The sequence below is a fragment of the Eretmochelys imbricata genome, chromosome 12 (genome assembly GCF_965152235.1).
Source record: "Eretmochelys imbricata isolate rEreImb1 chromosome 12, rEreImb1.hap1, whole genome shotgun sequence".
Taxonomy (NCBI): Eukaryota; Metazoa; Chordata; order Testudines; family Cheloniidae; genus Eretmochelys; species Eretmochelys imbricata.
Window position 1 is genome coordinate 33,558,908 of NC_135583.1, and position 144,179 is coordinate 33,703,086.

The 144,179-nt window shown below is 43.8% G+C and overlaps 2 protein-coding genes, 1 long non-coding RNA gene and 1 pseudogene across 5 annotated transcripts; 2 read left to right on the forward strand and 2 right to left on the reverse strand.

Moving 5' to 3' along the window:
* The first annotated feature begins 16,159 nt into the window (after positions 1-16,159).
* NAT1 (N-acetyltransferase 1) lies at positions 16,160-22,459 on the forward strand. The gene is made up of 2 exons (XM_077831444.1): positions 16,160-16,297; positions 18,929-22,459. Exon 2 carries the CDS (start codon positions 18,934-18,936, stop codon positions 19,804-19,806), a length of 873 nt encoding a protein of 290 aa, XP_077687570.1. The 5' UTR covers positions 16,160-16,297; positions 18,929-18,933; the 3' UTR covers positions 19,807-22,459.
* On the forward strand, positions 16,177-38,587 carry LOC144273012 (arylamine N-acetyltransferase, pineal gland isozyme NAT-10-like; annotated as a pseudogene). The gene is made up of 4 exons (XR_013347709.1): positions 16,177-16,297; positions 16,493-16,620; positions 34,718-35,000; positions 35,041-38,587. The product of XR_013347709.1 is annotated as an arylamine N-acetyltransferase, pineal gland isozyme NAT-10-like (transcript).
* On the reverse strand, positions 21,546-41,028 carry LOC144273013 (uncharacterized). 2 transcript variants are annotated; one of them, XR_013347711.1, is made up of 6 exons: positions 40,804-41,028; positions 35,495-35,560; positions 35,333-35,407; positions 35,084-35,243; positions 26,748-26,843; positions 21,546-21,619 (listed from the first exon to the last, which is right to left on the reverse strand). It is a non-coding gene; the product is annotated as an uncharacterized LOC144273013 (long non-coding RNA). The 2 variants fall into 2 exon arrangements; XR_013347710.1 differs by lacking the exons at positions 35,495-35,560; positions 40,804-41,028 and having other exon boundaries at positions 35,333-35,451.
* A 511-nt stretch (positions 41,029-41,539) lies between these two features.
* Positions 41,540-55,369, reverse strand: MPHOSPH6 (M-phase phosphoprotein 6). Its single transcript, XM_077831445.1, has 5 exons — positions 55,150-55,369; positions 47,073-47,185; positions 45,800-45,890; positions 42,898-42,995; positions 41,540-42,451 (listed from the first exon to the last, which is right to left on the reverse strand). The coding sequence occupies exons 1-5, from the start codon at positions 55,198-55,200 to the stop codon at positions 42,316-42,318; spliced, it is 489 nt and encodes a 162-aa protein (XP_077687571.1). The 5' UTR covers positions 55,201-55,369; the 3' UTR covers positions 41,540-42,315.
* Positions 55,370-144,179: the final 88,810 nt, after the last annotated feature.

The window sequence follows — 144,179 nt, forward strand, 5'->3', positions numbered from 1 at the left end:
GCCCTCTGCCCTGGGGCTGTTCTTAACGTCACAGTGTGTCACCAGCATGAGATTTTCCAACCCATCTAGCATTGGCCTAAATATGCTTCCATTGAAGTCAGTGGTAAAATTCCCATTGATTTTAATGGCAGCAGCATTAGGCCAATAACTGAATTCTTTTGAAAATACCGCCCTAAGGAAAGGAGACAGGAAACATTTGGGACAATAATAATTGATAATAGTATCATTAATACTCATTCAATGACATTCATTATCTTCTAGTTTGTCTGCACATTTGACATTATGCATTAAGTGGAGTTCAGTGTGACAGAATGGCGCAAATTTGCAGTGAAAACAATTCTGCTTCACAATTTATAAAGAGAGGGTCAGTTTCCCCCCCATCTGAGCCACAAAATTCAAAGAGAGTTTAAAGCTATCAATTTTCTTTTGCTCACCTATAAGATGAAAGGAGTTCGACCTCAAGGAAACAGATTAAATTCGCATGGCAGCTTGGTAGATAAATAGAAAGACCATCCAGACAGAATACAGATCACAAAGCCGCAGTGTCCTGAATCACAAATAGGAACGTCAAAAGCAAACCAAGGTGGGTTCAGAAGTGATCTAATAAAAGATATTACCTCCACCACCTTGTCTCTCTCATATCCTGGAGCCAATACAGGTGCAAAAACATGGCAACAAACCAAATATTGCAGGCATAATAATCCAGTGTACCAGGGCACCTGAGGTGTTGGGATTAATATAGATAGACAAGTGGAATAACTCATTTTAAACTAACAAGAATGAAAAATAGCAAAACATATACTGCTTTGCATAAAGAAGTTCACCTAAAGCAGGATTAGGGTCTTAGCCTCAGCTCCCATTAGTGCCTATGGTAGATTACATGTGGGCCGAGGCCCTCAAAGGTATTTCAGTGCCTAGTGCCCATTGAAATCAACCTGTTTACTAGAGAACTGGTTTAGAAGAACATAAACCTTTGTGGACATTCAAGTTGAAATTTTTCTTCTGGGTCCTACTGGTAGCAGCTGACAATTCACTTTTGGAACAGAACAAAGGATCCATGGACTACCCTTTCCCAGAGCTACCAGTCTTCCGACTAACAGAGATCAGTAGAAACCAACAGAGACCCTGTTCCAAGTAAAGGTTAATCCATCATTGAATCTCTGAAACTAAAAATGACAGTCAAACTGCTGACCAGGAAGAAGGAAGTTCAAGAAAACCCTCCTTTACCCCTGCCTGTGCCCACAAAGGAAATAATAGTTACTCCAGCTCCTAGGAAGCCATGGTTTGAAGAGGGAGGGAAAGGTACCTGTCCCTCCCATTCATGATTGCTGTTGTTGTCGCTGTGTTGGTCCCAGGATATTAGGTAGACAAGATAGGTGAGGTCATATCTTGTATTGGACCAAAGAGACAAGCTTTTGAGCTTACACAGACCTGAAGAAGAGTTGGAAAGCTTGCTTATTCACCCACAGAAGTTGATCCAGTACAAGATAGTACCTCACCCACCTTGTCTCTCCCATTCATGAGGCCTTGAAGGGAAATACATGTTGGAAATTAGGATTCTTATTCACAAGGTATTCATAGAATCATAAACTTTAATATCAGAAGGGACCATTATGATCATCTAGTCTGACCTCCTGCACAATGCAGGCCACAGAATCTCACCCACCCATTCCTGTAACAAACCTCTAACCTATGTCTTCTAACCTATTTGAAGTCCTCAAATTGTGGTTTAAAGACTTTGAGGTGCAGAGAATCCTCCAGCAAGTGACCCGTGCCCCACGCTGCAGAGAAAGGTGAAACCCCCCCAGGGCCTCTGCCAATCTGCCCTGGAGGAAAATTCCTTCCTGACCCCAAATATGGAGATCAGCTAACCCCTGAGCATGTGGGCAAGACTCACCAGCCAGAAACCCAGGAAAGAATTCTCTGTAGTAACTCAGATCACACCCCATCTAACATCCCATCACAGGCCATTGGGCATATCTACCGCTAATAGTTGAAGATCAATTAATTGCCAAAATTAGGCTATCCCATCATATCATCCCTTCCATAAATTTATCGAGCTTAATCTTGAAGCCAGATATGTCTTTTGCACCCACTGCTTCCCTTGGAAGGGTGTTCCAGAACTTCACTCCTCTGATGGTTAGAAACCTTCATCTGATTTCAAGTCTAAACTTCCTGATGGCCAGTTTATATCCATTTGTTCTTGTGTACACATTGGTACTGAGCTTAAATAATTCTTCTCCCTCCATGGTATTTATCCCTCTGACATATTTATAGAGAGCAATCATATCTCTCCTCAGCCTTCTTTTGGTTAGGCTAAACAAGCCAAGCTCTTTGAGTCTTCGTTCATAAGACAGGTTTTCCATTGCTTGGATCATCCTAGTAGCCCTTCTCTGTACCTGTTCCAGTTTGAATTCATCTTTCTTAAACATGGGAGACCAGAACTGCACACAATATTCCAGATGAGGTCTCACCAGTGCCTAGTATAATGATACTAACACCTCCTTATCTCTACTGGAAATACCTTGCCTGATGCATCCCAAGACCGCATTAGCTTTTTTCACAGCCATATCACATTGGCAGCTCATAGTCATCCTGTGATCAACCAATATTCCAAGGTCCTTCTCCTCCTCTGTTATTTCCAAGTGATGCGTCCCCAGTTTATAACAAAAATTATTGTTATTAATCCCTAAATGCGTGACCTTGCACTTTCCGCTATTAAATTGCATCCTATTACTATTATTCCAGTTTACAAGGTCATCCAGATCCTCCTGTATGATAGCCCGGTCCTTCTCTGTATTGGCAATACCTCCCAGCTTCGTGTCATCCGCAAACTTTATTAGCACATTCTCACTTTTTGTGCCAAGGTCAGTAATAAAAAGATTAAATAAGATTGGTCCCCAAAGCGATCCCTGAGAAACTCCACTAGTAACCTCCTTCCAGCCTGACAGTTCACCTTTCAGTGTGACCCATTGTAATCTCCCCTTTAACCAGTTCCTTATCCACCTTTTAATTTTCATATTGATCCCCATCTTTTCCAATTTAGCTCATAATTCCCCGTGTGGAAATGTATCAAATGCATTACTGAAATTGAGGTAAATTAGATCCACTGCATTTCCTTTGTCTAAAAAATCTGTTACCTTCTCAAAGAAGGAGATCAGGTTGGTTTGACACAATCTACCTTTTGTAAAACCATGTTGTATTTTGTCCCAATTACCATTGACCTCAATGTCCTTAACTACTTTCTCCTTCAAAATTTTTTCCAAGACCTTGCATACTACAGATGTCAAACTAACAGGCCTGTAGTTACCTGGATCACATTTTTTCCCTTAAAAATAGGAACTGTGTTAGCAATTCTCCAGTCATACAGTACAACCCCTGAGTTTACAGATTCATTAATAATTTTTGCTAATGGGCTTGCAATTTCATGTGCCAATTCCTTTAATATTCTTGGATGAAGATTATCTGGGCCCCACAATTTAGTCCCATTAAGCTGTTCAAGTTTGGCTTCTACCAAAATGTGGTCATAGCTACCTCCATATCCTCCTTCCCATTTGTCGTCCTACCATTATCCCTAAGCTCCTCATTATCCTCATTAAAAATTGAGGCAAAGTATTTGTTTAGATATTGGGCCATGCCTAGATTATCCTTAACCTCCATTCCATCCTCAGTGTTTAGCGGTCCCACGTCATCTTTCTTTGTTTTCTTCTTATTTATATGGCTGTAGAACCTTTTACTATTGGTTTTAATTCCCTTTGCAAGGTCCAACTCTACATGGCTTTTTGGCCTCTCTCACTTTATCCCTACTTGTTCTGATGAGAATCTAGCAGTAACATTTGTTCCCACATGAAGGACAATCAGTGGATTCTTTCCCGCTCCTGTTAGGATCCTCTTCAGCCTCAGGTCCACATCCTATATCTCAGCACCCGGGAGACAGCACACCCTTCTGTTCTTTGGATCAGCCCTTGTTACAGGCCTGTCTATTCTTCTCAGTAAGGAGTCCCCAATCACACAGACCTGCCTTTTCCTGGCGATGGCGCGATTCTCCACTATCCCCTGTTCCCTCTGGCTGCAGGTCCTCTCGATTCCTATTGTCCCTTGCAATCCTCTGCAATCCATCCCGTATTCTCCTGGGGCTCATATTTGCTGTTATCTCCATTGACTCTTGCCCTCTTCCTATAGGACTAGCTGGATATCTAGCTTTGCTTGGCTCCTTTTACACATCTTATCTGGTTGACCAGTCTGTTTCTGAGGTCAGTCATGGAGCGCCAGCTCTCTATGGACCAGCCTCTCCATCCCTGACAACAGAAGTTCCTGATTCCCCTGGGTGAATGCCAGGAATGGAGGGGAAGGGCTAGTGAACAAACTTTGAGCTAAGGGCTTTTTCATTCCTTTCTTAGCAGGTTGATAATCAGACATCTGGAAAAGGACTCCTGGGTCAAACTCCAGTATCCAGATCCAAGCACTTCTGAATTTTGAAGGTGTCAGAATTGTGAATGCAGGTCCAGATCAGAATTTTTAACAGTCCATTTTTCTTTAGAATGGTCTGAATCAAAACCTCAGACCCAGACACCCTTCAGCTTTGGAGTTTTTGAAATCCAGATCCAAATATGGTAGCTTCAGCTCATGTGCAGGTAAGCTGTCTGGGGCAAACTCTCTGAAGCATGCTCAGCAGATTCCCTAGTGCCATGCGCAAGAGCCTAGTTGCAGGGTGAGAGCGTCTCCACTGAGGAAGGGGAGACACAGAGTCCAGCTGTGCTCCATGGCTGCTGCAGGTAGGCGATTTAACACCCTGAAATGGTGTTTTGTCCCAGCAGCTGCACTGTAAGGAAGATGTTTTAAACTAGTGAAGCCATTGGATTTATTCTTTGCACAATGATTACTTCAGCTGTTAACAGAATTTCGTGAGCCGCCACCAAAACAAGTAGGTTTATTACTGGAAGAGTATGGCTCAGGCTGCATGGGAATGATGGGATTCCCTTTTGACGCCCAAGTTCCTAGCTCAAGCTAAGAAAATTGCCCAGAAGCAGGCGGAAAATGCTGAGTGCCACTGAGCCTCACCCTTTATACTATGGCAAATCTGCTTTTTGGAAAATAGAGGCCATGGTCAGATGCCTCACTGGTGGGTGGCATGGAAGAACCTATGTAGGTTTTCCTCTGCTTCAGCATCACCTGAGAGGTAGCTCTGTCTAGTAAACTGGCTTATGCTAGCACATTTCTGCTTAAATATGCCATGTGTGTGGGGTGGTGGCGGTGATTGAGGGAATGGGGGGATGGACTGATTTGTTGTTGTCATTCAATACTGCATGATTTTCACAGAGATGTTACTGTCTGCCTTTGTATCCATGCATAAATACTGTTGCACACAATGCCAGGGAATGTAAGATGCTCTCTCTCGCTCTCTCTCCCTCTCTCTCTCTCGCTCTCCTGATGGCTGGGAGCTTGAGGAGTGATTCAAGCAAGGAAGGTGATCCGAGAAGCTGTGATTTTAATGGACTGAGGGGTGCAGTGTAGGAAACAAGGAGCTAGAGGGGAGAATGACAGTAATCAAGACATGAGATAATGACGGACTGGATGAGAGTCTGAGCTGTAGGGATTTCAGTGGGAGTTAGGTGTCTAAATATCTCTGAGGATCTAGGCCAGAAAGAAAAGTTCAGCTCTTAGTGGAGTTACAGAGGATGATGTGGCAAGATCTGGACACTTGCCAGTTCACATAACATACATATTATTATTAGACTGAATGTGTAAACATGCATGTTTTAAATCAGCACGCTAATCCCAAGAGCACATATTGTTACCTCCAAAGGCAAACAATGACTCCCCTTGGTGATGATCATAAGTCAATAACCTGAATCAACATTACTAATCACTGGCAGGCAGGAAAGTGAGAATTGTACAGGTGCAATTACTGGAATATAGTATCTAAGCAATCCTTTGCTCTTCTGTATTTATGCAAGAAGAATTGATCGTGTACATCAGCGGTTTCACATTTCTTTTTATACTATTGTAGTCAAATTGCACCTGGATGGCAGTCCCAGTGTCTGATGAAGACCCCCAAAAACTGAACCAAAGCTTCTTTTCTGAGTGGAAACATTTGCAAGTCAAAGCAATCAGTGAATTTCATTTTTACAGGTGCCGGTCTTCATTGAAGTTCTGAGCCATGCACAGTTTCTTTTGTACTTAGACACTATGTTTCACCAAGCAAATGAAAACAATTTTGAATTTAGCTCAGAAGAGCTTGGCTTTTTACAGACTATTTTGTCTAACTTGTCTTGAAAGACAACAGGGCCTCCATAGTTAAAAGGATCTTGTGATAGAAGGGGAATTGGAAAGATCCTTTAAATAAGGATGTCTCCAGTACTTCTTGCCCTGGGATGAATAGTTTTGGTTCCAAGAGGAGAAACAGCATAACGCTAGGGGAGAAAAAAATCTTCACTTCTATGACAAAGCTGGTTACAGATATCCTGAGGCTAAGGGATAGATACTGTGGATCCCTTGGGAATGTAGAATGAACAGATACCTCTATTGGTCGGAATGGTGGGTCTGATGGGGCCATATTACACCACTGATTTTTAAACAGCACTTCCCAATGACTTTAATGGTGAGGCTCTGATTGAAAAATAATCAATGGTGTTATATCACCCATGGCATTTCAAATACCATATATTACACCTTTACAACAGAGCCATGGTAATGTACTAGGACAAAATGGAGATTAAAGCGGAGTTGACTTTGAAGGTGTTTTCAGTTACTGAATCTATACAGGCAAGTAAGCTAGATGAAAAGCTCACATAGATTTCCTTAGGCTCAGAGAACCTGCTTAACTTGTGTTACAAAAGAACAAAGATGATCAGTTTAAAGAGTAGAGCTTTGAAGAGATGATCAGTTTAAAGAGAAAACAAACTCTTCATCTTGGGCAAGGCACATGGGATTGATTTTTGTGGATAGAATAGTTTCCCTCTTGTGTACCTGTGGCAAGAAGAAATGCAGGAAACAGAGTCAAATTCATGGCTAAGACAGGGTAAGTGACGGCAAATTTAGCGAAACCTGCGGAAAAATTGACCCTTGGAGAATAAACACAGTGGGACAGATTCACAAGCAGGAGTAGCTCCACGGAAGTCAGTGGAGATCAACTGGTGTCAATCAGTTTAAGAGATGATCCAGTGTAGGGATACTTACATCATTTTAATAGCATATTTTAACACCCTGGTAGGCCAGCTGACTTGGGGTGGTTTGCCATTAGACACAGAATCTTTCGGTTCTAGGATATATTGGTTAATCTGTGCTCCCGATTGGTGGTGACTGGATACGCTGGCTGTTCACTAGTCTAGGCGTAGTGTGTTGGGATACTGCCGGATCTCAGTTCTGCCTCCAATGGACACATACCCACGTTGCTCACAGCCCAATTAGCACTAATTTCTACTCTGGCTGGCAGGCCTAGCAGAGATGCAGATTTAAATGATAACATTTAATTGCCTGATTTTCAATGGTGGGGCACTTACTTGGCCCCCTTTTATGTGTGCACAATCTAGCATTCATGCATACCTACACACGTGAACACACATTGGTGCAGGTGCTAGAATATGCACATACAAAAGTAATTGGGCATCATGCCAGTGTGTGTATGTATTTGGGTATAGATGCACACAATTGCTTGCAGATGGAGGCTGGGTTTGAAAATTAGGCTTTAATGCCATGAACTTTTGGAATGTGCTGCAAAAATCTACTGTAGTATTTTGCTGCTCTCACATGAGCTTGTGCCAGTTGTGAATAAAAGTCACAGAAGTTCCTGTTTGGTATTATGAGCATTACTGCAAATCTTTGGACGTTGGACTTTGGCTGGAATGGCTGCAGATTAACAGTTAAACTATCGGGGATAATGAAAATGAATGCTTTAACTCTGGTGTTTTACCGGGACTGTTGGCACTGAGTGCTAGAACTCTTCACTTTCCTACAGCTTGGGCTGTGGAACTATACAAAGCAATGTAGATGTTCAGTCTTAGGCTGGAGCGAGCCTGATTGTCTACACTGCAATTTTAATCCGTGCAGACTGAGCCCCGCAAGCCCAAGACTGCTGACACACACTTTGAGACTCAGTGCCCTGGGTTTTTTATTGCCGCATAGATGTACCCCTAAATGATTTACCCCCTCGATAGTGGAGCAGAGAATTAAATGCAGGTCTTCTGAATCCCAGGCTAATAGCCTAACCACTGGATTGTCCTTCCTTTAGGAAAGTTTCTTTTTCCCAAGGCAGCTTTGGACCAGTGTACCCGAATCCTCCATAAGTTTTGTCTATGAAGGACTCAGTTAAAGAAATTCCTCTCTCTTAGGGCGAGGAAGTTGACCTTTCACGACTACTTCTAAAGGAAGTGGGAAGAGCTTTCTGGATCCAGAACAAAAAGATTCTTTCCTCAGGATTTTCAGGTAAGGCTGTTCTTTTACCAACTGGTGGTAGAATCTGCTTTTTATTAATACGTTTTCCATTCATCTGCATTGATAGGTTCGGATCACACCCTTTAGTATCTGTTTCTAATGTTGACACTTACCACTGAACAATGCAAATTTTGGAGATGATCCTCCTTCAGACAACAGGTGATACATTTTATCACATAAACAAGTCAGGTATTATGCATTCTTTCCCATCATTCAGCCGATGCCATCACAATCTCACCAAGGTTTGTCTTTTGGCATATTCTTAGGTCCGGTCTACACTAAAAAATTAAGTTGACCCAGCTATGTCACTCATGGATGTGAAAAATCCACACCCTTGAGTGTCATGGGTAAGCTGACCTGACCCCCAGTGTAGACAGCTCAAGGTCGACAGAAGAATTCGTCCGCTGACCTAGTACTGCCTCTTGAGGAGGTGAATGTCCTATGTTGATGGAGAACTCTTCGCATCAGCGTATGTAGTGTCTACACTGAAGTCCTACAGTGACACCACTACAGCACTGCAATTGGGCTGCTGAAGCATTTCCGGTGTCAACAAGCCCTTAGTTCCTTTTAGAATATCAGAACTCTCAATGATAATTGAAAATATAATACAAACTGAATTATTACTATTTTCATTCTGTTTTCCCTTAATTCTTACTGTTATATTCAACAAGAATCTGTAACAGTATATTGAAATAGTACTATACCCTTTGCAGTGTATTGAATAGTACTATACTCTTAAAAGTTCCTTTTAATCTTAAACTAACTTTAATTCCAGACAATGTTCCCCCTAATTTTTGACAGGCCGTGTGTGCAAAAAATGTCTTCTGTGCAAATTTTTGTGCGCACGGTGTTTCGCCGTGTGCGTGGGGTTTAGGATCTGTGTGTGCACACACATGCGCACAGAGGGAACAGTGATTCCAGGTGAGTTGATTTATTCCAGCCTCCAGCATGGGAAATTTGATGCCCAATTTTGTTCTACATTAGATAACTTCCAGAGTTAGCTATCAAATTAACATTCCAATGCCAAACACTAAAATGCTTTTTTTCATTTCAAATTAAACATTTGTTCATTAACCAAAATTAATACAATAAACAACTTGATTATAATTAATCCTATTTTCTAATACGAAAACATAACTCCATGTAATTGTTAAAGGACACTCCCATATGTAAAAGCATGTATATGTAACTCAGCATCTCACTGATACTAAACAACTGTATTACAATTCTTAAAACAATAGTAACTAATTACAATTAAATTTATAACTATTTTAACTTGGATATTTAGTGAAATTTAACCCACAGCACTATACTTAGAACTTCAGAAATAATCATACAAAGAAATATTTGTTGTCAGTTTGATTTCTCACATAACCATCACAATCTCTCTTTGGGCTACTGGGTTTTTATTTTACAAAGATGATAAAAGTTACACTTAAGCTAGTGGTTCCCAACTTGAAAATCTTGAGGACTTCACCAAAAACTTTTATATTCATTTACATCTTACCAGGAGTCTTTTAAATGATGGCTTGTACTAGTGAGTGACCCTTGGGGTTCTGCTTGTTTAGAGACAAGCAAAAGTTGTCCCCAAACCAATCTGAGAACCTGTTTTATGTCAACACCAACTGCTATCCCGCTCTTCCAACATCCTTGGTGAAGATTTAATTATGACTCTCTTAAAAGCAACTTTAGCAAATCTGCCAGAATAGTTACTTGTCTGTCTGGTAGAGATGCCTAGGTTATGGTATTCTTTTATTATCCCTATACAGTACATGAGATGTCTACAGTGGACATTTACTTTGTTGTTGTCACATATTTCATATTATACCAATTACCAATGCAATATTATGATCTTGGAAAGGTAACAATCCCTTTAGATTCAAAATGATTGAAATCTGTACAACTTAAAAAAGGTGGAAACCAAAACAACCCCAGAGGAGTGAAACAGAGGATAAATTCTTCCCTGTGAGCTTCACAGCTGGGGTAGTTTCAAGGATGAAAGAAGGCTGTCTGGCTGTCCTCCTTTCACAGAATTTATTGCTCTTTCCAAAAAATAGGTAAGGGTTCCAGTAGGCAGCATAAACCTGTAAACTAATCACCAGAAAGGAAACAAAGCACTAATTTGTACCTCTCAAAGATCACCCAGAGGTTTTCTTGGCCTTATAAAATGTAGGTCTTTCAATTTCAACATTAAACCCTCTATCAATTATTCCTTAGTAATACGTCTACGTTGCCATTTCTAAATACAAATAAATGACATCACACATGCCTCTATCAAAATTAACCCCTGACATGCCACTCCCGCATTTGCTAACTGAATCAGTTAGTATGGGGGTTAGTTACCATCTACAATTAAAAAGAAAAGGAGTACTTGTGGCACCTTAGAGACTAACAAATTTATTTGAGCATAAGCTTTCGTGAGCTACAGCTCACTTCATCGGATGAAGTTGCATGCGATGAAGTGAGCTGTAGCTCACGAAAGCTTACGCTCAACTAAATGTGTTAGTCTCTAAGGTGCCACAAGTCCTCCTGTTCTTTTTGTGGATACAGACTAACACGGCTGGTACTCTGAAACCTGTCATCTACAATTAGTCTCTCATCCAAGTCTTTTTCTTTGTCCCTTATACTGGGAAATTGCATATAGGATATCACCAGTTGTTTGTTAAATACTTCTTGGTGGGTTCTGCCAATGTCCATGAATATTATAGTTTGGTTCAGCAAGTGAATACTACTAAACAATAGCTTAGGGTTCCCTTTTTCTTCAGGTTTATATGAGAATAAATCCACACGTGGCCTTTTCTACCTCTTGGGTAAAGGGCTAGCTCGCTAATGCTCCTCCACCCATCCCAATCCACCAATCAGGCACAGCTCTTCCTAATCAGGGCTACTCCAGAGCAACTGCTCTTGTTACAGTGCCCAGAGTGCAGCCTCAGTTGCTGTTTCCCAGCCACTCTGTCACACATCTCCCCCCTTACCTGAGAGGAAGGTGTTTTCTTTCCCTCCTTACTGGAGGAGCTGCCCGGCGGGGCTCCCTTTGTCATCCTCCAGATTCCGCTTGTGGGGTCCACTCATTCTTCACCCATAGCAATCACCGCTGGCGGCGGGGTGGTCACCTCCATAGCTCTGTTTCGGCCCATAACTCTTCATGCCATGGGCGTCCTGGGGGGTTGCGCTCTCTAGTCTCCTCCTTTGTATCTGCTGGTGGCTCAAGGACTGTCCTCTGCCCCAACACTGCCACAGCCCTACAAACCTTGTGTCTGACCGCTACTGCTAATGATGACAGGGAAATACTCTTTTCTGAGCTCCTTGGACCATCCGAGAGGCAGTGTGGTCTGGTGTTCAGAGACAGCCCACGGAACTAAGCTCTGTAAAGAAAAGGAGTTAGGCACAGGTGCGAGAACTCGGGGTGCTGCAGCAGCATCCCCTGGCTTAAAGTGGTTTTCATCATATACAGGCATAGGCGCCAACTCCGTGGATGCTCCAGGGCTGGAGCACCTGTGGAAAAAAATTAAGCTCCCCTTCCACCCACCTGCAGCCCCCACTGATCAACTCCTCCTCCTCCCTGCCAGCGCCTCCTGCATGCCATGGAACAGCTGTTCAGCGGTATGCAGGAGGCGCTGGGATGGAGGGAGAGGAGCGGGGACAGGGCTCGCTCGGGGGAGGGGGTGGAAAGAGGCTGGGAAGAGGTGGGGTGGGGTGGGGCCTTGTGGGAAGGGATGGGGTGGGGGTGGGGCTGGCGGTGGAGCAGGGGCAGGAAGAGGCGGGGTGGGGGCTTGGAGGAAGGGATGGAGTTCGGGCGGAGCCTGGGGCTGAGCAGGGTTTGCCTACCCCTAGGGAAAATTAGAAGCCAGCGCCTGTGTGTACAGGGATTACAGTTTGGTTCAGTGGCTCTCAGCACTCCCTCTATACAAATTGTTCCAGCAACCCTGGAGGGGTTTGGTTTATACCATATATATTCACCATCTTCTGGAAATCAGTGCCTTACAGCGTACAGATATTTGCAGTGTTGTTGTTGCCGTGTTGGTTTCAGGATATGAGACAGTAATATTACCTCATCCATCATGTCTCTCGATTTATAGATATGTCATTCATGCACGAAATGGAGCCATAAACTAATCTGTGAATCCATTTCCTTAAAAAGTTCAATAGATTACCTTCAATAAACAGAGTTGACTCTGTGTTTCCTAATCCATTTACAGGAATACTTTCCTGGAACTACATTTTCTGATTTAAAAACAAGTCAAGTTTAAACAAAAATAAGACACAAAGTTTGTGTTGACAAAAGTGACACAGCAGTTTAATCTCTTGAACTTTGCTGCTTGAGAAGAGGTCTTTTCAAATGCAAATAGTTTCTTTTTTCTACAGCACAAGTCCAAAGTCCAATAGCTAACCCTGAGGTGTATAGGAACCATCAAGATCAGACTGGTAAGTACTCACATGGGTTATAAGTACATTAGAAAAAAGTAAATTGTGTCCAGCCACATTCGGGGTCTGAAGAAATTGACACACTCAAAATCTGGGTTATCAAGTTCCCCACCAAGGCTCTTTTTAAAAAAATTGGTAGTTCCTTGCACATCAACTCAGCCTCAAAACTACTGGTAATGGCTCAACCAAAGGCAAGTGTTTAGGTCTGAGTTCCTTTGCCAGACCGGAAGAAGAGCTCTGTATAGCTGGAAAGCATGTCTGTTTCACCAACAGAAGTTGGTCCAATAAAGATATTATCTCACCTCTCTCTAATATGCTGGTACCAACATGGCTACGACATCACTACAGACAATTTTCTTTTCTGTAAACTTTATATTTGGAATAGTTTTCTGATCACTAATAATGGTTTTTTTAAGGGGCCTTTAACATAAGCCTATCAGAGTGCAAGGGAATTGCATCAGTTTGTTAGGTATGAAGACCAAGTAAAATTACAGTGACATCTAGTGACCATTAAGATTTCACCGTGGTACCAGCAGTAACAGAAGAATATATATTTGTTGCTAGAGCGCATTTTAATCACACGGTTTTCAGAATTTGATTATTAAAGTAGGTAAGAGAATGAATTAAAATGCTGATGGATGTAATAACGTGACCAACCCTATAATTTATTGAAAACAGGCTTGCAAATTCTTAAGAATGCAAAGGATGATTACAATCAGACCTGGTTAATGTGAATGCATCACAAATAACATGTTTATTCAGCCTGAAATACGAGAGAATGTGGTTAATAAAGTGTTCTCTGTGGTCAGAGAAACAACCAGATCACCTGCCCATCCCCAATAAGAGAAATTGGAAAAATTGAATGTAGCAAAGATCTGCAATTGCCCATTTATTAAATGTATCTGTATAAACAGCTAGAGCTGTACAATTTCATGTGAAGACAAATATCAATTATAGAACAGTTTCATGGTCACTATACTGTCGGGTTGTTAAAACCAGTGATTGTGCTTTAATTCCCACAGACGGCACATCAGTTTGAAATCCCAGGCAAGAGAACACTCTGCCTGGATCTTGGGCTGGGAAGACCTGCACTAAGACACACATGGCGGGGATAAAGTCTGAACGTGGACTGTTTGGACTCATAAGACTCAGCTGTGTCCTTCTGCACTGAGCCGGGGTGCTTGCTGTCATTTTAACCCCTCAAGGGGTTCCAATAGCACCCTGTTTAAGACCCACAGTGGTGACTGAATCCTAATGCCTTCATGGGGGCTGCCACAGTCCCACTCTGCCATTCCTCATCCACCCAAACTGCTCTGATGGCAACAGACATTTCAGGTCTTCAAGGAATGCAGGACTGGACTCTGCGATCATCCTCAGTAAGGAACCAGAGGGCGCTCTGTCCACTTCAGAGTGGTGTGTCTGTTGTACCTACCCTGTGTCCCAGCTGGGCCATCAGCAGAAGGGCTCAAACCTGGGCATCTCTGGTTCTTTGCATAAGCCTCTACTAGAAGACCTCTCTTTGTAAGCCAATGCTGCAGCAGGCTCATCGCTCTCAGGCCAAGCCGCCTCTAGAGAGGGACAGAGCACAACGCTGAGCGGGTGGGGTTACCCTGTAAAAGAATAGTCCCCACCACCAGCAGTGTGCATGCTACCCAGGGGCTCAGCTGCCATAGGAGGGGTCAGCATGCACCTCTTGAACCCATTCCTGAGCCTGCTGATTAGCAGGGCTGGGGATGCTGCAGAGCCAGGGGGTTGTGACCTTGTGCTGCTCCCAAATGACACTTTGTAGCGGACTGAAGGGAAGCTGCTGATGAGAGCTGTGGCCAGCCTTTCCCTCTGTGTTGAAAGATCACTGGGAAGCAGGTTCTTTCAGGGCATGATCCAGTGCCCACTGAAATTAGTGGAAAGACCCACTAACTTCACTAGGCTCAGGGAGAGGGGAGGGATGGAAGGGGAAATGTGTGAGGAGAGGGTAGAGATCTGCCCTGAAATCAAGAAAGTTCTGCACGGAGGAAGCAGTTAAAGGCTGTGTTGTGGGAAATGGGTTCTTTTAGGTGTCGGACTGGCAGTGCTTACACTGAGCCTGGCTCTAATTAGGGCTCTCAGTCCCTCACTTCCCCATAACGCCCCAAATGGGGAAATTCCTAGTGAGATTTAAAAAGCAGAAGAATGCTTAGAGTACACCGCTGTCTGATTGCTTGGGGTTTGGCTTGCTCTCCAGTAAAACACTGGGTTCTGACTCTGTAAGTACGGCAGGACCTCACCTGGACAGTTAAATCTGTTAAGTGTTGAAATCTGGAAAGTTATCTTTGTCTGTTTACAAACATGGAGCTTCCCAGGGGTTGTCCGCCTATGTCAAGCACTCTGTTCCCTTGATGATAACGTGGCTTGGACCTGAGCACAGTCACATGGAGTGAAAGACCATCCACAGATGGCAATGACAAAGAGCAAAGTATTGAGATGGGGGACAGGTTGTGCAGTGGGTTACCATAGAAATCTGTGCCTGAACTTATTTATCTGCCCAATCAGTAGTTTAGTGAAATGTTTTGTTGATATTAAATTAGGATGTTGCTGAGCACAGAGAATTAATACAAAAGAATCTAGAAATAGTTGAGACTTGGGAGGAAAATAGCAAAATGAGGTTTAGCTTAGAAAAATACATACTAATCCTTAGGTGGAAAGCAATATGAGTTATACTTAGTGATGGGGGGAATCCTACATAGCAGTAGTTATTCTTTAATTCTTATGTAGCAGTAGCATCCAGAGGCTCCAAGAAGACACAGCCCCTGCCCCAAAGAACTTACATTCTACAAAATCTACTGTAATCCACAAAGAAATGTAGCAGCGACAAAGGATAACAAATTAGACACTAAACTACAATACAAGAATTTGGGTTTGCTGCCCAATCAGCACTAGGGTTTATGTTTGTGTTCAACAGTGCTAGAATCTTGTCATTCTTGTGACATATCAAATAGTGAAAATCTTCTCAGGTCAACTGCTCATGAACTTTCAGCCCTAAATTCTTGACCAACACTTAGCTGCCTAATTTCCTGAAAGAAGTATCACCCTCCGATATTATAATGTTATTGAAAAAAATAACTCTCTCTCTCCCCCACAACCAACCAGTGGATTTAGCCACTGAAAAAGACAAAACAGTGTGCGTTCTAATGAGCAGAGTTAGAATCCTCATTATGTCAGTGCAACTAAAATTTGCTAGCTCATTACAGCTGAACTCCTCCCTCCTCTGGCTTTGGCGATTAGTTACAGAAGAAAGTGAAAGTGACGTGATGAAAGAAGGAATTTCTCTCAAGAGAAGCTGGAGAACTGTTGTGTATTCCCAACTTCACTGCATAAAGGACTGAAAACCAGGCCAGACGGTTTACTGCCTAAGGAAGCGAGAGTGAAAACTGATACACTTGTGGTTGAACTGTTTTTACAGGTAAGACACTTTTTAAACCTAGAATCTTTGTGGCTGATTTGGTCAGAAACGTGCATTCAAATCTGGCGTATGAACAAACATTGCAGGAAATGGCTACACTGCATAAGAACTGAGAGGGAATGTTGAACCGATTTCAGATTTGACGTCTCTTGTGTCAGTGTAACAGACTTACTGGCTTATTCTCTCAATTATCAGACTCAGCCAGAATACACATTCACATCATCTGGCTTGGTTCAGATGCCAGTGTGAAAGGTGACCCAGAAATAACCATGACAGACGGACAGATTCAGACACTTCTGATGTTATGCCTGCTTCTGATAATTGTAAGCAATAATAAATCTTACTTTGTTTTCAAAGCCAACATACTTTCAATACATTTAAAATTAGAGCAGCAACAACACAGTAAGATTTCCCTTGAAGTGGAAAAAATCATTTAAAATACTGTCTTTATTGCTACCCAAAAAGAAACAAAAGGAATTGAAGTTGGATAGCAGGGTTGACAACTCTTGTGATATTTGATGGTTTTCTTAAAACTTTCAAAGCTGGAATCAGGTTATTACTTGACAATCTCAGATCTCATTTTTTTTTTTAATATTTTTTCTATCCCTCATGGTTGCTGTGAAAAACTTGAAAATGTGACCTCTAAATGCACCAGTACCAGAACATAAAGAAAAAGAACCCAAATTTATTATTTTTTAAAGTCTCATGATTTTTAAGCCAACTGTGTGCTTTTTGGGGGCCCGACATTTGAACTTTTGGGGTTGATGATACTGGGATAGCTACAATTTACATTTCTATACATTCTGAACAGCACTAGTTGGGGACATTTCTGACCCTGCCTGCATATTGTCCTAATTGGGAGCAATATTGTTTTATATTTGGGGTATTTTCCCCATTTCTTTCATATGATGGGGTTTTTGTGGGTTTTTCAGTACTGCACACTGATAACTTTATCCAGATTGAATACTTCTTATATCCTTAGTGTAGTAAGTTTAAAATACACAAATCATGTAAACCAAGGAGGAAGTGCTACCTAGAGAGCAGAGCAATGGGACTTTTATCCCATGGGCTTAGGACACCTTTTTCTTAAGGCACAAAAGGTACCTGAGAATGTTTGAGGCCTCTCGGATCAATCATGTGCGCTCTGCAGTCATTCTGAATCTGATCCTCAGAGTAGGCTGATGTTTGGTGGTTTTAACTCTTTGGTCCTCTGGGTATAACTGTCAGCCTATTCGTCCATATCAAAATCCCTGCTTCCTTCCCAAAGAGCCACCTATCCCCTGGATTTTCTCCGCCAGGTCCTGGCTTCCCTCCTGCATTGCTTACTGTGAGCTGTGATCTTGAGTAGTGATCTCTGCCCACCCAGGACATTACATTCTGGGAACAGCCAGCTAGCCTGCGCACCTTGATTTGATCTTCAGCTGCTGCTGGCTGGCTCGTCTTTCATTCCCCCAGCAATGGGAAGGAGAACCTGGTCTCATTGCTGGCCACACTGCCCTTTGTATACTGAAATCTGGGAGTCCCCAGAGTGTGTTGAATTGATGGGTGGTGCATTCCCTAATCCCAGTGCATTTTGGGCTCCCTCTCAGGCCCGAGAGTTTCTAAAAGGCAGTGTGGCAGGAACAACGGTGTAGATGGAGAGGGTCAGGTCCTGCTGCTGTCAGGTAAAGGGGTTGTAGATCTACTTGACCATCCTTGACAATTGACTTCCAGGCACAGGGCCTGCTAGTTGCCTCTGAAGATTGTGGGAAGGAACAGTGAGTAGGGAGAATAAGGGCAACCTATCTTCCCTGTTGTATCTCACATTATGTTGTGGGAGGGGAAGAGCCTGTTGTGGATATGATGCTCTGTCACGGTCATTGATTTCCTTCTTTTGGAAAGTGAGTGTCTTCTTCCTGCTCTGAACACCTCACTTAGACCAGTAAGGCACAAAGCTGGGGAGCTAAGCCACCAGGAATGGTGGTGAGTAAGAGGCAGAAAACGAGCCCCTCCCATTCACTCCTGCTAAGGAGAGGAGAATGGAGACGCCAGACTCACTGAAAGCCCACAGCACCAGGAGTGCTAATCTGCTTCTAGCTCCTGTCAGCACTAAGAGCAGAAGACAGTGGGATGGGTGCCCTCTGCCAACCAGCATGAATAACACAGGAATTATTTAACCAAGCCGTGCCTAGAAGACTGGCCCTGCAGTTAAAGAACTGGATTGGGGTTTAGGAGTGCTGGGTGTGGTTTCTGGCTCCCACTATGACTTTGAGTACATCCTTTAAACACAGATCCTCTAACTCTCCCTGAGGTAGGCACCTAAATATCTTTGATAATCTGGGCCACAGTTGTCTCCCTGACTCAATACCCCACCTGAAAAATGGGAACAATACCACTTCCTTTGTCTGACTGGTCTATTTAGATTGTAAGCTCTTCCGGACAGGAAGTACCTCTTAAAACATGTATGTAGAGTGCCTAGCACACCTGGAGCCACTAGGCACAATGGTAAAACAAGCAAACTCATCTCTTTCTCTTCTGCAAGGGGTTTACTCATTTTAAACAGGGTATAACGAGGTTCTGCTCCTATGACGGATGGTGACACTCATCCAAGCATTTCAGACACATACTATTGTTCTTTTACTCACCGTACAGGTAGCATGAACATCACGGAATATTTCACCCGAATTTCTTATAATGGCTCCTACAAAAACCTGGATTTCGAGACCTTGACTGCAATATTCCAGCACCACATCAGGGCTGTTCCTTTTGAAAACCTCAGCATCCACTGCGGTGAAACCATCGAGTTAGACTTAGAACCAGTTTATGACAAAATAGTGAGGAAGAAACGCGGTGGCTGGTGTATGGAAAACAACCATCTTTTATCTTGGGTTCTGAAAACGCTGGGATATGACACCACCATTATAGGAGCAAAAGTTTACAGCCCAGAAGAAAATGCATATAATGATCATATTAATCACCTTCTGCTAAAAGTGGTCCTGGATGGGAAAGCCTATATAGTGGATGGCGGCTTTGGAATGGTCTATCAAATGTGGCAGCCAATGGAACTGATTTCTGGGAAAGACCAGCCCCAGGTTCCCGGCATCTTTCGCTTCATGGAAGACGATGGGATCTGGTACTTTGAGAAAATCAAAAGGAAGCAATATAATCCCAACCAAAGCTTCTCTAATTCCAGTAATCTGGGAAAAAATGCATGTAGGAAACTTTACCTGTTTACCCTTGAGCCACGAGAGATAGAAGATTTCAGGCCCCAGAGTGTGTATCTCCAGACGTCTCCAGATTCCCTGTTTGTAACAAAGTCCATCTGTAGCCTCCAGACCACTGATGGCCTTTGGGCTTTAGTTGGGTGGAAACTCACCAAGGTAAAATACAATTACAAGGAGAACATGGATCTGATGGAATCCACAACACTTACAGATGAGGAGGTGGAAAAAACACTGAAAGACAAATTCAGAGTAATGCTAGATCATAAACTCATCCCAGTTAACAGCAGCAGATTGTCTATGTTTTAATTTATTGGCCAGAATATAATTACATACAGCAACAAAGAGAATCTCTTTCCCAGCATTCAATTATTGAAGAAAATGAAGGACTAGGCTGTCACTTTCTGCCTAGCATAGAACAAGGGGTGGCATGTAGCAGTGCTACCCCAGCAAAGAAATTGTGACTCCTGGAGCTACAATTTCTTCCCTGCTTCTCCCCTGGCTTCAGCTGGTAAATTACGTCTTCCAGGCTTATGCCAGTAGCAGAGTACTTTCCACTCTGTTGGGCTCCACTGCACGGGCTGGTGCATAGGGTGAGGTTGGGGTTGGGGGCTGGAGGCAAGTTTCTGCCCCTTCCCTGCTTCTTTAATCCCATGGAGCTGCCCTTTCCATATGCAGAATGGCAAAGTGAAGATTTTTCCAGGGACTGAGGTGAGGCTGACTGGCCTGTAGTTCCCCAGATCCTCCTTCTTCCCTTTTTTAAAGATGGGCATGACGTTAGCCTTTTTCCAGTCATCCAGAACCTCCCCTAATCGCCATGAGTTTTCAAAGATAATGGCCAATGGCTCTGCAATCACATCCGCCAACTCCTTTAGCACCCTCAGATGCAGCACATCCGGCCCCATGGACTTGTGCTCATCCAGCTTTTCTAAATAGTCCTGAACCACTTCTTTCTCCACAGAGGGCTGGTCACCTCCTCCCCATGCTGTGCTGCCCAGTGCAGCAGTCTGGGAGCTGACCTTGTTTGTGAAGACAGAGGCAAAAAAAGCATTGAGTACATTAGCTTTTTCCACATCCTCTCTCACTAGGTTGCCTCCCCCATTCAGTAAGGATAAATACATTAAAGATATGATGGTAATGAGGGTGAAATACATACTTAAGATAGCTCGAGTTGATGTCTCTTATATTATGATGTGTGATGGGACACCCATGTTGCCAGCTAGACCCTGCAAGAATTTCATTTGAAAATCTGGACACACTGTACTGAGCCCATTTCTATGGTATTTCTCTGTATGTTCTTGCTTTAGAATTTCATTTCCTCTTGTGGCAGGAAGAGGGAAGGCATGAGCTGTTATAAATAAACACCGCACAGCAAGGCTGACTGGATTCACCATGTGAGAGTCTGGGGGCACTTGAATATCACAGCAGATGGTGCAGAGGGAAGTTATTCTGTCTACATGGAACACTTTGCATTTCTGTTTCTTAAACCACATTTAACTCATGTGAGCCCATTTTTTGTGACTGCTCAGCATTTTAATCATATCTTTCAAATGGCACCACTGATGGATGGCAAAATACCTATTAGCTGAGTGAGTCAATGCCCCTTGAAGGAAAGGATACAATTTCCTGATAGAGCCCCTATCTGATAGTAAACTGATACTAAGCTTGATTTTAATGCAAAAGCTTCTTTTTAATAATTCATCATCAACAACCAGAATATTAAATGACTTTTCACCTGAAAAGGAATCTGGGCTGTTGATCAATAAGAACAACAGAACACAGGTCACTTTCTGTGCCCCTCACATATGGAAGCAACCCCATTAACTCATGTATCAACTATGTATATGACTAAGATTTTGTAAGACAACAGCCCCTGTTATTAACCAGTGCATACAATGGTTACACCCACGCACATCACACAACAAAATGAGCCTTAGAGATATTTTATTGTACAAGGCTGGTCTTCATAAAATATTTCTGAACATACAAATAATCATGACAAACAGAAGTCTTTATGAATGCTTAGTTGTTTTTGGCAGGGGAATAACAACCCCTTCCAAGTCTCAGTGATGAGTGTAGGACCAGTTGGTAGATTGATTAAAAAGAAATGACCAAGTTCTTCCTGAAGGAGAATAAAAGTCATTAATATGCAATAATATGATGAGTAGAAATCATATGCATTGCAGCCCTGATATTCTATGATTCTATTCTATTATTACAAGCACCCTATAGCTAGGAAAGGGCTATTATCCCCATTTTACAGATGAGGAACTGAGGTGGGGAGAGAGAGAGAGAGACTAAAGCCTAGATTCTCAGTGGTAGTCAGGATTTCAATAGAAATTAGGAATCTAAATACCTTTGAGGATCTGGGCCTACGTGACCTGTCCAAGGTCACACAGAGGGGCTGTGGCACAGCAGGGATTTGAAGTCAGGTCTCTTCAGTCTCCGAATAGCATCCTAGTCAGTAGGCCATCCTTTCTCTATAAGCCACTGTCATAAATATAAAGGGAAGGGTAAACACCTTTAAAATCCCTCCTGGCCCGAGGAAAAACCCTTTCACCTGTAAAGGGTTAAGAAGCTAAAGATAACCTCGCTGGCACCTGACCACAATGACCAATGAGGAGACAAGATACTTTCAAAGCTGGAGGGGGAGAGAAACAAAGGGTCGGGGTCTGTCTGTGTGATGCTTTTGCCGGGGACAGAAGAGGAATGGAGTCTTAGAACTTAGTAAGTAATCTAGCTAGAGCTGCGTTAGGTTCTGTTTGTTTAAATGGCTGAGAAAATAAGCTGTGCTGAATGGAATGGATATTCCTGTTTTTGTGTCTTTTTGTAACTTAAGGTTTTGCCTACAGGGATTCTCTGTGTTTTGAATCTGATTACCCTGTAAGGTATTTACCATGCTGATTTTACAGAGGTGATTCTTTTTCACTTTTTCTTCTATTAAAATTCTTCTTTTAAGAAACTGAATGCTTTTTTCATTGTTCTTAAGATCCAAGGGTTTGGGTCTGTGATCACCTATGCAAATTGGTGAGGATTTTTATCAAGCCTTCCCCAGGAAAGGGGGTGTAAAGGTAAGGGAGGATTTTGGGGGGAAAGACGTTTCCAAACGGGCTCTTTCCTAATAATAATAATACCGGTTAGATGTTTGGTGGTGGCAGCGGAAGTCCAAGGGCAAAGGGTAAAATAGTTTGTACCTTGGGGAAGTCTTAACCTAAGCGGGTAAAAATAAGCTTAGGGGGTTTTCATGCAGGTCCCCACATCTGTACCCTAGCATTCAGAGTGGGGAAGGAACCTTGACAGCCACATAGAGAATGGATACACTACACCTGGGCCTGAGGGCTACCTGAAAGGCTGCGGAATGCTCCTCTCCTCAAGCCCATATGTACATTATTACGGACATGTTGGAGCTGTGTTTTGAACAACACATAGGAAATTTTAGGGTTTCCAAAGAATGGGGAAAATACAGGCAACACAGACACAGCGCCCCAAACTAGATGGAGCAGTTTGACAGACAGGCCTGATGCTCAGTCCAGAAGTGCTGGAGGAAACTACAAGGCCAAATATCCCAGCTTTACAAGCGACCAAAATAATGCATGCAGACAACATGTTACTCACAGAAATACTGACACCTGGTGACTATGTGCTGGCAGAGCCCACCTGGTCATCTCAGCTGGCCAAGGGGCACCTGGGAAGTTACATACACTTACGGTGAATTCACCCAGCAGTATTGACACCACAGCATGCACCTAGCTTGCTGGAACCTCTGCACTTCCATGTGTATGAGGGGTGGGTGGGAAAGGCTGCTTAGGAGTAGGCATGGTACTCTGGAGGGGACAGAATGGGCCAGAACTCCAGGCCAGCTCTACACAAGCCAGTGCAGAGGGGAAATTTGTGGTTAGCCAGTCCATCAGCTAATGTGGATCCCCACACCTGGGCTGGAATGACAGCCCAGAAGGGGCTGTTGTGCAGTTCCAGACCCTCCTCTTGTCACAGTACCTAGGTAGGCTGCTCCTTCTGAGACTCTCCCGAGTGCACCCCTTCCAGGTGACAGGCCCGTGCCTCCACTCCTCCTTGGGGCGGGAGTCTGCAGTGCAATCCAACCACTTTCTGACTGGCTCTCTGGGTTATACCTCCCTGGTATACCATGATACCGAGCAGCTCCCCGTGGGATTGACCCTGCCAGAGTTCTCCTTTGGAGCTAGTGGTCAGTAATACTATGCAGTGACACAGAAGCCAGTTCTCTAAATCAAAGTATGTTTATTTGTCCAAACAGTACACAGAGCTGAGAGTAGATTTAAAAAATAACAGAGAGACCTACACGCATATTGTTTTACCTATGCTTGGCACTCCCTTTCAGCCCTGAGGTAGACATCACTAAGCCTTGGTGTCCCCTATTCTTTCTGGGTACCACGTTACAGCTAGCTGGCTGCAGATCCTGGCTCTCAGGACAGTCTGTCTGTCAGCCTCACTGCTGACTCTGCATCCCTACCAGCTGAGCTGACCATATTCACCCTCCCTCCCTTTCTCCCAGGGCAGCTTTTTAACAGCTGAGGGTCTTTTGAACTCAGCCTTAGCCCTGGGAAGAGAAAAACATCTTAAGCTGGATGGTTCCAGCTTCTTTCCCCAACTGATGGCTAAGCCCTTGTTGTCTTAACTCCTTTAAGTGGGAACCTCAGAGACTGTCTTATCTGTGTCATTGTTTTAACAACCCCCTTTTACAGGCTGTTTTGATTTAACTCTGTGCAATTGGTCAGGCAGCAGTATAAACCTGAATGAGAAAACCAAGTCAGACATAAGATTTCTATACGGTCATACAGATATTTCCAGTTTGTCATAACGCTGCAAAAACAGCTTTAGTAGAGGGAACCAAAAGGACCGGTCTCTTAGGGTATATCCACGTCCACAAGATGTGATGGCAGCTCAGGCAAATATGCCTAAGCTTAAATCCAGCAGTGAAGCCATGGTATGCCATGCTTCCAGAACTCAAGCTAGCTCATGTCTACATGAGCTGTAATCACAGGCCAGGACTGCCACGCAGACGTACCCTCAGTTGACTCTTCCCTCAGTCACTCTCCCTGCAACCTGTGGCCTGTTACACAGCTAAACACTTCTCTGTCAACTGTTTTGATGCTCACTGTTCTGGACTTATTGCTCAACATACTCAGAGAGGAGCTGATGAGATCACTGGGCCAAGCATGGGTCATTCAGCAAACCCACATTCTCACATGTCAACTATTTGGTCTTTTCTTAATGGTATCTCAGCTGTTGGAATCTTAAAGGCAGAGCAGCCACATGGGCTCAGATAATCCAGAGTACGTTGTCTAAAGCATCCACAGCAGTGAGCCACTGAGCCCAGGGCTCATGCTACAGTGCTGAAAATAGCTGTGTAGAGATTGCGGCTTGGGCTGGAGCTCCGAACCTGAAGTCCACCCCCATCCCTAGGCTTCAGAGCCTGAGCTTCAGCCCAAGGCGCAACATAAAAGCACAATCTCTTACAGCTGTTAATGCTGTAGTGTGAGCCTGAGCCTGTCGAGTTGGACTTAGAGGCTCGCTGTCATGGTCTGCTGCTGGCTGTGTAGATGTACCCTCAGAGACTGGCTGGGAATAGAACCCCACCTTCACTGAATGAGGTGCCTCCAGGGATTGATATAGGGACACAAGAACTCCTCACCATACACTACCAGTTCAAAAGTTGCCCAGCCTGTCTGCAGATCAGTGACTTTAGTGGAATGAATTGGTAGCTCTCCATCTCAGTCTGGGCAGGTGTCATCCATATAAACACCACCATCACAGTCATGGGGGCTTGTGGATACTGAGCAGGGGGGCCAAGGACTGGAAGTCCCTCGAGACAGAACTACTCTGATTGTCCCTGGAGGGCAGGTTTGTGGGGGCACTTTGGAACACTGCATAAGGAAAATTTACCCTGGGGATGCCTGTTCTGTGCTTGCTCTCGATTCAGCGTGTAATGCTGAAGGTTTAAACTTATTTAGATTGTGAGCCTTTTGCTCTGTGTTTGTACCGCACCTAGCACAAGGGGGTCCTAGGCCATGACTACGGGTCCTAGGACCTATGATAATACAAATAAACAAAATTATTATTATTAATAATAAGGTATAACACAAAAGAAGGCACTACCCTCTTTCCCTAAATGGCTCTGCCAGAGAGTGAAACACTCAGTTCTGCTATATGGTGAAAAGGGGTTTGCATCTTTAAGAGCAGGAGTTTCCAATGCAAATATTTTCAGGGAACTTTGGCGAGAGCCAGAAGGGAAAGCCTGACACTTGCTAGTTTACAGGGGATTGCCTAGGTGTCCTATTCTTAACTTGATCTGTTAGATACATTCAATGGCGTACAGAAACGACTTTTTTTGTGGCTGCAGCATTCCACTGCTTGCACCTACTTCTGCTATTCATAATGGGGAAGTTTTAAAAATAAACCAAGCAAAATGTGTTGTAAGGCAGCAGCCATACTTTTCTAAGTAAAAGTAGCAAGTTTATGTGTTTTTAAGCTAAAATGTTTGAAACTTAAACTAAGCATGTCCAATGGAAGTGTATAAAAATCAGCTCCAATCTCAGATGCAATGCAACCGTACAAAAAACGAACAGTTTAGCTGCATGGAAGAGACTCATACTTTGCAAGTTTTTCATGAATGTTAGCAGTGATGAACTATTTCTTACCATTCATTCTAATTACGAGAAGATACAGATATCCCCAGCAGGGGCGGCGAGTTGTATGGGCCCATGGTACCTGGCCTCCAGCAAATTCAGGGCCCAGAGGGCCCGGTTCCACCAATGTTCAGGGCCGGGTCTCTCTCCGCTGCTGGAGGGGAGATGGCTGGGGGGAGTCCTCCTCTCTGTCTCCCCACCCCCAGCCCTGCGCAGCCTGCTGCTGCATCCCAAACTCCTCATCCCCGGCTCAGCCCCACACCCCGCACCCCCTCCCGCACTCCAACCCCCTGTCCTAGCCCAGAGCCTGCACCCAAACTCTCCCAGAGCCTGCACCCCAAACCCCCTCCTAGAGCCCGCACCCCTCCCACACCCCAAACTCTCTCCCAGAGCCTGCACCCCAAACCCTCTCCTGCACCTCAAACCCTTGCCCCAGCCCAGAGCCTGCACCCAATACCCAAACTCCCTCCCAGAGCCTTAGGCAGGTAGAGGGGGGTGTGTGTGTGTGTGTGTGTGTGTGTGTGTGTGTGTGTGTGTGTGTGTGGACTTGGACCTGTTCTGGGCACCACCAAAAATTATACAAACCTGCCGCCCCTGATCCCCAGGGAAGTTTGCAGATAGACAGAATTAACGTGTGAATCTTGCTAGCTGATCCCATGAATGCTGAATGAAATCCTGCTGCTGTGGGAATAAAAATAAATGAGTGAGATCAGATTCAGGGCCTATATTTTTTGCAATCCAGGTTTGGAATACAGACTGGTTACACACACACACTATCTAGTATACCAGGGCTTGCTCTCATTTCAGTATGATCACTAGTGAGGTGAGAGCAGTTGCACAGAGCAATCCAGCCTGTCACAAGAAAGGACAATTGCTCTAGGAAATTTAAAATGAAAGACACATGGCTTACATGATTTCTGCCTGTCTACACTCATGAAGTCAGTGACTTTATATCAGAGACACAAACATGCACCGGCCCTAATTGAGACCACACCCATTATGGTAGGCACTGTACATATACCCTGTGAGGGACCGTCCCAACCTTAGAGAATTTACAATCTAGATAGACAGAGGCAAAGAAATGGTGGAATGGGAAATGGAGGCACAGAGTAGTGATGTGATTTGCCCAAGGTCACACACATGGTCAGTGGCAGAGGCAGAGTTGTGAGCACTGTATGTGTAACGTGTGCATTCTGGTTTTGGTGATTGCTAATAAATAGAGGATAAGGATATTACTGTGTAAGGTTCTTTCACTGGTAAAAGATCCTGCACACCTGCAGAAGTAGTATACACCCGGAGCCCTATTTATTGGGAAAGGGTGTGGGTACTTAAATTGGCCAGGTTAGTTATACCCTGAGCCCTACAAATTGGGTAAGGGTAGGTGCTTCTTGCCTGAAGCCCTACGGACTGGGAAAAGGTGGGGTGCCCTAATCTGTGCAGGTAACAACTCCCTCCCTATCAGAGAAGGTATACACAATGCCACATCACCACATACACAGTCACATTTTAATACAATGTACCCCACAGGTGTTAATGCTAATTCAGTAAAATTTAACTTCACTCAGTAAAATTTATCTTAATTCCATAAGGCTTTGTGCAGGATACTGTGAGTTTGTCACAGTTGATATTATCTAATTCTACACAACTATGCTAGATAGAGCTTTTACAATCTCAAGGTAAAACCCCCCATAAAGTTAACATTAAAATATGTTAAACTGACTGCCAACTTGAGCAAATAAATTCACAATAAACTTAACTATACCATTAACTAATTTTAATATACCAGTATCATGTCTTTTCTTAATCATCTTCCCCTTTTCAAACCAAATCCTCCTAGTCCTTTTAATCTCTTAATACGGAAATTGCCATATATTTCTATTATTTTTTGTTCCTCTGGATCTTGTTTTATTTCTTGTATTCCTTTTTTTTTTTTAAAGTAGGTGACAAATCCTAGTGCAGAATTAAAAGTGAGGCTGCATCACAAAAGTCCTCTAATATTTTCAGTATAATTCTCCATCTCCTCCTTAATATATTTTTACAAATAATTCACGTCCTTGAACAGACTGTAATTGATAGCTGAGCAGATGTCTTTCTTCAGCAGTCCACAATAACACCCAGGAGAGGTTATGACTTAGTCAGAACACACCAGGGAGTAGGACGTGATTCAATGACACTGAAAACTAGTTGTAAGTTCTGAATTCCATTTCCTTATCAGAAATGGTGGGCAATTTACATCGGGTCACATTTTCAAAAATGCCCTGTAATTTCAGGTGCCCAACTTTTAATGCCAAGGGTCTTATTTTCTAAGTCTTTGAGTACCTACAACCCCAAAGAAGGCAACAGGAGCTCCTGAAAAATCAGGCCCATGGTATCTAAAATGGAGGCAATGAAAATTAGATGCCACCTTTGAAAATATGACTCTTCACCTCTTTATGCCTAATTTTCATTCAGCTATAAAATGGGCAGGCATGGACATTTCTTGCAATATCCTTGAAATACTTTATTGTATTAAGTTTATGTAGAATTGTGGGCTTGGCTGGGATTGTATAACCTCTCTAGGGGAGAGATGTAACAGATATTGTAACCCCATGTAGTATCTTTGGGGTTGCAAGATCTTGCAAGAACCAGAGTCTATCCCTGGCTCTGCTGCACACTTGGGCAGGTCTCAGTGTGCTAGGCAGATTTGGGACCTTTGACAAAGAGCATGGTCTGGAAGTTTGGAGCCAGGTTTTCCCGAGTTCTAATTCCTGCTTTGCCAACAAGGCACTGTGTAGCCGTTGCCAAATCACTGAGGGCTTGATCGTGGCAAGGTGCTGCTGATGGCCCTGATCCAGGACAGCACTCCAAGCACTCGACGTCAATGGGACTGTTCATGTGCTTAATGCTAAGCACATACTTAAGTGTTTTGCTGGATCAGGGCCAACATGCCCTGCATTTTGCAGGATGAAGCACTTGATCTTTTTGCCTCACTTTCTCCTTCTGTAAAATGGGGATCATACCTGCTCCACAGAGGTAGAATTAATTAATGTCTGTACAACACTTCGGCCATGGAAAGTGCCACGTATTACTATTGAAATAAATGACTTATTTTTTCTAATATATACATAAAATTGTGTTTACGACGTATTTGTCATGGTATTCATTGTTTATCTATAAAACATCAAGTCAGTGCAATGAAAGTTTTAAAAACATCAAAAAAAAAAAAAAAGGGAACTTGTTAGTGAAGAATGGTTCTATGTACTTGGTCCTTTGAAAATTGAACCTGCAACACCTGAACAACATATTCAATTTCCTAAGAGGAAAGAAAAGACTGGCTTTCCGAATGCCAATGGTTATTGTATGCTGTTCAAGAGAAAATACATCATCCAGCAACAGAGGAATGTGTATAGAATTTTTTTTTTTTCGGGGGTGGGGTGGGGGAAGGGGGAGACTGAAAATCTAGTTCATTCTGATTTTAACCAGTGGAAAAAATAACAAATCTCTTAAAAGGAAGATACAAAGTTTAATCAGCTCATGGATCAATGAAGTCCAAATATGTGCACTCATTTCAGATGGACTCTGCCCTCTCTTGGATTTTAAGATCTAGTACTGAACAGCCCTGAGGCAGACGTGCATTAGTTAGAAAAAGAAGCTTGTAGAGGGGAAGCCTTGCAATCTGTGTCTGTTCCTGATTTACCGATCCAAAAACAAACAAACAAACAACCAACACCCTCCCCCCCAAAAACGGGTGCAAAACCGGATACAACTGTTTTCAAAGGTAAGCTCCTTTTAAAAACCAGATTCTTTGTGTACTGTTAAGGTCCTGGAGAAACATGCAATCTCAGCTGTCCATAGGACCAAGGTTTGTGAAAAATGGTGCATGAAAAATGCTATAGAAATGGAAACAAAACACAGCCATCTTGGTTTAATGCCATCTCTCAAAAGTGGCAAAACAATACTAGAAATATGTATTGGTTTTTTCTCTCATTTTTAGCACCACACCTATTCATCTAAACTTGGATATTCCAGATTCTACAGCCTGTTCCCAAAAATGATTAATTCTTTTATTTTTTTAATTTTGCACATGCAGTAGATTCTTAATAAAGGAAGCAAAGACAAACAAACTAGCCAATAACAGAGTTCATATTAAAAGAGGTAAGATAATTCACAAAAATAACTTAAAAAAAAATGAAGTTATTAGACTGTGCTTTCCTTACTGCAAAATGGTCTGGGAACAATAGGTTAATAGTAGTTAGATGCATGATGGATCATTTGCAAATGGATTTACTGCGATAGCGTGTACAGTCATGGTAACTGAATGTGCAAATATAGTGCATCAGTGTCCATACATTTTTACACGTGCATCTGCGTTCCTAGACTTCTGACAGTCAGGCCTCAAAATTTCTTTTGTTGATTATTTTCTCTGTATAATGGTGGTCAATACGTCTGTGAAATAGTCTCTCAAATATTCTGGTTTTCATCCAAAAATTTCTAATAGTTCCACAACTCAAAATAACTGTAGCTTGCACCTCCTAAGAGTTTATGCAGTTCAATTACATTATGGAGCTGCAGAGAGGTCTTACATTACTCAGAGGGCCTACTTTCCATTGGTGTGACCTGTTTTCAGTATTTAATGACCAGAAATTGATTGAGTAGGATAGTTATTTCTCCACTGGACAGTCAAAGCTGCCCCTACTACAGAAAGCAGAACATATGTTATAAACCATTCCAACCTGCAATTACACTCCAGTAGGTTTGGAGAGTTTTCACAGCAGCTGCTCTCACGATCCTCTTCTTGGCCATATTCTGGTGTTACTTAAACCTATCCAAACACTAAAATTCCTTTCAGCTGGAGTTGATTCAGGTGATGAGGTTCAACAAGGACAAGTGCAGAGTCCTGCACTTAGGACGGAAGAATCCAATGCACCGCTACAGACTAGGGACCAAATGGCTAGGCAGCAGTTCTGCAGAGAAGGACCGAGGGGTGACAGTGGACGAGAAGCTGGATATGAATCAACAGTGTGCCCTTGTTGCCAAGAAGGCCAATGGCATTTTGGGGTGTATAAGTAGGGGCATTGCCAGCAGATTGAGGGACGTGATCGTTCCCCTCTATTCGACATTGGTGAGGCCTCATCTGGAGTACTGTGTCCAGTTTTGGGCCCCACACTACAAGAAGGATGTGGAGAAATTGGAGAGAGTCCAGCGAAGGGCAACAAAAAAGGTTAGGGGTCTGGAACACATGACTTATGAGAAGAGGCTAAGGGAACTGGGATTGTTTAGTCTACAGAAGAGAAGAATGAGGGGGGATTTGATAGCTGCTTTTAACTACCTGAAAGGTGGATCCAAAGGGGATGGATCTAGACTATTCTCAGTGATAGCAGATGACAGGACAAGGAGTAATGATCTCAAGTTGCAGTGGGGAAGATTTAGGTTGGATATTAGGAAAAACTTTTTCACTAGGAGGATGGTGAAACACTGGAATGCATTACCTAGGGAGGTGGTGGAATCCCCTTCCTTAGAAGTTTTTAAGGTCAGGCTTGACAAAGCCCTGGCTGGGATGATTTAGTTGGGGATTGGCCCTGCTCTGGGCAGGGGTTTGGACTAGATGACCTCCAGAGGTCCCTTCCAACTCTGTTTATTCTATGATTTTATGATTGCATCATAGAATCATAGACTTTAAGGACAGAAGGGATCATTACGATCATCTAGTTTAACCTACTGCACAACGCAGGCCACAGAATCTCACTCACCCACTCCTATAACAAACCTCTAACCTATGTCTGAGCTATTGAAGTCCTCAAATTGTGGTTTAAAGACTTCAAGGTGCAGAGAATCCTCCAGCAAGTGACCCGCGTCCCACACTGCAGAGGAAGGCGAAAAATCCCCAGGGCCTCTCCCAATCTGCCCTGGAGGAAAATTCCTTCCTGACCCCAAATATGGCAATCAGCTAAACCCTGACCATGTGGGCAAGACTCACCATCCAGAAACCCAGGAAAGAAGTAGTAACTCAGATCCCACCCCATCTAACATCCCATCACAGGCCATATCTACCGCTAATAGTTGAAGATCAATTAATTGCCAAAATTAGGCTCCCCCTTCATATCATACCTTCCATAAACTTATTAAGCTTAGTCTTGAAGCCAGATATGTCTTTTGCCCCCACTGCTTCCCTTGGAAGGGTGTTCCAGAACTTCACTCTTCTGATGGTTAGAAACCTTCATCTAATTTCAAGTCTAAAACTTCCTGATGGCCAGTTTACATCCATTTGTTCTTGTGTACACATTGGTACTGAGCTTAAATAATTCTTCTCCCTCCGTGGTATTTATCCCTCTGATATATTTATAGAGAGCAATCATATCTCTCTTCAGCCTTCTTTTGGTTAGGCTAAACAAACCAAGCTCTTTGAGTCTCCATTCATAAGACAGGTTTTCCATTCCTTGGATCATCCTAGTAGCCCTTCTCTGTATCTGTTCCAGGTTGAATTCATCCATCTTAAACATGGGAGACCAGAACTGCACACAATATTCCAGATGAGGTCTCACCAGTGCCTTGTATAATGGTACTAACAACTCCTTATTTCTACTGGAAATACCTTGTCTGATGCATCCCAAGACTGCATTAGCTTTTTTTATGGCCATATCACATTGGCAGCTTATAGTCATTCTGTGATCAACAATACTCTGAGGTCCTTCTCCTCCTCTATTACTTCCAAGTGATGTATCCCCAGTTTATAACAAAAATTATTGTTATTAATCCCTAAATGCGTGACCTTGCACTTTTCACTAATTGCTAATGCTGGGACTCTCTACTAACTTTGGACAGCATGTGTTGCCTACACCATGCATAGCATGAATCTTTCACTGAAAACCATTTTATGATTCATCCTGAGAAATTTCATCTGGCAGTAAACACTCAGCAGCTCCTTGATGAGTTTATCTCAATGCAGTAGATTGATTCCTTGAGTTGACAGAATGGTACTAACAGTCTAAACATCAGCTTACCATAGAGCTTCCATTGTGTACACAGAAATATTTCAAGGTAGGTTTACAAGTTGTCAAGAAAATAAACATTTGAAGCGACATGGAGTGCTCAAAATGGTTTGTGTTCCAATCAAGGGGACAGGCTGTAAGAAAACCTTCAAAGTATTTTGTGCACAGGACCCACTTTCAAATGGAGCAACTTACAGACACTTGCTGTGTCTCCCACTTGGAATGTAGCAAGTCATTGAGAAGGGTCAGAACATTTCAATGCATGACGTCTCAGCTGCACAGCAAGGCAGGAAAACAAGCTGAATAATTCCTATGCAGAAATGCTGACAGTGAGCAGTTATTTGGGCTGTTCAAACTTGCCTGCTTGGTATAGGCTGAATCTTGCTCCTTCTTCATGTTCACAAAAGACTCAAGAAGACATAATGGAACTGGTCCAGTTCTTTTGTATGCCAGCTGGGGGTGCATAATAGGGTTGAGAAAGCCTGGTTCAAAGGGCCAGATATGAACCAGATCTCGCCAGCTGAGGATTTTTCTGATGTAGGGGAATCCTTGGGTGCTGTCAAACCAGGTAATGGGTTCCTATACCACCTCTTGCTGCTGTCATCACAGAGGTTGTGTGGTGAGCATTTCCATTTTGGAGAAAGAACATGGCTACATTGCGCTATGCTCTAGCGATTCCTGGCCAGTGGCATATTTCACAGCAGCCCAGTATCAAACAGCCCACTACCCCCTTCATCTGCACCTAGGTGACGGAGAGCACGGCTGAGAACAGAGGCTACGGTTTTAGTCTTTCTGGGAGTTTACCTGCCTCTTCTGAGAATCTTTATTCCAACACCAAAGTGTCATGACTGTTATCAAACTAGACAGGATTAGGGTTTAGTGATTTGTGATTCTCAAAAAAAAAAAAAAAAAAATCAGACGTTTAGTTAATCATCAGATGGTCTGAATTTATAACAAGACTTGACACTTCCATAGCACTTGTAATCCAATAATCTCCAAGTGCTTTACCAATGTGCAGGGAATATTATTTTCCTCGTTTTACAGATGAGGAAACTGAGGCATACAGAAAATGAGTGGCTTACTTATGATCTCAGACACACACTCAAGAACAGAACCCAGGATTCCTGACTCCCACGTGCCTGCTCTGACCACTAGATAACACTGCTTCCTTCATCATTTCTTCAGATGAGAATATGGACATGAGAGCTGTCTTCTTCAAAAACCTGTTAACGTTTCCTAATTTTGTCCTATTTTGACTGAGTCCTGCTATCACACTAACCTAATGTAGATACCAAAAATCTCCCTTACATACATATGGGCACATGAGGGGGGCATTGCTCTATTGTGTCCATCCTTGACAAGAGATGGTCCTGGACCAAAAACCCAGATCCCAACATCTATGCCCTAACGTTACTCCTGCATTTCTCTACTCCAAGAATCGGGTTTTTTTCCAATACTACTCAGTATTCAGTACTATTCCAGTAGGGGCTCAGTAGATCACTGCATCTGTGCTAGCCGGAATCAACAAGAAATCCCTTCACACTGTCATAAATAATTAACTTTTTGTTAATGTTACTTCCTTTACAGGCAGTATGTACATCAAAGAATATTTAGCAAGAATTGGATACAAAGGCTCCCATGAAAAACATGATTTGGAAACCTTAACTGCAATCTTCCAGTACCACATCTGAACTGCTCCATTTGAAAATCTCAGCATCCATTGCGGTGAAACCATTATCTTGGATTTAGACCAGGTTTACAACAAAATTGTGAGGAAGAAGCGTGGAGGACGGTGCATGGAACACAACCAACTTTTATGCTGGGTGCTGAAAACACTGGGATATGACACGACTCTTTTAGGAGCAGAGAGATAGATATATATATATATATATACACACACACACACACACACACACCCCACACCAAAACACATATGCTTCCCACATGACCCACCTTCTGCCAAAGGTGGATATTGATGACAGAGCCTATATCCTGGATGGAGGCTTTGGTATGTCCTACCAAATGTGGCAACCAATAGAACTTATTTCTGGGAAAGACCAGCCTCAGACTCCTGGCATCTTTTGCTTCACAGAAAACCATGGGACCTGGTACTCTGAGAAAATAAGAAGGAAACAATGTGTTCCCAACCAAAGCTTCTCTAATTCTGATCTTCTGGAAAGAAGTGAGTGCAGGAAAATTTACTTGTTCAGTCTTGAGCCATGAATAATCAAAGATTTCCAGTTCCAATGTACATATCTTCAGACATCTCCAGATTCCCTGTTTACAAAGAAGTCAATCTGTAGCCTGCAGACCACTGATGGGTTTCAAGCTTTAATTGGATGGACAATCATTGAGACAACTTACAACTACAAGGACAACACAGATCTGGTAGAATTCATGACTCTTAAAGACAAAGATGTGGAGGAGACACTGAAAGATAAATTCAGAGTAACGTTAGAGAGAAAATTTGTCCCAATTAACCTCAAAGGATTGTACGTGATTTAGTGTAGTATATAAAACATACAATAATTCTATGCAATTGCAGCATCTTTCACAATCTAATATGACATTCAATAAATGACCTAAAATACATTAATACCAGGTTAAAATGAGAACTTAAGTTCAGAAAAACAGGCACTTCAGAGTCCCATGTTGATTAGTTACCACTGAGAGAATAAATGGAGCCCACACACACTTTTGTGGGCACAAATTCTAGAGACTGGTTTGAGACTGGATGAAGATCTGGGAGGACATGTGGTCCAAGGAGAAAAGTTTTCTAGTGGCTTAAGAACACAACTGGGAGAGGAGTACTGGGGTTTCTGTGCTACTGACATATATATGCTCTGTGACCATTAGGGAAATCACATTGGCTGAAATTTCCAAACTTGGCTGCTTAAATTTAGACACCTGAAGATCAGACCAGTTATTTAGGTCTGAAATGTGGATTTAGAAGTACCAAGAACTCAACTCCATTTCCCCATTTGTAAAATGGGGATAATATACTTCCCCACCTCCAGGATGTGTTAGGAGGAATAATTCGTTCATGTTTGTAGGGCACTTTAAGGTCCTGAGACCAAAGGTGCTACAAGTGCAAAGTATTATCCAATTGGTCTCTCTGTGATTACTACAATGAACCACCCATTAATTATTTTTATTATGTCCATATTTTTCTTATGATGCTTTTGTAGTGGTACTAATTCACATCCTGTATAAAGGATGAATTGTAATATGGTGCCCAAACTTGCTTCTCTATTGTGCCTACTTCCATTCAACATGGCCACAAACTGAAATTCCTTAATGACAGATACAACTGGGAATGTTATCAAGGGGATGAGCATAAAAAGCATCCAACTGAATCAAGTCTATTTAAAGAAACTCCTTGTCTAACTAATGAGTCCCCTCTTCTAATATCTGTGGTTTTGCAATTGCAGTTTCCTATTCTAAAAATGTTTCTCTCTGTCTTGTTGCTATGTGAATGACCCACAAAAACAGAGAAACTGACTGTGCAGGTGAAACAGTGTCAAAACAAAGTTAAGAGAGTAGATCACTGAGAAAAATAATTCTCTCTCCAGTCGTTTTTCCTGATGATAATCTTACATGCTGCTTTTAACAATAGCAGGTTAAAGAAGATAATCAAGATATTTTCTTTTCAGCAGATAGCCTCCTTGTTCAAACATGATTTATGCAAAACTCTTATGAAATACAAAAGTACATTAAAATAAATAAATGAAAAACAACAGTCTTTGCAAGTATCAATTGTAATTAAGTTTTTATACCCTAAATATCAGATAAGTACCAAGTGTTTCAAGTAAAACTCAGCCCTTTCTCTTTAGCTGGGAGGAATTTTCATCTGGTGCTCACAGTCCATAGCACAGAAACCCCTCTTTTCTACGTAGCAGACCACTGCCTCCTTTATGCTGATAATAGCTCCTTCTCTCTCTTTCTCCGGTTGGCTTCAATGTAGCCTTTGACATCCTGGTTATTCCATCCTCCTGTGTCCCTCCAGAGGTGCCTCTAATTCTGCTGCCACCTAACTGCTCCTGCTGTCTACTAAAGGCCTATTCCCTGTAGAGCTCCACATGGGTCAGTCCTCAACTCTTCCATCCTCTGCACGGTCATTTATAACAACTCTCCCACAGAGACTTTTCCCCAGACTTGACAATTATTACTAGGTCCTGGCTTTACAGTGTCAGGGCAAATGGAGCTCTGCTGATTTACACCTGCCCAAAGATCAGTTTTTCAGCGTGGCAAATTCTCTGAGTTGATAAATACAGTAGTTATTTAGCTGTGTGTACCCCAAAACTCTCCAAAGACAGATAACTAGGCCTAAGATAAGAATGGTATTAAATATAAAGAAACTATAAGAGTCACCAAACCAGTCTCATACCATTAGGGAGGCCTTGTGATAGGTGCCTTCCCACAGGAAAAGGAAAGGAATACTAATTCCTAAAAGGATCCGGCAGGCTGCCATAGGAGAGATTTATACTTCTGTTATGCTGATAAACATGGGATCTTACATCCACAGGGAGCTGTAGCTCATGAAAGCTTATGCTCAAATAAATTTGTTAGTCTCTAAGGTGCCACAAGTACTCCTTTTCTTTTTGCGAATACAGACTAACACAGCTGCTACTCTGAAACCTGTCAAAATACATCTAATGGGCAATTCAGCCAACACCTTTCCCCTGCAATACATGTTAAAGTTAAAGTGGACCATCTCTCTTTCAGGCTAGTTTAATGAGACTCCAAACTATTGTGTAGCATTTTAGCTGCAGCCTATTGTCACGTCATGTGGCACCAACACTGCTAAAACCACATTCCAACACGTGCAAAATGTATCTGGAATTAGGAAAGCATGGTATCTTGATTTACAGGAAGACAAGGAAACTTTGCTTTCAGGCTGAGATCTGAATAATTGTAAAATTAATGGGAGCTGGGTGTTCAAATCTGAGAGATGGCTCTGAATAATCTCAGGCTAACTAACCATCACATATATCCAAAGCTCAAAGGAAAATACCATCCATTAACAAATTGTATACGGAGTGTCTTTCAGAAACAATTACAAGTAATAGGAGAAAACCAGTTCAAACCTCATTTCACCATTGGAAAAAGCAATTAAAAAACAACAAGGAACAAAGTTTAATCAGCTCATGGATCAGTGGAGGTAAGATACAGGATGAGCACTCACTTCAGCTAGACTCTGCCCCTTTGGCTTTCAAAGTCTAGCATCAATTAGATCAAAAGAGACAAGATGGGGGAAGTGAAGGGAAGGGAAGTTGTGTAATCCTCATCTATTTCAAACATTGGCAACTACAGCAGTGGTAAAAATTTCAACCCAACTGGCACCAAAGAGAGGAAAGAGAGAACTAGCTCAATTGTTGCATTATTATTTCAGACAAATCACTGGAGTTAATCATCTTTGAGTTATTTTCTCTTGCAAGTTTCATTTCATCTAACTGTGTAGGCAACGGCTAGCAAATATAAAAGGAAACCACCAAGTTTTAAAGCCTCTGGGGAGCAGGGAGAGGGGAGGAAGCGGGGTGTGGGGGAGATAAAAACACTGCCCTATTTTCTATTATTTTATTGGATCCCGATATGTACAATTTAATTATTCACAGCATGCTAGATAAGCTGTTAATCCATTCTCAACAATGCTGGATGCATTGACTCATGAGTGAATCCAAACAGAGGGTGAATAAAAAATAAGCTAGCTACCTGCCTCAGTTTCCTTGTTACCACCACCAAGCAGGAGAAGAAACCGATGACTTGCTAACTCATTTTGTAGTTTTCCTGAATTTCTTCTCTGGCTCCTCTCAGCCAGCGTACCTCATATGACACTTCAGGAAGAGCAATGATGGCTAATGATATGTGCTTTCCTTGCACAATGCAGTATTAGACAGATAGTGAATCTGGACCTAAAAGGTCACTCTCAAAGAGGACAGGACAAATAGTTCTAGATGTCTGAAGACAAAGTTTGAACTATTCTTACTGGTATGAACTCTCAATGAGCACATGAATGCCAGCTGCTGTAAAGACTGCAACCATCACGTTTTTCCTTGGTCTCATTCTTGGTCAGAGTTGTGCCAAATTCACACATTATTCATTTCACACCATTTGCACAAACAATTCTGCTGTTCTATGCACCTCCCTCCTCCAAACTTCGCTTTATTCGCAAGCTTGAGAAAATGGCTACTTCCAAACCAAAAATGCTCATTCTAAAATCCAAATTACATCTTCAATCAGAAAGGGGTCCTTTTTGATTGAGAAACAGGTCCATTTATGCTTTAAAAACTGCAGCTTAACAAAACTATCCACAACAATGGGTCTATTTTTGAGTTTGTAACAAAGGCAAGAATGCTTGATTAAATGTAGATTTGCATCATGAACATTTCACATCTACACTTAAGCCTCCATAGTGGTCTAGTTATAGTAATGAACTACGTATAGCAAAATTTTGTAACACACCTAGATGACTTAGAAGCCTAGGATCAGATTTTTAAAGATATCTAGGTACTTAAAGATGCAGATAGGCATCAGAGAGATACCTACTGGGATTTTCACAAGCATCTAGGCACTTCTGCAACTCCTACTAGGCACTTATATTTTGCTGATTCTACAATACCGTTGACGCTCCAAGATAGCGGTGTGAATAAGGAGGTTGCCCTAACCTCAGCAGCTATTTTTAAAGTTGCATTTGAATAGTTCATTTAGTCACCATCAAAAGCGGTTCAATCAAACTTCTGGCCAGTAGGGCACCAACCTTTAAAGATTACACACTGCTAATAATTGTTGCGGGGTTATGCACATTTTCTTATAACCCTGCAATAACAGAATGTAAGTTTTCTGTGAAGCTGTTGAAATTCAAGTCACTTCACCTTCAAAACCTTCCACACAAACACACACAATGCAGAGTACACTCCAGGACTCAGAGATATCTCACTATAGAGCTGGTTTTGTTTTTCTCCCAATCACATGCAGCTATTCTGCCTTGGAATGAAGGACACAGAAGGTGTCCTCTCTGCATACATTCTCTGTGCAGAGAAGCCTCTGTGTAAAGTTTTATGCTCTTTTTATTATATGCATGCCTCAACTAATTATTCAATCAAAGGAACTTTCAGACAAGATTATGTGAAAGCAACAGAATGTCATCAGTTCAAGAATCCTGAAGCCCAAGCAAAATTTTAGTGACATCTAGTGGTCACTAGTGTCTCACTAGAATATAATTTCCCCAAAATACCTTGCACTATTATTCAGAAATCCTGCCATCACCAAATAAATCTATTCATATAACGGGGAGTCATTTCCTAGTAATAAGCAAGAAAGACTAATGGGATATATTCTGATTTTTTCTTGTGATGAGCAACAATAAATCACTTTGTAGTTCAGGTCACATTTGGGAAGAAAAATGTCTTGCGATCATTAACTTTTGTTCAATTGATGATTTTATATAGTCAAGTTTTAAGTAATTGAACTAGTATCATTTAATTAGCTCTGAAAACCTATATGAGATCATGAATCATAGACTTTCCACCTTTATGACGCTCCCTTACTAGGTTAAAAGTGTATTTCTCTTTCCGTGTGTGATCCATCTTGAATATCTAATGAGGTGCTTTTGATATTTGGATTATAGTCCATATATCATACATGCAAACTACTGTAGATGTACGGCCTCTTACTTTATATAATTGAGTTTCGTGTCTTGCTTCACTGAGCTGTTCCAAAAAGAGAAGAAAAAAACCGACTCGTGTCCATAATGGAACTGCCCTACTTGCTTCCATTTAGCAAACTCCTCCAAATCCCTCCTTTCTCGAGAGGGCCAGCATCCTGGACGAGCAACCTGGACAACTAGCCAGGGAAATAAAATAAGAGAAAGCATATTTCTTGCTGAAGGTTGGGATACAGAAAACTGCTATAATTTTAAATGTGACACACGCTGACAACAAATTTCATTATGCCCAGAGCACCAATTGACGGAAGGCCAGTACTGTCTTTCTGTGCAACAATGCTTGAAACTGCTTCATTACTTTCTAACTAGAAAAGGCATTTCAACACAACTAATATTTTGGGGCATGTGCTTAAGGCCCAGTTTTTTAAAGCTATTGAGGTGTTGCTGTGCTCAGCATTGCAATGCTTAATTGATTTAGGATCCTAAGTTTCATTCTCAAAAGGGATGTAGGCATTTAGGAGCCTAAATCCCATTGACGGTCAATCTCTAAAGCCCTTTTCAAAATTAGATTTAGGCTCCTAAATCAGTTAGGTATTGCAGTGCTAAGTGCATCAATGTCTAAATACATTTAAAAATCTGGGCCTGAATCTAAACACTATCAAACAATGCACTACACATCTCACAGGGTATGTTAAGTTCCAGTGTTTATATTATATTACCTAAACAACAATAATCAGACACAAAAGTCTTTTAAAAAGTTTTTATTCGGTTTAAGATGTGTTTCTTAAGCAGTCATTATGCTGCTATCACAGATCTTGTTTGGAAAATTTTTGCCAGAAAAGAAAACCACAACCAAAGGAACATCAGAATTTTTTTTTTTTGGAGGCAAGACATTGAGCAGATCATGATTCATACATGTCAAAGTGAAAACATCACCCAATATAAATGCTTCTATTACAAAAACCTCTCTTTAAACAGATTTTATAAAAAAAATAAAATTCAATGAAATGGATTTAATCTCTCTGTTCCTTTTTCAAAGTATTTTTAGAATTGTTAAAGAAACGTATGTTTCTGCAGACTATTTCTTTCAATTTAGAAAGTGTAAGGGGTTTCAATTTATACAGTAAAAAAAACACTGAAAGCAGAATTGCTTTATAAGATTGGCCACAGCTCATCTTTAGCTGAAATACTTGCGTTCAATTACCATCATAAAATGTAAAGATCATTGCTCTCAAACACACGGGATAGCCATCTTACTTATGCACAATATTTAAACAGCTAATTGGCTTAGATCCCCATGGTCACTACAACTTGCTCAGATAGGAAAGGATGTATGACATCCATTATATATGTATCCACTTTAAAAGTATGTTTGCCATGTGGACAGCAGAAATTTCAATCAGAATAGACTTAGATTTTACACATGTATCTTACATTATTTGGTGGGAAATAAACACTCCCCAGTTCATGTTACTCTGACCTGTAGATGACATTTCTATTAGCTCCAATTGTGCAGTTCACATCAATCCTGGGGTTTTAAGAACATTTTCTTTGCTTTGCTAGGTTTCATGTTACTGTTCTCATCTTCACCCTGTAGCACACGCTGGTCTCTCTTTTTCAAGAATTTCTTCCCAATAGTTCTGACTAAGGTTTCATATCTGTTAAGATATTTAAATTAAAATACAAATCACTATTCTTCATAAAATCAAAGCAAACTCGTGCACAGCAAGTCATAAATCCTATCTGCTATACCAATCTGTGGTGCAACAAAGGATTGCCTATGTCACTCCTCTTACAACACAGTGTAAGAGACACAGCTACTGCCTCTATCAAGATATCAGCATAATATTAAGGGGCCAATTTTGCTTTCTGTCACACTGAATGACACAATAGAGAGCAAAAAGGTGTACCGGAGGGTAAAAAATGGCCCCAAGTTATTTCCCCAGGAAGTAATGAAGCTACTCCATTGAACACTTTCTTCAAAATTCTTATTTAAAAATATCTTGTGCACAACACAAAAGTTTGCTCTTTTATAAACACTCTGATGAGAGTGCAGCAACACATCATCTTGGTAATTTTAACTATGCCATAAAACATAAATTACCTTCTGGCCATTTCTTCATCTGATACATCAGCCTCGGCTGTATCATCTGCTTCAATTTCTTCTTTCTTGTACCTAGAGTTCATTTGGATCATTAACTTCTGAAAATGAAATGGGAAATCAGTTTAACAGTTAACTCGTTCACAGAATTTCAATTATATAGATATTACTGATAAGAAATTCATTTTTAATATGGACAAGCAAAACTCTGGGGGTAAAGAGTCCTAACTGAAGCTACTTTCCCTTCTTTGTAGTATGAATTTAGGGCTAGATCATGGATTTATCATGAGCCATGAATAAAAGGGAGCACGCAGCCGTGCTTTGCTGGGTGAAGAGAAGGGAATGAATGAACTGTGACTGGCTGCTTCCCCCTTGCTCCCCAGGTTGGTAGTGGTGGTGATTCGCACCAGTGCTATACCTGGTGGAGCTTAGTTCCTCCTCTGTTACCCCACCTGCACAGTGATTCAGATAGCTTGTGTAGGGGAGTGTCTTCGGTCCTCATACAACCCAGCATGGCCCTGAAAGCAGCTCATGACCCAGCCCTTAGAAAACTTAAAATAATGAGTTTTGTTATAATTTTCCTGCATCTTAAAATTGTTCTAATATAAACACACCTATTTTTGGTTCCTTCCTTGTTTGCGCACCAGCACGGTGCCTGGTATCTGGGACTAGGTTTTCTTAGCACTCTTTACGATTGTTGCCATTTAAGTGGTAATGCACTATCGATCGTAGTGGATAAATCTTTTAAAAAAGTTATGTAGCAGATCTGTTTTTTCATTGTCAAGTATAATCCAGTGTATATAATTCCCAGATCTTAAGGGTGGGTCAAATTTCGGAACTAAGCCACTTAAAAATGTTTATTTAGCAGGGAGAATCTGTCTGAAAGCTTTACAATAAAATGCTATTTGCATTAAAAAAAATGCAAAAAAAAGCCAGTGAAAATGCCAACCCTGGTGAGACAGTAATCATAATTCCCCCTAAATCATATTAGATCTGAATTGAGCATCAGTAACTTTTCATCTTAGGCAGTTATTTAGCTGCGAGAGACAGATTAATGGCAGTCTTGTTGTTAATATTATAGCACCATAGACGTGTGTGACGTTGAACAGAAGTTAAAGACACCTCTGCTCAAAAGAGTTTTTATTTTAAAGGCATGATTCTGTAAGACCTTATTCACATGAGTAGTTTCCAGTCAACAGGGCTGACAGTTTGCAGGTTTGGGCCCTAAATTAAGCAGCAATATGATGACTAAAGATCCAGACTGGAAGAAAAGTGGTAGAGCAGTGAGATTGGGCAGTTGTTTTGCTGAGCAGTACATGGAACATGGAGGCTTTGTTCTTGGAGGGGAGGAAAATGTACAGGAATCATGAAACTATTGAGCTGTTGACATATGGGAGGGGGAGCCAGATATTTACCAGAAATAGCACTTTATTTATTTCCAAAATCTTGGCTTGAATCACAATCACATTGAATCACAATGTGGAAATACATTTTATTTAAGACAACGCCTGCAGAAAGCACTGCATTGACAGAGTACCAGCAAACAGCATGAGCTCCTCCATATCACCGGCATGTATGTCTTAGTGCTAATCTGGAGCCATCTCTATCTAAGTGGAGGATGGCAATTCAGACTCCAAACTCATTCAGCTGAGATAAACAACATGGGTGCCAATGGACGTTAGTGTGTGACATGGACTTGTGTCAATCTGGGACTGGAAAGACTCATTTCATAGTGCCAGACAGATTTCATCCCTCTTGACTTGGGTAAAAGCTCCTCAGAGGTGACAGGCTCCATTTGTTCAAATGGATCAAACATATACAACACAAGTGAATATACCACTTTTCATCCACAGATTTTTTTTTTTTTAAATTATTAGGACCTCTTTTCACAGCTGGATAAATCAGGCAGAGAGAAGTAAAGAGACTCGGACCTAGGTCACAGAGCAAATGAAAGGCAGAAGCAGGAACAAGTCTCTTAAGTACCAATCCAGTACCTAGGCTCTTACTGAGGCAGTGTGATCAAAAGTAAATATTCCCCATAATGTTGTATTTTAGTACAGAATTGCAAACATTTAATAAAATCATTCAATCTTCTTTGCCTGCATTTTAATTTATTTTCAAATTCCTGCAATCAAACAGCTCTACTTCTAAAGGTTGAAAACAACAAGTGCAAGCACAGAGAGAGCATATTAACACATGAATTAATGACTGAGTATCAACAACCCAGTTAGAAGAGCTGCTGATTTTGCTGACCAGCAATGGGAATGTTGAATAGGAGGAAGAAGGGAAGCTGAGTTGGAAATTACCATTTTCATCCTACCTAGCGGAGCTCAAATTAGAAGCATGAAGATTGGACACATTTAGGCAATAATCCACTTTGTGCTATAAACGATATAAAGCTCAATTGACTCTCACTGAAGTCAACCAAAAGACACTTCTTGATTTCACTGGAAGCCACGTTGAGACCTAACTCCAATTTATAGTTTTTCTTAGTTACTACCTGGTGCCATGTGTTGGTGCCACCCCCTCTGGCCAACTGTAGCCCAGCCCCCAATGGGGCTGTCTGTCTATTCATGGTGCCCAGGGGTCTGAAAACCCTTTCTTCACTCCCCACCCACTCCACCGGGTTCCAACTCAGGGCCCTCAAGTTAGGTAAGCAGGATCAGAGTTCTTCAACTCTGACAATGCCCTGAGCTTCTTCCTACCTTCCCCTGGATCTCTGCAGGTTCTCCAGCCTATTGGTCCGTTCATCCCCATCTGCTTCCCAGCCCTTTTTACCCTCCTAGCTGCTGTGAGGCTTCCAATCAGCAGTGGCTGGCAGTGCCTGTATTAACCCTTTGGTTGCTGGTCCAGTGTGGGGTACATACACTCCATGACCCTAACAGAGTAGAACATTTGACAGTACCTCAACTTCTGGATTGAACCCTTTAAAGGACATTCTGCCATAAAGTAGGTCTTCACATGGCATAAAGCTTCTCTCTTCTATTATAAAACTCCTGCACAATAAACAAAGCCAAGTATTTGTCTGAATAGCATGTCTTAACATAGTCACAAAAAAACCAAAAAAATGAAGTGTCTTAGGCCAGGTCTAGGTCTGAAAAAGTTTGCCGGTATAAGAAATGTTGCTCTCCTCCCGCAAAAAAACCCAGCCAGACCCAAAAAACCCACCCAAACAAAAAAAAAAAAAAAATCCACCACAAATAAAAACCCTCAAAAAACCAAACACACAAACCCTCACACTCCTAGGTGACATTTCTATACCAGCAAATTTCTAGTGTAGAGCTGACCCTAGTAGAGACTGATAGGAAATAAAACCATGTGGTTCTCTCTTCAAAGATTGTTTTCTTTTCTCTTTTAATGAACAAACCAAGAGACAAAAAGAAGTCTGCCCCCAGGAATTATCACATACATGTACTACAGAAGTGTTCCACCTTCTCATCCCCACCCTGCACATGTAAAATACTGAATATCAGTAACTTTAATCACATGTAATTAATTCTCTGAACTCCAAACGTTAAGAAGAGACTCCCTCTTGTTAAAAAAATTCCCTCTTTTAAAGGACAAAATAAACTATTTTTAAAATAGTTTTTTTTTTACTGTTTATAGCACCTCTTCAGAAGGCAGGAATGGAAGTTTGTGCCCTTACTAGAAGAGGTTTTCCTTATTGTTGCATCTCCATTATGGATTCTGCAACTGGATATTCATGGATTGACCCTGTGCCTGAATGAAACCTTAATGAAATCAGTGAAGCTGCATGAAGGAGCCAGATTCTCTCTCATGGACTTGACTGCAAGATTGGGGCCTAATTTATAAGGTTTCAGCCATTTTTTTTTTTTAAAAAAAAAGCAAAAGCAGCATTAAATCACCTGGTCACTAAAAAAAAATAATTACATGGATACTAGGAAAACATACAGATGGAAAAAAAAAGCGGGGGCGGGGGGGGGGAGAAAGTAGGTCAAACTCTGGATTTATAAACCTTGAGAGTGGTTCCTTAGAATAAAATGCTGCATAAGTATGCTACACCTACCAATCTGCCTATTTTACTAATGTCTACTGGCGACTAAGAGTTATTATTATTCTTGAGGTATTTCTTGGACAGAAAAGGATTAATAGACAACACTTTGTTTTGCCTCCCAAACAGTCCAGATATAAGTAATGGAAAAATGTGACAAACTTACTCCTTTTCTTTGAGTTCTGGTAAATCCAGATACCAGTGCTCTTCACTGATTATCTTCTTTTCCTCCTCCTCTAGTTGTTTTTTGGTTTCTGAATCCAATCCTCTTTGCATGAACTGAAAGAAACGCACACAAAGATTTTTCTGCATGAAGTGTCTTTTCCCCATATGTGAGTTACAACTATTTAATAGGTTGCCTGACATTTATTGTTCATGCAATATTTCATGAAAAAAGTTAAGAAGTTTTGCCTGACTCTTTTAAAAGTCAGCTCAAAGTTAGGGCAATTGCCAATGTACAGACAGAAACAATGGCAATATTAAAATTCAGTTGCATCACCACTTACATACCCAGGTGACCAGCACTCTAGTAACACTGGAGATAGTTTTGACTTCCTTGGCTTATTACCATCCTGCAATTCCTGGGGGTCTGGCAAAGGACTGAGGAAAATTTAACTATTTCAAAGCTGTGGCTGCATACCAGATGCCAAATGGTTACACTCCACCACATAAAGCGGTCAGGGGACAAACTGGACCTGGCTTAGCCCAGGTTAGCATTTGTTTTTTTCCAGTATTCTTTTGAGGGCGCCCCCTTGTCCTCCAGATTCTCAGATTTCATTTAAAAAAATAAAAGTTCGACTCTAGCCCCCAAGGCTGCAAAGAGAGCCCTTATAGTAAACGAATGTTAGGCCTGGTTTTCACTTAAAAACTAGGCTATGTCTACACTTAAACCACTACAGCAGCACAGCTGCATCTGCGCTGCTAGAGTGCTTCAGCATAGCCACTCATTACAGTGATAGTAGGGGTTTTCCTGCCGCTGTAATTAATCTACCTCCCCAGAAGCAGTAGTTAGGTTGATGGAAGAATTTTTCCATTGACTTAGTGCTGTCTGCCCCAGGGATTAGGTTGGTTTACCTACATTGCTCACGAGTGTGGATTTTTCACATCCACGAGAGACATAAATCGGTCAACCTAACTTTTTTAGTGTAGACCTAGCTACATTGTTAAGGGGTGAGGAAAATTCACACTGCTGAGTGCTATGGTTAAGCTGACCTCCCCCCCAGTGTAGATGCCACTCAGAGAGGTGGATTAACTACAGCAATGGGAAAACTGAAGGAAGTGTCTACACTATGGCTGTAGTGTAGATATGGAGTAATGCAATGATGTTTGAGGAGTTCACAGAGAGACTGGAACAACAGCTTGAAGAAGTGTGAGCTGCCCATTTCATCTCCATGGGGTGTTAACTCAAGTGAGTTCAATTAAAAGTCAATGTTAACAATTTCAGCGACCAAACCATGACCGAACGTTGAAGGTTCACTTTCTTCACAATGAGAAAAGCTATAAACATTTCTTTTTAAAATTAATGTTCACGATTGGAGCTGGGGCCTCAGGCCTGGTCTACAGACAACTTTTGTACCAGTATAAATATGTCTGTTAGGGGATGTGATTTTTTACCCACAGTAATACTGATAAAACCCCTAGAGTAGATGTAATTCTACTGCTATAGCTTATTCCCCTTCCCGAATGGGAATGTTATACTGGTATAAGAACATTGATACCAGTATAATTAGGGCTCTACCAAATTCACAGTCCTTTTTGGTCAATTTCCCAGTCATAGGATTTTAAAAATAGTCAATTTCACGGTTTCAGATGTTTACATCTGAAATTTCATGTGTTGTAAGGATGTGGGTCCCAACCTGAAAGAGTGTCGTGGGGGGTCACAAAGCTACTGTGTGCCCGTGTGGGGGAAAGAACACAGGACATATGAGGGTCATCACTTTTGTGGGGGGACAGGGCTGGCCAGCGCCCCATGGTCCCTGCCCGCCATCCAATGGCCCCTTTAAATCTTGAGCATTGGGCTTGGAGCTGGGGAGCGGCAGGGCTGGGGGCGCCCCATCCAGCAGCTCATACTGTGCGCTGGGCTCCTGCTGCTAGTCCCTGGAGCACCAGGGGAAGAGATACTCCCAGGGCTGGGTCAGACCTACCTCCAGGAACCTCCCCTGGCCGCAGTAGGGGAGGGGCGGGGGCCGCTGCAGGGAAAGAGGAAGTCCCATCCCTCCCCAGCCCAGAGGGGACTAGGAGCTGGAGCCCAGTGCATGGTAGGAGCCCCTGGCTGGTGCACCCCTGGACCTGCCCCTCCCCTACAATAGCCAGATATCACAGGGGAGATCAGATTTCATGGTCTGTGATGCATTTTTCATGGCCATGAATTTGGTAGAGCTCTAAGTATAATTGCATTCATAGTGGGCGGGGGGAAGGCAGTTGGAGGAGAGGCAGGGGAGAGAGGTGTACCTCTAACTGCACTGGTAAAGCAGTACAACCTGTATTTAGACAAGCCCTTAGGCACATCCCTATCACACTTACATCTTTATCTGGCATTAGCCATGAGTATATCCAAACCTTACCAGAGAAGATGCTAGCAAAGCACAGCAGAGCATGCATGACCCTATTTTAAACATCTGCACAATCTACTGTGACAAATCATTTTGGTGTCCCAAGTAGACAGAGATTGGCTTGTGGATGGAGATTGGAATGTGCCACTACTTCCCCACCCCCAAACAAATATATTTATAAATGGACAATCAGAAATTAAAAGTTGGTTTATTATTTTTCAGGCTATGCAAAACATTAAGTGTATTATTTTAATTATTTAATTTATATATTAATTCAATAGCACAGTCTGAAAAGTGATAAGCCACCTTAATTTCTCATGTTCCATTTTTACTGCTATATGTACCCAACTCTGTGTGAGTTTCTTAACTAAAGAAAACGGAGTTTTGTTTTCTGAAAGAATTCAAAAACATGTCAAAGCCTTACATTTAAAATTACAGTATCTGGATTTTCTCATAAGTGAGTAAAATGAGAGCGTCTATGTGGAAAAACATGTTAATCAAGGAAACTGGTTAGCTAGACTTAAGTCTCAATGGGAGAAGTTTTATTATAAACACCCAATCAATGTTCATTTTTATTGATTATGTACCTAAAAACAAATGATCTAGGAGATCTCTTGGATACAACTATCTGGTTACTTACATTTAAAATGATAAAAGAAATACAGATTGCAATAATTGCAAACCACGTAAAACATGCCGAGTGTTTCTTTGTGTCTAAGTTTAGTCTCCATAGAAACACAGATGTAAGCCTTTGGTGAGCAGAGACTTGTAATTGTGCTAATTATTCTGCTACCTTTATGGAAAGTGAACTCTGCTACAACTGAGGACTGAACTGAGACTGTAAAACTCGTTTCACTTAGTACTTTGAAGGACTATGGCCCCAAATACCAAGCTAAAAAAGGAATGGCACAACTAAAATGTAGCAAACAAGGCATGAAGTCTCTGCTATATTAAGTTATAAATATTTAATGAATATTTATGTTTTTAAAAAATTAATGGCAATTCAGCTTCTGTGTTGTTCGGCAGAAACAGAGAGAGCATTAATCATGCCAGTGTGTACTCTACTGAATTATGTGTTGCATTACACGACATGAACCAGAGTCCATTAGCCACTGAGCTGAGACTAATTTCACTTTGGACTTGATGCTAGATTCACAATTCCAAGGGCGATGGCTAGGTCAGTACTTTATTAATATCCCTCTCTCATGCTACTACATTTATGAGTTGTTAAAAGAGTGGGGGGGGGGGGGGAAGAGGGAGGGACAATGGTCTAAGTTAACACCGTTATAGGATATTAAGCCAGAACTGGCCAGAAAAATCAGTGCACAACAAAATCCAAGGCTAGGAAATATTTCGAGTCAAGGCAGCTCAACCAAATGTGGCAAGCAAAGGGAATATTTTAAATTAAAGATATAAAGAAAAAGAGTTTGAACACTTATGTTCATGATAAAGAGGCCAGCACAGATAGCTCCTGGGAAGAAAAGAATTTTCAGATCGTTTCCAGCAAAGAAATCCCAGTTTTGCTTATGCAAGATTTTGCTGAAATAAGGAAGGTAGTTCACAGTATGTTTCTGGATCAAAACAACAGGCACCCTATAGTTCATAAAACCACTGGATACTTCTTATGGGAGTCTAACGAGTTAGATGTTTGGCTACAAGTGAAGATACCGTGGTACTCAAGATAGTGTTATAAATGCCATTTCACCAGGGGTTAGCACAGCCATTTTTTCTAGTGTTTGTAGTACAACTACCGAGTGCAACTTCATGTCATCAGTTTAGTAGTTACAACAGAAGAACTATGGATTTTCTTTAGCCAAACCTTCTAATGTCATCATTGCCAGTGCCATGTTGTTTAGTATATTTCTAGAGCGCTAATAATGAACATCTGAGAAAGCTGGAGAACTGATGAAGAGAGCAAGCGAAGCTAGAATTACCTGATGCGAACTTTTCCTTAAAGTGTCAATGATATATACCTTTAAAAATTCTTAACAAGGACAAGAGGGGCATTCACTACATAACTGACCTTATAAACCAAAACAAATAAGAAAAATGTAAAGAGAAAAGCTGGATGAGGTAATATCTTTTATTGGACCAACTTCTACTGGTGAGAGAGATAAGCTTTCAAGCTTCAGAAAGCTTTTCTTCAGGTGTAGCTTGAAAGCTCATCTCTCACCAACAGAAGTTGATTCAATAAAAGATATTACCTCACCCCGACCTTGTTTGTCTAATATCCTGGGACCAACATGGCCACATGCATACAAGAAATATTTAAGTCAGTTAGTGAGGTGAAGAGGAACATAATTTGAAATGACAACAACAAGACAAGGCAAATTTAAATGTGTGGCCTTGTTTATCCTGGGAAAATGTACTGTGGTAGAAAAGGTGTTAACTAAGAAAATTAAAATACAATTTTGCCCTTAGTGCAGACAAGGACAGTTGTGTTTAAAACCATATTAGATCATTGTGGTTAACCCTAGGTTTCTACATGCACGTCCCTTGCCAAGTATTTTCTACCTGTGACTTACGATTCATCCATTAATTTGCTGAGTCAGGGTCTCATTTACTGTACAGGACCCAGTCCCGAATCAGGCAAATTTCCACCTAGATCAGGACTCCAGGTGTGGGTCCTGAACCATGCAACAGCAGCAGACACTGTGAGCCCATCTCCCCTTCCATCCACCCAAAATCTCAAGGAACATTTAATCCTCATCCCTCATTATGTTATTTGACCACTGTTTTCAAGATGGGTTTTCCTATACTATGTATTTACTACAGAATTCTTACAATAGGTTTTTGGTTTACACTGTATTTACATGTTTTTATCTACACAGATGAGCGTACCACCCTGTGGCTTATGTTATACTTTGGTTTAGTTTATATACACCATTAGTGTCTATGCCTCCTACGGGCCTGATGACATGTATCCCTTTGCACTGGCTCAGAACAAGGGCCCTCATTCCAGAAACAGCACACAACACTTTGATTCAAGCTCCTTGTCCAAGCTGGCTGGCCTGGCTGTGGAAAAGTCTGTAGCAGAGAAGGGGGTGCTGGTTATAATACTATGTCTCTTCCTTGTTTACACTGCAAAAGCCATCTTATGACCTAGCTCTGCCTGTGTTTAGTTTCCCACCTCCATACCTTTCAAACATGCTCTTCTCCATGTCCTTCCAAGTCCAGAGAGGCCCTCAGCTTCCCATCGCCCCATATCACTTAGTCCCATGTAGTCTTTTAACCCCTCCCCCCATACTTCCAAGTACAACAGCAAACAGCAGTATACAAATGCCTAGGCAGAAACACAAATCCTCACCCTCAGCTTCCATGCCAGCCCCCAATCCCAATGCCCTGCTCCCTATCCTCTCATCTCTGGAGAGCCCTAACTAGTTCAGCTTCCCCACTGCCAAGGTCATCTCCCCTGCTACCCTAAAGAGGCATTCTTCCCCATCCGCACCACCCCTGGGAATGGTCTCCTTTCTGTGACTCCCCAATTCTTTCACAGTGGGGAGCAATGCTAAAGTACCCTGGAAAATGTGTGTGGGGGGGGGGGAGGGGGCGTTATCATAATGAGGGAGCAGTAGTTTTGGTGGAACAGAGTATAATGTGTATTCTTCAGGAACCTAGGTAAATTTAAAACAAAATGTTTTTCTGGGTCTGTGACCACTCGTGACCACCCTCCCCCTCAAATACGTCTCCCCCACACGTCTCATGCCGTGTGCAGAATCCTCCCAGATCTCTTCCCATGAGCTCAAATCCCAGTGCAACCTGCCCTTCCTCCCCTCCAAGCCTCCTAAATACCTACCCCCCCCCCCGCCCTACACGTCAGGCCTTTATCTTACAGCCCCACAATCCACCCGTCCACCCAGGGGTCACCAACCCCAAACCTTGCTCCCTAAGCCGACAGTCCCAGCTCTGCCACCAGGGTAAGCTCCCCCAATCACCTCTCCACCTGGGAACCCCTTCCCCATCCCTCCCTAGGGGGGCAGCTTATCCCTCAGCCCCCCCCCACCTGATTTCAACTCCCCTCACTCCCTCTCCCAGAGCCCCCAGCTCTCCCCATTCCCCACTGCCCCCAAACCCTCCCCAGGGGGCATCTTGCTCCATACACCCCCCGTCACCCGACCCCAATCCCTCTCACTCTCTGCCTCACCCCCCATCCTCTCCCCATCCCGCCCCCCACGCTCTTCCCCAGGGCCCCCACCCCTCCCCAAGGGACACTCCCTCTCCCAGAGCCCCCAGCTCTCCCCATTCCTCACTGCCCCCAAACCCTCCCCAGGGGGCATCTTGCTCCATACACCCCCCGTCACCCGACCCCAACCCCCCTCACTCTCTGCCTCACCCCCCATCCTCTCCCCATCCCACCCCCCACGCTCTTCCCCAGGGCCCCCACCCCTCCCCAAGGGACACTCCCTCTCCCAGAGCCCCCAGCTCTCCCCATTCCCCACTGCCCCCCACGCTCTTCCCCAGGGGGCATCTTGCTCCATACACCCCCCGTCACCCGACCCCAACCCCCCTCACTCTCCCCCTCACCCCCCATCCTCTCCCCATCCCGCCCCCCACGCTCTTCCCCAGGGCCCCCACCCCTCCCCAAGGGACACTCCCTCTCCCAGAGCCCCCAGCTCTCCCCATTCCCCACTGCCCCCCACGCTCTTCCCCAGGGGGCATCTTGCTCCATACACCCCCCGTCACCCGACCCCAACCCCCCTCACTCTCTGCCTCACCCCCCATCCTCTCCCCATCCCGCCCCCCACGCTCTTCCCCAGGGCCCCCATCCCTCCCCAAGGGACACTCCCTCTCCCAGAGCCCCCAGCTCTCCCCATTCCCCACTGCCCCCCACGCTCTTCCCCAGGGGGCATCTTGCTCCATACACCCCCCGTCACCCGACCCCAACCCCCCTCACTCTCTGCCTCACCCCCCATCCTCTCCCCATCCCACCCCCCACGCTCTTCCCCAGGGCCCCCACCCCTCCCCAAGGGACACTCCCTCTCCCAGAGCCCCCAGCTCTCCCCATTCCTCACTGCCCCCAAACCCTCCCCAGGGGGCATCTTGCTCCATACACCCCCCGTCACCCGACCCCAACCCCCCTCACTCTCTGCCTCACCCCCCATCCTCTCCCCATCCCACCCCCCACGCTCTTCCCCAGGGCCCCCACCCCTCCCCAAGGGACACTCCCTCTCCCAGAGCCCCCAGCTCTCCCCATTCCCCACTGCCCCCCACGCTCTTCCCCAGGGGGCATCTTGCTCCATACACCCCCCGTCACCCGACCCCAACCCCCCTCACTCTCTGCCTCACCCCCCATCCTCTCCCCATCCCACCCCCCACGCTCTTCCCCAGGGCCCCCACCCCTCCCCAAGGGACACTCCCTCTCCCAGAGCCCCCAGCTCTCCCCATTCCTCACTGCCCCCAAACCCTCCCCAGGGGGCATCTTGCTCCATACACCCCCCGTCACCCGACCCCAACCCCCCTCACTCTCCCCCTCACCCCCCATCCTCTCCCCATCCCGCCCCCCACGCTCTTCCCCAGGGCCCCCATCCCCCGGGGTTGGCTGCCCCACACGCCACCTAACATCCCTCACTCGGATGAGCCCCGCAACCCGCCCCTCCGCCCGGCCTGCCCCTGCCCGGGCTCCCAACGGCGGCCCCCCCGCCCCGCGGCCTGCTGCTCCCCCGCCCCGCGCCGGGAGCCGCCGCCTCTCACCTTCATGCGCAGCAGGTTCTTGGACAGCTTGGTCTTCACCTCCCCGGCCATTGCGGTGCCGGGCCTGGGCCGCGGGCGGGCCCCGCTCGATCCCCGCCCTCCCCTGCTGCTGCAGCCGCCTCCTGAGGCCGCGCACTGGCCGCCACGCGCACAGGCCGGGAGCCGGCGGGGTGGGCAGGGCCAGATTTCCGCCCAGGGGCCTCTGCGGCCGGGCTGGAGCGGGCGGCGAAGCCGCCGCGCAATTGCGATGCGATCGGCTCGGCCCAGCCCGCCTCACGGGCCTGGGGCGGCTTCAAGCGGCGCTGGGGTGTTTTACAGCGGAACGGGGCACCCCCCGAGCCTGGCGTCTGCACGGGGACAGGGAGTGGGGCTCAGACAGAATGGGGAGACCCCCCCCCGAGCCTGGCTCTCATCGGAAGGGGTAGGGAGAGGGGCTCACTTCCCACCTGTAGCAAACTCGCCTGAGCCTGACTCACATGGGAGGACAGGGTTGGGGGTCAGACCCCCATAGATGGGCAAGGGTCCCCCAGAGCCCGGCATAGATATGGGGGAAGCTGGGAGCAGAATTCAGGCACCATGCGGGGGGGGGAGGAGACCCCCTAGATCCTAGCTCACATAAGGAATAGGGATAGGGTTGCCAATTTTGGTTGGATGTATTCCTGGAGGTTTCATCCCATGACATAATCTTTAATTCCTGGAGGCTCCAGGGCAATCCTGGAGGGTTGGGCTCAGATCCCCCCCAACAGCAACTCTACCAAACCTGGCTCATGTGAGGGGCGCACAGAGAAGATATGTGTGTGGGGGCTCCTTAAAGCCTGGCGCACACATGGGCAGGGGCATGGAGAGGCTTACACACCTTGGGAACAGGGACCCACAGATCCCAGGTCACAAAGGGGAGTCATGGAGCGGGGCTCAGACCCTCCCAGATAGGTAAGTCCCCGCCAGAACCTGGCTCACATGAAGGGGGAAGGGAAGGTGGGGGTCACATAGCTGTCGCTGGGGGGGCGGGGGGGGGCTATAAAGTGTGACACACATATGGCTGGGGAATGTGGGTCTGACAGGTGCCCCTGCCCCCATTCTTCCCCAGTCCTCCTGTCACTCACCCCCATTTCTTCTTTCCTCTTGTTCCACCCTCCCCTCCTACATCCCTTAGTCTCCCTCCTTTCTCCATCCCCTGATCTCCCAGTTCCTTTCCCTCTATTCCCACCTCCCCTCCCAGTGAGCATTTGCTTATGTAGTATATTTTCTTTTCAAAACACAGTTTTAGCACCTTCTCAATATTCTGCTGTACTCAGAACAAGAATCCCCATTTGACAGAGGCATATTGGAACAATATTCCTGTTTCGTTTTTTAACTTGAGATTTCTGCTTGGAGCTGGATTCAAACCTCACAGTACCTGGGATTCTATTCAGATTTAATAATTGTTAGAGCCCCTCAGAGTAACCCAAGTTCTAGGGGTGGTAATTTCTCAGATAGTTAGCCTGTCTCTCTGCATTTGCTCAATGTACTCCATTAGGATTGCAAATGGACCCGCAAGTCATAGCGTGCCTAGCTGAAGAAGCAAATTCTTTTTCAAAGAACATTTTCGTTTATCCTTCCCCCCGCTCCTCCCCCATGGTCCCTTAAGGGCCCCCACTCCAGGCTGCTGGCTCGTCAGCCATCATCTCTCTTGGGTAGAGACTCACATCTCTCTCCCTCGTGACTGGGCTTTTTTTCTGGGCTGCACAGATCCCTGCCTACACTATGTTATTCCCAGCAAGCCAAACGGCTTAACCAGGCCAACGTTTGTGCTTGCTTTCAATTTGAAAGTTATGAACGATGTAATTGCCAGCAGTTATAAGTTACCGCACAGATTTTTAAAAGTAAGTATATTTATTCTTAAGGTGAAAGCATTACATAGAAAACATATTAAAAACAATAAGAGTTCCTACATGCATGCAAAACCTTACCAGAGGTAACCCATCAGTCTTATGAGGTCTCAGTAGGCCAATACCTTCCAATACCCCCCAGGAACGATTGGGGCCCCCTGTGGACAGAAGGTCCTGTCCATTTGCTGGATCAGAAAGGTCATGTATCAGTTTAAACCCAGGCTATTTATCTAAACTTCTTTCTTTGTCTGTTAGTCTCTGGGGAATCCAGTTTGAACTGGTATACCTGAGCCTTTCCAGATAGTGGTACTTCTCTGGAGGTGTTACAACCTGAGTGAATTTGCCTAAGCACTCCTCCTTCCCCTCCACCCCATACGTGGCCAGCCAGAACGTCAGTCTTTGCAGTCTCCTAAGCACAGGGATAGTTCCTTGCACCCCTTGTGGGGCAGGGAGGTTTCAGGACCATGACCGAGCCCAATGGGGAGCTCCAGGACAGTTGTGCCATCCCAGAGCTCCCACTGTGTTGCGGCCTCTCCACACCACCATCCACTGTTTTACCTAACTGAGCCCCAGCTGGTGTAAGTAGTTGTATAATGATTTACACCAAATGAAGATCTGGCCCAGTATGTTCAAGTCTGAAGCGCTCTGTTTTGTAGTCAATACAGCATGGTAGATGTTATGTTTATTTAGAGAGGCAGAGATTGTAAAAAGGGTGCCTCAACATATGATTTACTTGGGCCATAAAAAAGCATCAAAGAAATGTTTTTAGATTGCATCTCTGAGCATCTATACCCCTCAATTGGATGGTGAGGAGGCTAGACAGCTGTCAGACATATTTTGGGTAAGATCATGCTTGGGTATTACACTGATTAAACATTCCATTGATTTCAGTGGAGATCTTCACAAGTTACACTTGTGTCAAGGAGAGCAGAATCTGGCCCTAGCTCTTCAACCTCTGATGATATGAGGTTAGTCTAAGTGAAAGAATTAAAAAAAGTGGTTCTAGTGATGGGAGGTAGGAGGGTCATTCTGAATGACCTTTCACCCCAATTCTGACAGCTAAAATTGCAACTCTGCTTTCAACCTACAAATGCATTTATTTTTTCCAAAAGAGAATATCTCACTGAAATAGCACAGGGGAGAACAAAACTTAAATCATCAAAGATTCTGCATTAAACGGACAGATCAAAGATGTTATTTCCTAGGAGACAGAGGGTCCTTTTCTTCAGTGAATATCAAAGTTAAATCAAAGTTTTAATTAACATTATTTAAAGAGTAGTTTCTCTTTAAATAATGTGAAATAGTTCTTAAATGATCTTTGTGAACTGATTTCATGCTAAGTGGGTTCCAGTTTTAGATAGTGCAAAGGTTACCTACCTGCTAATATTATTTTTCCCCTTTAATAAGTGCATTTATACTTCCAGAATGATTGTAATTCTAGCAGACTATACCTATTTCAAGCATTGTACTGGCCTTTGAATTGACTAGGATTCCTTTAGAACTACCTTTGGATTCTGAGTTGCCTTTTAAAAACCTCTGAATATTTTAAACTGATTATTTCTGTAAAAACAAGCCCCTTAAAGTGTGGTAGCTAGGTCATTAATTTGTGCCAAAATCCTCAACTATATTGTAATTAGGGATAATACATATGTGCCATGACTCATCAGGAGCTAAGCTCCTTGTGCAGCAAGCCTCTTGCTAGCCATATAATAGTTAATTGAAATTCAATACAAAATGACCACATGGGCTTTTAAACTCCACAACAAATAAATAGTTTGTCCTATGGTATAACTGAAGATGCAGTCAGTTTGTTAAGCCCAGTTCTCTGTTCAGAACAAGGACCCTCCACTACTGTCCCAACGTCACCTAGCACTCCCCTTAAGAAGATGTAAGCAAGCTTTTTTTATTTCACCTACTGGATCCTGATTGCCTACTGCCTTCTCTTGGCCTTTCTAGCCACTGGATGTCTAAAACTTGTTAGTTCTGCTGGTTCCAGAGCCTGAGTGGCCTTTTTAGGCAGTACTCAGAGGTCTAAACTCACTGCCCCTCTTTCCCAGTGATACTTTTCCTTTGGGCTGGTGATGCCTCCAGCAAGGAGTAGGGCTAGTACACTCCATCACAATGTGTCTAAAAACAAGCAAATGAGACAGAGGTAGGTGTCGGTGGTGAGTTTGAAAACTGTAAAATGTTGTAGTGGCCTGTGGGTTGCATACTACTGTCCTCCACTGAATGCAATACAACTACTTAGTTGTGTATCCTAAGCCCTGTACAGAAATAGCAGCTAAATGAGTTTTCTTTTAGCTTTAGGGGTAGAGTCCTGTGTTTTGAAGGGGAAAGAGCTAATCTCTATCTCAGATACTGCCATGACATTCTGAGCAGATATAGCATTCTAACAACTCTGAAGGTCCTAGGTGGCCAGAGTTGTTAAAATATCTTTAGCCTTTGATGCATGCATGTGTAGTGTAATCCACTGGTCAGTATGCAATTTTCTTTGTAAAAATCCAGAGTATATAGGTCTGTTACAGCTCTTTGTTTGAGTGGTTAGCTTGAACTACAGTAACTCATGCTTTTAGTTCGTGAAGTCCCCAGTTCAAACCCTGGTGTTGGCTGAGATGGCAGTTTTCACACGTGTACATCTGATTATCTTACACCGAGCTCCTGTGTTCCTTTGTGCACTCCAAACTCCTGTGATTGCAGATGGGAGTTTGGGGTGCACACTGAATGCAGCACTAAGTCCTATATAAGAGTTAAACTAGAAACATTCTGGGGGCAATAGACTCGCATGTCCAGTTTCATGTTCCAGTTGATTATGTGGAATCTGTGTTTCCCTCTGAATAGATTTTCATATCCTTGCACCTCAAAAGATAGAATGAAGAGTCATGAATTTAGAATGCATCTTGGAACAAAATAAGGGAAAGTGTCTCAAAATGACAAAGAGATGTTTTATCTGAGGAAACATCTGTTTTCAGTCTGAGAAACGACAGTTTCTCTAAAGTGTTTGGCAGCCCAAACAGCAGGGAGGCTATTTATGTAATTCCTTTCTGCTTACGGATAGCAACTGCCTCATAATAGCCGCTCGGCTCCTTAATTTCAACCCCGCTCCTACACTGGAACTGCTCTAGATGTCTGTTATTTCCTTGGTATGTAGGAAAACCTGGAAGTTTGGTCCCATATTGCAGTGACTTTCCTGTCTCCTGATGCTGGGGCCTAGAGCCAAAAGCCTTTACGTAATGTCAGTCTCTTTGCTTTCCTTGAAAAATAGCTAGAGGGCTTAAACTTTCTGGCTTTGCCATAATCACAATTAAAAAAGAAAAAGGAAATCATCATAATCCATTTGTTAAGTATAAAAATGCAAACCAGCAGAAATGGTGACGGTTTGCAATTTCCCAGGTCAATAAATGGCTCCCATGACTTTAACATTGATGCTGAAAGCTTGTTCCAGAACGACTGAACCTTTTTATAGTTTCAGCCACTCACATTGCATCATGGCATGAAAAGTTGGAGGTTTTTTGTATTTTTTCCTCAAGAGGGTTGGTCCTGATTGATTAAATTGTCATTGTTTGAGTTAATAGCTGAATTATAACTTGGCATTTTTAACAGTGTGATTTGTTTAAAGAGACAGCTTTTTGATACAGCAAACTAGCTGATAATTTTTAAGTAGAAAAAGGAGCTTTAATTTGCTATGTGTACTCAGTCTTTCACCACTACCTCAAAAAAGCATTGGGAAATAATGTAGAGATTATGACACAAAGAGAAAGTACACCAGGTTCAACATATCATAGGCCTGGTCTACATATGGTACTTATATGGCCTCCACATAGTATCTGAGCACCGTACCATCTTAAATGGATTCAGCCTCCAATAGGATAGGGAAGTACTATCATCCCAATTTTACAGGAAGGGAACCTAGGCCCAATTTAATGGAAGCGAGGTGCCTACATACTTTTAAGGATCTGAGCCAGAGAGACTTGTGCCAGACTCCTTGCCCAAGGTCACACCAGAAGTTTGTGCAAAGCCAAGAATCAAATTCCCGTCTCCTGAGTCTAAAGCTAGCATCCTAATAATTGAACAATGCTTCCTCTACGTAGCAAGCTTCAGCCAAACATTACAAAGCAATTTATAAAGGTAGGCAAGTATCTATTTTACATGGAAAAACAGAGTGGCAGAGGACTATTTTATCACATGGGCATGGATTTCTTTGCACCAAACTGATGAGCCATGTGATCCAAAGAGCTTCTGAACACTCCCAAATTACTCTGACTTCAGCCAGACTTGAGGTTATTTAGCACCTCCCAGAGCGTGCCCCGTCCTGGACCAGCTATCCAAATCCAGGTAAAAAGCTCATAATTTTTGATGCAAAGAAACTCGTGTCCATGTGATGCAGATTTTTTTACTCTCATGAACGGTTACACATGTTCTTCATATGGCTAGCTGGTTGCTTCCAAGCCCCTGTACAGTATATTTCTCCCTGACCTAATTTAAATCAGCATTCCACAATCACATAGTCCACAAATCAAACAACAAACATGCTTGTCTTTAATGTAAAACCAGTGGCAGCAGAATAATGTATGTAGGGGAGATACTGATTAGTGCAGGGAGTGGCAGTCTGGAGACCTTGGCTTTATTCATATCTGTGTTACTCCAGGTTTATCTGATGTAACAACGTAGTGGTAAATTAGACCTATGAGCTGTAAACCCGAGTCAGTCACTAATTTGCAGCGTAATCTTAACCTACCACTCTGAAACCTGTCAACATAATCTTAGTTATTCCATTAAACAGTTTTTGCCTCAGTTTCACCAAGTCAAATGAGATACTTGCCTACTTTTACAAATCTTTGGATGACGCATGCTACATCAGTCTACAGAAAGCATTATTATCATTACACCACTACTTTTATCAAGTCAGCAGTGACATTAAACTTCAAACTTCTTATACGCCTTAGGTCCCAGCTGTTCTTTTGCTAATATGGCTACAGTGGAATTCACTGAGATTGGAGGTCATAGACTGATATGCTGTAGGTCAGTGTTTCCCAAACTTGGGACACCGCTTGTGCAGGGAAAGCCCCTGGTGGGCCGGGCCAGTTTGTTTACCTGCCGCGTCCACAGTTTCGGCCAATTTGTGGCTCCCAGTGGCCACGGTTTGCCGCTCCAGGCCAATGGGAGTTGCTGGAAGCAGCGCGGGCCGAGGGATGTGCTGGCTGCCCTTCCTGCAGCCCCCATTGTCCTGGAGTGGTGAACCACGGCCAGTGGGAGCTGCAATCAGCCGAACCTGCGGAGACGGCAGGTAAACAAACCGGCCCGGCCCGCCAGGGACTTTCCCTGAACAAGGGGCGTCCCAAGTTTGGGAAACACTGCTGTAGGTAGATTGTTTTATGACCACTGATCACCCTCAATGTAGAGTCACAGACTTTAAGGCCAGAAGGGAACACCAGATCATTTAGTTTGACCTCCTGTATATCACCATCCACCAACCCCACCCAGCACCCGCATATTAAACCCAACAATCGAAATTAGACCAAAAATATTACAGTTCACAGGAATTCAACTATTATGTGCCATGGGAAGACAATAAGAGGGACTGAGGTGCACCAGCCCAAGGACAAGTAATTGATTGTGAGATGGCAAGTAATTGATTGTGAGATATACCCAGATAATCCAGCCAAGTGACCGACATCTCATGCTGCAGAGCAAGGCAACCCTCCTCCCCCACCAGTTTACTGCCAATGTGACCTGGGGGGAAATTCCTTCCTGACCCCACATCTGGTGATCACCCTGCAGGTAACTATTTGAAGCTCTGAAGCATGAGCTGTAGGAACATGAGACACAAACCAGAAGGGACCCACAGGAATGCAGAGCCCTGCTCCCTACCCTCAAAAGCAACCATACAATTCCACTCATAAATTTGTACAGCTCTCTTTTAAAGCTAATTAAGTTGTTTGCCCCCACACCTCCCATTGGGAGACTGTTCCAGAACCTCACTCCTCTGATGATTGGAAATCATCTAATTTCCAGCCTGGGAATTCGGTCATAGTCAGTTTATACCCTTTCAAGGTTCCTTCCCCACTCTGAACTCTAGGGTACAGATGTGGGGACCTGCATGAAAAAACCCCTAAGCTTATTTTTACCAGCTTAGGTTAAAACTTCCCCAAGGTACGAACTATTTTACCTTTTATCCCTGGACTTTATTGCTGCCACCATCAAGCATCTAACAAATATAACTGGGAAAGAGCCCACTTGGAAATGTCTTTCCCCCCAAAATTCCCCCAAGCCCTACACCCCCTTTCCTGGGGAAGGCTTGATAAAAATCCTCACCAATTTGCATAGGTGATCACAGACCCAAACCCTTGGATCTTAAGAACCAGGAAAAAGCAATCTGGTTCTTAAAAGAAGACTTTTAATTGAAGAAAAAGTAAAAGAATCACCTCTGTAAAATCAGGATGGTAAATACCTTACAGGATAATCAGATTCAAAACATAGAGAATCCCTCTAGGCTAAACCTTAAGTTACAAAAGACACAAAAACAGGAATATACATTCCATTCAGCACAGCTTATTTTATCAGCCATTTAAACAAAACAGAATCTAACGCATACCTAACTAGATTGCTTATTAACTCTTTACAGGAGTTCTGACCTGCATTCCTGCTCTGGTCCCGGCAAAAGCCACACACAGACAGAGAGAACCCTTTGCTCCCCCCCCCCCCCACAGCTTTGAAAGTATCTTGTCTCCTCATTGGTCATTTTGGTCAGGTGCCAGCGAGGTTATCTTTAGCTTCTTAACCCTTTACAGGTGAAAGGGTTTTTCCTCTGCCCAGGAGGGATTTAAAGGTGGTTAGCCTTCCCCTCATATTTGTGACATATCCATTTGTTCTTCTTCGCGTGCTTGCTCATATCGATTCCAATTAGGTGTGCATGCACTGCGTGCACGATTGTTGGAAGATTTTTACCCCAGCAACGCTCATTGGGTCGGCTGAGGCGCTCCCTGGAGTGGTGCCTTCATGGCGCTGGATATATGCCCCAGCCGACCCAGCGCCCCCTCAGTTCCTTCTTACCACCCGCGACGGTCATTGGAACTGTGGAGCGCAACGTAGCTGATCTCCACTCTCCCTTGCTTTCTCTCATAATACCTGTTAATAGTTGTAATTAGTTGTTAACAGTTAGTGTAGTTAGATTAGTGTACTTAGTTGGGTGGGGCGGGGTCTTCCCTGTCCCCCGTCCTGGTACCAGGGTCCATGACTGGGTCTCCGGGCTTCAAACCCTGCTCAGCTTGCCTGAAGCTGATGCCAACGGGAGACCCCCATGATTCTTGCCTAAGGTGTCTGGGGGAATCCCACCAAGCGGACAAGTGCTGCATTTGCAAAGCCTTCAAGCTGAGGACCAAAAAGGAGCGGGACTTTATACTCAAGCAGCTCTTTATGGAGGCGGCACTTAGCCCGGTCCCCTCCTCCGAACACCGGGACTTGGCGGCGTCTTCGGTGCTGGACTGGTCCAGCACCGCGTTCAGACTCTGCTAAAGACTCACTGCGTCAGGCCCCCCGGCACCTCCACCACTGCGGCTCCGGTCCCTGTCTCTGGGCCAGAAGAAGAGACCAAGCAGGTGCTGATTGCTTCTTCTTTGTCGGTTCGACATGCTCCGACACTTCCCGCACCGCAGTCAGAGCCGCGTCCATTGCTGGAGCACACAGGACAAGTAATGGCTCCTGCACCATCAACTCTGGCACTGCAAGGGCCATCAAGTCCGGTGCATGTGAGCTTCCCCGGTGCACATCGCAGTCAAGCTAAGGCTGCCCTCCACACTGGAGACCTTCTCTACAGCGCGGGATTTGATCATGCTCACAGAGCTGATTCCCCTGCAGCCAGCGGCACCTCTGGTGCGGGCAGTGCCGCTGAAGGGAAAACCGTCCCTGATACAACCTCCGTCGCCGAGTGAAGGAGGGCGGCACTGGTCTTGGTCCTGGCACCTTTCACAGCGTCGCTCACAATCTCGGCACCAATCCCGTTCTCGGCACTGGTCGTAGTCACGATGCTGCTCTGGCTCACGAAGATCCGAATCACGGTACAGCCGGTACCGATTGGACTCTCGGCATCGCTCCCAGTACCAGTCAGAAAGGCGCTCGACCTGGAGCCGTTCCCAACGCCGATCTCATCGAAGGTTGCTGTTGAGATCCAGATCAGGCTCCCGTATCAATACGACCACAGGCACCAATCGACGTCTTGGTACCATTCTACATCACGCCACCTGTCCATGGCACCGTACACTACCGGGGAACTCTGCACCGACACGTTCGGCACAGTCTTGGCCGCTCACAAGGTGGCCACCACGCCCAGGACCAGGGTGAGGACGGTGCAGGCCAGTGCCTGGATGAAGGCCAGGACCCGGGCCAAGGACCTCTGCAGTGGTCTTTTTTGGACCCCCTGGGCATACCATCAGGCCCCAGGGATTCCTTCGGGGGCTTTCCGTTCTGCCCCTTCGGAGCCCCAAGTACCAGAGTCCACTGTGTCTCGCCCCCACCCCCGCCCGGGGGTTCTGAGGGGACTGCTCCAGCGCCAACACAGGCTCACACCCCTAATGTGGTGGACCTTGGGCAACAAGTTCCTCCACATGACCCCATGCAGGATCCCTTAGTCCCAGGGGTATCTTCCTCGTCCTCGCCTAATGAGGCAGTGGCAGGGACTACGGTTTCGGGCCCTCCTCCTATGGACCTCTGCGCCCATCAGGAGCTGCTCCACAGGGTGACGCACAATATGAACCTCCAGGTAGAGGAGGTGGTGGAGGTAGAGGACCCGGTTGGCGACATTCTGTCCATGGAGGCACCGTCCAGGGTGGCCCTCCCGGTCATATGAACTATAGAGGCCAATGCCAAGTCAATCTGGTAATCACCAGCCTCTATTCCACCTACGGCCAAGGGGGTGGAAAGGAAGTACTTTGTCCCCTCAAAGGAGTAAGAGTACTCTACACGCACCCCCAACCGTGTTCCCTTGTCGTGGCTTCGGTCAACGAGAAGGAACGGCATGGTCAGCAGGCCCCAGCGCCTAAATCAAAGGACGCTAGGCACCTAGACTTGTTTGGGCGCAAGGTGTACTTGGCCGGAGACTTGCAGCTCAGGGTGGCCAACCAACAGGCACTCCTGAGCAGATATGATTATAATTCGTGGCACTCTATGGAGAAATGCAAAGAGTTGGTTCCACAGGAATCCAGAGAGGAATTTGGGGCTCTAGTGGAGGAGGGCAAGAAGGTGGCCAGAATCTCCTTGCAAGCCTCTCTGGATACGGCGGACTCGGCGGCTAGGACCCTGGCCTTGGGCATAGCCATGCACCGCATCTTGTGGCTGCAGGTCTCTGGCTTACCACCAGAGTTGCAGCAGACCCTCCAGGACCTACCCTTTGATGGCCAGAGCCTATTCTCAGACAAAACAGACTCAAGGGTGCAGAGTCTGAAGGACTCGAGAACTATTATGCACTCTCTGGGAATGCATATCCCAGTAACGCAGAGAAGGCCCTTCAGACCGCAGCCTCAGAAGTCCTACCCTCCCCCTCAGCCAAGACAGGACTTCTTTAGAAGATGCGGCCAAGGTGGTAGAAGAAGACAAACTGGTCACCAAGCTAGCCAAGGCCAGGGCCCTCCCAAGCCATGGGCTGGGCCTAAGCAGAACTTTTGAAGGTGTGCCCAAGGACAGAGCACCAGCCTCCAATCAGGATCCTTCCCCGTCTTTCCAAGATCGTCTCTCCCATTTCCTCCATGCGTGGTCTCACATAACATCAGACCATTGGGTCCTTCGCACGGTGGAAAGGATTACTTCCTTCAATTTGCTTTCTCCCCCCCACACCCCATCCCTCTTCCGGGTCTCTTCTCACGAACACCTCCTTCTACAGGAGGTCCAATCACTCCTAGCTGTGGGGGCGATAGAGGAGGTTCCAAGAGAGTCAAGGGGCAGGGGTTTTTATTCCTGCTACTTCCTAATCCCCAAGGCCAAGGGCAGGCTTCAGCCCATCCTGGACCTACGCGGACTCAACAAATTCATGGTAAAGTTGAAGTTCCGCATGGTCTCTCTAGGGACAATTATTCCTTCCTTAGATCCTGGAGACTGGTACACTGCCCTCGACATGAAGGATGTGTACTTCCACATTGCAATCTGCCCAGCACACAGATGCTTCCTTCACTTTGTGGTCAATCAACAGCACTTTCAATTCACCGTCCTTCCTTTTGGCCTATCTACGGCCCCCAGGGTGTTTACCAAGTGCATGGCTGTTGTGGCTACCTCCCTTCATCAACAACGGATCCAAGTGTTCCCATACCTCGACGACTGGCTTATTTGGGGCCATTCCAGGGATCAGGTGCAGTCTCATGTCCAGCTCATCATGAACATGTTAAATCGACTGGGCCTCCTGCTCAATGTCGCAAAATCTACTCTGGTACCAACCTAGAGGATAGAATTCATAGGAGCAGTCTTAGACTCAGACCTAGCCCGAGCACTTCTGCTGGAAGCACGCTTCCAATCCCTGGTGAACATCGTCCACAGTCCATAAAACTTCCCAACCTTGACCGTAAAAACATGCCTATGCCTCCTGGGACATATGGCCTCTTGCACAAATGTGACCATGCACGCCAGGCTGCGACTACATCCACTCCAAGCCTGGCTATCAACAGTATACTGCCCAGGTCGGGACAGCTTGAGCACGGTGGTTACCATCCTGCTAGGGATATTAGCCTCTCTAGGCTGGTGGCTGGACCCCAAACCAGTGTGCGAAGGGGTGCCATTTCACATCCCGACCTGCAATCTCTCCACCTCACAGCTTGGATGCTGCATGGCTAACTCAATCTGAGCTGTGCTGCTCTCGCATGGTACAGAAGGTGCTTTTGGGTAACAGGAAGCCCTCTACCAGGTCCACGTACTTAGCCAAGTGGAAGCGTTTTTCCTACTGGTGTGCTCAGAGTCATACAACCCCGCTACAGGCATCAGTACCTATCATCTTGGACTACCTCCTTAAAACAGCAGGGCTTGGCAATATCATCCATCAGAGTGCAACTGGCAGCTATTTCGGCTTTCCACCCGGGCGAAAACGGGCGTTCGGTCTTCTCCAATCCCATGGTTAGCAGATTTCTCAAGGGGTTGGAGCGCCTGTTCTCACGAATTTGACAATTGGTCCCTATGTGGGATCTTAACTTGGTCCTCTCCAAACTAATGGCTGCCCCATTCGAGCTGATGGCCACCTGCTCGCTCCTGTACCTTTTGTGGAAGACAGCCTTCCTCGTAGCTATCACTTCGGCAAGGCATGTGTCTGAGCTCAGGGCACTCACATCGGAACCACCATATACGGTGTTCCATAAGGACAAGGTACAGCTGCGACCCCACCCTGCCTTCCTCCCTAAGGTGGTGTCTACCTTCCATCTCAACCAGGACATCTTCCTCCCCGTCTTCTACCCGAAGCCGCATGCCTCTCGACAGGAACAACAGCTGCACTCCCTGGACATTTGCAGGGCCCTTGCCTTCTACATTGAGCGAATGAAACCTTTCAGGAAAATGTCGCAGCTGTTTGTTGCTGTGGCAGGCCGGATGAAGGATCTTCTGGTCTCCTCCCAGCACATCTCGTCCTGGATCACATCATGTATCAGTGCGTGCTATGATTTGGCTGGTGTCCCAACTACGCACCTTACCACCCACTCCACGCGGGCTCAGGCTTCATCTTCTGCTTTCCTGGCACACATACCCATACAGGAGATATGTAGGGCAGCAACTTGGTCATCGGTGCATACCTTCGCCGCCCACTATGCGATAATTCAGCAGTCCAGGGGTGATGCTGCATTTGGTTCAGCGGTCCTTCACTCCGCAACATCTCACTCCGACCCCACCGCCTAGGTAAGGCTTGGGAGTCACCTATTTGAAATCAATATGAGCAAGCACTCGAAGAAGAAAAGATGGTTACTCACCTTTGTAACTGTTGTTCTTCGAGATGTGTTGCTCATATCCATTCCAAACCCGCCCTCCTTACCCTCTGTCGGAGTAGCCGTCAAGAAGGAACTGAGGGGGCGCTGGGTCAGCTGGGGCATATATCCAGCGCCATGAAGGCGCCACTCCAGGGGGCACCTCAGCCGACCCACCGCGTGTTGCTGGGGTGAAAATCTTCCAACGATCTTGCACGCAGTGCGCGCACACCTAATTGGAATGGATATGGGCAACACATCTCAAAGAACAACAGTTACAAAGGTGAGTAACCGTCTTTTCTTGTGCCAACATTGTTCTTAAATAGCTTAAATATCTCATCACCCTCCCTGCTGTTTACTTTCCTGATGTATTTGTAGAGAGCAATCATATCCCCTCTCAGCCTTCTTTTTGCTAGGCTAAACAAGTCAAACTCTTTCATTCTCTTCTCATAAGATGAGCCCTTCATTCCCTTGATGAGTAGTTCTTCTCTGCACCTGTTCCAGTTTGAATTCATCTTTCTTGAACTTGGTTGACCAGAATTGTACACAGTATTCCAGATGAGACACTACCAGTGCATTGTACAATGGCATTAATACTTCTCTATCTCTACTGGAAATGCCTCACCTGATACATCCTAGGATCACATTTGCCTTTTTTGCAGCTGGTAGTCAAGGTACTCAAGTGGAATCTATCAGCTGAGAAGAGTTTTCTTTATGTGAATGCCTTCCAACTGTTGATCATCCCCAAAACTTCCTCATAGCACCAATCCTGAGCCATCAGATGACCTTCATTATCTTGGCACATCTTTATCCTCCCTCTCCAGGGACTGGAAGTATTCTGCTGAAGATCACCTGGCCTTTCACTTCTTACAAAGTCTTGCATAATCATCTTTGATCCATACCAGTGGGAATCTAGCAGTGTCTTTCATGCTGACATTCAGCATAATCAGTGAATTATGCCCCACTTCCAATAGGATCCTTTTCAGCCTCCTGTCCATATCTCTCATCCTTTCTCCTGGCAGATAGCACACTCGTCTGTTCTCTTGATCTTGTCCAGTGACAAGCCTGTCGATTCTTCTTAGTACTGTGCTCCCGATCACAGACCTGTCTCTTCCTGGTGTTGGTGAGAATTTGTCTTATGTTCTCTCTCGCAGTCCCATGTACATCATCCTCATTTCCTTGGGTGCCGGTCCCTGACTATCTCCATGGTCCCTTGTTCCCTTCTGCAGGGACTGGCTTCCCTTCTTTTCCACACTGTCTTCTGCCTGTTTCTCCTCCTTGTTCCCCAGTGCAGCAAACCTGTTACTCAATCCTATTTCACTTCCACTAGTCAGTCTCTTCCTCTGCCTTATCCTCATGTTCACGTTTTTCCATGGATCACTCTCCTTTCCTGACAACCCACCCTCCAGGTCCTTTTGTTTGTCAGGTGTTCACAAGTCTTGAGTTGTCTCTCCTCCTCTCCTGCATTATACCTTCAGTTCCCCGTATGCATTCCATCATCGTTCCCAGCTCCATCTCTAATCCTCGGATCCTCTTTGCCATGTTACATTTCATGCGTCTGTACCTTCCATCAGAGATCCATTCAAGGATTACATACATCCCACAACTTCTGCATCTAATCAACTTCTTTGTCTCCTCCACTCCTTCGCTCACTTCTAATGCTGCCTCGGTAGCCATCATTGTCTTCTCTTCCTAGTCCCTACTGCAAGAGGGAAAAAAAAAGGAAAAAAGAATCCCTCCTGCAAACTTCCCCTCCAACTGAAACTCTGCTGTTAGCTGCTAGCTGTTACAAGTATGGATACGCAGATCCATTCATGGGCCAGGAAGAAACTTTCCAATCATCAATTTAGAACACTGCACAGCTAGCCAGGTGCATTATGGGTGTTTAAACTTTCCACTGAAGTATCAACAATGGTAACTCCTGGAAGCAGGATACTGAGCTAGACGATGGATCACTGCTCTGATCCAATGTGGCAAATCCTGTGTTTCTAACCAGTGAAGGACGTCACAATGGGATACTGGTATATGAACAAACTTTTAATGTTCAGTGGATGGTGCAGTATTCTACTCTATTTATTAGTAAATATATCATAACAGAAAGTAATATGTAGTCAAGGGTAGTCATTTTCATGTGTCTTCAGAATAATCTGTAAGCCCTTGTCAGTAGTAGGAAATAAGCTGTAACAAAAAAGGGTAAAACATTCATTAAAACTAGAATGATTTATATCATAACATTCTGAGGTAGTATACTTCACATCTTAAAACAGCAACCCCTCAATGACTGTTTTCCTAATTTGCATAAGTAACTGACCTCTCATTAGCATCTCATTAGAAAAATTGAGGTGCCGTGACAAACGCAAACCCACTGCGACAGAGCCTCTGCATATGGATATATTATTGAAAACTCAGCTGGTTTTTTAAAAGGAAGGTCCAGTTATGCTTGATTTCTCTGAAAATATGAGTTTCATTTAACTCTGGAAATGAAAAAGTTGGGCCAAAATTTGCACACTCAAGCATCTAAAGTTAGGCCCTGAAATCCATACTATGACAGATTACTCAGTATTTGATTTTCAAATATTTTGAGCAGCCAAAGCTCTTGTTTCAGGTAATCACAGTTGTAGGTGATCAACACATTTTTGGAAAAAATCAACCCACTTATTTAGATGCCTAAATACAGATTTAGGTGCCTAACTTTAGGCAGACAGGTTTGAAAATCCAGGTCCCCAAATCCACAACAAAGTACTTAAGTAAGTGGCCTGCTTTTCAGAAGTACTGATCACCTACCCCCAGTTTCCATTGACTTCAGTCTGGATTTAGGGGTATGAAAAGGAGCAACAATTCTGAACATTTTGGCTATGAGTTGTTGTGATTAGCATCTTGGAGATTTCAAATGAAGGTGTCTGGAGGTACAACTCATCTTTTTCACAGAAGCTAATAAGCAATACTTGAATGTTAATAAGCCCAAATATCAATTTTTACACGTATCAGAGCATTAACCTAAATAACCTTTTCGGTCTGTTTTTCTAGGGACTGATTAATCATTGTTAACTTAACTTTTCCCCACAGCTGTCTTGGAGAGAGCTGTGCATTTATTGCACAGTTTTACAAGCCCTGTCTGCTGCTGGACAAATTCTCAAAGCTCCATTCTATTTAGATAAGCCCTAAAAAAGTTCAGACATTTAGGTGAAACGCATCTGAAGGTAGCTGAACTTTTGAGGCCCAAGTTATTTTTTCATTACAAGACTATGAGAAAGGAAAAGGAAAGGTCCCTTTTTTACTGGCTCAGACTTGCACTGCATAGGAGGAGAGAAGAACCTCAAAAAGAAAAGGAGTACTTGTGGCACCTTAGAGACTAACCAGTTTATTTGAGCATAAGCTTTCGTGAGCTACAGCTCAGTTCATCGGATGCATACTGTGGAAAGTTTAGAAGATCTTATTATATACACACAAAGATCTTATTATCATACACATTGTAAGGAGAGTGATCACTTTAGATAAGCTATTACCAGCAGGAGAGTGGGGTGGGAGGAGGTATTGTTTCATGGTCTCTGTGTATATAATGTCTTCTGCAGTTTCCACAGTATGCATCCAATGAAGTGAGCTGTAGCTCACGAAAGCTCATGCTCAAATAAATTGGTTAGTCTCTAAGGTGCCACAAGTACTCCTTTTCTTTTTGCGAATACAGACTAACACGGCTGTTACTCTGAAAGAAGAACCTCAGTGACCCTCAGCAGTATCAGCTAACAGAACTCCGCATCTGAAGAGGGAATGAAAGCAATAGAGTAATGTGAGAAAGAATATGAAAAAGGGGTGGCGCAGATGATCCAGATCTGCACTGGGAAAGAAGAGAAAAGCAGGAACAAATACTTTTTCAGTTCAGGGAGAGTGTCTGTTGAACAAGCGACAAGACTACAGGCCAGAAACTGCTACCCAGGCCTCAGTGAGAGTTGAACTTGTGATTCCTGGTTTATGAGACCAATGTGGTAACCCCTGAGCTATGGAGCTGGGGCCCAGATACCCTCAGCACTGGGTGGAAGTTGGTTCTGGCCAATGAGTGATGAGTGACTGATGAACAAACTGTATGAAAAGTTAGTTTTTCCACATTCTTCTGTTTCAACTTTGTTCTTCTATCACTGATCACAACATGTGCTTGTGGGTGGGCTATCACATGACTTTATCTTGGCATGTCTGCATGTATGTTTCATTCTGACAACTGACAAGCTGCTAAGATAGGAGGCACGATGATGATGATGAGTTTTTCCTGTTATGGAGGGAAAAGCTGGCGTTGATATGCTCTGTAGGCAAACAGGATTACTCAATCTTCTATGACATTTAAAGAGAACAGGTCAAACTACAAGAAAAGAGATAAACAGCAGTCAGTTAGGTTCCTTCATTGTAAAACATGTTGTGTCTACACCAGGGGTCGGCAGCCTTTCAGAATTGGAGTGCCGAGTCTTCATTTATTCACTTTAATTTAAAGTTTCGTGTGCCAATACTACATTTAAACGTTTTTTAGAAGGTCTCTATAAGTCGTTATATTATATTACTAAACTATTGTCGTATGTAAAGTAAACAAGGTTTTAAAAATGTTTTAGAAGCTTCATTTAAAATTAAATTAAAATGCTGATCTTGCACTGCCGGCCCGCTCAGCCGGCTGCGGGTCTGGGGTTTCGTTCACCTAGGCCGGCAGCGGGTTGAGTGGGGCCTGCGGCCGGGACCCTGGCTGGCAAGAGGCCGGCAGCCAGAACCCCAGACTGGCAGCGGGCTGAGCGGGGCCAGCGGCTCAGCCCACTGCCACTCAGCCCGCTGTCAGTCTGGGATTCTGTCCACTGGCTTCTGCCAGCCAGGGTCCCGGCTGCCGGCCCCGCTCAGCTCGCTGCCAGTCTGGGGTCCCGGCCCTGTCCACATAGAGTGGGTACCTACCTTCTCCCTGGTTCTAGCCATTCTCTTCCTCTCTCTCTGCACTAAGATGAGGGTGGGAGTGTGCTGAGAACAGGGCTGGGGTGAAGGAGCAGGCTGGGGGTGGGGTGCAGGGTCTGGACAGGAGCTAGAATGAGGGAGGGGGCTCAGGGTTGGGGCAGGAGGTTTGGGTGTGGAGCGCTTACCTGGGTAGCTCCCATTTGATGCGAGGGGTGCAGGTGGGAGTGTGTAGGGGGATGGAGGGGGTGCAGGAGCTCCCGTTTGGTGCTCAGGGTGGGGGTGGGGATGTGGGGGGTGCAGGAGTCAGGGCACAGGGTATGGGGGGCTTGGAATGTGTTGGGGGTTCAGGAGTCAGGGCAGGGGGCTGGGGGTGTGTGAGGTGGGTGCAGGAGTCAAGGCAGGGGACTGGGTTTGTGTGTGGGGGGTGCCGGAGTCAAGGCTAGGGTTGTGGGGGAGGGTGCAGGGGTCAGGGAGCGGCTCACAGCAGGGGGATCCACCCCTCTTCCCCAAGGTCCCCGGAGCAGAGAGCATGCTGCGGCTCCGCTTTTCCCTTTCCCCCTCTGTAGCAAGGGCCATCAGCTGATCGGCCGCAGGGAGGGAGAGGAGGAAGGGCAGGAACCCAGCATGCTGGGGGAAGAGGTGGGGGGGGGAGCGGGAAGCTTACCTGCTCTGCAAAGAGAGAGCAGTAGGCGGGGGTCAGAGAGGAGCAGGCCGGTCTGGGCCGGGCAGGATTTTTAATGGCACGCTGATGTACGCTGGGGTCTCCGGCAGACAGGAGTGTGCCATTAAAAATTGGCTCACGTGCTGTCTTTGGCATGCGTGCCATAGGTTGCCGACCCCTGGTCTATACCAAAGGCTGTGTTGGAACTATACCAAGGGATGAGAATCTCATTCTACATCTCTAATCCTGGTCAACTGAGGTTGGTTCTTGGGTCTCTTTCATGGTGGTGCAGATCACAGTAATTCTCTAGGCTCTTGCCATTTGGTTTGAACCCAGTTTAGGAATGAAATGTCCTCAAAAAATGGCAAATGGCTCCAGATAAAGGAAAAGGTTTTCTGCTGCTTGCCGACGGACATAGCGCGGTTGGAGGATAGTGAGGATATCATAAGTGATCAACTTTCTGTTCTTTGGAACTTGAACTTTCCATCACCACTGACAAACATGGCGTGATCTATCAGTGTTGCTTCATAAATGAAGGTTTCCTCACTGGACTAGCTATGAAAGGATTACATGTAGCCTTGGTGTAAGCCTCTGGTTTCACTGGAGCTTTGCAACCTTACAGTAGGGCTGAATTTGGCCTGAAAGGTGGATTTAGGAGGTCATAGTTGAATAAGTTAGCAGGTGAAAAAGTTAGTCTCTCCATTATCACAGACACATCTGCACACATTCACCTTTTTTTGTTGTAACCCTGAGAGCACTGAATTGCAAAGCTAGGTAACAAGTCCAGCTCGAAGTCTGAAAAAAATGTTGAGAATGTGTCCGATATATTGTTCCTGAAACCTGCATAACCCAGCAGCTCCTTTCTGAGCTTCATGCCTGTCATAGCAACCATTTTTTAAAAGCTCCTGAGCCACAAACAAATCAGTATAAAACACCACGGAGGTTTCTCAATGCAGTCATTCACCATTCTAGTACACTCTTCCGTCATTATGCATGGTGGTGTACAGTAATGCTGTTCATTAAAGCCCACCTACACCCATACAGCAATGATCCTCCTACACCGTGCATAAGAATGACTTGTGTGCTGAGTTTCTTTTGTATTTAGGAATAAACCTTGATTTATGCTGTGCATGGAGAATGTGCACATTGTCCCTTATGCCCATGCACATACGGTCTATATTGTCATTATAAATGGGACCTAAATTGGCAACATTAATGTTCAAAGTTGAAGGAGGAGTAAAGTACACTTATAACGGTTTCCTTGTGTGACCGGGGTCCCAATGGGGGCCAGCTATGGTCAGTCAATTAGGGTGAATTGCAAAGAATGGGGCAGAAAATCCCCATAAAGTTGGTGGATATTCCAATACTTAGATTTACCAAGCCAGCATAAAACAGCTTCTTTATTACCTTACTGGTTCCTCAGAAGTCCAAACAACACAGTTCCCTTAATGTGATCCAGCCTCAGGCCTACATCCAGGTACCTAAGTAAAATGTGTTGAAGATTCCTGAAAAATTTATCTCGTCATATAAAATAAAAGGTTCTATCAATCCCAAAGGATCAGACACATAACCTCCCAGGTTATTGAATATTCCAGATCTTACCCAAATACACGCTACAGCCAATTCTTCTAAACTAAACTAAAATGCCTTAAAAACAAAAGAGAGAATAGTTAAAAGATCAATATACAAACAGACATGAGTTCAATTCACTGAGGTTCAGATTCATAGCAGAGATGGTGAGCTTTGTAGTTGCAAAGAGTTCCATTAGAATTCCGTTCATAGGTTATAGTCCAATATCCAAATATCATATTCAGGGCATACCAGAATAACTGAGACCTCAGTCTTGTGACTCAGACTTCCCCTGATGAAGCCTAAGCAGATCTGAGATAACAGAATCAGGACACAAGGATCTTTTATCCAATTTCATGTCCTTTTTGACAAGTTGTAGTTCAAAAGGTAATTAGCATGACTCTTGAAGGAGGTACTCAGCTATAGAATTAACATAAGGCAATTTGCTTGTTCCTCCACCATTCACAGATTATTTGCTATACATCTCAAAGACAGATGAATACAGAGATATCCCGTGTTTACAATTTATTTAAATGCTAGGATGTTCTTTTGATCTCTGAATTATCAGAATACAGCAAAGACAGGCACTGTTGATTACTTTGTTGACTCTACTCATACATACGCAAATACACAAAACCACAAACATCATCTCCCCACATCTTTTGAGGGTTATTTATTTTGAAGGATGTTTAAACCTTTCTAGCCATGCTTCACCTTGATGAGGTTTCTTTCTAAATAATGTATTTACTCATTTAATGAAAATAAAAACGCGGCTATTTTCACTGTGTAATGAAACACAAAACCATTGAAGACTGAATTGACTTTATACTGTAGAGCACATGCTCTAACTGAAAAGTTATAAATGTACTACAGTATATAGACATAAACATAAAAAAAATTAATTAAAATATAAACACCCCTACCAGAAACAGAAGTGGGGGAGGGCGGCGGAGAGACCCATACATGACAACTGCTACTCATGTCACTTAATGCACTTCTGGAAGGCTCTTAGATATCATGGTGGCAGGCACAGAATAAGAACCTGAATAGACTAGAGTACATGCAAAGCATTATTCAGATTGTCAATGGCTTATTGGTACAAGATACTACATTAAATAGTAAGCATGAAAGGTAAATTACAATCACAGAAACTAATTAAATACAATGCATGGGCAGAAATTAAATCAACCATATAAAGCTCCAAAAAGGTTGAACAGATAATTTCCTTGATGAAGTTTCCAGATACCATGGTGATGGGTGAACTTACACAAACCTAGATGTTTAGAGAATATGGAGAGCTGAAACAATTCACTTTTTTAATCTTGGGGATTCCATACCATCAGTTATTAATCAACTCACTTTGGCGGGGAACCAGTTGCAAATATATGCCCTGTTCCAAAGCCCATGGAAGACAAAGTAAAGTCTCTGATAAACTTCAATGGATTTTGGAATAGGCTTATGGGAAGGTCAGTGGTTTAAGAATCACAGCTCCAACCATGATTTCCAACGCTGGGAAATAGAGTCGTTCTTCTGTATTCCTGGAAGAATTTAAGATGTACAGAAACCTTCTGAAAAAACTGGCAAATACATCAAAATCTCTTATGATTAACAACAACAAAAGAAAATGAGTATCTTTTTTAAAGCATGATTTTAGTTGTTCTTTGTACAATGGTATAATATCAGCTCCTAAATCCACCATGCAGTGTGAAAAATGACTGTCAATGCAAGACAAAAGTAGGATTTTGCATTGAAAAGTAGAACATTTTGTCTAATGGGGAAGAGCTGACACCTGTGGAATGAATAATGTTTAATTGGATTAAACTGACTTGATTTAAATTAAAAATAAAATTAAAAATATTGCACTGCAATGTACACAGTTCCTTTTCCATTGTCTCTTCTTGTATTTTTGCTGGGCTTTGTCTGTTTCATCAGTATTGCAGGTTAGGAGCAGTATTATTGTCCTTATTGATATAAATTAAAACCCACAGGCTAAATATTGTAGGGCATCATGTGATATTCGCATAAACTGGAGCTTTCAGTTTTTGAAGTCCAGTTATTGATGTCTTTATTAGAAACACATGAGCAGATTCTATTCTCTCTTCAGTCAATATAAAATGGAGAGAGCCACAAAATCTTGGGACATTTTGTTGCAACGGTTGTATCATAGTGTTGTTGTAACACTATACAGTTTTGTATTGTGACTAAACAGTGTCACAAAGCAGATATACTGCAATGCAATGTTATGGTGTCATAGCTCTGTGGCTGTCTGAATCTTCATTCATCACTGCTTCTTCCTTCCTCACTTCTTCGCTGCTGGGAAGCAACAGAAGAATCTCTACTTTCTTTACCCCTCATCTAAGCAGCTGAAATGTAAGAAGTTTCACAACGGACATACCATCCTCCATTTCCACGTTTGCTTGGAGTCGTCTTACAAGCTTGTGAACCATATCACCACTGGGTCCTTAAGGTATATACCATGATATTTGTTTAAAGCAATATTTGTATATTAAGGTTCTATAGGGAAATTTCATCTTTAAATTATTTTCTTGCAATATTCAGTAGTCACTTAAAATCAGTGTCAGTTATTTTCCTCTCTAGTTTGTTTTTTAAACAAATATGAGACATTTATTCTACAAGTGATTATTTTTTTACCGAGTTACAGAACCACAGAGAAAAGCATATAAAAATCACAGACCTTATTATTTTTGGATTCTTTAAACTTAAAATTGATTTCGACCCAGTTCAGCAGACAATATTTCCTCCCAGTCTGAGGCACTGTATACTCATTTTTAGTCAGGAGTAATTTTTTTTCAGCATGTTATAATTATAAACCCTTGAGAAACAGATTTTGTAATAAGACACTGGCACAAATCTTAACTGTAGTTATTCTATGGAACACTGCTGCAAGAAGGCTGGAAACCCATTCTCCCAAGAAGAATCTTATTAAAAGAATGAGTGGTTTTAATGACATTTCTTGTGATATTAAAATTCTTCCACATTTTTGGAGGTCCAAGGAGAATTGGCTAAAGCCAAAGAACTATGAACCATGATGGAGGGAACCAATCCAGAGAGATAAATCTGGGTTTGTATTCCTATTTTCTCACGCCATGAATTGTAAATTAATCTATTTAATTCAAACAGCATTTTTATTGCATTCTAAATAATTACTATGGGGGGCACTATTTTAAAACAGTCTACAGCAGTGGTTCTCAAAGCTGGTCCACCACTTGTTCAGGGAAAGCCCCTGCCGGGCCAGACCGGTTTGTTTACCTGCCGCGTCTGCAGGTTCGGCCGATCGCAGCTCCCACTGGCCGCGGTTCACTGCTCCAGGCCAATGGGGGCTGCGGGAAGGGCGGACAGCACGTCCCTTGGCCCGCACCACTTCCCGCAGCCCCCATTGGCCTGGAGCGGTGAACCACGGCGAGTGGGAGCCGCAATTGGCCGAACCTGCAGACGTGGCAGGTAAACAAACCAGTCCGGCCCGGCAGGGGCTTTCCCTGAACAAGCAGCTGTCTGGCTTTGAGAACCCTGGTCTACAGAATTTGCAACTGATCTGGTTCTCCTTTCTGTATTAAATAGTAGAAATTGCCAAATCACTGTTTAAATGTCAATGATGACTGAACTTCAAAAAGTTTCATTCACATCAGATAAATTTCGCTGCTTGTATCCTTATCCAAATTTGCAAAGTTGTGGAAAGCCTAAGCAGGTTTTCTTGTGAGATTTCAGGTAATTTCTGCTTCTGGTTGGGCTAGAAATATTAGTAATGATCTCTGACTGGATGTATGCATGAGTTTGTTTATAGATTATGAATACATGAAGGCAAGCTGCCCACCACATGGACATTATAATTTAAGGGTTAAATCCTGCTCACCCAACTCAGACAAATAACAACATTTACCAATTACTTTGCACTTTGCATCTATAGAACTCCAGGTACTTTACAAAGAGGGTAGCTTTCCCCCTATTTTACAGAGAGGGACACTGAAGCAGAGAGAGTAAACAATTTGCCCAAGATCACACAGTAAGTCAATATAAGAGGTACAAATCAAAGCCCTGTCCCCATCCTGATGCTAGATCTTGCACACACTGAAATCAATGGCAAAACTTCAGGACTCCTGTAGCTAGTCCACTAAATCTCTCTGACTCCTGTGACCTCACTGAGCCTATTCAGAGGAATAAGGTAGTCGCAGATTTGGTCCTAAATTAGACATTTAATGCAACATGGGTTGACACCAGAGAATGGTGAAGGGGTGAAAGTTAGGGAAGGCAGAGAGACAACTGAAAGTGAGAAGACACTGCTCTAGGGATGGCACTATTTTTATTATGCCCCTCTTGTTTTTTAAACATATTTCTTTTGGTTTTGTTTGTTAAAATTACTTAGGCAGTGGAGCTGGACTGGGAATTCCACAAAAAGAACAGCCTCTCTTGCGGTGTTCTGAATCAGGAAGTGCAGAGTGGTTTGGGAGGAGGAGGAGGAAGTTTTCCCAACTTTCCAGAACATAGAAGGAAGTTTTGCTTGTGTTCTGAGAGAAGGTTCATGATAGGTCTTCATTTATCTAAACCAGATCACTCACTCAAACGTAAATAGTTAAGAGAATCTGAACTGAATCCTGCTCCCACTGAAGTCAGTGGCAAAACTCTCACTGATATAAATAGATTCAGGATTTATCCTTTTGTGAGAGGTTTCAGAGTAACAGCCGTGTTAGTCTGTATTCGCAAAAAGAAAAGGAGTACTTGTGGCACCTTAGAGACTAACCAATTTATTTTAGCATGAGCTTTCGTGAGCTACAGCTCACTATCACATTAGTATTCAATGCCCTGCAACTAAAACTGGGGATTAGCAGAATTCTAGAAATTATGTCAGACTGCAATTAACTTTTGCACTTTCAAATTAAGGGGAGAAGAGAGGAAATCATGGACAACCCTTTGCCCATGTAATTATCATTTTACACAAAATCTCCCAAATGTGAAAACTAGCTAACACCTCTGAAAGGCAGGAGGATCTCAGACTGATCCATGAACTTATCCCTTTTAATATCTTTAGCTATTGCAACAGGAAACAATTTTTCATCCCTTTTCCTTCATATATAACTGACTTCCACTACCCACGATTAGAGCCTTACGCTGGGGTTGGTTTCCTTGGCTTGCAGGCCCCAAAGGTCAGGTCTAGGGTGACCAGACAGCAACTGTGAAAAATCAGGACATGGGGTGGGAGGTAATAGGCACCTATTTAAAACAAAGCCCCAAATATGGGGACTATCCCTGTAAAATCGGGACATCTGGTCACCCTAGTCAGGTCTGTTGTGACCACAGAACTTGACAGCTCTAAACTCACATAATAAATGCATATAGCTTGCAGGTAATTACAACCAGCTACTAATTTGCTAAACTCAATGCTGTTTTTAACCATTAAATATACAAACTCAGACCCTATTACGTTCCCCTCCTAAGCAAACCTATGGAGGAGACTGAGGTAGCCAAAAGTCCCTGTTGCGCTGAATGTGCTGTCCTTGACTACGTTTTCCTCCCATGAACCACACTGCAGGTGCAGCAGGGTCATGGCACAGGGAGGGACAGAAAAAGCTGCAGCAGCCAGAAATCTTGGGGGATGATCCCCAACCTGACAAATCCCATTCTGAGAGACGCTTATCTTGGGTGACCATATTTTCCTATGCTGAATACGGGACATCTGGTAAAATTACTCATTTTCAAGCAAGTTCAACGGCAATCAATCAGAACTGTGTAGTTCAAATGTTCAAATTAACATCAAGTTGACTAAGCCTCTGTTAAAAATAAATATTGCATTGTTGGATTCTTTTTATTTACCTTCTTATCTTTAAGGCTTTTGGGTTCACGCAGGGAGGGGTGAGACATACACTCCCATACACCTCTCACTGCTCTCACACAGGGGGAGTGACCGACCGACCTGACCCTCCCTGCCCGGCGCTCTCCGTCCTCCATTCCTGGCTGGGCCCCCAGGATGGATCCGCCTCTCCTGGTACCTGGTGCCGCCTCTTCCCGTGGCAACACATAGGGGGGCATGCAGGGTCACATGCCTACCCCCCCCTCAGATTTCTGCCAGGGTTCACACCAGAATGTGGCCAGCAGCAGCCTTTCAGCATTGTGTGGGAGGGAAGGGACCGGAGCTGCTTCCAGCCACGGGGGGGTGGGGGTGGCAAAAAGGGGGGCGGGATGACCTGGCCTGTGTCTTTGCAGTCCCCCCATGGCTGGAAGCAGCTTGTCCCTTCCTCCCCGCACACGGTCAAAAGTCAGCGAACACCTCCAGGGGGCTGCTGGCCACCGACATAAACCAGCCGCTTCCCGTCCCCAGGCTACAGCTTGGGCAGGAAAGGGTTAAGCCCTAAGGATGCATTGTGCATCAGGGCCCAGGGAACCTGACTGCAGGGACTGGAGCGAACAGCCAGAGAAGTGGCTTAGCAGGGGAGGGTGCCTAGGGGACGGAGCAACCCCGGGCTCCCTGGGAGCCTGACCCAGGGTGGGGCAGGTGAAGAGGGTGCAGGGCATGAACAGGCTGGAAATTGCTTCCCCTTCCCCTCCCCCCCGCCACTCCAGAGCTTAGCTGAGGGGCGGAGAGGCTGCCCTGTGCCTGTGCTGTGCGAAGCTTTGGCACATGAAGGGCTTGGCTCCTCTTGGCCAGCGCCCTGGGCCGGAGGGTCTTGGGTTTTCCCCAGGTACCGGCCCAGCCAGAGGCAGTGGGGGAAGGAAGGAGCCTGCTGGCCAGGCTGTTGGTGAGCTGAGTGCTCTGACCAGGGGCTGGTTCGCCGCACAGCTCTGGGGACGCGCCCCGCCGGGGGGCTATGGAGGAGCAGTGGGGCTGGGGGTGAGGAGGGGTGAAGGGGCAAAGCAGGGAGAGAACAGCGAAAGGGGGAGCACGTAAAGGGCTGATGGGTGGGCAGCAGAGGCGACATGCAACTGGCTGCCACCTGGCGCCTGCCCGCACTCACCAGCCACTGCACCACGCAGCCAGTGCTGGCTGGAAACGGGATCGGGGGTCAGGCCCTGCTGGCCGAGAGCGGCACGGCACAAAAGTGGAATCTGAACTGATTACTTTACAGCTGCATACTCCATTTGGAAGGAAAGTAATGTATTCCCTGGGGCTACGGGCACATGGACAAATATCGCTCTCATTTACGTCAGCGTACATTTCCATTGCCTTCAGTGGAGATACTTGAGACTTACATGGGTGTCACTGTAAGAAACTGGAAGACAGAAATTGGCCGACCCTGGTGACACTCAGGAAACAGGGATGTACCTACAGAGAGACACAGTTGCATAGTAATAACTAGCAGTTTCACTACCATGTGGAAGTTAAGTTACTGTATAAAGTGCATTGTGCTTCTTCAAATAATCCTTCTGCAGGTGACTGCTGAAATCCACAGGTTGACACTGACAGGGAGGAGGAAGCTGGGTTCTAGAAGTTTCTCCACATAAACCCTGTGGCGTACAGCCTCAGAAGTTAATACAGACAAGTCTCCAGTTGTGCAGCATCCCCTTCCACATGGTGGAACACCCCTTGTGGTAGGAATGGCTCCTGGGGTTAAGCACTGTCCATGGGCGGCAGCATGAAGTGAGGGGCAAAAATACGGAGAAAAGAGATCTCAGATAGAAGTTCCTTCCCAGTTAGGGTGACCAGACAGCAAGTGTGAAAAATCAGGACGGGGTGGGAAGTAATAGGAGCCTATATAAGAAAAAGGCCCCAAAATCGGAATGGTCCCTATAAAATCGGGACATCCCATTTCCAGCGGTAGATCGGTGGAGGTCTACAGGTTTAGAGGTGGAACTCTGGATCTCTTATTTCAAGGAAACAAACCCTTTCCAGAGGGGAGAGATTGCAAATTTAAACTCAGAGGTTCCACTCTGCTATGTGAGAATAACTCATATGCGGGAAACTGAGACACTCACTGTTACTGGAAGCAGTGAGAATTTTACTTGCATTACCACACTTTATTCTAGATTATGTTGAGGTATGCAGATAATTTAGCTTACCTCCTTCTACAAACTTTTGTTTTCATGGGGGGGAATAAAATCTCAGCTTTTTTAAAAAATAAAATAAAGAACAGACAGCTTTGATTTAAATATTACATTTTTATAATAAATACATTTGTAACAACATAATGAAATTTTTGAGCAAAAGTTCTTTTCCAGAAGAATAATCTTTAACTGGTATGAAATGCCTCACTGGGATTTTGTCAGGTTTTAATTTCAGTTTGAATAAATAATGTAAGACACCAGTCTGAGAAAGATAAAGGTGAATTTCATGTACTTCCAGCTCACCGTAATGGAAATAATAACTACTTGAGTAAAAAACAAGTTTCCAATTAGTTTCTCTGAAATAATATTGTCCGTTTTTTATAGATATCATAGCTCATTTTGAAACCTAATTTTGATAATATATAAACATTTCTAAAACCACTATTCCCACTGGAAGAGTGACAATGACAGATTTTGGCAGTACATGTTGGGATTGTAGCTGTCCTGAACAAGCAATCTTTGCCTTTCTTTTGCTGAATCTTAAACAATGAAATGGGGGAAATCAATTTAAAATCATCCTGATGATGGAGATATTCTTCCTGGAACATTTTATGTTACATTATTGGATAATGTTCATAAGACAATGCCTGCCAGGTTTGCAGCTTTCTAAAGTTATTAAATTTCTTTAGAAAAAACATCGTTGTGCCAGTACTCTCCTTTTTTTTAGTTAATAATTCACTTTATTTGTCTAATCCTTCATGGCACAATAAAAGCGAAATGGAAATGTCTCAAATGTTACTCAAGGTTGTTAATTAATTAATTTATTTTACATTTTGAAATCACTTTAAGCATCTAATGTGCATTGGAAGAAAAAAAACAAAACAAAAACCAAGACTACATTAAATAGTTTGAAAGGATTCGTTGATAGGACATGACAGGACTATATTCTAGTTAGTAGCACCCAGTGATTTGTGTTTTCACTTATGTCTGTCATCTATTATATGTCTGTAAAATTTGATGAAATAATACATAGAATCGTACTATTCAGTAAGATGTATTTTATTCAAGAAGAAAAATCCAGGATCTATTTTTTCTATGTTGTACACTTTATTATAAAATTATAAACTAAATCATTTTTATACAGTGGGAAAATTCATTTAGGGCCTGAATCAAAGGCCACTGAAGTCTATGAAGACTCCCATTGATTTCAATGGGCTTTCAATGAAGCATTCACAGAACCCCATCAGCAAAGGAGCTGACCCAAATTGGAGTTGCCCAATTCTACATCCAAAGGGCAGGATTTGTCCATTAGTCTGTCGGGGTTCAGGCTGAGTCTTGTGTCTGACTGTAAGTTATATCAAAAAGCAGAACATCACATACATTTAAGAGGCTGGTAGTGGCCTCTGCTTCAAAACGACAATAGTGCTGGGGTTATAATGAGCTCTGAAAGGCACGTGGACAGCATTCAAGGGTTTTGAAAAGGAAAGATGTTTGAGTGGAAGTGTGAGGTCTTAGTCCCACCCATCAGGGGCTTTCAGAGTTCTGCTTAAAACCACTGTGTCTGGGGCAAGTTTCATGAGCATTAGCTATTTCATGTGCTGAATGGAACAGACACTGCACCTAAGCCTCCCCCAATGCATAGTCAATATAGAGCTTTCTGCATTCATAGGACAGAATACTAACAGCCGTAGCCAAAATATTATCAGGAGCGTATTGAACTCTGATCATGTGTGGAGGATGCCTATATAAGGAACCCTGCTTATTATAGTCAGGTTGGCACATATAGATCTGCCAAAACAAAGAGCAATGTATGGGTTAAGCTGTGCTCTAATAATCTCCACCTCAGTAGACTGGGTCCTCAGGACAGGCTGGCTGGAGTAGTCAGGAAGGCGTTAAACAAGTATCAAAAGGGGAATGTAAAAAAAGGGAGGATATGAGTACTCAACACAAAACTGAGATGTTGAGAACAAAATTAATCAAAGCACCAAAGAGAAGAAATTAGTGAATTGCCTATATACCAGTGCTAGGAACTCGGAATTGCTCATTTATGAGCATAAATTGGATCTACTGGGTGTTACTGAAACCCGGTGGGGTGATTCATACTTTTGGAATGTTTAAAATGAATGGTTATTATAATCTATTTAGAAAGGATCAAGTGGGCAAAAGGGGAGGGGGAGTGGCACTCTGTTAAAAATATCATTATCTGTTTCTGAGTCACTAAAAACTCAGAAGAAAATAATCCCAAATGTTTATAGATCAATGTCCTAACTGATAAAGCACAAGATAGGGTATTAGTTGGTGTCTGCTACAGACCACTGAAACACAAGAGGGAACAGGATAACCACCTCTTTACACACCTATCTACAATGTATAGGAAAAAAAGCTGTGTGATCATGAGGAACTTCAATTTGAGTGATCTGCTGGAGGTCTCATACTGCTAGCAATAAAACATCCTTTGAATTTCTAAACATTATAGATCACAATTTCCTGACTCAAAAAGAGTTGTAGCCAACATGGGGGAATTCTTTATTAGTCCTTGTCTTAATAGGTAAAGAGGAACTGATCACAGAACTAAAAATTAATGGTAGTTTAGGTACAAGTGATCATGACTTGATCGCACTTAGTGCTTTTATAGGGCCAGTTTCACAAAGCTGAAAATAATTATGAGTCAAATCAACTGGGAGAAAAAATTTAATCAGACAAATGTGAACAACACCTGGGAATCATTTAAAAAACACCTTACTGGATGCCCCCAAAGCCACATTTAAGAAAGAAGGCCATACTGATTAAAAATCCAACCTGGTTTAGAGGGAAAGTGAAGCGGAGGGGAGGAAGAAAGAGAAAGCTGATAACAACAAATATAAATCAGAATGTAGGAATTGTAGAAAATTGATAAGGAAGCAAAGAGACACAAGGAGAAATCTATGGCCAGCAGAGCTAAGGAGAATAAGAAGGAGGGTGTTTTTTAAAATTAATAACAAAAAGAATCCTGACAATGATACTGCCTATTATTAGGTGGAAATAGCAGATTTTCACTAAGTCTTGGAGCACTAGGGGATTGGAAGAAAGTTAATGTTGTGCCAATTTTTAAAAAGGGTAAATGGGATAGCCCAGGTAATTATAGACCTGTCAGCCTGACATCAATCTTGGGCAAGATAAAGGAGCAGCTGATATGGGACTCAATTAAAAAAGGATTAAAGGAGAGTAATGTAATTAAGGCAACTCAATCTAGGATTATGAAAACAGAATTTGGTAGGGCCCTGTCTATAAGTATCTACATGGTGAACAAATACTTAACAGTAGATCTTCAGTCTAGCAGAGAAAAGGTACAAAACCTTCCAATGTTTGGAGGTTGAAGCGTACTTGAGACGTAAGTAAGACGGACATTTTTAAAGGTGAGAATAATTAATTAACCACTGGAACAATTTACCAAGGATCATGGTGAATTTTCCATAACTGACCATTCTTAAATCCCGATTGGATATTTTTCTAAAAGATATGTTCTAGGAATTATTTTGGGGAAGTTTTGTAGCCTGTGTTATACAGGACGTCAGACTAGACAATCATAATAGTCTCTTCTGACCTCAGAATCTATGAGTCTTTGACAAATAAAGCTAGTTAAAATTTTTGATTTTAAATGTTTTTGTATGAAAAATGACCCTTTTTTGTCAAAATGGACATTTCCACAAGCAGAGTCCTAGTATGATTAAAGAAAAATATTTTTTGGGTGGTGGGGGTTGCACTGGAAAAACAAAGCAAAAAACAAATGGCAATTTTCAGTTTGCTAGAAACTGAAAATATGTAGGTTTTGGATTTTCAGTTTTTCAAGAAAGGTGAAACTTGTTTGTTTTCATTGACACCAAAAGCACCACTTCTTGATCAGCATTATTCAAAAAGATACTTACACTCCCCAGGTTATTCAGTTTGGGCCTAAACCTGCATTCCCTTCACATCCAAAATTCCCTTTGGGTTCCCCAAGATACAATATCAGGACCTATTTTTTTGCATGGAGATCAAAATGAAGTTCTAGAGCTCTTCTAAAAACTTCCAGGTTCTGACCCAACTTTAGGCAGTGTTTTAAAAGATTGTTACAACTTCTACAACCAATTTTGGTGTAACTGATGAAGCAACACAGATTAAATTTTGTGTGATATATTGTTTATGGATGGATCTGATGCCACACAATGACCCAGGAAAATGGCACCATTATAAAAGATGGCACAGAGAGAGGCAAAAGGGCCAAACTTGCTAACAGTTTCTTGAATACTTGCCTTAGTGATGATTTTTTTTTTTTTGCATTTTAGTTTTGAAATAAAAATTAGGAACATTCTGAAGTGATAAGGAGATTATATCACAGACAGCAGAAGCAAATGAATGTCTGAAGTTGTAACACACAGTCCCCCTTTTTTCAAGTTTAAGATGACTTGGGAGACAGACTGCTTTAAAAGAAGAGAAACAAAATGATAGCATGAGATGAAGTTGAAAGAGACTGAGATTTACAAATAATTCAATCTCATTTTAATATTAAACTTTATGAATCTCTTACCATAGTGTGCTTTAGCATGTGCCTATGCATGGATGCTATGGATCAAATCCTCAGTTGGTGTGAACTGTCACCCATAGTTTCACTGAAGTCAAATGAGCTGCACTAGCTGAGATGGTCCTATGTTTGAAAGCCTGTACAGAATCCTGTCTGGGCAAACAGTGGAAACAAGCATCTATGAACATTTTTACAAATTCTGAATCACCTTCCACTTCAGGAACGTAAGAATTACCAGACTGGATCAGACCAGAGGTCCATTTACTTCAGTATCCTGTCCCTGATGGTGGCCAACTCCAAGTTTTTCAGAGGCACGTGTAAGAACCTTGCAGAAGGCAGCTGTGAGATAATCTGCCCCCAACATTAAATCTCAGTTGTCTTTGCATCTACTTTGCTCACACAAGCAAAGTTTCATTTAAGTGAATGTTCACAGCAAGTGAATTTTGGGCTTGTAGCCAAAATTTGTTCAACAAAAGACTATTAAGTTTAAGATGAAACAAAATTAATTTTCCAATGGAAGCAGAAGTATAATATATAAAAATCAGGTCATCCAACAGGGAAAAGGGGAAAAAAAAATACAGTACCATATGACCTACGTAGGTGACCAATCACACAGCTCAAATAGCAAATTCTGGCTAGAAAAGAATTAAGGGCTGGATTGTTATGTCTCACTCGCATTGTGTATAGTACCTTACTCCACAAGGTGGGGTACGCAAGGTATAAGGCACTATTTAGTGTGCTTAAGGGTATCACAATTTGTCCTTAAACGAAGAGCTGCTCAGACCAGGCTGTGAACAATCCATAGATTGACACTGAATCATAAAATTATTCAAACCATTTTGAATAACTAATGAATTCACAAAAATTATGAGCTGTTTGCAGACACATTCCAAATGGGGGGGGGGGCGGAGGGGAAGTTTAAATCCACCAAATAATACTGCACACACCAAATAGCTTGCTTAGCTCCATACATAATCTTTTACTGAGAGAATGCACCAAAACTAAAAATGCATTGCTAAATACTATAACCCTTAGAGTCTTCTTCAGCCAAGACAGCCAGAAATTGGGGATAGTAATTCTTTTCTTTATGTGTGTTTTATGACTTATGTGCTTGTTACCTGGAGCTTGTCTTAAAGGATCAAAGGTAACTTAGAACCAAATCCACATGCAAATCTTCCTAACCACTAGTTTTAAAAGGAGAAAAGATAAAATATGATCAATCCACTTAAATGTGTTTTCATATGAATATGTTGCTTTCTGTGCTGGACTTGGTAAACACTAGCATAGTAATTCTGAAGTGTTTTGCATTTCATAACAAACTTGACTGACACCCTAAAGTGCTGTGTCTTCGAGAAGAAAAAGATGGAGCAAGCTGTATTGTCTAAGCATCCTCTGGGAACATCTGGGAAATGATACAGTAGCATCTTTAGTTAAAGAACACTTTTCGTTCAATAGACATACTCTGCTTGACACCAGTGGAGAATGTGTCCCATTGCATCAAGTTTCTCAGTGTCTGCAATGTCCTTCTATACAGCAAACATAAACTTAAAAAAATGTTTCTCATGCCAAATTAGTCTAGGGACTAGAAAGGACGTCTGTCATTGGCAAAATAATTTATATTTACTCTTGTTAGTGTGAGTGGACAAAATCAAGCCTCTCTCCCACTGGAGCAAGACATACTTCATATTCAGATTTTTAAAGATATTTAGGAGTTGCTGGGCTCAGTATTGCAATGACTAACTGATTTAGGAGCCTAAATCATCTTTTCATAAAGGTATAGGAGAAAAAAATGTCACTGACAATCAGAGATGGAGAATTACCACAGACAAAATTTTTGACATGTTGGCAACTATGTTTTAAAATATTGTCCATGGTTTAAAGATCTAGAACCCCTGGCACTGGTATTAAGGGCCAGATTTCCCCCCACCCCTGGTGATCAAGTTTAGTACCTTATTTCATGAGTAGTCCCATTGATATCAGTGGAAAAAGGTGCTACTTATTGTGAATGAGAGTGGAACAATCTGGTGCTAAATGACTTGCCCAAGATCATGCAGGAAGTCTGTGGCAGAGCTAATAATAGACCGGAGGTCTCCTGACTCCTTGTCCTCTTGTGAACCACAAAACCATGTTTCTTCTCTAGAAACAAAATGAAACCCAGCCCAGCAAGAAGAGAGACATTCTTCAGGTTGAGGTTAGACCCTGGGCCTAGTATCTTAAAATTCCACCTGCCCTGCAGGAAGTATATTTTACAGGAACTCTATGTCATCCAATGGGATGCAAGGCAGGAATCCCCTGTCAGAAGTGGAGTTTTAAGGCTTGCATTCTGTGAAAAATGCCCCATGAAACTGTACATTAGATGGATTCCATATTCAACATATGCAGCCCAATAAGTAAATCAAGTAATTCTACCCACACGATGGATGTGTGTCTACATTACAGATGAGACTGTGCTTCCCAGCGTGGGTAGACAGACAACATGCTAGCTGTGTTTGAGCTACCATGACAGCGTAGCCAGGGGTAGCTTGATCAAGGGCTTGGGCTAGCCATGGGTTTGTCCTCAGATGGCTAACCCTGAGCTGCTGCCCTGGCTACTGCAGGCTACGCTAGCATGTCTGTTTACCTGTGCTGGGAAGCATGCTCCCAGCTACAGTGTAGAAATACCCGATGAAGAAATCAGCCACTGACACTGTGAAAAAGGAAAGGACGGAAGAGGAAACACACATGATAACGATCAGTGACACTTTTTTTGTACTGTCGTATTGAGCATGCAAGAATAAATTCTTGGCTGCCGGAGAAACAATAAAATTGGGCCTTGATGAAATGGAAATGAAAACCAGGGTAAAACAGGATCAACTAAAAATAACGAAATGGAGTTTTAGAAGGCTTTATTGTGTTCCTTTCAGGAAGCCGGGTTCAGCAGCAGGAACAGAGTTTACATACTGCAAAAATGCAGCTAATGAGATAGAAACACAGAGAATGATTTTAGAGCTTGAAGTGAAGGCAGTTCCCTGCCACAGGAGAGGGATATCAAATGTAGAGCCACTGAATGTTTCAAAACCATTTTTAGGACTCAGAATTTTGGGCAGTTTAGTTTCTCTATGTCCCTTTCGTGCAGCAAGACAGAAGATAAAGAATATTGTTAATGTCTGAGGGATCATTCACTGGGGATCTTTTGGAAGAGTAATCTTCACATTTGGAAGTATTTTCTCATTACAGGTAATGGGATGATGAGCTGAAAAATGATCTTAGCCACTTACGATTCTAAAAGCCCACAGTCTGAATAATCTATGATGACTTAGAGATAATAGCAGCAAAGAAATAACTCATTTAGCACAATGTCCATTTACTTAGTAGACTTTTACTGTCATACATCTATTTTCATGCACTCTTGTAACAAGTTAGAAAAAAGAAGCACAATTAAAAAGGGACAAGTATGCTGTGAGGATCACTTTGCACAAGGCTGTATCTCATGCATACAAAATCTGATTTTACTGTAGTATCATACTCATCCTCTGGAGGAAAAAAAGATAATCGCTGTTCTGTACTCTTTAAACTAAAAGAAGCATAAGGAAAGAAGAATGGCCTTGTGCTTAAGGCACCAAACTGTGACTTAGGAAATCATAATTCAATTTGTCACTCTGCCACAAACTAACCGTGGACAAGGCTCTTAATTCTCTCAGTGCCTCAGTTCTTCTTCTGTAAAATGGGGATAATAATTCCTTTCTCCTGCCCTTTGTCTGCCTTATCTATTTAGACTGTATGGGGCAGGGACTGTCTCTTACCACATATTGGGCCGCTTCACGTTCCACAATTTCCCACCTCTACCTGGTACTAGTGAGGCTGAGCTGGAGTACTGTGTCCAGTTCTGGGCACTGCACTTCAGGAAAGAAGTGGACAAATTGAAGGGAGTCCAGAGGGGAGCAACAAAAGTGAGAAAAGATTTAGAAAACCTGACCTATGAGCAGGGGTGAAAGTAACTTAAAGGACTTACTGGTAAGCCAGAGTCCTGAGCAGGGGGGTGGGGCGGGGCCTCAACCGGAAGATTTAAAAGGCCTCAAGATTTAAAGGGCCCAGGGCTCTGGCTGCGGTAGAGGTGGCTGGGAGCCCCGGACCCTTTAAATCACTGGCTGGAGCTACCGGTCGCAGAGGCGGCTGGGAGCCCTGGGACTCAGGGGCGATTTAAAGGGCCCGGGGCTCCGGCTACTGCTACCGCAGCAGAGCCCTGGACCCTTTAAATTGCCACCAGAGCTCCGAGGCTCCCTGCCGCCTCCGCTACCTGGGGGCTCCAGCAGCGGGGCTCTGGCGGCAATTTAAAGGGCTCTGGCCGCTGCCGGGAGCCCCAGGCCCTTTAAATCCCTGGCCTGGGGAAACCAGTCCGGTAAGGTGCACCAGCTCTTGCCGGTACGGTGTACTGGCCCATACTGGCTTACTTTCACCTCTGCCTATGAGGAAAGGTTAAAAAAAGTGGGCATGTTTAGTTTTGAGAAAATAAGACTAAGGGGGGATCTGATAACACTCTTCAAATATGATAAGGGATGTGATAAAGAGGACTATCATCAATTGTTTTCCATGTTCACTGAAGGCAGGACAAGAAGTAATGGGCTTAGTCTGCAGCACGGGAGATTTAGGGTAGATATTAGGAAGAAATTTCTAGCTATAAGGGCAGTCAAGCTCTGGAATAGGCTTCCAAAGGAGGTTGTGGAATCCCCATCATTGGAAGTTTTTTAAGAACAGGTTGGACAAACACCTGTCAGAGATAGTCTAGGTTTACTTAGTCCTGCCTCTATGCAGGGGGCTAGACTTGATCACTTTTTGAGGTCCCTTCCAGCCCTACATTTCTATGATTCTGTATCTGTACAGTGCCCAGCAGAGTAGAGTTGTGATCTTGGTCTTTACATGCTACACAATGCTACTATTCTACTACTATGGCTACTACCACTATTAACAATAAGTACCACAATTTAGGAGTTAAGAAAGCAGTGGGATTTAGCGATGAGCCTCAGGGATTAACTTTCACTCTACTACTGATTTACTTTATGATCTTAGATCATTTAATCTCATATCTCAGTTTACATATTTATTAAACTATACTTAATAACATCAAAGTGGTACTGTGAGTCATAATTAAGCATTGTGAGATCCTCAAATGAAAGGCTTTATAGATATGCAAAATAATATTATCATCATAATTTGGAAAGATGCCAAAAAATCATACTTGGTTCCTTCCTGGAGTCAGGTTCACCTCACAATATACTTCCCTTCCAAAATTTCCTTTGCTAAATTCCTTTACGAAATGATTTGTTTTAAATGATTTCCCCTATTTCTGAACAGGACAGTTTGTTCCCTACACAAGCTACTCTCCGTTTCAAGAAATTCCTCTTCCATGTATATCCTTTCTCAGTGGAAGTTTGTAGCCCTTGTGCTTGTATTTGACTCCAGCCCACAAAGGGTGAAATTCTGACCCTATTATATGGGAGTTTTGCCATTGATTTCAATGGGACCAGCATTTCACTCACAATCTTTAGTCACCAAATCCAATTACCTGCCCATCTGCTCCTTTCACACAGTAAGCCTCTATGTAAATTGCAGCTAGAGCTGGTAGAAAATTAGCATGAAAAAAATTGACCCCCATTTTTTGTTCTAATTGAAATGCTAAATTTCGACATTCGTTACTAAAATTTGAAAAATGTCAACCAGCTCTACACCTGAAATCATCCAGATTTTTTAAAAATCAAAATGTGAAGTTTTGATAAAAAACTAAAATGTCAAAATCTGAAAAATTTTGACCAGCTTTAGCTGTCATCTCTTCTGTCTCATGAAACTAAACCCACCTTAAGGACCTTATTTTGAGAAGTGGGTAGCCTATGGTCTATAGAAAGCTGCCAGTTTCATCCTAGCTTGATATCTTTGTTCTCTATGCCTATCTATTCCTCTCTCTCCTGATGACTGCAGTGACAAACTACAGTGGAAAAAGCAAAGCTCATGTGGATAATATTGATAAGAAGACATGAAAATGGTGAATGACACAAATTCTGCCAAATGAATGTATGACAGAACAACGTAAAGTATTAATAGCTAAAATTAGACTGCAAACTGAGAAAACAGGAAAGAAGATGAAATTGAAGAAACTGCATTGGTAGTTATGTAAGGAAGGGAGAAGGGACGAGTTCTACCAAAAAGTAAAGGATGTCTTTTGTGCTTTGGCAATGAAGTCAGTGGAGGAAGAAGACTGTTTCATGAAGGCAGCAGGTACCGGGTGGCAGAGCGAGTGGTAAGATGGGAGTTTTCAGAGCACAAGCTTGAGGCAAGTCTGAGGTACAAGAGAAGCTAAAAAGAAAGGATGACTGATTTAAAGAGTTTGAGGAAGCAGGTCACGGCAATGAATCAATCAAAAATGCACACAAACAGGCAAAACAAAGGAAGCTAAGCAGGCAGTTGCTAAGGTAATGTCATGGGACATGGGAAGGGGTTGGAGCAGGAGTCAGTAGCCAGGAAACGGAGCCCCCGGTCTGAGTTAGAGGCCAGAGCCAAGGGATAGAGCAGAATTAGGTATCAGGAATTGGAGCTGAAGGGTCACAGCTGAGTTACCTGGAGTGAGGCTGGCTCTAAGGCTGAAACAAGGCAGGCACAGGAGCTATTGCAGGCGTGAGCAAATGCTTTGAGCCTTTTGAACTGCTGCTGCTGCTGGGCTGAGGAGCTGGTCTGCTGACTCTTCCAGCCAATCAGGTGGTGCACAGCTGTATCCTGAGGTGCAAATCAAAGGCCTGTGCTGATATATGTAAGGGTGCAAAGAGACACCCCAGCATCCTTCACACAGGAAGTAAATGGACAGCAAGTTTGCTTCATGAAAAAGAGATCTTAGCCAGGCTTGCTTGAAAATTCTGGGGAGAACTTCGGGTGAGAAAAGCTTCTTTAGATAGGAGGATAACTTGTTAGTTACATTTAGTCTCTAGAAAGCAAGTTATGTTTTTGTTTTATATGTAACCTTTGGTTTCCAATATTCTCATTCACAATCACTTAAATTTCTGTTCTTTGATAATAAACTAATTCTTGTTTTCACTATAAATATATCTAAATGCTGTGTGTTCAGCAGAGCTGTGTAATAAACCAGTGGTTCTCAAACTTGGGACGCCCCTTGTTCAGGGAAAGCCCCTGGCAGGCCGGGCCGATTTGTTTACCTGCCGCGTCCGCAGGTTCAGCCGATTGTGGCTCCCACTGGCCGCGGTTCACCGCTCCAGGCCAATGGGGGCTGCGGGAAGGGCGGCCAGCACATCCCTCAGCCCGCGCTGCTTCCCGCAGCCCCCATTGGCCTGGAACGGTGAACCGCGGCCAGTGGGAGCCGCCATCGGCCGAACCTGCGGACGCGGCAAGTAAACAAACCGGCCCGGCAGGGGCTTTCCCTGAACAAGCAGTGCCTCTAGTTTGAGAACCACTGTTCTAAACTGTAATTAGTAAACTGTGGTGTACTGGTCCTTTGGGAACAGCTGGCCTGGTAATTCCGTGAGTGTTCAGTGAATGAGGGCTGGACACTACAGGGAACGCCCAGAGGACTAGGGAGATGGTGTGTGCCTAACACTAACCTGTACAGAGAGCGAGGCCTGCAGAGGCCTGAAAGTTAGTTTGTGTTGTCAGCAGTTTCAAGGAGCTGATCCACAGTAGGCACTATGCTGTAGAAGACAAGACTTCCTCATGCTAAGGCCAGGTGTTGGTGATGTGCCTCACAACACTGGGTACACCCCTGGGAAGCATCACAGCCTTCAAAAGAGTTTAGACTTAAATGTCTCCTCTCCACCCCAGTGAACGAACCACGGCTTGCAAATGATAGCCAGTCTCTTAAAGTTCTTCTTTCCCCCAGCAATACATTCTTTCGTAACTTTTGCAGGCTTTCTATCAGATGCATCTTCCTCTGTGAGAAAAGTATCTCGACTTCTCTCTCCTGCAGGCAGTAAAATCTCTTCATATGGCACCAGTACTAAAAGAGTGTAGCGTTCACTTTGTGTATGTCCATAGGACAGAAATGTTCTGCTAGATTTAATTAATCCCTCTCATTTTCAAAGAGCATGGCACGGATTTGTCTGAGAACTCCCATTGACTTGATCAGGTAACATTTTGGCCTAGTGGTTAAAACAAGGGATAGGACATTAGGATTCCTGGATTTAATTCCAAGCCCTGCCTCTGAGTCAGTGTGTGACATTTGGCAAGTTCTGTAATAAGCCCGGGCTTTAGTTTCCCCATATGTAAAATGGGGGATTATAATATTTCAGACTTAAAGGCTGAGAGGCTTAAATCAGTTGGTGCAGGGAAAGCTTTGAGACTCTTAAGCGGAAGAAGTGCAAATTATCCTTAAGGGAAGTTACATGGCTAAACTCTGTGGAACTCAAAAAATGTAGGGATGTACAGCGTTTCCTGCCCTTTAAAAACAGGCCAAGAATGCAGCTGTGCTGATTTTATAATTGCATCTCTGAGTGCTCTTTGCTTTGAACTAGCGTCAACGAGAGCCAATAGTATTTATGAACATGAAGGGCTAAACACTCAGGGTCTGCGCAGTAGTCCCATGAGAGCAGAACATTGGCCAGGAAACGGGTGGTGGCAGCAGAACGCAGTTGCAAACTTGCCTTTGCCAAGATATGGGTGTCACTTGCTGGTATGGGGCCTAGTCAGCTGGAAATGTGCTGATTTGGCATATCAGAGCAAAGTTTACCAGCTTACCTCTTGGGGAATTAAAGTTTCCCTCCACTGGCAGAAAACCTGAGGGACTATAGGCCGCTGCTATGACTACCTGCTCTCCCATAGATTAAGCACCCCTCTAGATAAATGAAGCGATAGCTGTAAAGATGCCCTCCCCCTTAAGAGTTGCCATTTATGGGTCACAAGTAACTTGCACTACTGGCCTTTTCCCATTTCACCAAAAATTGTGTGGATGCAAATATAGCAGCCTCTCTATGACTAGACAGAGAACAGACCTGAAATGAAACATTACATCCTGTAATATTTTGTAGCGCACTGTACAACATATCAACCAAACACTGACTTTCCAATGAATAGCAATTGTCTGCCCCAGGTTTTATGATGAAGATGGGACCAGCAAATATGCAGGTCACCAGTGGGTTTTTGAAATGGCAGATGGTGCTGGCAGGTGAGCACGTCAACTTATTTTTACTGCCAGAATGTAAATTCTATTGAGTCATAGGCACCCTGGCCCAGAATTTGGCTGCTGCCTTTGAGGGGGTGAAATTTGTTATAGCCAGACACACAAACATTTGGCTAAACCTCTTTCAGAAACATTATGAAAATGAGTTTTTTTTTCTCATCTTCCCCTCCCTTCTCTATGATACGCAACCGTATTTGTCCAAATGCCACAAAACCAGAGCTCAGTTCATCACTGCAGGGGCTTTAGACTGACTCAGTCATTACAGTTTATTTTAAGTAACTAACTGTGTGGCTTAGGGCAAGTCATTCTGTCCACTCCCCAGATCTCCTCCTCCCTCTCTGCCCCCCCACCCCCACCCCAGCCCTGGGAAAACCCATAGGAGGGGGCTCTGAGAGGAAATCTCCACAAAGATATTGTCTCGCTGCAGGGAGGAGGCTGTAACCCCTGCAGAAAATACCATGGGCTGTCCCCAAGCTCTATAGATCCTTGTGGTCATGAGGAAACAGGAAGGTCAGGCTCATCCTCACACAGCCCACATGCCTCTGTAATGGCTCAAACTCCTGCAGCCCCTCTTCCACCAGGTCCCCGGGAACCAGGGCTCCCAAAGGAGAGCTGTCATAAATATAAAGGGAAGGGTAAACCCCTTTGAAATCCCTCCTGGCCAGGGGAAAGCTCCTCTCACTTGTAAAGGGTTAAGAAGCTAAAGGTAACCTCGCTGGCACCTGACCAAAATGACCAATGGGGAGACAAGATACTTTCAAAAGCTGGGAGGAAGGAGAGAAACAAAGGGTCTCTGTCTGCCTATATGCTGTTTCTGCCGGGAATGGAGTCTTAGAACTTTGAGTAAGTAATCTAGCTAGGTACATGTTAGATTATGATTTCTTTAAACAGCTGAGAGAAGAATTGTGCTGAATAGAATAACTATTTCTGTCTGTGTATCTTTTTTGTAACTTAAGTTTGTGCCTAGAGGGATTCTCTATGTTTTGAATCTAATTACCCTGTAAGGTATCTACCATCCTGATTTTACAGAGCTGATTTCTTTACTTCTATTTACTTCTATTTCTATTAAAAGTCTTCTTGTAAGAAAACTGAATGCTTTTTCATTGTTCTCAGATCCAAGGGTTTGGGTCTGTGGTCACCTATGCAAATTGGTGAGGCTTTTTATCCAACATTTCCCAGGAAAGGGGGGGTGCAAGTGTTGGGAGGATTGTTCATTGTTCTTAAGATCCAAGGGTCTGGGTCTGTAGTCACCTAGGCAAATTGGTGAGGCTTTTTACCAAACCTTGTCCAGGAAGTGGGGTGCAAGGTTTTGGGAAGTATTTTGGGGGGAAAGACGTTCCCAAACAGCTCTTCCCCAGTAACCAGTATTTGTTTGGTGGTGGTAGCGGCCAATCCAAGGACAACGGGTGGAATATTTTGTACCTTGGGGAAGTTTTGACCTAAGCTGGTAAAGATAAGCTTAGGAGGTTTTTCATGCAGGTCCCCACATCTGTACCCTAGCGTTCAGAGTGGGGAAGGAACCTTGACAAGAGCTATACAGAAAAGATAATACGTTCTGGGACTGTGTGATCTTTTCTGAGTTCCATGAAGCATGGGGCTGGGCAATCCTGTGCATGCTCCTTGTTTCCACCCCAGACCCTTTCCATTCCCCCTACCCCCCGCCGCCCCCAGCCTAGGAAGTCTCTACTCCTCCCCCTCAGCATTGACCATGGAACACATGGAGAGACCGCTGCATGGTCTGGAGTCTGGGATTTCCTGTCAGGCCCTGGGCGGAGGTGAAGCTTTAGAGACAGCCCTTTTCAGTGGAAGGGGGAAGAAATGCACATGGAGGATCTCCTCTGTGTGCAGAATTAGGCACTTGTCTTAGTTTCTCCATCTGCACAATTGGGATTGTAGTAAGAGGCCCTGAAACATAAACCCTTGTATCAAAGGCCTGATCTGAGGCCTAAAGCCTGAACCAAAGTACTTTCAGGCATTGCTAAGCAAAGCTGGGCTGTGAGCCAGAGGCAGGCCCTAATTGCAGAACTTGGCAAGAAAAGGGCTCCTAGAAAGCACGCGCTAATGGTATAAGTAGTAATAAGAGGAACGTGTGCCAAGGTGACACCTGGACATCCCGATACGAGGACACTTCACAGAGATAACAAGGAACAGCCAGGTACATCCCAAAGACAGGGTCAAAAGGACAGCATGATGGACAGATCTGTTTGTTTGAACCAACATGATCAAAGGGGGAGACAGCACCCTAATGAGTCAAGGGGCTGTACCTCAATACGTCAGCAGGGATGAGTAATCTGTCCTGCAACTGTATAAAAATAGGTCCCGGAGCGCATATCTTTGTCCAGCCTCGGGGGCAGTGGAGTGTCCCACCACTGACTGAGCTGTGTCCATTGCCAGGGAGCACATATTCATAATATGTCCTGTAGAGTCTATAGGAAACTATTACTGTTCTTTGTTGGACACTAAACCTGGCCGGGTGCCTTCGTACCTTACTAGAGTCTGTGGTCTTTGGGGGTTGTCTTGGGGTCTGCTGTGTCAGCTATCTGTGCAGAGCTGGGGCAGCACACAGAGGGAACATGCACGCATGCAGCCGACTGTTACCATCATTGAACCAGAGCAGAGCACCACACCGGTAGCTACCGACAACAGGGATAAGTCACTTACCTCAACTAGTGGAGTGCTGTTTGGATGGATTAACTGTTGTTTGTGCAGAGCTTTGAAGACATCCAATGCTTGTGTGGAGAAGTGAAAGAAAGTCATCAGAGAAAGTTAACTGGTGGCTTTGGGGAGCAAGGCCAGGGAAGGGCCAGGTTTAGGAGGAACAATGTTCCTTTTGGGTTGGGTAAGTCACAGGGCTGAGAGACAGGGGACCTGAGTCTTGTTTGAGCTCTGCTACAGATTTCCATTGTCCTCTACAAGTCCTGTAATCTCTTCATGCTTTGGTTTCCTTATCTGTAAAATGGGGATAACAACACTAGCTTCCCCCCTGGCAAGCAAGGCTGAATTCATAAATGTTCATGAAGGTCTTTGAAAGCCTAAGTTGGAAGGAGCTTTAGAAATGCAAAGTGCTATTACTTTACATGTGCATCCTAAAAATCAGCCTCAGAAGCAGCCAGAACTCTCACTTGCATGCAAGTCTAGAATCCTTATAGGTAGGAATCGACTCGGCGCCGTCACCTGCAGGCCACCGCACAAATCAGAAGAGGTGGTGACATGAGCTCCGAAGGAGAGAAGCATTGCAGGCTGTAGACTGTGATAGCTGCTACTGACTGAGCCATACAACAATAGCGACTGGGAAAGAGGCTTCTTCACAGCTTTCCTGGCATGACAAGATACTGCTGATGCTGATTTACACAGAAAGAAGAGAGGAGGTGGCAGCAGGCTGCCCACATGAATGGGCTTGTCTTGGGAAAGATTAAATATAGATAGCCAGTGAGACCAAGTTTTACAACCTTCGCCTATAAACAACTTCACAATCCAACTAGGTGCTCACTTAGACACAAAACTGGAGAAGATAAACTTCCTTCTCACTGGATCCCTGTAGCTCATGGAGGGAGGAGTGGGCCTGATAGCTCACTCTACTTTCGATTTTAATGAGCCCACAATTTATTTAGGTTCCCCGTCTGCCTCCTTTGTAGTGAGTGGTGTCTTTCTCTGCGAGCAACCTCGGTGCTCTCAGTACTTGTGGGGTAAGCTGCCACTCCACGAGAGCACGGATAGTAGATTTTGGCTTTTAACTGTCAGGTGGAAAAATCAGTGAACACTCCCACGCTGAAAAATATCACGAAAGGGGGAAAAGTCATTTAATGACATTTAATCAGCAGCAAGACCCACAGAAAGGAAGCCCTAGTGTGAAGAGACCAAGCTTTTCAGTCATTTGATTGAGAACACATAGCTATCTATTACTCAGCTCGTCAATGTGACAGAGCCAAGAGTCTATTTGCAATAATATATGCTTTTCCATGCATGCCTGCATTGTATACGTTGTATAAACCTGCAATGCATTCCTATAAGCATTATTACTATAATAGATTACTTTGAGGATAAAGGAACATCTGTTTTGGAATTCCCCACCACTGGACATCAGGATGAGCTCCAGTTTAGCCATCTACAGAATGCGATGCAAGAGCAATCTCTTGACACATGCTTTTCCCCAGTATAAGAACCAAATAGTCACTCCATAGTCAACGAGGCAATAGCACAATTACACTACTGTTGTAAGACAGCGATTGAGACTCATCCAACTCTGGAAGCAATTTAATATTAGGGAGTGAGGGTAATACTGATCTCACGGAGATAGGGAAGATGGCAATAGACTGGTTATTAATTATGGGCTTGAGTCTTCCACTTTTTCTACCACAGTATCCCTGGAGGATGTTAAACAGAAGCTACTAAAGTTAGACATTTTAAAATCAGCAGGTCTAGATAAATTGCACCCAAGAGTTTTAAAAGAGCGGGCTGGGGAGCTTGCTGTACCATTTTTTAATGCTGATTTTCAATAAGTGTTGGAGCACTAAGGAAGTTCCATAATACTGCAAGAAACTAACGTGTCTTGTCAATTTTTTAAAAAAGGTAAACAGGATGACCCTGGTAATCATACGCCTGTCAGCCTGACATCTGTCCCTGGCAAGATGATACAGTAGCTGATGCAGGACTCCATTAATAAAGAATTAAAGGTGGGTAAGGTAATTAATGCAAATCAATATGGGTGTATGGAAAATAAATCTTGCCAAATTAACTTAATTTTTTTTGATGAGATTACAAGTTTGGTTGATAAAGGTAATAGTATTAACTTTATACAACTAGACTTCTGTAAGGCATTTGAATTGGTACTACACCTAGCATTCTGAATAAAAAACTAGAATGACAAAATTAAAATGGCACACACTAAATGGATTAAAAGCTGGCTAACTGATAGGTCTCAAAATGTAATTGTAAATGGAGAATCTTCACGGAGTGGGTGTGTTCTAGTGGGGTGCTGCAGGAATTGGTTCTTGGCCCTGTGCTATTTAACATTTTTATCGGTGACCTGGAAGAAATAATAAAATCATCACTGATGAAGTTTTCAGATGACACAAAAATTGGGGGAGTGGTAAATAACGATGAGGACAGGTCACTGATTCAACACCATCTGAACTGCTTGGTAAACTAGGTGCAAGCAAACAGTATGCATTTTAATTTGGCTAAATATAAATGTACACATCTAGAAAAAGAGAATGTAGGCCATACTTACAGGATGGGGAACTCAATTCTGGGAAGCAGTGACTCTGAAAAAGATTCGGGGGTCATGCTGGATTCTCAGCTGAACATGAGCTCCCAATGTGACAGTGTTGCCAAAAGAACTAATGTGATTCTGGAATACATAAACAGGAGAATTCTGAGTAGCAGTAGAGAGGTTATTTTACTTCTATACTTGGCAGTAGTGCGATCCTTGCTGGAATACTATGTCCAGTTCTGGTGTCCACAGATCAAGAAGGATGATGCTAAACTGGAGAGGGCTCAGAGAAGAGCCACGAGAACGATTAGAGGAGTCTATTTACAGTGATTGAGCTCTCCAATGGTTGGAAGCTGAAGCTAGACAAATTCAGATGGAAGTAAGATGAACATTTTTTAATGGTGAGACTAATTAACCATTGAAACAATTTATCAAGGGTTGTGGTGGACACTCTCACTGACAATTTTGAAATTATTGAATATTAGTCTAAATGATCTGCTCTAGGAATTATTTTGGGGAACTTCTATGGCCTGTGTTTCTCAGGAGGTCAGACTAGATGATTACAATGGTCTCTTCTGGCCTTGGAATCCATGAATCTACTCATATTGAGTAATACCTTACTACATGAATAGTCCCCGGCAGATTTCTCTGATGACTTGTGGAGTAAGAATTGTTGTAGGAGCAGCAGTGATCTGTATGCTCTGTATGACTATGCTCTGTATAACCTGTACGCTCAAAAGTTCTGTTGCATTCCCCCCCCTCTGCCCCCTTATCTCCTCTCCCTCTTTGAATACCTGTGAAGTGGCTTTCCCCCTCCCCCTCCTGGAATGCTTGTGGGAGGAATGGGCTGGTTGAACATCTGGAAGATCAGAAGGGCTCCCATGCAGACAAGGTGTCTGGGACTCTGATTAGACAGCACTCACTCACACAATGCATGGACATGGCCGAGGTGGAGTGTAACCAGCCAGATGCGGCCAAGTCATCTCTAGTCACAGGCCATGAGGAGCAGGTCCTTAAAAGGGGAAAGGGCCATGTGCTCAGGAGTGCACTCACAAGCTTGTACCTCCCATGAAGGCCCTTCGCCCGGACCGCCTGGCCAGTGGTTCACCACGTTGCATTCCATCGTGCCTTGGGAAGACTTACCTTCATCTCACTATCCATCGCTGTGCTGTTGGATACTTACCTTGAAGGATCCTGACATCTCCAGTGCCGTGCCTGTCCTGGGAGCGTGAGTATGCGAGTGTGAGTGTGACAACCCCTCCCCCCGACTTCTTTTGAGCTTAGCTATCAGTATACTAAACATGCTGCTTTCTGCCAAACTCTGGTGGATCATTAGTCCTCCCTAAGCTTACTAGCTGGCCCGATTTCAGGGAACAAGAATTGGGTTGTATTTGGATATTGTTAGCATGCTCAGCACGATACAAAACAAAGAAGAAGGTGCAGTCTTTGCTCCAGCAAACTCACAATCTAGTTACTAATCAATTACTGATGTATCTAATCAATTTTTTTCCTTGGACATTTAGTAGTGTTTTTAGTATTATGTACAAGCTCTTTGACTTTCTGATATTTCAGATGCACCCTGGGCCTGTTGAAGATATGATACAATCCAGCAATCTTCAATTTTAGCCAGATTCTCTTTTGTCTGAGCTGCTACTTGGGAAGCAGTTAGCATTTTTTTTTTTCAATGATGCACTTTGTATCTGACTCAAGTTCCTGTTATTATGTGGTAAGCATTTTGGTCTGAACATTAAAGCAAAGAAAAAATGTTCAGGTCCTAAGGGAGGAATAAAATCCACTAATCCAACATGTCTTTTATTTGAATGTTGACAACCAACAGGTGCTGAGAATTGCAGGATTCCCAGAGCTTCTACCAGGATTAGAGAGAGTAACAAACAGGACATTTATTTCAACTCAGATTTTTATTTAAGCCTTTATTCTAGTTACATAGCTAGATAATTGGGCATCCGGCTAAAACTCTTTGACATACACAAGCTCTGAAAATATTGTTAATCTTTAAAATCAATATTGCATTTAGGAAATTGCTCACCTCCCTCTATGTTTGTGACTCTTAATTCATCCACATGCCATTTCACGAGCCATTTAACTACATAGGAGAAGACATTACTTTCTGTTAATCATTCATGAACACCTCATGTCACCCATATATTAATTATTGTGCAAATGATGTTATCATTTCTATTTACTCATAGCAAGTTGAATTTTTTAAAAAAAATGTATCGTAAAGAACTCATGTAGTTATGTTCAAAGTGCTGGTTAAACAGGTGCTTGAGCATATCCAATTGATTATGTAATATATGGGTCTGCAAGAAATGGGCAATCATAATCTCGCCATTATGATCTAAGAACCAAACAGTCCCTCCATACTCAATGTAAAAGTCAGACAGTTAAAATAACAAAATGAAGCTTCCCTCACTTAAGAATTTGATGGCTGGAAATAGAGGTTATGGAAGTCAAACAATGGAGATGTGGTTGTAATTTCCTAAAGCTGCTCTATTTGATTTGCCTTTATCTCTGTTTATTATCATGGCCAAGAACTTGTATTTGAACTTTGCAGAGTGGCTGAGCAACGCTGCCCGCCATGCCTGTCAATAGATAGCAGAGTTACTGTAGGCAAAATGCTTATCTATATGCTCCAGCTTCTATTAATTACACTACAGATCATGCGTTCACGTTATTAGTAAACTCTGAAATCTTTGGATCTCTGTGTGTGGCAAGAAGGCACCACTGGAAAAGAGTGGGTCTAGAAGACACAGGAGGTGGGGATTCAGCTGTGGACATGAATAGGCTGGCACTGTTTTTGCAACAAAAGCCAACTCAAGACAAGGAGGTTGCTGTCGTGTTCCTGAGAGCAGAGTTTGACCCAGAGTTCTGATAACATAAAGATTATAGCAGAAACTCTCAGTCACAAGGACATTCACTGCTAAAGCCTTGCGATGGGGCGTGCTTACCACTCGTGCGCATCTCCTGTCAGCTGTTGCCTTCCTAAGGTGGGTTTTCAGTGGCTCAGACTCTGGCCAAGTCACACACAGTCAAGCACATGAAGGAACCCTGTCTGGGGTAACAAAGGCTCAACAACAGACTGTGAAACCTCTTCTCCCCTGGGAAATCTGGTCTTTTGTATACTTTTACCCTATACTATATAGCTTTCACAGGGGAGACCAGCATTTCTCAAACTGGGGGTCCTGACCCAAAATGGGGCTGGGGGGAGGTCATAAGGTTATTGTAAGGTGGGTTGCAGTATTGCCACCCTTACTTCTACATTGCTTTCAGAACTGGGCAGCTGGAGAGCGGTGGCTTCTGGCTAGGTGCCCAGCTCTGAAGGCAGAAGTAAGGGTGGCAATACCATACTATGCCACCCTTACTTCTGAACTGCCTTCAGAGCTGGGTGGCCGGAGTGTCCTGGGTGGCCGGAGTGTCGTGGCTGCTGGCCCAGGGCTCAGCTCTGAAGGCAGCGCAGAAATAAGGGTGGTAATACTGCGACCCCCGACAACCCTCTTTTGGGTCAGGACCCCTTCAGTTACAACACCATGAAATTTCAGATTTAAATATCTGAGAGCATGACATTTATCATTTTAAAAATCCTATGATAGTGAAATTGACCAAAATGGACTGTGAATATGGTAGGGCACTACACATAGCCCCTTCTGCTTCACCCTTACCTCTGGGCTGAGGTTCTCAACTCCTCTCTTTCCTCACCAAATGCCAATGCCATCAGAACCCATCTTCCAGCACAGAGCACCCTTCCTTACTCCTCTGGTCCAAGCCAGGAACTGAGCTGGGGGTGAGAGGAGCTTGGGTGCAGATATTTTCCTGTGGGTGCTCCAGCCTCGGAGCACCCATAGAGTCAGTGCCTATGCCCCTGCCTAGGAGCTGGACCTGCTGGCCACTTCCGGCGGGCAGCCGGAGCCAGCTCCCACACCCTGAACCCCTCATTTCTGACCCCACTCCAGAGCCCCCACTCGCAGTTGGAGCCCTCCCGCACCCCAACCCTTTGCCCCAGCCCAGTGAAAGTGAGTGAGGGTCGGGGAGAGCGAGCCACCGCGGGAGGGGGAATGTAGTGAGCGTGGGTCAGGGCCTCGGGGAAGAGGCGGGGCTAGGGTGTTTGGTTTTGTGGGATTAGAAAGGAGGCAACCCTATTCTCTTCCCATCTTTCCTTTGAGGTCCTTGCTTCTTAAGTCTGACGCAGAATGTACAAGGGCGTGAGATGGCTCCTATTAAAAAAACTTCCACTGATTTCAACTAGCATTTCTATTTGGTGCACTTGTTTTGTCTAAGATCACAACTAGAAGGGGGCCAAAGTAGCAAAGTCCATGCATTTACCCTTTTCAGAGCTTGCGAACCTTTTCCTCATTAGACTGTCCTGGATTTTAAGTCATAATCTCAGTGAGGCAGTGTTATTTTTTTGTGTGATCATAATTCTGTACTATAGAGGGTCTTATACAGTGCTCATCACCACACTATCTGAGCCATCACACTGCACGAAATACATCCCTGTGCAGAGACCAACACAATCTGCATGGGCCACTTGCATCCCACTTAAAAGCTTCAGGTTTATGTCGGACCTATGTGGTCTAATAGGCCTTTTGCGGGCCCCCCTGCACCTGGGTAAATTTCATCCACGCTGTCCAGAAGTTTCCTGCAGAATTGTCTTTACGAACAAAGCTGTTTGATTAATTAATGAATACAAGCAAATCACAAAGAATTACTCTCTTAGATTGCTCTTTGTGCTGCTCTTGTATTTTTATTTTAAAAACTCTTGCAAAACAGGCTGTTGATAAAAATAAAGGAACAGGTGCACATTAATATACACCGTATAATCAGACTGAAATTCAGTCATACAGAAAGAAGTGCCAGAGTATTACTGTATATTAATAGAGTGGAAAGTATATTTGATCTAATCTGAGGCAATTTCAAAACAACTGTTTAGCATCCACTGAAATAAATTATCTTATTGATTTTGAACTGACTTTTGCAGATTGGCTGTATCAGCCAATGTGGCTGTCAAGCTTTGGTCAGTTTAACTGTCTAGAAAATGGTGCCAATACCACTGAGAAGCAAAGAGCATTTGTAATGGGTGGATTGGAAGGCAAGCTAGAAGCTTGGACCAAAATCAATGCCATGTGATAATGATGGATGCGTATTTACAGTAGAGGGTTGTTTTGGAACTGAATGGAAAATCTGGAGCTTTTAAGCAATAAACAAGTATTTGATGGATAGAAAATCTTTGCAATTTCTTAATGTCTAAGAACAATATTTAGTCAATTTTAGCTGAGCAAGATGGCCTAACACAAAAGATGTTAGATTACACTGATTCAGTCTGACAATAAAGTTGGTACTACTGAGATCTGCTAGCAGACTAACTCTGACAAACAAGATTTCCCTAGATGCCCTTCAGAACCCTTCCAAGTTTCCTCCCTCACGTGTGATAGTTTGTGTCAAGGCTGAATCCCCACTCTGGCACCTCAAGTGCAGGAAGTGGGGGCCTGCAAGGATTTTAAAAATTAATACTGGCCACTCCAGGCTTGTATTAAACTCCCAAAGTTACAGCTTCTCTCTGACGTTGGCTTGGTAAACGCTGCCACCCCCCCTTTGAATTCAGGAAGGAGCACTTGGGAATTCTTCCCTGTCTGGTACCCTCAAGCCCTTTCATTCCCCCCTCCGGGGAAGAGCTGAGAAAGAAAACAAAGGAAATTAGCTGTGGCTATCAGCTAATCAAACAACATGCACAAACCTCTTAGGACATCAAAAGTCCAGTCCTGTTCTTAAAAAAGGTAAATTTTATTAAAAACAAAAAGGGAAAAATACATCTGGAACTTAGGCTTTTTGCTAGATCTTAAAAGAAACAATTACAAAAATTAGGCACCCAAAATAGCTTTCTTGGGGGTTCAGCTAAAAGGTTACAAGCAAACAAAAGCATCTGGGGTTAGCACAGAGGAAATCCACAAGCCAAAATAAGAAATAAACCTGATAGCGTCTAACTAAACATTCCCTATCCAAATTATTTCTTCTAGGTACGGAAAATACTTTTTCATAACTGATTCAAACCTTACACATCATTTCTGCTTATAGCATTGCTGCTCAGTGTCCCTGCAGCCCAGAGAACAACGGACAAAGGGAAAGTTTCTTTCCCTTTTTAAAAGTTCTAGCCTTCCCATTGGCTCCTTTGGTCAGGTGCCCAATCCTTTTCTTTTACCTGTGGGCCTGTTAACCCTTCTACAGGTACAGCAAGCAGAGAGCAGCTACCAAGAGGGATTTTACAGCGAAGTGGCTGGCTGGCTGTCCATCAAAGGGAGATACCCCACTACTTTACTGATCACAGTTTGCAACAAAGAGCAAGCCCACATCAGGCTGAGCTGCTACAAAAAAGCAAAATGCTGCCAAGGTGGGAATGAGGGGAGAACTGGAACATAACGTTCAGAGATGAATCGCTGCATCATGAGGCTGACCAGGATTTCCTTTGTGTGATTGGTGAGGGAGTTCCTGTGAGTGTGTGTGGGGTGAGAAGAATACAGCCGTGTGGCTTTGCTCTGCTAGTTTTGCATGTAACCAAAATAATTACAAATCTCAAGTCATGATGAATTGATTTAGAAAGTGGATCAATTCAGAGGAGACTTAACTCCAATGCTACCCAAATGCCAGAGGCTCTGTGAGCATCATGGACACAGTTCAGAATAACTTGGTCACATAAAAGTACTAAGGGTCACAAAATCTTGTGGCTAGCATGTGTGTCAGTCTCCTTGACTTGACGTTATACCACCATAGTGCACCACAACTAGCATGCAATATATCAGAGCACAGCAGCATGAGTTATGGCTGCTTGGAAAACCCAGGCTCTGCGTAAGAATGGCTAGATGGCTGATGCAACACTGTATCCAAATCCCAAAAGAGGTACAACACAGAGCATCCCGGATAGAACCACAAATAGTAAAAATGGATGTGCGGGCTATGGGGATGTAGGTAAGGAAGGGAAAACCCAGTTTTCTTCATATAACAACATTGAAGGGCTATGCCACTTTCTATAAGAAATACTTTGCAAGTTAAGGCTGCCCTGGGCAGCAGTAAGTTGTGCGTAGTAGCCAGTGCACATAGATGGTTCATAACAACATATCAGAGGCTGGAGAAGCGCACAAGGTGATCTGTCCATGTGAGCTCACACACGTTTGCTTAATTGTAGGTAGTAAGCAGCTCAGAACAGTTTGCTCTGTACTTACGTTCTTTGTGGCACCCTTAGCCTGCACTTGGCATTATGCATACTGGAGGACACAATATGAAGTTTCCTTACCAGCATACCTTGTACATGGTTTTTTTTGACTTTCTGCAATGATTTGGGTAGCTACACTCACAGCAGCCTCTTACAATACAGCTTGGTCATAGATTCAAGGACGGGTTTGACAGAACTGACTCAAAATTGTTTCTGTATGTGTTTGTGTGCATTTATTTAGCCTACTTCTGTGCTTTTTTCTTTGGGCCACTGAAGTCAATGGGAGTTTTGCTGTTGACTTCAATGGGGCCAAGGTCTGATTCTGTGATTGGGCCGTATTAGGCCCTATTGAAGTGACGATTCATATTGTTATGGTTGGTTGCACATCACTCAGTCACGGGCACCATAAAACACACTGAAACAAGTCCATATGGGATCTTTTTGTCTGAGTGCACGAAACATAATAGTCCAAATTTCACTTTCAGCAAAAGAAATCCAAGGTTGTTCAATACAATGAGCATTCACTGATGTTTCTGAGAGCAGAATTTGACTCTGATAACAAAATGTGACTCTAATAGCCTTGAGGTTACGGCAGAAATTCACAAAAAAGAAGGGCATTTGGAGCTAAAGCTAATATTCTCCTTGTCTGCTTGTATCTATGGATTTCAGATCTGTGAATGAGGTTATTCACTATGTAATGCTTGCACACAGTGGGACAAGAAAAAGGGAGTTTCAGATTTAGCACTGAACTGACCAACTCTTACTGGTTTATAGCAATCTCAAAGGTAATTGAACATTTATATTAATATGAAAAATCTGCAGTCAAGAGGAAAAACCTTACTAGGTTTTGAGAAGTTATCATCCATTCTATGAATGAGTTTCCAGAGTGGCAGTATTAATTGAAGGTGAAAAGGCTGCTGCTTTCCATCACCACTTTCAGCATAGTCAACGGCTGGTGACATCTTTAGGTTGAATAAGGGGATCAACCTCAAGCTATTGCTTTGGCTTTAATTAAGGTATCTGCCTTTATGCTGAAAGGTTGGTGTCATAAATACAAAGGGAAGGGTAATCACCTTTAAAATCCCTCCTGGCCAGAGGAAAAATCCTCTCACCTGTAAAGGGTTAAGAAGCTAAAGGTAACCTCGCTGGCACCTGACCACAATGACCAATGAGGAGACAAGATACTTTCAAAAGCTGGGAGGAGGGAGAAAAACAAAGGGTGTGTGTCTATCTGTGTGATGCTTTTGCCGGGGACAGAACAGGAATGGAGTCTTAGAACCTAGTAAGTAATCTAGCTAGGTATGCGTTAGATTATGATTTCTTTAAATGGCCGAGAAAATAGCTGTGCTGAATAGAATGAATATTCCTGTCTGTGTGTCTTTTTTGTAACTTAAGGTTTTGCCTAGAGGGATTCTCTATGTTTTGAATCTAATTACCCTGTAAGGTATTTACCATCCTGATTTTACAGAGGTGATTCTTTTTTACTTCTATTAGAAGTCTTCTTGTAAGAAAACTGAATGCTTTTTCATTGTTCTTAAGATCCAAGGGTTTGGGTCTGTGGTCACCTATGCAAATTGGTGAGGATTTTTACCAAACCTTCCCCAGGAAGTGGGGTACAAGGGTTGCAAGGATTTTGGGGGGAAAGACATTTCCAAACGACGCTTTCCTAATAAAAATAAACCCAGATAAATGTTTGGTGGTGGTAGTGGAAGTCCAAGGGCAAAGAGTAAAATAGTTTGTACCTTGGGTAAGTTTTAACCTAAGCTGGTAAAAGTAAGCTTAGGAGGTTTTCATGCAGGTCCCCACATCTGTACCCTAGAGTTCAGAGTGGGGAAGGAACCTTGACAGTTGGTCCAGTATAAGTTCAAGCTGCTTGTCTTGCATGAATGTGTTTTCATTGTGGTTTCATGCACATGTGATATTGTGTCAGTTTTCTTGCTATTTGGTGTTTCAAATCTAAAGCTTCATAGTAGTATCCTCGCTGGTTTAGAGTGTCACCATGTCAGCTGTAATCCAGTTGCTTGCACTAGTACATGTTAGTATAACTCAAAACAGATTTTGGTCTAAGAGTGTTTTCCCCAGCACATGGATAGTGGGCATGACCCAAATCAAGGGTGTGACAGAGGGAAAATGAGACATAATTCACCTTCTCTTGTTAAAACAGAGGGAAGGACAATGGGGACAAGAAAAATGTCTAGAAAGAATCTGCTAGTCCTTGAGATACCATATTTATTCATTCATTCAGATTTTTAAAATGTATACGTGCCCATCCTGTGCTCTGGGGCCCCAACTGACAAAAGCATGTAAGCACAATTAAGTGCATCCCTACTCAAGAAAGTACAGAAACACCTTAACTTTTAAGCTGTGATTCAGTCCAGTCCAATTAGCTTTAATGGGACTTAGCCACTTGCTTAAATTTAAGAATGCTGTTAAGTGCTTTGCTGAATTGGTGCCTGGGTACCTAGTCCATAAATTAAAATCACCAAATAATGCAAAAAGATTGCCTGCAGATATACCAGTGTTCCGTCCACCCACCTTCTCAAGAGCCTTAGAGAAGAGAAGCATGCCCGGAAGACTAGCAAATCTGGGCTGTGGCTGGATCAAGAAGGAGAACGAGTTCCTTAACCGAGGGTTCCTCACAGATATGCCCTGCCAGCAGCTTCCTCTCATTTATCTGGCCTTTTCAAATAAATTAATTTTGCAGAACATGGGTCAGGCCAAGAGAACTGCCCTAGTGATTCTGAGGGCTTCAATGGGGACATCTCAAGCATAGAACTTCAAGTGCAAACTAGCCTAATACTTTCTTTTATCTCTATTGGATATTCTCCAGCTCTACCTAGAGACTTCTGTAGCTCAGTGAAACTATCAGAACAGCATGCCAGTAATTCTGACACGTTAATCTCACAGTTGGGCATGACTAGTGGTGGCCAAAACTCAGGGCTTAAAGAAATCAAAGGCACACCGCACCATTTATAGGTCAGCCACTTCAAAGGAATCTCAGGTATTGGTTCCCCCCTCAGATGTCTGTGGGTTTTAACAAACCGTGTGCAGTGTGGTGCAGAGATAAAAGAACCTCTCTCTCCGTTAGTATAAATTGTAGCTTTGGTTTTTTGGACATGAAGCACAGCAGGTAAGAAGGTCCAACATATTTTTTAAAAGTGTGTAGTAATCTTTTTAAAATAACCCTGCCGTACCTGTAAAGCGATCAGCTTTGCTTCTAATGTGAAGTAACATGGGGGATATGTTAAGTGGGTATCACGTCACCGTCAGGATTCAGCTGATCCCTATGCATCAGAAGGAGATAGGAGATAAATTATGTACATCCTGTAGTATTTAACTGGACAGATATTACCTCACCTACCTTGTCTCTCTAATATCCCAGGACCATCATGGCTACAACAGCACTGCCTACATTATCTATTTTTGGCATTCATGACTGAGGTACTGGCTGTATTCTAATTGGGAGTGAGTGCAATAGAAAAGAATGGAAAAGTTTCTCTTTATCCATGCTCACTTCTTAGGGTGACATTTGTGCACATTCAGACTGATCACAGCTGCACACTGAGGTTTGAACAATTCTGTTATTGTTGTCAAACTGGCTTCTTCATGCATCGTCCAAAGCATCAGTGAGGAGCCATGTAAGGACTGTCAGCCCTTCAGGGGAGGGACGGTGACTTCTGTGTTCTCCATAGTGCCTCATACGATGTGGATGCAAAAGAAAGACTAACAGCAATAAATTGCAAGTGGTCAGTTACAGTCTTTGGGAATCAGGCTCAGAGTACGATGTAAAGTCCAGAAATTCTTACAGCCAATATGCAATACAGGTAACCCGAGGCCAATGTGGCTCGTGCAGAGCATGCAGCAAATGATCACAGAGACAGAGCCTAACATGAATTAAACTAATCAGAGCTGTAGGATCTTGAAGGCCACAAATAACAGTTGTGGGCATATTGCAGCTCTGATGGACTAAGCGGTTTTTTGATTTAATAATAAATAATTATGAGTTTTGTCTTAATTCAGGCCCTCATCTTGACAACACTTATCCACATAGTTAACTTTATGCACTATGTGTCATCCCATTGACTTTAATGGAACGACTTACATTGTGCAAAGTTAAGTGCATGGGAGTTTTTTCAGGGTTGGGGCCTTACTTGCAAAGTCCTTTGGGTAGTGTCTGTGTAAGTATCGGTGTGCATTTCAAGAGCACAAGTTTAGAGACCTAGGTCTTGATTTTTGGTCCAGATTGTTGTACTATTCTTACTTGTGAAGAGTAGCTCTTTATTTGACAAGTAGTTTTGTTGATTCCAATGGGACTAGATGAGGAGTAAGGTACTACTCAGTGTAAGTAAAGGCTTCTCAATCTGGCCCATTGGAGGGGTGCTGAGCACCCACATTTATCACTGGCTTCAGCTAGAATTATAGGTGTGTCACAGCTCTGGAAATCAGGCCCTAATAGCCAAGATTTTCAAAAATGGGAGGATAAAATTAAGCCCCTAAGTCCATATTTAAGCATCTAAATAAGTGGTCTGATTTTTTTATAATTGCTGAGCACCGCATAGGTTTTATTGCAGGCCTCAACCATTACAATTATGTTCTCTGATTTGTTATCACCCTTTCTACACAAATGTCCCTTGAGACTTGGGCACTAGGTGAGGGTAGCCGGTCAAACTGACGAGGAGAGGAGAGAGAAGTGACTACAGATCTGTTTCAGAGTAGCAGCCGCGTTAGTGTGTATTCGCAAAAGGAAAAGGAGTACCTGTGGCACCTTAGAGACTAACCAATTTATCTGAGCATAAGCTTTTGTGAGCTACAGCTCACTTATGCTCAAATAAATTGGTTAGTCTCTAAGGTGCCACAAGTACAGATCTGTATGTAAAAGCTGTGAAAAGAAGGACATGAGAAGAGGAAAGGAAGCAAAAGGTAGTGAGAAAATTGCTAAGGCACTAGAAGTTTTGCATGCTGGTGATATATGCAGAATTCATGCACCTAGTTAATCTTCCTTTCAAAGAAGCATTGTTACCTTGGCAACTACCATATCAAATGGTACAGCCTGTGAATGAGTTATACTGTACATTTATTCTTGAAAGGAGAAAAAAGAAATCCACCAATTGTCATGTGCATTTTTGTACTATTTTTCAAATATATTTCATGATAAGCCATCTATTTCCCAGTAATTATTAAAAATGTTCCCCTGCTAACCTGTTTCCTCTCCTTCTCCCATGAAGGAAAATGATTGCTTTGATGAGGATCATACTTCAGCTGTTGTTGGATACACTCTGTTGCCTCTGTTGTATAATATTGCTGCGTGCTGTAAGCTGTTGCTTTCCATTCCAGAGGCGGCTACGTTTCTCTTGCAAGGCGAAGATGAGATGCGGCAGAGTGCTGTGGGATCAGTTCGTTGCAGACTGACAGGCTGCAGTGCCAAGCACTGTTACACTAAAACTCAAAAAATTGCCCCTGCAACCTTCATTCAGGTCTCCTTGTGCAGATGCGATATGTCTAATTACAGGATCATATATTAATTTGCAGGAACCCGGTCTCATTCAGTCCACGAGATGGCAACAACTCTTGCTTCTAATCTCTCTCTACTGCAGGTTAATAACCCCCCACCCACGCTTTGTGACCTCACGCTCCTGGCCCTCTCACCTACATCTTTCCCCACCTCCCCTCCCTGTTTCTTATCCTTGTGCATTTGAGCAAGGTTGTTTCCTCCTCCATGCTGCCTGGGGACCAGCAGGAGGTGCACAGGAGAGAGATTCTCTCTGCTCTCCGTTTCTGTGCCTAGCACTCCCTGGCCCCCGGCTCCTAGCCCATCACTTTGACCATGTCACCCCTCTCTTTGCAGCCCTTCACTGGTTTCCTCTTCTCTGTTGCATCGAACATAAAAGTTTTCACTTTCAAGGCCCTTCATGACCTATTCCCAGACTACCTATTGTCTCTCATTCAGCATGGAAAGGTGGACTCTGGCCTCAAATTGGCCCATGATGTTAACCTCCATTGCCAGTTTGTTAAAATTTCAAACAAGCACCTTTGTTTTTTTTCTCCCATGCTGCCCCTAATGCTTAGGCGAAGATTTTGATAAACAGCTGTAAAACTATTATCCTCCTTCAAATCCCTCCTTAAAAACTGCCCTTTACCAGGAAACCTACAAAACCCATGAAAACAGCTAGGTTCTTGGTGTGCGACACCACTGCCGATCATGCTGACCAATATCGCCTCATTGTTTCATTGTACTCCCCCATTGTTGTTTTTTGTCTTCTACTTAGATTTTAAGCTCTTTGGGGGCAGGGACTGTCTTTCTGTTCTGTGTTCGTACAGCACCTTGCACAATGGGGTCCTAAGTCATGACTGGGGCTCTTAGGCACTACAGTAATACAAATAAATAATGCTAATTGCAAAGAAAGTCCTCTTCAACCTCTATAGCCGCAGAACGGAGCATGCTCACTTGCTCCGTGGGGAGGGTGCTGTGCTGTCCTGCCGGCATACAGGAGCTGCGTGGGGCTGGAGCATGTTCAGCGTGCACGGAATTGTCACAGAATGTAGCAACACATCTCTAAAAAGTCTGTACTTAGCACAAGCGATTTTTAAAAAGAGGCCTTCAACTGGGCTGAATTTGAATTGTTTTTTCATGGGAAGAGCAAAAGGCACATCCCTGAAGCCAGGGAGACCCTCCGCCAAATTTCAAGTCCCTACAGCTTCTCAATCAACAATTATAATTTTTTGTTTTGTTTATTTTTTTAAAACCATGGTAAAGGGCACAACAACGTACCCTAAACTTGGTCATGGAAATTGCTGAATGGTTTTCACTGAAATGTCACACAAAAAATTCAGCCTGAGGCAGACACTCTCACATGGGAAAATTTCAGCCTGAATGGTTTAAGTCTGGCGAACTTATAAGCAACTGAAAACAGAGGCATATCATGGTAAGTATCAGGCCGCCTTAGCTATAGGAAGCTCTACCCCACCGCCTACGATAATGAGAACATCCAGTTATATTAGACAGTCCTGGGTTTGAAGACCAGTAGACAATGCTGCTTCTTTGTTCCAAAGGCTGCATATGTCTTCCTCATCACACCAAGGGTCTGAGAGTCTCTCGCTAAGGCGATGTCGACACTGCGAGCTAGGGGTGTGGTTCCCTGCTTGGGTACCCATATGCTCTTGCTCTGATCAAACTAGCGAGGGTATAAAGAGCAGGCGAGCCGGGGTAGCACTGCTCGTGGCAGCAGAGATATGTCTGAGCCGTGGCATGTACATACCCACCTGAAACCAGTGGGTATGCGCACGGCCCAGCTCATCCATATCTCTGCTGCCACGACCAGCCCTACGCAGCTACACTTCTGTTTATACCGGCACTGCTTCAGGGAGAGCTAGCCAAGTATGTGAACACGGGCAGGGGAATCACACCCCTAGTCTGCAGCGTAGGACCTAGCTTACTAGACTGCTGTGGAGCTTCTGCATTCTTTTCCTTGCCTATTTACACATAATGTTCATGCTCAGAGGAAGGCTGGCTTTGTGATTTCAGCCACTCAACTGGGGTTCAGGTGACACAGGTTAAATCCCTGACTCTGCCATAGACTTCCTACATGACAGTGGGCAAGTCACTTAATCTGCCTTTGCCTCAGACCCCCATCTGCCTTGTCTATTGAGGGTTCAGCTGCCACAAACCCTGAGTAATGGGCAGTGCTAGGAGCAGACCTAGCCTGTGAGTGACAGAGTCTCAATTTGGTCCACCCTAGTACTCAGAGCCAGCTTGATACCTACTCCAGGCTGCTTCCTCCTCCTCCCTGCAGGCTCAACTGTGTGGGCCAGCAGGCTACGGGCAGAACAGAGCCACGCCTCCATCCACTCCCCCTGTCTGCCTTCTCCCCTGCATGGAAGTGGGGAGGGGAAGAGCCCTGCACTGGCTGTTCCCCTCCCTTCTACTGACCTGTGATATGGGTAGCTAGCACAGGGGAAACAAGGGGGCATCTTACAACTTTTACCCTCCTGTGCTTGGACAGTAAGTAGCAATTTTGCATTCAGACTGCAAACCTTGTGGGGCATGTATCTTACTGTGTCCTTGAACAGCATGCAGCCCAATGGGGCCCTGGCCTTGGCCTGTGCCCGTGGGCACCACCGTAATACAAATAATAATCATCAGTCAATAACTACAATATTCCCCAAGATAAGCTGGGACAAAAATCCATCATCTCCACAAACCCATGTGAGAAGGGAACCTCTTTGCAATCGGCATATTACATTGGAGACCCGGCTCAGCCAAAAAACCAAACCAAATAAATACAAACCAAGAGTTAAAAGTGACCCTTCTCCCAGGAAAAGACATTTTCCCCTCTCTAGACCTTATGCTAGAAAGGGGTTATTTTATTTTCCTGCTCAAGGTGGCGGAGCCGGAAAGTTAAACACCTAATCAGTTAGATTTCTAATAGAAACAGAATGCGAAAATTGAAGTGACAGTAATATAATAGTACTGTATTTCAACCACCATTGACACCAAACATTGGAGCTGTCAGGAAGCCTAATAAAACCAACATTGAAGTGACAAAAAAAAATCCCCAACAATTCCTTCGAAAAGCGTTAATTTTCATGTAATTCCTTGGCTTTGGTTGCTAGATGTCTCAACACTAGAACTAATGTGGAACAGATAAGCAGTGGTAGTCCTGGAGCCCGCGTGTGCCTGGGTAGAATCCTGTCATTTTATTTAAACTAAAGGGACTGAACTTTGATGTGCAAAACCCTAAATATAGACTTGACAGCAGTGGACACTCCCTGAGTAATTGAAGGCCCTTAATTTCACCTTGACTGTCACAATGCATTTAAAACATGCATTAATTCCCATATGGTTCTAGCACCTGATGAGTGATTTCTTATAGAACTGTCAGAAAAAAGGGAGACGAATGGAGATCTAATTAAAGCCTATATAAAGTTGCACAATAAATCTCCAGTCAGTAATGTCAGCCTGGCTTATATCAGCCCAGGAGAGCAGACAAGATTCCATAAATAAAAGGTAAAGTAGTATAAACAGGCTGTGACACACACAGCACTAGCTTTGCTTGTGAGACACTAACATGAAGTTACTGGGGTTACTGAAGGAAAAAAGCTGCTATTCTGGGGAAATATTTCCCAGCCCTGATACATTACAGATGGCAGGAATCAGAACGCCCTTTGGCTACAGGTGCAGTGCTACTAGATTTCTATGCTTATTGTGCCTGAAAAAGTAACTGCCAGGTGTTTGCTACCTGAATTAATTACCCCCTATAATTTCTCAAGCTAATTTGCTCTATTCAGTATTAAGCACTGCTGCTACAGCAGGAAGGAGAAAAAGTAAAAAAACAAACAAAAAAAACCCAGCCTCCAGACAGATGGGAAAGGGAAAGGAAAGCAATGAGAAGGCAAAGTATGGGACACAACACTGCTCTCACTGAAGTCCGTGGGAGTTTTACTGTTGACTTAAATGATGGCAGCATTGAGCCCCGTGCTTTTTACCTTTCTTGTCGATATTCTTTCACTGCTATTTTAAACAACATCTGTCTGTCTGTAATCCATGCATCCATCCAGCTATTCCTAGGTTATCTTCAAAGCGTGTGTGGGGGGGGGGGAGGAAGTAAATTAATTTTGATTAGAGCGGTGTCTTGATGATGACGGTGATGATATATTATTTTACAGTCGTGCCCAGTGTCACAGTTCAGAGCAACTGCATCCATATTCGCCCTCCATAGTTCACCAAAGGCACCCACTTTGAGGCTTCTGCCGCTCAGCCGTCACCTCTCTTTGACAGAGACCTGCTTCTCCCTCCCTCCTGACCTGACCAGGGTTTTTCCAAGCTGCACAGTTCCCTGCCTATGCTGTGATATTCCCACAAGCCAGACTGGCTAAACAGGCCAGTGTGAGTGTGTTGCTTTCTCTGTTAAAGCGAGGAACAACATAATTGCCAGCAGTTATAAGTCACTGCCCAGCTCTTTCTGAGCAAGCACCTTACAGAGAAAACATTAAAACAAATGCAAAACCTAGACACCTGCAGATAAGCTTACCAGTGATCACCTGGTAGGTGCTCTAGGAGGAGTCAGGGCTTCAAACCCCACCAAGCGGTTTTTCTACGGATACAAGTCCATAACAGCCTCAGCTCAGAACAAGCACCCAGACTCTGCAGATCAGCCAGCTTTTATATTGCTTGGGCCTCTGATTTCCAACCTTGAGGAACAGGTAATCAGCTGACAGGGTGTAGCTTTAAAAGGTTGGGTTTGTGAATAACTAGTGGAGGGCATTTGCGTTCACCATGCGGGGAATTAAAGAATCACTGGGTATCCCCTTAGATATTTCCCAGAAATTCCACTTCACACATATTGTCCCAAAGGCCGATACAGTCCTTTGATCACCCAGGCCCACAATAATATATAAGGAGGACTTGTGGCACCTTAGAGACTAATCAATTTATTTGAGCATAAGCTTTCGTGAGCTACAGCTGTAAGCTATAAGGTGCCACAAGTACTCCTTTTCTTTTTGCGAATACAGACTAACACGGCTGTTACTTTGAAACCTGAATAATATATAAGCTTTGCATTTAATACAATGGACACCCAGGTCAGATTGGCAGTGATCTTGTTTGTTTGTCTTTTGGCAGTGTGTGGGGCTGCAGGACACTTGCCAGGATTATCTGGATAGAGCCCATTTAAACATTCCCCTGACATGGCTGGGGCCTCAAGCACAGTGGCACCTGAAGTCCTCCGATTCTCTGCCTGTGGAACATAATAGTCTAGTTTTCTATAAGTTTCATTTACTTTGGCCTCATTTCTGCTTTTGGGTTTAGTATGTGGCTACTGGGTGGTGTTGGTGGCCCGTGATGTATGGGAAGTCAGATTGGATGGTCTGGTGGTCCCTTCTGGCCTTAAATTCTAGGACTACGACTCCAAATATACTTAAACTTAATTCAATAAGGTTTTCCAAGCACAGTGCAGGAAATTTCCACTGTCTCACTGAAAGTCATTGGAATTGAGGCTCCGGTTTTGAAAATGGGGCTTAGACTCTCAAGTCACTTTGGTGCTTTTGAAAATTTGACCCCCTCTCCATAATTGGCTTAACTAGAATTCTGAATCACAGTGTAGTACCATGGCCACCATCCATGTCTACTTCCCTTTCAGCAGGGGCCCTTTATGAACGCATGGCATTTTTCGGCCACCTTCTCAGCCCCAAATCCTTTAATTCAATCTTCCTTAAAGTAGTCATAGAGCTTGTCCAAAACAGAACCCCAGAAAGTCTCAAAATTCTCTCTCTCTCTCACACACACACAAAATTCTCTCTCTCTCTCACACACACACAAAATTCTCTCTCTCTCTCTCTCTCTCTCACACACACACACCCCTCCCCCCTTCTCAGCTCCAGCTCCACCCAGTCGCCTGTCCCAGCATTACCTAGATCACTGCTCATCTCCTACCTCTGGCAGTCTCATCTACCTCTATCAACCACCCTCCCTCCCTGTAGCTTCTTGCTGCCTTTATATTGGAACCCCTGATTTCTTTCAGGTGGGCTCAACATGTAACTAGGGTTGTCTTATCCCGACATGCTCAGCCCCAGGGCAAGGCACCCTGTTCCACATAACATCTCTGAACTTTGAGGATGGTGGGATATTGAGAAATCTAACCCCAAACCGGTATCCCAGCTGTGTGACTCAGGCCCTATTCGGTTTTTATTCATACCTTCCCTTTATCAAGGGTGAAAGTGTCTCTCTCTCTTTTCTTTTTTAAACCTCTCAGATTTTCTTACATGCTCCCTGTGCCATTAGTGGCTACTATGATGGGACGTTATGCATTAAGAAAATCTGTTCATTTGTAAAGCCAGTCATTAATAAGAAGCAAGATGGCTTTACCACAGGGGATGCCAACACTGCTTGGCTGGCAAGGTCCCTTACAATCCTGGAGAGATTTTAAACGGCTTGAACAGGCTGATGTTGTCAGCTTCAATTTGCTGAACCATCTGACAGTGTTCACGACAATTAGCATCTACAAACTATGAAAATATGTTACCTTCTAAACAAAATATTATGGATATCTACCTGTTATCTGGTGTTAGCCACTGACTTGTCATTTGGAAGTGCTTGCTTTCCCTTGAACTAGATCTGGGTGTAGTAGGGCCACCCTGACCTTGGGATAAATGTAGATATTAGTAGGGGTGTTGACCAATTCTTTCCCCACCACCCAACATACATGTTCACAGACAGACTCTGAAGCTGAAGAAGTAGGTCGTTTATTTGCTGCTTCAGTGAGTGATCAGTTCACCGAAAGAGGGCACAGCATAGGGTTAAATGTGAGCGCACACCCGCATTCAGGTGCTCGCCTCAAATACACTGTTACAAAGTGATTCGTTATATGTTGTATAAACACTTTTCTGCTTAGCACTCAGATTAGTTTGCTGACCCAGTTGTTTACCTGATCCGATTGCTGGCTCAGCTTTTTACCTGGCTGTTCTCTTTCCTTGCCAGACAAGCATCTTTTCACACGTCCCAACACGTAAGATATACGTCCTACATATTACATCCTACCGAGGACTCTGTAGAGGAATTTGAAATAATTGAAAGCACATTATGAATCAACTTGAACAATGTTAGGATTTCTGAGAGCAGTTGAGGTGGGGAAGTTTTGCTAACGGTGGGTTGCTGTGCTCAGACCCCACAATGATGGGCACAATGGAAAACCAGATAGCTAGGTGGATGAAAGTGATGAACAAAAATTCTTTGCATGTATACAGCACTTTACATCCACAGAGTCCACAGGGCTCGGTTGTGAGCTGGCCCATGCGGGGAATCCCCTTTACTCCATTCAGAGGACTACCTGGAGGTGAGAGCAACTGCCAAAGGGCCACTCTGACCGTTCCCATGCAAGTGGGGGGAGTAGGTAATCACGAGCACTCTGTCCACCGCTCATGCTAACCAGTGCAGCTGAGCTGCGTGGAACAGGCAATAAACAGCATCAGGAAAAGATGGGAGAAAATCTGCTGGGCTCCAAGGGCAACATAACTATGTCTTGTCCCCTTCTCACGGCAGACAGGAAGGAGCCAGGCTAGCCCACAGTGCTTTACACAGGTGGCGAAGCAGTGTTCTCCCCATTTCACAGACAGAAGCACAGAGGTTTACCCAAAGTCTGCAGTTAGTCAGTGGCAGAGGTAGAACTAGAACCTAGAGCTCTGCCACCCAGGTTGCTGCTCCATCCATGATACCATACCGCCCCTCGAGGCCAGCCTAAAGAAAAGAGGAGGAAGGAGCAGTCAAAATCTTTTTGTGGTGAGAATTCTATAGTAATCAGCAGGAGTCATGTATACTTATAAAGGCCTCCCAGCCTCTCTCTTGCTGAAATTATAAAAAGGTGCTTTGTGGTTTGGGTGGATAAAAGACCATGAAATACAGCTATCACCTAAACAGCGTGTGAAAGGACCTTATGATGCCAAAAGGATGCAAGGCATTTTGTAGAGTAACAGCCGCTAAAAATATTCTAACCCTTCCATATTTTTCATGGAAAAGAAAAGCCTCCTCTGAAGCTTGACAACTGAGCTGGTAATTGACTGTCGGTGACATCCGTCTTAAAGAGGGACAGGTCAGGAAGTTTAGTGCTTAAGTGATCTGACAGAGCTCACTGAATTTATAGTGAAGATGGCCAATTGTGAATGCTGGTCCAGATCTGAATTTTACAACTAGCCCAATTTCACTAGCTATCCTGGACCTGAACCCCTGCCTCTTAGAATTGGCAACAATGTCAGATGAGTGTCCCACAAAGCCATAACTGGGGTTTCCCAACCCCATTCAGCGTGCAGCCTCCTGTCCCCTGTACCTTATTCCTTTGCCATGTCAGCTGAGAGAGGGTGTGGGAATTAAGACAGGCCATTTGAAAGGTGCCCAGATCTGGTGTGTGTTTGTGGAGGGAGTTATGGGAGTAGCAGATGGAAATCTCCCTTCAAGTAAGCCAGGGTGGATGGAACCTATAATGCATCCCACCCAGGGCCAAGAATAAGAGGCTGACATCCTTCCAGAGAGGAGTCAAGTGGTTCTTTCTATGGATCCTTGTAATCACAAAGCCACTCCTACTCCCCCACTCCATGGCATAGGGATTTGCACCTGTTCTGGATGGGGTGGATCCCCTAATATCCAGGGCCTCTTGAGGCTGTAGGTTTCACAGCACTGCCTGAATCTGCCTGGAGGACCTGGGTCCAAACTTCTCCAAACCTCAGGGGTGTCCAAGATCCAAGATACTTACTTCACTATTTATAGTAAGTGAACAGAATGGTGAGAAGGTCTACACTACATTGACCAAACATTTCACCCTTCAAGCTTTAGAGTCATTTAGGAAACCCACATATCCAACTCATGCTTCAAAACACACCCCAAGCCACGAATTTAGGAAGCTTTTCATTTGTTTGCAAGTTTCCATGCCATTTATCCTAGAGATTGTTTTGAAAAAGACCATCAGAATATCTCCAGTGAAATGCTGCAGAACACAGTGGGAGCTGTGAAGGCTCAGATCTGAATATAAATATGAAATGACAAGCTGCTTCATGTGGTATCATTAAACTTCACAGTGAGAGGGTTTTTTCTGAAAGCCAAATTACCATGTTAAAATATGCCTGTAATGTTAAATTTGAGACGAGAACTGCCTATTTTTGTGTTTAGCATAATAACTATTGGAAGGAAAAGTTTTTCTACTTTAATGTTTAATATGTTTTGGATATATTTCTATATTTTATCAGTTTAATTATGAATAATATTAGCGATGCTGCAACTATACAAAGCTGAGGAAAAACAGGGTGGTTTTAAAATTATTCTGTATGCCAGGGTATAAAATGGAAGTTTATGTGACACAGTTTTATTTTACCTTTCAGCTAAGAGAATAGCTGATCTCACTCAGGGCTATCTGTGGAGGTGAGCACTGCTTATGGACAGGTGGGAAGATACTGATATAAAGGCAGCGTCCTACTTTTAAATAGAAAAAAGCATGTAGGGTGTGTTTTCTTTGTCTTGACTATGACTGACTAACCCACCTGACCACTGGATGTCACTGTTAAGTCACACAACCACCACTAAATAGCATGAAAAGTGCAGCTTTTCTTGGCTTTGCTGTTTCTTGGGCACTTCAAACTCTCCTGGGCGTTGAGTGCACAAAAAATATGTAGGCTCCAGGGCTGTACATTGATTTTGGGGGAATCAAACTGGCTATAGAGGCATGGTTTTTATATTTAGGAAGTTTGCCAAGTTCCAAGAGCAACGCAGAGTTAGGTACATTAAGATCAAGAGAGTATTTCAAAGTCAGGAAGAAATGTAGGGCAGCAGGAAAAAAAAAAGTCTTCTTTAGTTTTCCTTCCAAATGAATCACACATCTTACGTACCCTAAGCAAAGCAGTTACTGGGGCGTCGGCTTGTCGACGTTACAAAGCAGTAACTGCTATTTTGTGTAAAAGAGTGAAAGACATTGGCACAAACAAGCTATTCCGACAACAGGCTCAGTACTTAAACAGAATGATGAATTCCATTCCCCTCTGGCTGTGTATAGTCCTTTGTGAACCATTAGGACCTTAATCCCTAATTTAAGAAAGCACCCCTGCTCTTGAAAGCAAGAACGCAAGACTGCACTTGAGCACATGTCTAAGTCCCAACGAAGTCAAATTATCTAAGCGCATGCTTAAAGTTAAGCATGTGCTTAAGTCAGAGGCGGGCAAACTATGGCCCGCGGGCCACATCCGGCCTACGGGACCGTCCTGCGCGGCCCCTGAGCTCCTGGCCCGGGAGGCTAACCCCTGGCCCCTCCCCTGCTGTTCCCCCTCCCATGCAGCCATGCCGCTGTGTGGGCAGCGGGGCTGCAAGCTCCTGCCGCTCTGAGAGGCATGGTAAGGGGGCGGGGGTGGTGGGCGCAAGGCGGTGAAAGAGTTGGGTAGGGGGTCCCAGGGGACAGGGAGCAGGGGGCGGTTAGGGGCAGGGGTCCTGGGGGGCAGGGGCCAGGCTGTCTGGGGCGGGCACAGCCTTCCCTATCCGGCCCTCCATACAGTTTTGCACCCCAATGTGGCCCTTGGGCCAAAAAGTTTGCCCACCCCTTGCTTAAATGCTTTCCTGAATTAGGGCCCTTATGCATTTCTGTGAAGCTCCCTACATTTCTGTTTATTCATGATTTTGACAACATGGCTACTTTTTTACCTCAGAGTCTTGGGGCAGTGTAAATTTTCACATGGTTTCAAGGCACAAGGCATCTTCATTTGAAAAATGGGCTAATTTCCACATAGTCTCACTCACGAACAAGCCTGTTTGTCTGGCCATTTTTGCAGCAGAAAAATGGGCCATTTTTGCTTAATGTGCCCTAGGAAAATTTTCTTTGAAAAAGAATTTGCAATGGGCTGTGACAAACTGTGAACTGTAAACAATTGCATATTTCATTACAAACATTCCTTCACATGAGCAAGTCCATATGGATGTGTGTTCCAGCCTCATTATAGCTCCCCTTAGGCACAGCCGGGCCAGATTCTGATGTCAGCCACACCAGAGTGAATCAGAAGTAACTCCACTGATGGCAGTGGGTTTACAATGGTGTTAACTAAGCTCAGTATCTGAACTATCGCGTCTTGCCTTCAAAACCCTCCTGCACTGTGATGACAACAGACAACTTGGCAATGGTTAGGCCGCTGCTGTGCTGTGACATCTGCTTTTCATGCCAACCGGTGGTGTCTCAGCATTACCCTGGGCCCATTTGTTGTAGCCACTTGTTGTCTCATAAAGTTGTAGAGTGGGATTTTCAAGAGTGCTTAACAGAGTTAAGTGCCCAACTCACTTCCATTGAAAGTTAATAGAAGTTTGGGTGTCTAACACCTTTAGGCACGTGTCTTATCTTGCCTTGCCTTAAATCGTACGGTTTTAGGGATCGGGTCCAACCTTTTGTATTTGTACAGCATCTAACACAATGGGGTCCTGACCCATGCCTGGGGCCCCGACCCATGACTGGGGCCCCGGAGCTACCTCAAAACAAACAAACAAACAGAGAATAATATTAATGGTTACATACATACATTTCAATGCAGCCTTTTGGGATCTCTGTGAGAAGTGGTCATTCTTTTACTACAGAGTTTCCTTTTGTTGAACAGTTTCCCAGCGACAGCAGAAACAGCACAAAATCCAACAGGCGAGAAAGCACCTAACACGCTGCTTTTGCTCAGGTTAGACCAATATTTACAGAGCCTGTAGAATATTTACAGAGACCGCTGGGGAAGGAAATTGGGAGTGTCTGTCGGACCAACTTCTCCCTGCGTTGTGTGTTGTCCTCTATATATTGCGACTCCAAATTAATGTCACTTACTCACTTCATTTTATGGGTCCAAAATCAACATTTTCTCTATTTATCCTAATTGGTGTCAGCTCCAATAAAACGGCACAGCACTGCAACCTAAAAGCCCTCAGAAAGTTGTTTAAGGCTAACTAAAGTACCTCACCCTCCCCAACTGCTGTCAGCTAAACTATGACAAAATAGAGCTCCAAAGAGAAGAAAGCACTCAATCTCTGAAACAGGGTTTGAATAGATCTATTATACAGAGGCACACACAGACTACGAAAAGTGCTATTTCAGGCTTCAGATTAGAGCACCACATTCTGTCATTCCACCAATTTCTTTCACTGGGAAAAAAATGTGAAGCTTTGCTCTCATGCTCATCCTAGCCCTGTTCCTCTCCCTGCTATCTCTCACACAGTTACTAGCAGTTCAGACCACACCGTACTCCCAGAATAACATGGTCAGGGTGCTGGAACAATTTGTATTGGGGGGCGGGGGGGCTGAGAGCCATTGAAGAAAACTGTAAACCCTATATATAATGGAAACCACTTCAAGCCGGGGAGGGGGATGGCAGCACCCCTACTTCAGCACCTATGAACATAGTCATCCCATTATCCTTGTAAATTGAAGGCGATAATAATAATAAGAAGAATTCATACTCCACCCCAAAGAGATGCTCACATACAAAGAGGCTGCTCATTGAGACTGAAGGTATCAGAGTCTGGCCCTGAATGTTTTTCAGAGAACTGTTTGAAACTAAGGAAACATTATCTTGTGCTAACCATTTCTAACTTCATCTGAACCGCAGCCCACTTAAACTGGAGCGCTTGTGAGCCAAGGTGGGAGCTGAATTAATTGCACCAATTGTGCTGATTGGGAGAACACGGTGTAGACAGAGGCAGCAGAATGACTTATTGACAGTATACCAAGTGAGGAGAAGGCCAGTTCTTGAGCTCAGAGAGTTCAGATGAGAGGCTAACCAGCAACATAGTGAGTCCAAACAAGAAGAGATCTTCGGTGGGAGTTAGGTGTTGAGTAGTTAATAGGCAAAGGTAACTACTCAAATGCTCAAAAATTAGTCTAGCAAAAATAGGGCACTACAAAGAGGGAGAAAATGGTGGAAGACAGAGAAACCTGACATAAAGGAAAGCTTGAAAGCCATAGAACAGAAGAAACTGTATCTGGAGATATACAACCCATGATATTACAAGTGATATTTACAAGTGATATTATTCCAGCCTTTGCAAAACACAGGATGGGCAGACTGAGAAAATATTGAGAGAGGTTAGTGGTACAATCACACGTGATGGTGCAAACACTGAACAGGAGCTACCAAAAAAGAAAGAAAAAAAGGGAAGAAATCCTCATAGTTGATTCCATAGAAAACTATATTTGAATAAAGAGACAGGTGGATACTCTACCTTCCAGGTGACAGGACAAGAGTCCTCATGACAAGGATGCTGAAAGTAGTCAACATGGGAACAAACAACACTGCAGAAGATGACAATATAACACTAATTTTAAAAAGACTTCACTTTCCTGGGAACAGAAATGAAGATAATATTGGCAGAGATGATCTTCTCATTCATTCCATTGCCCAGCAAGATTGAAGGGACGAAATTACCAATAGGGGAGATTAAGACCTGGATGCCCCAGTCGTGTAGAGAGAAGGGTTATGGATTCGAGCATGGAATGCCTCATGTGATGTTTGTATTAAATAGTCTCCACTTAAACACCTGCTGAGTTCAAAACCGGAAAAGACTTGGTGATGAAGCCTTGAAACTTAGAAGGTTAAGAGGGTGGTAATGGAGAGTGTTGGTGGAGGTAACTGGAGTAATCAATAATACCTATGTGCAAAATAAGAAAAGGAGATTCCAGTTGGAAAACTGCAAAGTATTCTAGCTGGGACAAATCTGGAAAGCAGTAACATGGAAAAACACTTAGGGATGACAGTGAGCAGACAACGGAACCTGACGTTTCCTTAAGATATGGCCTCAGTAATAGCCAGTGGCGCTTTGGTCAGCAAAGAGCAAAGCATCACGCCATGGAGTAAGAAGCTAAGAGTCCTACCCTGTATGGCATTGCTGCAACTCACATAGAATATTGCATTCAGTTCTACACATCTCATTAGGAGAAAGACACATCTGAAGTGGAGGGAGTTCCCAAAAGAGCTGCCACAGGAAAATGATTAGGGAGCTGGAGAGATTGATTTATGGCGAAAGATTAAAAAGTTAAGATTAAAACTTGACTAAACAACAAGGAAAGGGACAGAGTCTAGAAATATTTGAAGGATGTTAACATAATGGAAGGGATGAATTGTTGAGACAAGGGATTGTAACTAGGAGAAATAAGAAAGGGAATATTCAGATTTATTTTATATATAACAACCCTCTTCATGACAGTGAGACCTGTTAGATTTAAAACAATCCCACAAAGGAAGAGTTGGAAGCCTCAAAGACTTGGCAACTTTGAAACCAGGCTGGACAACACAGAGTTATATGTACTCTACAGAACCATCCTGTTGTGACTCGATGGAATGGATGGGTTAATAGGTCTTTAACATCTTGCACTTCTATGGGTCTGATCTTCCACTTCATTATACCATTGTAACTCTATAGAAGTCAACAGAGCTATGTTGGTATTTAAATCATGTAACAGAGTGGAGAATCAAGCCCTATACATCTATCCACAGATGAAGGTGCTGATCCAAAAGTTCACTGAAGTCATTGGGAGTCTATTGACTTCCAAGGGCTTTGAATCAGGCCCTATGTGCACACTGTTAGCAGTACTTAGGGTCAGTTCCTCAGCTGGTGTAGATCAGTGTAGCTCCACTGACTTCAATGGAGCTAGGGCAATTTACACCAGCTGAGCATCTGGCCCAGCACGGATGGAATGGGGTGGGAGGGCACACAATCAGCTTGTGCATGTATACATTTCAGACTGGTGTCTGCTTGTTTGTCAGCCTTTGCCAAGGCCTAAAAGGAATACTTCACGGCAGCCCTAATTAAAATAAATGAAACTTGACTTTTCAAGATGACAGTTTTCCATAGCGAAGTAAGGTAGTTTGAAAACATCTCTAATTTAATTGCAAAATACTTTTACTGGTTATTTACTTAAAATTGTCTCTGATAGCAGCTCTGTACCAAGATTTCCAGATGCGCTCTCTCGATTTTGACATTTTACATTCTGTTATCCAGTTTTCATCTACTCAAATCTTTAATCTTCAGCAGGAAAAGGTTTTGATGATTTAGATTTCTCAAGCATTTTCCAGGAACTGTTTTATGTTGATCAGTTCACCATAACGAGGGTTTATTGTCCTGCTCCTGCATGGGATTTCCAGCTGACAAGAATCAATATCTTTATAGAGGCCTCCCCGCAATGCAAGAGTTTTCAGCAATGCATCTTAATAAAGCTAAAACAGGTTTGTCTCGGGAAGATCCTGCATTTCTGAAGGAGAATACTGATTATTATATAGGCTGGTGGAAAGGGAATGTAGACATATAGGATCCCAATTCTTTTTCTAACCTAAACCAGTGTAACTCAATAACTGCAAGCGAGATCAGAATTAGACGCATTACAGTTAGCAAAAAAGTGATTATGAGACAGAAAACCCTGCTGTCAGCAACTCCAGTGCATGAAGTGTACAAAATCAGATCCATCAGCCAGGGATGGTTGAAGTTGTTCTGCCTAATTTCATAGCTACTTAGACAGCGGCTTTCAGAAATTCAGTGCCCTGGGTTCTCATTCCACTTGGGAGCGGGGGAGAAGAGCAGAGAGACAGATCCAGTGGGAAAAACCAAGGTGTATAATGCTGTAGAGAGTGGGAAGAAAGAAAATCCAGCTACAGAGAGGAAAGAGAGATGGTGCCCAAGATGATGAAGGAAGGGAAGGAAGAGGGGATTGAGGGAGAAAGTGGGGAGGCCAGAAGAGATGAGAAGGAAGGAGGCAGGGTCAGGAGAGAAGGAATCCTTTATTCCTCTCCATTTTCCTTCCCTCTTTCAGATTTTTCTTCCTACATTCTGTTCTCTTCCACTCACATTTTCTGTTCATCCCCCTTTTCTGTCCAGAAGCACCAACAGAAATACTGCAGAAGCAGACTGGAGAAAGAACTCTCAATTCATTATATTTCGTATAATTAAGTGGTAGATTCCACGAGCCCTTACACTCGGTATTGCCTTACTTTGGGTTTGTCTACACGGAGACACGCACTGTAAATTAATTCTTCCTGGGGTCCGTGTCTGTGAATGCAAACGTCAGTACAATCATAGATTCAAGTCTACCTTCTGGCTATTGCAGTTCTGTCATCATTGTGGTATTTTACCAACCTCCAAGGCTGGAATGCTCGCTCTCCCAGGACTACAGTGAATGGCATATATACGTCTTTGTTGCTTCTTGAAACAGTTTGGCCAAGATCTAACAGACAAACAGACTGATTATCCTCTGCTATTTCTCCTAATGAGAGGCCATTGCACTGGCTAGCAGTTAAGTTGCTATGCTTTGCTATTCTGTCCCTCATCTTTATGGCAATAATTAGCATTATTTTTACTGTTTGTAATAACAAAAGCACTTATACATTGGGCAGGGGGATTTCACTGGAGTGGAATGGGTGGGAAACCAGATGAGGGAGGATCAAGCAGGTGGGAAATTAAGGCACCCTGAGTGGATGATTTTGGTGACAAAATAGAGGAGAGGGAAGCAAGGCCAAGGAAATGTTTTTGGGGGGAATAAGTGACACAAGATTGTACTTGAAGGCAGAGGAAAGGGGTTTAGAGGAGAAAGTGTTGTTAGATAAGAGGGAGGTAGGGACTCGGAGGAGAAATGAGCAGATGAAAGCAAGGCGACAGACTAAGAGATTAAAGGCAGGCACTAGAAGCGAAGCTTCCGGGCTGGACACTGAAGTGATGGAGAAGGAATTGGAGAGGAGCAAGAAGGAGAATTATTTCTAGATACTGTCAATTTTGTCTCTGGAAAGTCTTACAATATTTACCAAGAAGAATATGGAGGATGATGGGAGCTTGGAAGAGAACTTATGCTGGTGCTGCTGGTTTTGTGTCTATTCCTAACATCCGACTGCATGTATTCAAATCGGGATTGGGATCGCTTGTCCAGCATTCAATTGTAAATTAAATGAGATTTTAAACTAAATTAGACTTTAAGATCTTTGCAAGAGGGATTGTGTCTTCCTACAGGTTCATACAATTCCCAGCATGTTGGAGCCCTGATCAGGGCCTCTGGATGCTACTGCAATACATATAATAATAGACCAGTAGACACCAATGTTGTCACTGCCTTTAGTAGAACAGGACAAAACACTGCAATAGGCTGACAGGTGAGAGATTTCGTAGGCCTCAGACATGAGCATGAAAGCAAAATAAAGAAAACTTAATTTCCTTGGATAGGGATGCAGCAGGGGAGACGCTACTGAAAGATTGTAATAGCCACCCCCTTCGCCTTCACTGGGGATTGAACCCAAGGCCCTAGAGTTAACAGCTGGGCTGCTACAGCTTGAGCTAAAGTGCTAAGGCTGGTAGTCATAATAGACTTGCATTTCTGGAAATCCGGCAAAGGTGGGATATACAACACATACTGAACAGCTGGTTACATTTCCACTACCACAAATAATGAGCCTGATAGACTCGTAGACTTTAAGGCTAGAAGGGTCCATCATGATCATCTAGTCTGAGCTCCTGAACATTGCAGGCCACAGAACCTCATCCACCCACTCCTGTAATAGACCAATAACTCTGGCTGAGTTACCAAAGTCCTCAAATCATGATTTAAATACTTCAAGTTACACAGAATCCACCACTTACAGTAGTTTAAACCTGCACGTGACCTGTGACCCATCCTGCAGAGGAAGGTGAACCCCCCCACCCTCCCAGGGTCTCTGCCAATCTGACCTGGTGGAAAATTCCTTCCCAACCCCAAATATAGTGACCAGTTAGACCCTGAGCATGTGGGCAAGACCCACCAGCCAGACACCTAGGAAAGAATTCTCTGAAGTAACTCAGAGTACTCCCATTTAATGTCCCATCATGATCATGGATTTTACACTGACATAACTCCACTGGCTTCAGAAGAGTTCCCCCTGATCTATGCTCAGGTATGTAAGATCGGGGTCAGGCTCTTTGCTTCTGCTCTGGAAAATATGATTGGCTGGAGCAGATTTGTCATCAATTCCAGATACAGCACCTATGACAAAGACATAGAGGTGAGGGATATGAGAAGGCAGATATCTGAGAGACTTAGTATTCTTTGCATGTGTTCCCAAAGCATCCTACATTGTGTATGGCAGCAGGGTACTTTCTAATAGATTCCCTTTGGTCCTTAGCCTATACTGGAGATCATTATGTTAACTTCTGTGTGCGTCTCTCCTATTGATAAAAGTGCTTTACTCTCCCTAGTTCTCCCGTGTTCTGTTTTGACTCCTCATTATCAACCTGACACACAAGATTTTCTTTATTTCTTCATCTGCTGCAAATAAACAGGAGATCTGCTCCAGAGAGTCAGCTGAAATGAATGAGCTATCTGAAACTTGCTTTGTTGCTGTTGCTGTTGTTGTTGCTGAGGCTTTTCAGTATTTGCACAAGTCAGAAGAATTTGGTATCTTCTTTTTTGGAGGAGAAACTTCAAAGTTTCAGACATTTCCTTTCCCATTGTATCCTGTTCCCTGTCATCAGTAGTTTTCCTGCATTTGCAGTGCATTTTCTGACATGCACTTGCCTATGAATGGGAGACACCGCCATCTAGTACTACTGTTGTAAAATGTTAAAAATTTGGTGATTTGATAATGATGATGATGATGAGAAAAATGACAGAGTCCGAACTCAACTCATACTTCCCATGGATTTCCATGGCAGATTTTCTTTTTCCAGTAGGTGGCATTATATCTATTCTAGACAACAGAGAAGGGAAAACTATCCCAACAGTGTCAGGTGTCAATTGGTAGTAGCTCATCCTTAAGTTTCTGAAAACTTGGAGATTTTTACAGCCTGATTTTCAAAGGTACTGAACACTTGTAGCCCCTGTCAACTTTAGTGGCATTTGTGGGTACTCAGCACCTTTGGAAAGGAGGCTGTTAAGATTTCGTTTCATGATAGCAGCCATTCAGCAATGAGATCTCCCAGCCCCCATTCTGCGTGATTGTTCCTTGTCTTAGGAACTGTTTTAATAGACTAATGATCAAAATAAACAGTGGGACTTCTCCTCTCACACTTATGTAAGATAGGAATAACTTCACGGAAGTCAACGGGCCAGATCCTCTGCTAGTATAAACTGCCGGAGCTTAGGGACGTCAAAGGAGCTGTGTATACAGTTACAGCTAAGGATGTGGCCCAGTGAAATTGCACAGGTGTGAGTCTCCTATAAGTCAGAAGAGAACTAGGCCCATTATTTTAAAAATGGCACAGCTTGATTAAAGATATTCAGCGCGGCTTGAGGAAAAAAAAGTAAAATCATACCTCACTAACTTTACCGCTGTGTTGAAACAGTACTACCATGGAGATCATACACTGCACTGGGATTTCAGAAAGCACTTCTCAAAGATCCACAGTGTGGGCTCAGGGGTAGATTTTCAGAAGTGTGACACATCTGTGGCTGCAAACTGCAGGTGCCAATAAAGGTCGTTGGACCCTTCCTGACTAGCCCTGGAGATCTGACACTGAGAGACACGAGTGCATTTCGCTGGGTGGGTGACAACTACAGGCCCCAAATTTGCAGGGACCGCCTGGACTCACCAGAAAGAGGCTGTGCCTCAGTCCCGCTGAAATCGTGCCAATAGCCATCTAACGCGCAGGGTCCAGGCATGCAGAAAATGGGGACAAATTGCAACGAAAACTGACTAATGGACTGTGGGGGGGGGAGAGTTGGTATTAAGCCCTGGTCTACACTGCGGGAGAGAATCGATCTAAGTTACGCAACTTCAGCTCTGTGAATAAGATAGCTGAAGTCGACGTACTTCGATTGACTCACCGTGGTGTCTTCACCGCGGTGAGTCGACTGCTGCCGCTCCCCCATCGACTCTGCCCATGCCTCTTGTGGCGCTGGAGTACAGGAGTCGACGGGAGAGCGCTCGGGGGAGATCCCCGCTGGATCGATCGCTGCCCGCTGCCCGGTTACCTCCGCTACGTTTGAGACTTAGTTTTAATCTGTATTAAACGCAGGAAAAATACTGCTACTACTGTACTGTAAACGTTAGATAAACCACTGACATTATTCTAACAATATAGTGGTAGGAGCAGTTTCATAATCGTCCTGATGGCTCACAGATGCCTGTACAGCCTGAAAGCAAGTTAGGGGAAAAGTTGCCTCTGGTCTCACAAGAAATGTACAAATCAACAAACGTTGACAGTCTTCAGTGGCCAGGATAGAAGGCTAAACTACAGCAATCACCAACTGATACCCTAAGGAATTATTACAAAAATCATAAGATAACAGCTGGGTGAGATCCAATCAATGAACTTCAGAGCCGCATCCTGTGTTTACCTAAAGCACTCCAAACTATTTCCTGAACCAAAACCCTAGGTAAGTACCTCTGAAACGAGAAGGGTCTATTTGTTTCATCAGAGCTGATGGACAGGGCGGGTTCATCAATACCAGTTGCTGCTACTGTGGAAAGGTATAACATGCACTCCCCCAGCTAGCTCTGCAACCTCTGGCCTAAGAACTTACAAAAGCTCATATTATTTTTGACTCTTGCTGAACTATTTGTCTCAGTCACATCCTGCATCAGGGCATTCCACAGGTTAATTTTATGTCACACAAAATTGTTTTCTTTTCTCTGATTTCAATTTGTTGTCTTTTTTTGTTTGTTTCATTGAAAGCTCCGGGGTAAAATCCTGTCCCCTTTGTGATCAGTGGAGAGTTTTGCCACTGACATCAATAGGGCCAGAATTTCAACTTCCTTGTTCTTGAATTATGGGATAGTGCAAACTACAGTGCTTAACTGATAGCCTGTACCTTTTAGTTTATCTCTCCTTATCACATCTCCTCTCACTCTTGTTTCCATCCTAAACTATCTTTAGTATTTAAAGATTTATGCTTTAACATATTCCTTGCCCTTTCCTGGACACACCATTTCCATATGCCCTCTCCCCACCACACCCCTCTCCTGTAGGGCACTGAATGCTAAAGATAATGCTAGCATCCCCACTGGTTTTATACTCAGATAGCACAGTAGGGACATTACAAGCCTGATTTCCGGAGCCGCTACGCACTCGCAGCTCCCAGTGATTTCAACTAGAGCTGTGGGTGCCCAGCGCTTCTGAGAACCAGATGTGAAGCTTGCCCTTCAAGAAGGGAAGGAGAGTCTTGAGCCACCTCTCAGCTCAGTGCCCTTGTTAATTTGCTTCTTCATACAGTTTAATTTGCTTCTGCACCTACATTCAACTTTACATTGTCCCTCTTCTAAAAGAAGAGTTAAATATATCCTCAGAAACAAAGATGACGGCATAGCTAAGTAAGGAAGCACAGGTGTAATTTCTGGGCACAGTAAGAAGTCTTTTCAAAGGTCTTAAACAGGTAGTGTACACGTTTACCATCACTGCAGCTGATGTGTACCCACAGGCCCACTTTGCTCTGGGGATCAAATGAAACATTGTGGAAGGCTACTGAACACTAGAAATTGTCACAGCGAGACTGAACAAAATTATTTAACACTGGGGAGTGGGTGCTCTCTAATTTCAGAACACTGGGAAAATACAGCGTTCACTTTGTCCCAGTCACAGACTGATGTTTCCTTGGACAGGGACAGATTCATCCCTGGGGTAGCACCGCTGACTTCAACAGGAGATACAGCACTGAATCTGACATGTAATGAGGGGGTCTCTTTGAAACGTGGGCCGTATGAGAAAATATGTACAGAGGGTCACTAGGGATCTATCAAAGGGCTTTTCTTACTCTGTCTTTGCTTCTTTGGCTGTTTTAATCGTCACAGCACTTGCATTTTAGCCTACATTTTAAAATGGAAACTGCCTTTTCAAAGCACACGATGAACCTCAGGGAATCTCCTGAATTACTAACAACTAAGCTGGGGAGATGCCATGCAGGCACACTGAGAATGTCAGGTGCAGTGATGGTAGTGTGACCATTGCGGGTTGCAGCTTGCTCGTGCAAGAAGGTCACACAAAGGCCTCGCAGCCAACTACAGTTTTCTTTGCAGCCCAAGGGTCTGACCCTGCACACTACACTTGTCCCAGGAGGCCCCCTGGCTAAGTATAAACAAGGACTACTTACGTGCGTAAGGGTTGCCGGATTGGGCCCCGACTCCCTACGAAGTTTTAAGGGCTTGATCCTGCGCCCATTGGAGTGAATGACAGTTTTGCCATGGACTTCAAGGAGAGCAGGATTGGGCTCCAAATAAAGCCATTTCTGTACTAAAAAAATCTATCATCTAGAGCCATTACATCCCTTTTTTGCCATTAAACAAACTATTTTTTGACCATTTTCTTTTTTTAAAAACAGCTTTTGGAGGATTGCTATCCGGAGTTCCAGATTTTGCTCTATGACAAATGGAACAGCTGAGCTATCAAGGGCCCAATCCTGGAAATTACTGGCTTGAGTAATGATTCTTACTCAGGTGAGGAGTCCCATTAACTGTATATAAGTCAGAGTGTGCTGGATCTGGCCATTAGCCCTGAAAAAATGGGTTTATAATGGAAACACTAACTGACCTTTAACAATAACGAGTGCTAGTAAAAGATAAAATGTCACAAGATTGCCTGGATCTTTGCACATTGATATCAAATGCGCAGAGCGGCAGTTAAGGAGGAGTGAGGCTTGGATGTACTGAAAGAGTTAAATTATTTCACTCTGCTAGATAACAGCTAATTGACGGCAGATATAATGCCTGCTGAGAACCAAGTGTATTTCAACAGCAAAGAATGAAAAAGCCAAAATATCTGCTAAACTAAACTGTATGGGAGTTATTATAGAAACAGCCCCAAAGCTTCTGCAGCTGCAGCAGAGAAAGAAAACATGATGCTGCGATGTAATACAAAAAACCAGGAACCGAAGCAGATGGTACAGTTGGTATGTGAGGCACTAGTTAGATTTCACGTAGAATGTAATACACTGTGCACCGTGATCACTATGACTCGGCCTATGAGAAATGCAGGAGAGAGCAGGTGTTATGACACTAGGTTTATGAGAGGGTACGGGCAGAAGGAACTAGCTGGGGGCATTCATGTATGAAAATGGGCCGGGAAAGAAATGCTACAGCATTTTATAAAATTAAATTCAGCAATCAAGTTGCAGGAACTAGAAGTCAATGAGCCAAATATCCTCAGACAGGTAGGCTGGGATTATCTACGGTAAAGGAAAAATATTAGCCCCCTGATACAATAATACTTTATGTCACACAAAGTCCTACTTGAAAAATTATTCTGAGCCACAACGAACAAGCTTTGCACTAGACCTGAGCCAAAATCCTTGACCCAAACCATGGTATTTGCTTTTGTCTTGGTGTTCTCTTATGCTATTGGACCTTGTGCATACTTTCTGGGAAGCCTCCCATTGGTACAGAGCCCTATTGAAGTCAGTGGTAAAATCCCACTCCAGACCTCCCTGCAGGGCTGAGCAAATACCATTCCCTGTCTCTGGCAGGATCATGTTACTCCTCCCTTGCGGCAAAGGCGTAACCCAACGCTTGCGTTATCAAAGCTCACTTCTGCACCCAGTGGCAACAATTATCATGGAGCAGCATCAGTACCACACCATTCCTCCCTTTGTTTCTCCTCTTCTCCTGGTTCCTCTTTTCCTCTGACCCTGCTCCATTTCTCTTTGGGTTTCTCTTCTCATTCCTTCTTGCTGCATCTCTCCTTTTACTCCCTTTGCCTCCTTTCTGTTCTCCTCTCTCTCCCTCTCCATTATTCAAGCTGATTTTTCTCTCCATTCCCCTGGTTTTTCATTTTTTCTGTCTCTGTATTTTCTTTTCTGCACTTTCCTGTTCTCTGATATTTTTGGTGCCTTCTCCACCTCTCCACTTTTTACCTTCTGATTTTCTTTGTCTTATGGTTTTTTTGCTCGTACCCTCCCCTCTATTTTGGTTTCTTTTTTCATCTCCTTCCAGACCAATTTTTTGTGTTCCCTTTAAGGTCCCGGAGAGAGAGACTGGCCAGCAATCTGGTAGTTTTCCATTAGTAGCTCTTCTGTGTATAAAGTACTTCTGCACTCGATGAGTAAGCAATAACCAAGCTCTTTCACACAAAGAGGTTGCCACAAAAGGAAACAAACCTGAATTCTCCTAGCCAGTGTCCCTTTGTAGCAGGCTTTGTGTACAGAGAATTGGAGTTCTGTATAATCAGTTACTACGGCTGCTTTTGGGGCTGAACTGCAGTGCAGAGCTGATGCGAGGCCTAGGTGAATATAGTGATTGCAATTAAAAACCCAACATTTGCCAACATTGGTATCTGAGCAACCTTCGTTTCTCCCTGTATTTCAAAGAAGAAATACATGCGGTATCTCCAGAGCCTGTACATCCTCTTGTGGTGGCTAGCAGGGAGTGAGAGGAGGATATGCCTGGGTGCAAATAAGGTTAAACACTGAACATAGTTGTTCACACTGAACAGATCTATCTCAAGCCCCTTGCATGCCCCCTCTCTTACCTATAAGGGTAGAGAGTGAAAAAGGGCATTACTTGGGCACAGCCTGGGTCCATCTAAGGAGACATGGAATGAAGTATAATCTGCAACATACAAATGATATGTTCCCATTCTAAGCACCACATCTGCCACCCGGGGTTACTCCACAGTTACTCCACTGACCAGGGGTAACTAGCTGGCCAGGCAGCAGTGCTGTCATTAACACAGGGTCAGTTCCTCTGCAGTCCCTGCCCTCTTCACGGCTTACTAACTTTGGCTCAGATTATCAAATGTTTTTAGGCACTTCGCGGCCATTGATTCTGGGGAGGATCTGGACTTTTGTGCTTATAAGCACAACACACTGCCCCCCCCTGCCCCACAGGATGAATCACTGTGTGGTGATTATTAGAAAGTGTTGCCCTTTTAATGACAACTGCTGGACATTGCTCATGTCTGGTCCACAACCTGTGGACCAGAAGAAGTCTGCACTGCAGTCAGAGGTGTGACTAGAGCACGTGTTGACACATCTGAGCTAGCTTTGAGTCAGCTGCCTTGAATAACAACAGCGATGGAGCTGCAGCTGCGTAGGCTGGCCACTTACGCAGGGCCCGGGTGCATTTGTACAGCCCATGCTGCCATCGCTTCGTGGCTGTTGCACATTTGTACTAGCTAGAGCAAAGCTAGCTCAGGTACATCAACGCCTGCTGCAGTCACACCTCTGACTGCAGTGTAAACGATACCCTTAGACATCCAGGGCATTAGAGTGGTCGATATTTTTGCACGCTGTGTATAAGACGACACAACAGCATACAATGCTGAAGTTATGGCTAGCAATGGACTAGCATGGCAATGGAAAAATAAGAAAATAGAGATAATAAGAGAAAAGCAGCCTCTAGAGGATCTTATTGTCTCTTGTTTTGCTTTAACATTTCATGTCAGCCACTTGAAACTTATTTACACAGTTGCGTTTGTTACATTGTATTCAATTGCACAATACTTTTATCTCTGATGAAGAAATACTGTAGCATCCTTTGTCTAATACTGTCACTTAGCCATGGTCCTATGCTTTTCCCCCCAGCTATCTGAAACACCAAATTAATATAAGTCCTTCATCTTTGGCATGATAGTGAAGGTTTAGTGTTGACAGTGTGCTTTGTCACTTTGGCTCTGGAAAGGGCTTACAAAAGCTTTATTAACAGGCTCATTAGCACGGCCTGATTTACTTCTGCAGACTTTACTATTTTACCAGATTCCAAAAGCAGCAGCATCAGTTGCAAGGCTAATGAATTCACTCAGATTTGCATGCTAATGAAGCTCGCATGACTGTCTGTGGTCCCTATTTCTGATCGAACTTTGCTGTCGCTTGAGAAATATTAATAGAAAAAAGCAAAAGGAGAAGCAAGGGTTTCAGTCAGACTTCTTGTCATCCAATGCTGATGCACAATTTGTACTTCATTCTAGATCTTATTTGTTTCATGGCTTATTGCATTTAATTGTATTACAGATGTCACCACTAGGAAATTTCCATTATAGTAGCTAGCCAGAGACTCAAGTACTAAAATCCTCCTTTAGATTCCCATTAGCAGATCACTCACCTAAGAAATATTTTGCACACCAAGGGATTTCCATGTAAGCTTTCCCCAGTCATATGAATTTCCTTCCCCTTTCTTTGACAGAGTGCATAAACCCTGTACATAGCTCAGCAGTGCGGGGGGTTAAAATTCCTCCCTGGAGAAAGTGCTCCAGCCTTAAAGCTGCCAGTGGTTTTGCCAACAGACAAAAACCAGAAGAGCACGTTCCCCTTTTACAGGCTGGCAGTGATGGGTACCCTTTAAAAAGATCCAGGCTGGCCATTAGTTGGTATCTGCTATGGCCTGATTGACTCGGGCAGGGTGAGAGGGACTAAGTTATGGAGATAAGAGGGGTAGATGAGCATAGCTACAGGCCTTCTGCTCCACTTCTACCAGGTTCATTATTTCTGTCTTATCAGGTGTGTCCCTCAAAGATTTTCCCTGGCAGTCAGACTAGGAAACAGGTTTCTTCCACTAGTCAAGCGGTCCTTAATGGGGCCTTCAAACCTAACAGAGCATAGGAAATTGATGCAATTGGCAAGAGACTCCAAAGTCTCTTGTTCCTGATGGCCCTCTCTCACAATTCACCGCAAGGGAAGAGTGGTGCTTCTTTGTGGATGTATCACCTCCTGCTTGGGAGCAATAGTGAGGGATACAGCCAGGTCATCTCATGCCTGGGCTACACAGCAGCTCCTGGCTTAGAGTGAGGGCTCCAGCAGACGACAAAATGGCCGACAGCAAAGCTGTGAGAACTGAAACTGCTGCAAAGTATTGTCCACTCAACGCCTAACAGGCAGATGCAGGCGCACTTTCAGATGAGTCCCTAGTCGTGCTCCATGCAGGATAGGGGTGTGCCTCACGGTCAGAGCCTAGAATTTCCTCTCCCGACAAGGACGCTATGCAGTCATCTACAGAACTTAAGGCTCAACTGCACGATGCTCCTAGCATGGCAGTGCCAATCACTGCCCAAATGGCCTCACCTAGCCCAGTCTCTCAGGTGACACTCTCCTCGTTCAGCAACTTTCTCTGCAATGCCAGTTTCCCTTCAAGTACAGCTGGCCTGCTGCCCCGTCCAACCTCTTTTGAGAGCAAATTGTCTCCCTTCCAGGCCTGGGCAAATGACTTAAAATAGTATTTGCTGACCTTCCTGAGCACATGGCTCAGCCAACCAGGGAACAGCAAGAAATACCATGTGACTTCAACCACGTATTGAAAGCCAACCAAGTGCAAAATAGAGCACAAAGACTTGCAGTGACCCCCTGAGAGGTGGAAAGCATCAGTTCACCCAACTGCAATGAGATATCTGCTAATCCAATGTGTTTTGAAGGAATCATTGCAATTCCAGAAGGCTGAAGTTGAGGGCTTGCTTTGGAATTTTGTGTCAAATATCTTGCACAACTCAAAGCCTTAGGCACAGTCCTTAAGGATCCTTTTTCAAGATCTTATTGATTTATGGTTAAATAGCTGATGTAGACAATGCTAGATTCAGTCTGCCTGTCTGCCATATAGCTCGAATGACTTATTATTTCTTCATTTAGGCCTGCCCATGGCAAAGAGAAAGGACCCTCCCACTCCGCCAAGGTATTGTCTCAGCAGCCAGGAAAAGAGGCACATTCCTCCAGGTGATGATGACTGATACCAAGCACTGACCCTAAGCTATAAATGAGGAGAACAGAATATTTCCTCTCTATCCTCGTTGGGTTTCTGAGCTCTGACACCAAGAGATGGTTCCTGAGAAGTGTTAGGAAAAGTGGGAGGAGGGTTGCTAACCTGAGAAAATGGGGAACATTGCTTGTTAAACTATAAATCTGGCTCCCACTTGGTGATGAAAGACCATTAAGACATTACCAGCTAATGGGAAAACCTCATGAAACCAGATGTTAGGCCAGATTACTATTTACTCTCCTCCCCCTACCCCAAGATACATTAATTCATAAAACACAAATACCAAGATATTTTTGATTTGTTATTCACCTATATCTGTTTGACTGTCTGGTCTTTTAGCACCCATTGAAGTCAGTAGGCATGGTTGGATCAGACCCTTAGACTGCAAGGATGTCTCCTAGTCTACGTTTGTATGTGTCTAGTACTCCTGGGGAATTTTGTGCCACTGCGTGTGCGCAGAATTCATGTCCCCTGCAGATTTCTTTGCTTTCCCGCAGAAAAATGACTTTCTGACAGGGACGCAAAGGGAAGCTGCAAAAGCAGTCACACACCACTGCCTAGCTATGAAGGTACATCGTTTCGGGCACACAGAGCAGCTGGCGGAGAGGTAAATCACTGCAAGGCTGGGGACACCCCAGCCAGTGGCTCCTATCCTGAGCCAGGATCAGCTGCTAATCCTGGATGGGCTGGAGGCAGGAGAGGATGGGACTTCCTCTTCCCCTACAAGGAGTGGCTGTGTCTGTGTCTGATCCACCCCCAGATATGTCCCCCAGCTGCAGGAAGTTCAGCATTTTCCCCTGCTTCCTGCCCCCATTGCTCCTCAGCTGCGCGGGGAGGGGTCACTGTACAGGGAACTGCTCTCCTATTGGCACAGA

What these genes read in the sequence shown, in the direction of transcription:
- MPHOSPH6 (XM_077831445.1), bottom strand. Translation starts at nt 55,200, where the DNA reads ATGGCCGGGGAGGTGAAGACCAAGCTGTCCAAGAACCTGCTGCGCATG. An exon ending in AGAACCTGCTGCGCATGAAG is followed by an intron (nt 47,186 to 55,149) that starts GTGAGAGGCGGC and finishes CGTTTCTTTCAG; the next exon opens with TTCATGCAAAGAGGATTGGA. An exon ending in GATGAAGAAATGGCCAGAAG is followed by an intron (nt 42,452 to 42,897) that starts GTAATTTATGTT and finishes ATATCTTAACAG; the next exon opens with ATATGAAACCTTAGTCAGAA.
- NAT1 (XM_077831444.1), top strand. Translation starts at nt 18,934, where the DNA reads ATGAACATCACGGAATATTTCACCCGAATTTCTTATAATGGCTCCTAC.